The sequence below is a fragment of the Lemur catta genome, chromosome 9 (assembly GCF_020740605.2).
Source record: "Lemur catta isolate mLemCat1 chromosome 9, mLemCat1.pri, whole genome shotgun sequence".
Lineage (NCBI taxonomy): Eukaryota > Metazoa > Chordata > Mammalia > Primates > Lemuridae > Lemur > Lemur catta.
Window position 1 is genome coordinate 472,667 of NC_059136.1, and position 139,383 is coordinate 612,049.

Consider the following 139,383-nt stretch of genomic DNA (forward strand, 5'->3'; position numbering starts at 1 on the left):
TTTATTGGTCAGCGTTACAGAGCTTGTCCAGATTCCAGGGTAGAGGGCACGGACGCTGCCTCTCGAGGAGAGAAATGTCAGAGAATTCGGGCTCTGCCATCCAGGGTGCAGGGGAAGAAAACGCATTCGAGGCCGCTGGAGTCCACCACGGGTGTGACCTCCGTGACTGCGCTAGGGCGGAGGGGACGGTCTTGTTACTGAAGTGACCTGTTCGTGCCTTGGAGGAGCAGCAGGCCACCTTATGATGACGCTAGTCAGTCAGATATACTCAGATATTTTTTAAAGCTTCTTAAAGGAGAACTCATGGAAATATTACAAAAAAAATCCGGAGTAACTTTTAAATATCCTAAGAGGCAATAAATACTTTTGCATGGTCCAGGCTTCCTTTCAGTTCCTCGCAAGTGCAGGGTCATCTTGGTCAACTTTTTTTTTTATTTATTTAAAAAAACCACCTTTTCAGGATAGTTGACTTTTATTGTATGATTTTCCTGACTAGTTTTGACCTATTGTTTGTATGATTTCAGCTTATCTAGAAACACACAGGCAGTTTCCTAAATTGTGATGTGACCCGTGACAGTCTGCTGCAGTCCGAGGACTGATGTACGGGAACAAGGACACTGGGGAGGGCGTCTACGCGGCCCTGTCTGTGCCCCTGCTCACGCTGGGGGTGCCGGGTGTCCGCGGACTGCCTCGTCCTCTCCGCTGGAAGAGTTCAGGGAAGAAACTGTCATTTCCGTGTGCTGCGCATGATGTCATTATTTTTTGGTCATTACTTACATTTAAAATTTACCCTTTTTTTCTGATTGTAAAAACTGCATTATTCACTAGAGAAAACTTGGATAGAGACCCGTCCAGTGGATAAAAGGAGCGATGCTGCCACTTGTAGGGATACAGAGAAAGCGCTCACGGCTGGCGGAAATGTAGTCTTTTTGGAATGCAATCTGGTAATATCTACAAAAGGAAAATGTAAGTGCCCGTCCACCATCTGTGCTAGTTTGGATCTGGTCAGGTTGTGAGGAATACAGAAGCTCAAGTTAATAGCAGCGTAAACAAGGTAAAAGTCCCTCTTCCCTTGCGTTCTTGCAGCCTGGACACAGGAAGCCGAGGAAAGACACGACAGGGCCGAGGGCCCAGGCCCCTCGCTGCTCCGTCCCGGGTTTCCACTCCCAGGGCCATTGTGGTTCCGGGTGGCCGCTGAGGCTTCTGTCACAGGGTCTACGCTGGGACACCAGAGTGGGGAGGAGGGAAGGGGACACGGCCCTTCCTTTCAAAGGCTGTTGTGTTTCCGTCCTGGCCGGGCGGGTTGCAGGTCAGTCCCGGCACTGACCGCTTGGGGTCAGCACAGACTTCACGAGTGGAAGGGCCTGGCCCCCATCAATGGGGACCTGTAAATTAATGTAAATTACAGCCGCTTCGGGACAGTGGCTCACACCTGTAGTCCCAGCTACTTAGGAGGCTAAAGTGGGAGGGTCACCTGAGCCCAGGAGTTCAAGACCAGCCTGGGCAACATAAATGAATTAGTGAGTGTGTGCATAGTGCAATTCCAGAGCCCAGGCCACTGGCACTCCTGACCTACTGGCTATGGGGTTCCCCTGACCCCCTCAGGTTCAATAATTTACTTGAATGACTCAGGATGATGACCGCAGAGCATTAAAACCCAAGCGTGGAGCCCGTGTGCCTCCACTGGTCACACGCCACGAAGCCAGCACTGCCTGTCCGTCTTCTGAGACTTTTTGCAGTTTTGGCGCCGAGAGTCTCAGGTCCCAGAAATACCCTCAGTCCCAGACACGCTGGGAAGGCCGGGCGCCCCCACACCCCAACCAAGGCCACCGCAGCCTAAACTCCTCTTCAATGGCCTTAGCTAGACTCTGACAACCTAGAATGAAGTTATATTATCTTGGCATGCGTGCACATTTGTGACATTTCAAACAATATCAGTTTATTCTAAATGTTATCCAACACACGCATCTGAGCAGGGGAAGGGGCTTAGTCTCTGCAGGTCGTAGAACTGCTGAAGGTCCTTAACCCTGTCCCCAGTGGGGCAGCTGCTGTGCCTGGACACGGCCCCAGGGGTGGCTGGATGACAGGACGCGGAGCCACCTCCTGCCCCGCTCATGTCCTTGCTCATGCCCCTGACTCACTCATGCAGGCCACGAGCAACTGCACTAAAGAGAAGGTTCCGGGACTGCTGACCCAGCCCTCCTCACGGGCCCCTGCTTCCTCCCCCAGGACCAGGGCTTGCAGCGCGGGAAAGCCACGTCATGCCCCAGCCTCGGCTTCCTCCTTTGTAAGTGAGACTGCATTGCCTCACCCGGGTCGGGGGAGGCCTGGGTGGGGTGTGTGACAGGCCCCAGCACAGAGCCCGGCCGCCGCGGGGCGCAGTGAGTAAGAGCCCTCGCTCTGCAGACGGAACCTGCACAGCGTCTGTCGGGAGCCCGGCCGGCAGGCAGCCCTGGGCCGTCCCCAGGCCGAGTGGGACGCCTCCCTCGGGCAGGGAGGCCGCGAGTGTGTCACTGCGGCTGCCGGACCTGACTTGCCCCTGCCGCAGCCGGGCCTGCCGGGCAGGGCTGGCGCTGGCCGTGTCGACACACGACTGTTGGAAGATGATGCTCTTCTAACGAGCCAGAGCCAGAGGCGGGCCGGGCATTTCCATGTGTGTTGTCTCAGTTTTGCCCACAAACTTATGGCGAAAATATGATCATATCAGTTTTGTAGACGATGAACAGGAGGCTCAGAGAGGGGGTGATGCCCTCCAGGTCTGCAGTCCCCAAGCCCCGGGCCACGGCCTGGTACCACCGGCAGGGCCACACGTCCCGCCTGAGCTGCCTTCCCACCCGTCTCCCCCTCCTCCCAGAAAAATGTCTTCCCTGAAACCGGCCCCTGGTGCCAAAAAGGCTGGGTCCCGCTCCCAGTCCCATGGAACATTCAAGAGAGAACCGGGATTTGAACCCAGGTGTGTCTGGTTCCAAAAGCCGTGCTCCATTGACATTGCTTCGCCTGCATGTTCTGGCAGGACCGCGGACTCCCTGTCACGGACGCTAGTCTGGGGAGATGCCGCTTCTCCCACAGATAATGATCATGGCAGGGACTGGCCCTGAGCCTCCATAACCGATGTGTCTTGAAATTTTTATGTCTTGAGTACACAGGCTTCCTTTTCTAAATGTAGCCCACTGCATTCATCAGGACAGTTGCAACTCAAACTGGCTCAAAGAAAAAGGAAATTCATTGGCTCGTGTAACTGAAAACTCTATGTGGGAAGCTTCAGGCATGGCTGGATCCAGGTGCTCAAACAGTGTTCTGAGGAATATCTCATCTCTTGACCCTGCTTTCCTCTGTTTTGGCTTCATTTTCCTTTTCAGCATTTTTGCATTTTAGTGAAGTGGACAAACAGGTGGCCACTGGCAGCTCTAGGTTATGCCCTACCGACTTAACCAACCCAGATGGAAGAAAATCCTTTTTTTCCCCTAGTACCCATTGTGGTTTATTCTTACATTTAAACTGTGGCACTAGACTGGTTTCACACTGCAAACATCCTAGACACAAAAACTCTCAAAACATGCAGTTAAAATCTTTTATAATACATGGCATTTTCATTTTTAAATTTTTATTGTATTTTTACTTATTTTTTAGATGGGGGTCTCACTATGTTGCCCAGGCTGATCTTGAACTCCTGGGCAGAAGCAACCCTCCCACCTCAGAAAATCCTCTTTTTGACGGTTCCCATGAATCCCATGCTCGTTGCCTCTGCTGGGCCATCTTGGGCCACGTGCCCCTCCCTGGGCCAACCACTGCGGCTAGGGGATGGGGTGGCACCACCCACAGGCCCAGGTCATGTGGTCCGTGCCGCAGGGGCAGGAGGTGGGGGTCCCTTCCGTCAAACCTTAGGGACTAACGGGAGGCAATGGCTTCCCGGAGAAAAATCATGGTGCTTATTACCAAAACAGGGAGAAACAGACGGTGGGGAGTTAGGGCTTAGTAAACGAAAGTTTTCTCTTTAGACTTTCTAATGTTTCCATCTGATTTAAGCAAAGCCTCCCAGGAGCCCCCCACTCCCCAGGGAAAGCCCAGGTTCGTTGGCGCGGTGGCATTCCAAGTCCCTTGCACGCTGTCCCTTTCCTGCCTCCCCAGCCCTGGCACTCCGTTGCCTTGGGACCCCCCACAGGGCTGACTGGCAACATGCTCACTGCCCTGAGCCTCTTCCCGTTGCAGGGACGTCTTTGTTCTTAATTAAACGCCTTCTTCCTTCAAAATGGCTCAGTGTCTTCCCTGTGAAGCCCCTGGTTGTGGGGGCAGAGCCGCGTCTCGGGGGAGCATCCATGTACACGCCTCACAGCACCTACCCTGGAGTTTCTTTTAGGGGGATATAATTTTTAAATCATAAAATTCACCATTTAAAGTGTACAATCCAGTGGTTTTTAGTACGTTCACAAGGTTTGCAAACACCACGACTAACCTCAGATCATTCTCATCACCCCAAGAAGGAAGCCTGGACCAGTCAGCAGCCACTGCCCTCTCTCCCCGCTGCGGCCCCTGGCAACCACGCGCCCACCGCTGTTCCCATGCACGTCCCATGTGTGTGGAATCACGCAACACGCAGCCTGTGTCTGGCTTCTCTCTCTCAGCACGGTGTTTCCGAGGTCTATCCGTGGTGCAGTGTGTAGCGTGTGTCCGCACTCGGTTCCTTGCTAAGAGTATTCCGTCTCACGGATGCGCCACACTCTGCCAGCCCATCCCTTGGTGGACGTATGGGCGGTTTCCACACTTTGGCAACTATGAAAACTGCTGCTAGGAGCATCCACGTACGAGTTTCTTTCTGTTTTTGTTTTAGAGACAGAGTCTTGCTCTGTCTCCCAGGCTGGCGTGCGGGGGACAGTCACAGCTCACTGTGACCTCAAATTCCTGGGCTCACGTGATCCTCCCACTTCATGCTCCCAAGTAGCTGAGGCTACAGGTGTGCACCACCACGCCTGGCTAATTTTTTAATTTTTTTGTAGAGATGGGGTCTTGCTATTTTGCCCAGGCTGGTCTCGAACTCCTGGGCTCCAGGGATCCTCCCGCCCCGGCCTCCGGAGTGCGCCCCTGTGCCTGGCCCTTATCCTGTGAGGGTGGCACATCACGCTGGTTTTCTCTCACATGCCTAGCCCATCTTTCAGTCCTGGTGCAAACACCGCGTGGTCACGGTGTGTGACCCTTTGCATATGTTGCTGGGTTCGTTTGCTAGTGTTTCACTGAGGGTTTCCATACCCACATTGATCAGGGACATTGGTCCGTAGTCTTTTGCGATGTCTTTGTTTTTAGTCTTTGGACTTTAACTGATATTTGGTTTTTCTTACTCCTTGCTGTCCCGCAAGAATGGGAGCTCCTGGGTGGCAGAGACGTGTCCCGTGAGCGCCAGACTCCTGGGGTCAGCACAGGGTCCGTCACGGGGCGGGAGACGGGTGACGGCCGAGGCCAATGAGGCAGCACCTGCCGGGCGCCAGGCTCTCTTCTGGGTCCTCAAGGGTCAAGCGCATTTGGAATTAATTCGCCCCAGCTGGGCACGGCCTGGCCTGGTGATCTACTTAACCCCACAGCACCTGGGCCTGGGCCGCTCTGCCTGCTTCTCACCTGTGGTGCCGGCCCAGGACGCCGCTCGGCTCGCACTGTGCGTGGTGACAGGGAGGGCAGGGGCTGCGCAGCCCCTCGTGGGAGACCCCCAGTCCTGTCGGCTGGAGGCGTCCTGGGCGCTCGCGGAGGAGACGTCTGCTCAGCGCCCGGATCCCCCCGGGGGGAGTGAATCTTGAAAGCAGGTATGTGACGTTTTGTGATAACCTAAATTTCTCCAGAACTTCATCCGGAATCTTTCCCTTAAATAAATTACGTAATTTAATAATGGTCTGTTTGGGTTCGTTACTTGTAAGATCGAGAAGCTGGGGGCGGGGTGTGCGGGAGCCCGGTGTCGGCAGTCGCCCTGTGAACCCAAATCGTTGTGACGTGAAAACCGCATTTGAAAGAGAACACAGGCCGGGGGAGGTTTAGGTTCAACTCTATTTCCAAGCCGCTGCCCGATTCCTGGTGCCGTTTATTGAGGAGTAAAACCTGGCTGGTTCTGCTACGGGCCTGAGTGCGTGTTTTCTGGGTGAGGACTGATCCATTCCTTGCGGATCTGCAGTTCGAAGGGCTGATGTTTTATACATTTTAATATGTGAAAAATACCATCCTTATTACTCATTTGCAAAATCTTGGCCTTTTTCCTCAGAAAAATAAAAAGTATCAACAAATCCTATTGGGATTTTAGTTGAAAATAAACCAAACCTATATTTTTATTTCTGGCAAGAATCAGCTCACTCACCTTTCTCATTCAAGACTGGGGAACGCCTCGCAGCTCACGTACAGCTTCCTGCATAATTTCTAGCAATTTAATCGTTTTCTTCACACAGGACTTTTGTGGTGGTTACTCCTCCTGCTGGTTCCATTGCTGGGTTTGGCCGTTTCTGTTCTGGGTCCTGTCGAGTTGTGTGTCTGTGTCGGTGACAGCCTTTCCGTCTGTCCTTCCCTCAGCTCTGAGTCCTACGTCGATGCCCTGGATGTTTTAGCCACACTGTCACCCTGTCACTCTGTTGCCCTGTCACCTTGTCACCCTGCCACCCTGTCACACTGTCATCCTGTCACCCTGTCACACCATCACACTGTCATCCTGTCACCGTCACTGTCACACCACCACGCTGTCACACTGTCACCCTGTCACACTGCCACAGTCATGCTGTCACCCTGCCACACCATCACACCGTCACGCCACCACACTGCCACACTGTCACTCTGTCACACCATCACGCTGCCACACCATCCGCAAGCATCCATTTGGCTCCTGTGTTGCGGTGCCAGCCCTTTCGGGTTCAGGCCGCGCAGTAGGGTGCCCGTGGCCTGTCACACGCCTGGCCTGTCACACGCCTGGCCTGTCACACGCCCGGCCTGTCACAAGCCTCAGTCACTGACCTCAGAGTCCCACTGTGCTGAGGAATCACTGTCGTCTCATTATTTTTTTTTTTTTTAGTCTAGAATAGAATTTTATCCTATTACTATTAAGTCTATTAAGATGATTGTTTCTTATGTTGACTCACAGTTGTGGTCTTATGTTATTAGAATTTTCTAATAGATCAAGCCACGCTGCATTTTCTAAATACGCCACGTCACGGCACGTTTCCAAATCCTCGCAAGACTTCAGCTCTCCCAGAGGCCCCGGGCGCGAGAGCTTTTATCACTGAGACGGGACCCGGGACAAAGGCCAGGGCTCCAACCCTTCTTCCCACCCGGGTCCAGCGGCCTCAGGGAGCCGCGGCAGCCTCACGGTCGGGGGGACCAGGGCTTCTGGGAAGGGCGGGGAGGGGCGAGGGTGTGGGGACGCCCCCGGCTGGCCCAGAGGGAGGGCTGGTGAGGAAGGGCTGGGGCAGCCGGGCCAGAGGGCCGCAGTCTGGGCAGGGGGAGGCTGAGATGGGGACACTACCGGCTTCCGGCCTGACATTGTGGGTTCCAATCCTGCCGGGGCCAGAGCTGGAATCCTGCTCCCTCCCTCCCTCCTCACGCAGGTTTGGGGTGAATGGCCAAGATCTGGAGTTAGACCTGCTCTTCCTCCTGGGAACCCCGACCTCGACGCCGTCCCCGGCCAGAGCCCTGGGCACCCCGCGGCACGTCCCTCCTGGAGACTGAGCCCCAGGCCCCCCGCACACAGCACAGGGAGGTGCTCGCTGAGTGTTTATTGAACCAAGAGCACAGACGGGACAGCGGTTGGAGGTCCCCCCACGTGTGGCCCCCTGGGAAGGACTCTCAGTCCACGTGGGCGTGAGCCGGCTGAATGCCACGTGTAAGGCACAGAGGACGAGGGTGAGCTCGGACTCCTCTTCCTCTTCTTCAGGTCTCTGGCTCAGCTGAGGCTGAGGTGGAAACGAGGGGCCCCCGCGTCTCCCCACAGCTGCCTCTGGGCAGGGATCTCGCCGCGGGCCCAGGCTGCCCGTCCGGCTGCTTCTCCGCCAACCACCGCGGCCGCGGCTCACACGAGAGGGATGGGGTAGGACGCGCAGGCCGCCAGGCCACACATGTTCTTCCCGCGCTCGATGAGGAAGTACCTGGCGGAGAGAGCGGCTGAGGCCTGGCCGGCGTCCTGGAGTGTTTGCGCCCCGAGAGCCGACTCCAGGGCTCAGCCTCTGACCCCACTCCCAGTCAGCCCTGGGCTGACTCTACCACCAGGAAACCACGACTCGGAGTAACTGAGGCTTCCTCCGCCGCAGCCGCCAGACACTCCCCAGACTCTGCCCCACCCGGCCACTTAATCAGCACCAGCCCCAGGGGACAGCGAAACTCTCCAGGGATGAGAACGTGGACAAAGTCACACTGACACACACTCCGCCTCCGATTCCAGCCTTTGTGTCCTCGCAGGAGGGGCTGTCATCGATCAGGGCTGAAGCTGGTGCCTTGACTTCCCAAGGAGGGACCGTCCCTGCCACTGACGTCCCGAGTGGCGGTGGTCACAGCTCCTCCCAGCCCCTGGGCCAGGGTTCCCCACGCAGAGCCATTGAGGCCGGGCCCGTGAGGAGCAGCTGAGAGGGGTCTGGGGCGCGGAGGTCACATTCTCACCGTCCCCTTCCCTGGCCTGGCGGGAGCTCCGTGGGAGCCTGAGGAGGAGGGGACAGCCCAGACCCTCCCAGCGGGGGCCCCCAGCCCTTACCCGTTCATGCCCCACTGGGGGCCCCAGGAGTTCTTCACGATCCAGTAAGGTGTCCCCTTTTCTTCTCCGTACCCAACAGCCAGCACCGCGTGGTTCACTTTGTCCGCAGTCTGATGGCAGGAGGTGCTGGGCCACAACAGGAGAGGGGTGAACATGCACAGGGGACAGAAGTGCGGGCAGCCGGGGTGGCTCCCAGGGGCCGTCCGGGCGCAGGTGCGGGCGGCCCGTGGATCCGTGCCGGGCCTGATGCTCCGCACCGCCAGGCCGGCCCTGGGCATTCCGGGCAAACACCTGGCCGCGGGGTTGACACCTGGCCCTGGGTTACGGCAGCGCCTGAGCACTGGGCCCTGGGGCAGCAGTGTCTCAGAGCGTCGGAAAACGGGAGGCCGCAGGAGCGGCTGGGAGTGCGGAAGAGCCCGGCAGGTGCCGGCGAGACCCACCCAGACTCGGTGCGGGAGCCCGGATCTCCTGAAGACCCTCTACGGCCCCTCCAGCTCGGGACTCTGGTTCCGAGAGCAGCGACTCTTCCCTGCGCTGCGTCTCTGAACTTTGAACTTGGGTTTTCCTAACTGGAGGCGGCTCTTCCGTCGGGAGGACTCGGCCCCCGCATTTCCGCCCTGGCCCTGGCTGGCTCTCTCCTGAGCCTCCCCTGCGGCCAGACGGAGAGCGGCCAGGGCTCGCTGCGGGGGTGTGCGAGACACCCGCACTCGGGGGTGTCCCGGTGGTCCCACCAGGAGCCTGGGCTGCGCCCGAGTCCCCAGCGCCGGCCCCGCCCGCCCCACCTGCCGGCGCACCTGGAGTAGATGCCGCTTTTGTACGACAGGAAGTCGTTGGTCACCTCGAAGGCGAAGCTCACGGGGTTGTACAGGGCCACGGCCTCCACCATCGCCTGCTCGTCGTACTGTGGACAGACACCGGGGGTAGACACACGTGGCCTCCGTCACCTCCCGCCCACGTCCAAAATGCCGCCTTTTGCCTCCAGGCAGGGGCTGCGAGCCCCGAGCAGCACAGGTGACCAGGAGGAGGGGCCCAGGGGAGCCTGGGAGTCCCACGCGGGGACGGAGGCGCCACCCCTGCGCCTGCGTGGCCAGGACGCTCTGGGTTTGTGTTGGGTGCAGGCCCGCCCTCCCTCCCTCCCTTGCCGCACTGGCTCCCTGTGGCTCCCTGCCCCCTTCACGGCCGGTTTGTCCGGTCACGTCCTGCCCTTCCCTGCTCTGCTCCAGGAAGTCCCACACCCTCTGGGACAGGGGCCACGGGTGCAGCGTGGACCCCGCATCCAGCCACTCACCACCAGCGGCCGGCGCCCTCCCCTGGGCCAGCACCCCCAGGGGTGCAGAGAGGGCGTGATGTCCCCACTCCCGCCCCAGGGCGCCCCTGCCCACAAAGCCCAACCGCGGAGCCTCGCGGGCAGCAGGGAGAACACAGAGGCTGTGGCCCTGTGCACAGGGAGGCCCCAGGTGTGGTGCGAACACAGGGTGGCGGGCACTGCGGCGTGGGGGGGGCGTGGAGAGCGCTGAGGAAGACGAGGGTGGGGCTGTGTGCACGGAGGCCAGAGCCCTGCTGACGGGAGGGGGCGGGGGAGGCTGCCCCGCTGGGCCCCCGGCCACCACCGCCACGGAGACTGGCAAACACGCTGCCCCCCGCGAGAGCAGGGCCGGTACTCACGCTGGTGATGTTGGCCACATCCTTGACAAATGCGATGGCCTTTTCGGGCTGGAACTTGCAGGTCCCGTCCTGTTTGGGTGCGAAGGGCACAGAGCACAGTTTAGGGGCACGTGGCCGAGGCCGACACCTCAGCCTCTCCGCCCAGCGTGATAAATTTCACTGAGCAAAAGCTACTCGCGCCAGGGCCTGGGTGCTGGGTCACTTCAGACAGCACGAGAGGCCTGTGGTCCCCGGCGAGCCCCGGGTCTGATGGCCGGGGACAGCCCTGCATGGCCTTGGCAGGGCCTGCCTGGCCGCCCGGGGACAGCCCGCCAAGAGGCCAGCACAGAGGTGAGGTCACAGGAGGGCACAGGAGGAGCTGGGGTCGCGGGCGGAGGGGAGGGCAGGCCTGGTGTTCAGGAGCCGGCGCTGGCCGGGCCTGGGCCTGAGGCTAACGGAGAACCGGGGAGAGGTGGCGGAAGGACTGATGTGGGCCAGAGAGTCCGGGCTCTGTCCTGGCGGCCGCAGAGACTCTGCAGGGTCTGAACTCAGGGCCTAGGGGCCAGGCGGGTGCGAGGCCCAGGGGAGGCCCAGGTCTGAGCTGGACCCAAGCGCCTGAGTGACGGGGTCCATGGTGGTCTACGGCGGCTGGAGGGTGGGGCAGGGCAGCCCCACAGGACCGCTGGGCGGCTCCCTGCTGAGAGGCAGACGCAGGAGGGACCGGGCGTCTGGGGACAGGCAGATGCTTGGCTGTGGCCGGGCTGGGCGGGGGCTGGGTGGGTGGCGGGAGACCCCGGCAGGCTCAGTTGCTTCGGGTGACGTGGGCAGGGCCTGGGGCAGCGTCCCCAGCATCCGGAGGAGGCTGGAGGGAGGTGCCCACTGCCGGGTGCTCACCACAGGAGGGCAGGGCCGGGAGGAGACAGGCAGGTGCCCTGGGGCGTGGGGGGGGGCTTGAGTGGTGCCACGGCGGGGGCTGGGGGGACGGTGCTGAGCGGCCCCTGGGCTGTGACAGCAGTGGGCCCAGGCGCCAGTGGCGGGGAAGGAGGACTCTGGAGGGCGCAGGCTCTGGGAACTCCAGTGGGGCTGGGCCCGAGGGCAGTGGGGGAGAAGGTCCCTTCTGAGGCTGGGTGGGGTGCAGATGGGCACAGGAGACCCCAAAGACAGGCTGGGCTGCTCAGAGTTACCTTGCCCTGGTAGGGGTAGGCGTCCTCCCCCATGATGCCCTTGTTGTACAGGATATACTCGAAGGCCTGGCTGGGGAGACCCCTGCGAGAAGCACACACAGATGTCACTTGGGACCGTCCCCAGAGGGGTGGGGCCTGCAGGGGCTGCAGCTGGACAGATGTTCGCCCTGGCCGGCTGGGGTCTCGCTGGGCATGTCCCAGTGGCAGGGGGGTCTCTGTGGGTGTCTGAGAGGCTGGCACCGTGGCCCCGTCTGCCTGGCCTAAACGTAAACTCAGCAAAGTCAGGTGAGGCCGCTGGAGTCCAGGGACCAGCCCCTCCTGCCTCAGTGGGGCAGGGACTCCTCGGAGCCAGGCTCCTGCCAGGAGGAGCGGGTGGTTCCACAGGACGGCCCACGGCACCAGGCCGGAGCACCATGGTCTCCGTGGCCGTGGGCACCCCCGGGTACTACCTGGTCCCTCACGCCCACCCCACGTGGCAGATGCTGCTGTTTCTGGGGGCAAAGCGCCCACAGCTCGCCCAGGGGCCTTGGGGGTGGGGTGAGGAAGAGGACGGAGTCTGGAACGAGACAGGCCTGGCCTCGGATTCCACCCCGCCCTGTCCGGGCTAAGGGACTCAGCGATGTGGGGCGATCCCGCCCCTGCCCACGGGGACTGTTTCGCTGCCGCCCGGGCTGCAGGGGTCGTGTCTGTGGCAGACGCCGGGTCCCAGAGAAGGGGCTGGCGTGGACGGAAGGTTCGGGCCCCGCTGGCCGGGCACGTACCCTTTGCAGCCGTAGTTGTTGAAGGCCTGGGCGCAGTCCACCAGCTGCTGCTCCGCCTGCAGGAGCGACAGACGCGGGAGCTGGAGGCTCAGGTGCCAGGTGCTGCGTCCCCTGCGGAGCCTCGGCTGTGGCCCCATCAGCTCGGGGTCCAGGTGACCAGACCCCAAGCTCCCCAGGCCAGGGACAGCCACGTGGCAGGGTGCCGCCACGCGGGCAGGTGAGCGGGCAGGTGAGCTGGCGCTGCTGGCTCTGCCCACCCGGCCCCAGGTGTGTGCACAGTGCGGCTGGGGGGCCGACCTGGTGCACGGTTGGGGGGTGGGCCCAGCCAGAGACCCTGCCCCTGCTCCCCACCCACGGCCTCAGCAGCCTTGCCCTGCTCTCTCCTCCCACGGGGGCCATCACCTCTCTCTCGGGGGTCAGGATGCCCAGGTCCCCGCCCTTCCCTCCGCGGGGAAGGGGCACAGCCCCCCGAGGGCCGCCTGCCAGGCAGGCTCTGCCGCTCCAGCCCCTGCCCAGGTGAAGGCCCAGCCGAGGAAGACCCCGTCCACCTAGGAATGAGCCCGGGGGCCGTTTCCTCAATGAGCCTCCATCCTTCCTGGGAAAAGTGTCAATCTCGGTTCTCATGCCACATGTCCAAGGCCTGGGACACCTGAGGGCCACTGAGGGGGGCCGGGGGGCGCGCTCTGCGGGAGGAGTTTCTCACCCGGGCTGGCCTTACCAAAGACAGCATCTTCCCGCTGGCGATGGCGACCGCGGACTCCAGGGCCCCGGTGGTGGAGAAAGTCCAGCAGCTGCCGCAGCCGCCCTGGGAAGGAGGACGGGAGCTGGGACCCCTCCAGGCTGCCCCTCCTGCCTCCAGTCGCCCGCGGCTGGCAGAGGAGCGGGAGGGGCAGGAGCCCTGACCCCGCGGTGGACCCCGGAGCTGGCTCCTGCTGGCCAACCCCGCCCCCCGTGAGGCCCGGAGCCCCCAACCCTTCCAGAGCCTCTGGCTCTCCTCCCCGAGTCTGCTGCTCCCTCCTCTCCCGCCGTTTCCCAGCAGAAAGATGTCCCAGTGCTCTGTTTCTAGAACCCTCTCTCTCATCGTTCTGCCCGAAGTCCTAACTGTTAAGCTAACAGCTCCCCAAACCCCAGCCCTGACCCGCACCCCGGCCCGGACACCACCCTGCCGCCGGGGGGCCCTCCAGGGGCCCCGACACCTCAGACCCGGGGTCCTGCCCGTCCGCCCGTCTCCCCACCTTCTGCCCCGTCGCTGCCGCCCCTGCTCCTGGCACCGCCAGGACGGCGCGGGGCTCGGCGTGGGCGTGGCGCCGCCTGCCTGGTTGGGGTCCCGGCTCCCCACACGCCAGCGGGTGACCCGGGCAAGTTGCTTCCCTTCCGGAAGCCTCAGCCTCATCATTTGCAAAACAGGCCTGGCAAGGGCACCGGCCTCGAGGGGCGTCGCGAGCCAGAGCTAAGACCCTGCCTGCCAGGCAGCCGCCCCCACGCCAGCCACCGTGACGGTCTCTGTCTTCTCCTCTCCTCGCGGGGTCAGCCTCTCGCCGTCTCCTCCCGGGACGCCCCGGACCCCGTCCTGCCACCCAGCGCTGCCCAGCTCGGCCGGTCGCTGGTCTCCCTGGACGGAGCCTTCGCGTTGCCCCAGGCTCCTCCCTCAAGCCCCCGGCGGGGAGGCCGGCGTGGCCACGTCGGGAGACCACGCTCGCTGCTGCAGGAGGCCGAGCGGGGCTGAGCCTTGGGCACTGGACCGGGAGTGAGGCTTTGAGTCCCCTCTGTCGCCTGCGTGCTCTGGGGCTCGGGCAAGCCAGCTTCCCCTCTGCGAGGTGAGGAGCCTTTAAGGGGCCGCTGTCTGTCCCCACGTCCAGGCCACAGTGAGACACACGCACACCTCTCCCCCACCCACGGAGCCCGGGTGGCCGGGACCAGCTAGCAGGACCACGTGGACAATTCTTGGTGGCCCTCCCCTCCCCACCCGTCCACGTGGTGAGCAGGTTCAGGCTTCCACACTTAACACTTGTGCTTTGCACGTGGTTCCCAGAGGGTCTACGAACTGCCCCGGGGTCACGGGGCGAAGGCCCCCTCCCCCCACTTCCTACTGCGGAGGGAGATTAAGTAACACTTTGGCTGCCGGCGCTGGTTTAAACACCACGTCACTCTGCAGGCGCCAGGGGCGCGGGGAGCCTGGCGGGGTTGAAGCTGTGCCTCATGACTGTTTGGAAAGCAAAAAAATGTTTCTCGTGGAGAGTTTCAGTGGAGAGCCAAGAGTTTCCAGGAAGGAAACCTTGACCGTGCCTTTCCTGGAATGGAGAGGCCGGAATCTTTCTGAAGGCCACTGCTCTGTCCCTGCTGGGGGAGGGACCACAGGGGCAGAGGCCATGGCAGCCACGGGTGGGGTTCACCTCTGCAGAGGGGGGCATGTGCGGGGACTCCACGCCCCGTAGAGGCAGGGCCATGGGCCGCAGGAGGGCTCTGCCCCACGGAGACGGTGGCCTTGCTGAGGCCTGGGGTCCCCACAGGGAGGCAGCCCCAGCGGAGGGGCCGGGCCCTGGTGGCTGGAAGAGAGGGAGGAGGTGAGCAGAGGTGACGCGTGGGCGGCAGGAATGGGGCCTGGTGCCCAATCTCTGATGGGCACGAGCTCTGGGTGGCTGCAGGAGACACGCGGGACCAATGGGGAATCGGATCTGCGTGTGGGTCGGGGGAGGCGTAAACTGGAGCCAAAGCAAAGAAAGTTTCCGCCCTCCGGAGCAGGAGCTGGCTGGAGGGGCCGTGAGGGAACACAGAGTGGGAGGTGCTTGCGGTGGTTCTGTGGCTCTTTTGGGCTTTTCTTCCTGGCACACAGTCTGGGAGTGCAGCTGTTTTCAGGGGGGAGGGACGGGGACTGTCTGTGCCTACCTGATTTTTCACTGGGGAGACGAAGTTGCCTTTTTTCCGCCAGTCCACGGAAGTTGGGTAGGGACCCTTACCCCGAAAGTAGTTACTTTTGGTGGCTGAGCAATTCTGGAACAACCAAACACATTATTTTCAGGAAAAAGAAATCCCCCAAAACCTTTCTGACCAAAAAAAGTGCAGAAATGCAAACCGCAAGAGAGAATGAGAAACACTAGATGTCAGAGCCGTCCCCCTGGCCCCCCGACTGCTGGTCCCAAGTGAGGAATGACAGGCCCCTTGCAGAGCCCAGGTGGGGGGGGGTCAGGATAGGGCAGCCAGATTTAACAAATAAAAATACAGTTCACCTAATTAAATTTGCATTTCAGGTGCACGGTAAATAACTCTGTAGTGTAAGTATGCCTCATGCAATATCTAGGATATACTTATGCTAAAAATTATTTGTTGTTTGTCTGAAGCTCAATCCTAACTGAGCGTCTGTATGTCGTCTGGCATCCGAGGTCCACGTGGCCGAGGCCTGGGCGGAGGGGCTGCTGGGCCAACCCCGCTGCCTCCCCAGAGACGCCGGGGCTGGGACTGGAGCTGCCCACAAACGAGCAGCGTCCACCTTTATTCCAAAGGTTTCAGTAAAAGAGATTCAGATTTGGTTGCAACGACTTATACTTACCTGAGGCTCTGACCAAAGATACTGGCTTTTAAATTCATCAAAGTTCATATCTGAAAATTGGTTCAGTGCCACTGGAAAAGAGAAGGGAAAAAACAAAATGGAGCAGCCTAGTGCATCACTGAGAAGTAGCAGGAGTTCTTTTCCACCGCGTCCCACGCACGACCACCGCAGCGGGCACCTGCAAATGTCCACGTTGCACTAACTCAGCACAGGAGCAGCCCCGACAGCGCCGACGCTGGCGGGGGTGCTCCAGGGACGCCGACCGCCCGGGCTCCTCGTGTCAGATGCCCCACAGGTGAGTGGGGGGCGCTGCCCAGGTGAGGAGCCGCCACCTGTTGCCTGTTGGCTCTTCCCAGCACCCCCTGCGGGGCGTCCCCTCCCCCAGGTCACAGCCCGGCGCTGGGCACAGTGGAGTCAAGCCCAGGTCTGCAGTTCCCGCTTCCTGCCTTTATCACAAACTAGGCTGAACTGCCGGCATTTCTGAGTCCTCGGCAAACACGCCGGGTGTGCACACGTGTTTCTCGTGAAACTAATCCGCAGGGAAGCAGACAGCCCATCTGAAGGGGCATCGCCCCCACAGCGTCTGGGCTGAACCCCCAGATGGCCGGAACCCGGCGGGGGCTTCCACAGAGTCCCTCGTAAACTTCACAGCCACCAGAGGGCCGTCACTGCGTCCTGAACTTACAGTCTCTGTCACAGGGGAGTCACAGCAGAGCCGCAGCCTGAGGTCAGCCGAATGCAGCTCTGGGCTGCTGCTCCCTCCACCAACAAGCCCCCGGGGCCCTTCCATCAGCGGATGTCACTGACGAGTCCCTTCCAGGTCCCACATGCTGTTTCCTCCCAGGGGCCCTGGAGGAACGGCGCCCACGTACTTTTGAATGTGTGGTTCCCACGGTTGTGGGCATGTATCTTCCTCCGGTTGCTGACGAAGGTCTGCAGCCTGTGGTGGTACTCGCCCGAGCTGTAGGTCTTTTTGTGCTAAAACAAAGCATATCAGTAATAAGTCACAGAAACGGGACACAGCTCCCAGGAGGGAGACTTTTGTTTTCTTTTTTCTTTCTTTCTTTCTTTTTTTTTTTTTTTTTTGAGACAGGGTCTCACTCTGTCGCCCAGGCTGGAGTGCAGTGGTGTCATCACAGCTCACTGCAGCCTCCAACTTCTGGGCTCAAGTGATCCTCCTGCCCCAGCCTCCCGACCAGCTGGTACTACAGATGCCACAGCTCCTGGCTAATTTTTCTACTTCTTGCAGAGATGGGGTCTCTCTCTTGCTCAGGATGGTCTCAACCTTCTGGCCTCAAGTGATCCCCCCCATTTCAGCCTCCCAAAGTGCTGGGATTACAGGCGTGAGCCACTACTCCAGGACTTTTGTGTTTTCTAAGAGGAAAGATGGAGATTTTTCTCTCTGCCACGATTCTCAGGCCAAATCTGTGTTAGTGGGTAGGGTGCTGTCCTCAGTCCCCACTGTGAAAGTCCCTGCTGGGTTACAAAGCAACCTCTGCCTCCAGGGCCTGAATGACAACCATGAGGCTGCCAAAAAGTCAGCCACAGTCCACGAGGCCCCAGTGCAGGGACCTGGAGTCACCGCCGGATCCACTGCTGGTGCTGGGTCAAGGTTATGGCAAAAATCATCATTTTTCAAAAGCACACACACTGGTCTTCTCCAGCTGATTCTGTAGCCAGTACACAATGTGCTTTTTAAACAATGTGTCTAATTTTTAAAATTGGTGCATATTTTGGGGGTACATGTGATATTTTGATACAGTCATACAATGTGTAATAATCAGATCACGTGGTTGGGATATTTGTCACCTTAAGCATTTACCTTTTTTTTTAATGCTGGGAACATTCGAATTATTCTCTACTAGCTATTTTGAAATACACACAGATTATTGTTTACTATAATTGATCTATCAAACACTAGGTCTTATTTCTTCTATTTGACTGTGTTTTTGTACCACTTAATCAGATTCTCTTCTTTCCCCTCCCCACTACTCTTCCCGGCTTCCCAGCAATCCACTCTCCATCTTCACGAGACGCAAATATTTGTCTTTCTGTGCCTGGCTTACTCCACTTCACATAATGACCTCCAGTTCCAACCCACGTCGATGCAAATGACGGGATTTCATTCTTTTCTGTAGCGGAATAATATTCCGTCGTGTACATCTGTCCGTCCATCCGCCCACGGCACTCAGGTTGAGGCCGCATTTTGGCTGTGGGGACAGTGCTGTGGTGATCATGGGAGTGCAGCTCTCTCTTTGGTCCACTGATCTCCTTTCTTCTGCAAATACACCCAGTAGTGGCCTCGCTGGGTCATATGGTAGTTCTATGTTTAGTCTTTTCGAGGAACCTCCATACTGTTTTCCATAGTGGCTGCACTGATTTATATTTCCCCAAATGTGCTTTGAATACAAAATAGGAAATGAATCCCGGGGCTTGACCAGCTGGTGGCTGAGCTTGTCCCTGGGGACCCCTGTTTGGAAGGAGTTTACTCGACTGCATCTTTCCCACAGCTGGGCCAGTCTGAAGTCTGGGAAGACCCAGCGGGGCAAGGCTGGAAAATCCCTCTTCATTTGTCTCAAATCTGGCACAGTTTGGTTTTATAATAGGAAACTCTGCAAAATGAAAAACTCAGAAAGAAGAAGTAGGGCACTGACCTGCACCATCCATGACTTGAAGTGAAACTTCTCTGTAAAAAGGGAAAAAAAAGTTAGGCCTGGATGCCTCGTGGTGGTGATGAGTCTACAGAACCGGTTTGCGTTTCAGAAAACGAGGCTAAATTTAAAACACCGAAAATGGTGTCACATAATGCAGAATATAAAAAGGAACTGAAACACTTTCTGCTTTTGTACCCCAAGTGAATTTTGAAAAACGATACACTACCAAACCGTGGTGTTAAAAGCCAGGACAGTGGTTACCCCTAGGAGGGGTACGGGGAGCTTCGGGGGGCCGGTAATGTTGTTTCCCGACCTGCGTGCTAGTTACCCGAGCGTGTTTGGATTGTGAAAATCCATTGAAATGCATGCTTAATGATTTGCGCACCTTTCTTATATTTCAATAAGAAGTTAGTTAAAAAACCCATATACCCTAAGGGCCAGCAACTTTTTCTTCAAGGAAGCAGAGGGTAAGTATCTTAGGCTTTGCCACCAGTACGGTCACAACTGCTCAATCTGCCCTGACAGCTCCGAGGCAGCCACAGACAATGCAAAAATAAAGGGGCAGGACAGTGTTCCCACAGAACTTCATAGAAACAAAGTATCACACTACCCTGTAAATAGGTACCAATAGTATGTATCCATGAAAATGAAACAAAACGTTACAAAAACAGGCGGGCCAGTTGTTTTTGGATTCCTGCTCTATCCCTCCTTGTACATTCTTATCTAAATTAGAAATTTCATTTTAGATTTGAATAGCTTCAAATTATGTATTCCAAATTATTATAAGTATTGACATTTAAAATAAGACTGTTATATCATTCTGTTAAAGCTAGCCAATGGATGCCATAATGATTTGATACACACCATCAATAAATTGAACAAACTCTTCCATAAGAGTCATATTTTACATAGTTTTTCTCCTTGAAAACCTGTCCGCCTCACTTCACAGAAATGTAGCCTAAGGCAGCATACATTTCTACACTTGATCACCTTAACATTCTTTTCTGCAACAAGTATAAATTGCAATTATTTTTACTTCCTGGGACCGTGGCATATCTGAATATTATAAAAAGTTATTCTGGATTGAGTAATCATAATTATTATTAATGTCTCAACTGATTAAAACATTTCAAATAGACATTATGAAACATAATTGTTAAACACAAAAATAAAATCGCACTGGCAATGCATCTCTCTCTTAGTGAGGTTACTAGGACTTCACTACCTCCCCCACCCCCACCGCGGATTTACACATTCACGGTGTATGAGCCGTGTGATTGAGCCGGGGTTTGGCATTAACTCTGATCTCGTTTGCGTTTGTTATTGGTAGAAGGGCTGGGAACTGCTGCTCAAGTAAGCAGTGGGGCACGGAAGGCCATGTCTCCAAGTCTTTGCTCCTTCCTCTGCCCCAGATCACTCAGTGCCTGTCATGCAACGTCATGTCTAAGGCCCCATCAGCTGATACCTCGGTGAGGTCCCCTGTCCTTCAATTTCAGTTTCCTTGAGGAATTGAGACCTCTGGACTCGAAGAAGGATTTGTTACCCTTTGTGTTCGTGTTTGTTGCCCCTGAGGTTTGCACCCCCCAGTTCAGGTTCAGGTTCAGGTGCAAGTTCAGGATGAATGAGAGGAAAGCTGCCCACTCCCTGCCCCCTAGTCTTAGCAAAGAGGACATTTGGAAATAAACGGTCTGGAAATTGATTCCCAGAACACTAACTGTGCCCGTATCCCCTGGAATGTCTCTGTGCTCCCCAGGGACCCACCCCCACCCCTAGTGGATGGCACTCAGAGCCCCCTTTCTGGCTCCCGGACCATTTCCAGACACCAAGCTGCGGCTATTTTCCTTGGAGGGAAAGTACACACTCCCCAGTACTCATCTCTTGTGAGTTTTAGGGGATTCCAAGTCCTGGTGAGGGGCCTGCTGCAGCCCAGAGCTGCAGAGGAAGAGACCTCGGTTTAGGACCAGGCTGTGAGGCAGGATGGGGTTTAGAACAGCTGACTAGCATTTGCCTCTGGGGAATTTCAAAACAGCCTGCAGGTGCGGTAACCTCTGGTGACCCCCCCTCCTCTAGCTGCTTCTCATTCTTGGGCAGAAGAACATGCAGAGATGACCCAGGGTAGGGCCAGAAGAATCTGCTGGTGGCCGGGCCCCAACCTCAGATAGACCTGATCCGGTCCAGTTATGACTTTTGAAAGTGACCTTCTGTGGATCCCGCCCGGGGACTATCTGGGAAGTATCCAGAGCAGGGGTCAGAAAACTACAGCTTGCCATCTGTCTGGGGCTTTCTGTGTAGAGACGGGGGTCTCGCTCTGTTGCTCAGGCTGGTCTCGAACTCCGGGCCTCAAGTGATCCTCCTGCCTTGGCCTCCTGCCTTGGCTGGTATTAACAGGCATGAGTCACCACACCTGGCCATGCTGCTTGTTTTTCTACATGAACTACAAACGGTTATTTACACTTTTAAGTTGTTAGGAAAAAAATAATGTTTTGTAGCATCTGAAAATTATCTGAAACTCAAATTTCAGTGTCCACATAAAATGGTTATTAGAGCAGAGTCAGGCGCATTCCCTTACAGACCGCCCGTGGCTGCTGTCACCCTACAATGGCAGAGTTAAGTAGTCACCACAGAGACCGTACAGCCCACAAAGACAAAAATATTTACAATCTGGTCGATTGCAGAAGACAGGTTTGCTGAACCCTGCTCTGGAGTCCAGACGGTGCCAGGCCTTGCCAGGCGGCCTGCGCTGGGCAGCTGGGTTTCCCTCGGACCCACTGCAGCCAGGCTCCCCCTGGGAGAGAGGGCGGGTGGTCTCCTAAGCTCGGAGCCTGCGGGCTGAGGACGCTGGGGGGGGGGTAGGCAGGGAGGCTGCAGGGAAGAGGAGGCTCCTGGACCCCAGCAGTGGCGGGGGGGGGGGTGTTGCGGGAGCAAAAGCCGCGTCGGTTAGAGCTGACCTGGCGAAAACCCGGAGTCCTGTGGTCGGACCTTACACCACGCCCGGGGGGCACAACTGCTGTTGGTCTGACCCCTGCCCTTGGTGCTGTCGCACACGGAGCCACCCCTCCAAACCGCCGTCCAAGCCGCTCTACAGATGGGTGGCCTCTCAAGGCACCTGTGGGGACCCCATGTGCCAAGTCCCCGGGGAAGTCGCCAAAAAGTCTAGAAAGTCCCTGCTGGGCTCTGGCAGGGACAGGTCGGAGTCCTCTGTCCAGCTGGGAGGCAGAAGGGCCGCTGGCTGCTGCGGTATTTCCAGGCGTGGGACCCTGGAAACCCAGCGCCCCCTGCCCCTCCGGCACGCAAGACGCCCACCCTCCGAGACCCCTCCCCGTTCACCCCGGCCGACGCCCGCGCGGAGACCCTGCGCCTCGGGGCTGCCCCGCGCCCGCCGCCCGCAGCTCTCCCGTGTCCCCGCGCACCTGAGGGGCTCAGCGACAGCGCGGGCGCGCCCAGCAGACAGGCCGCGGCGCAGAGCAGCGGCAGGACAGCGCGCATCGTGGCGGCGGGGCCCTGGGACGCTGGGACCCTGGGACGCTGGGGCCCTGGGACGCTGGGACCCTGGGACGCTGGGTCGCTGCGACGCTGGCTCCGGCGGCGGCGGCGGGACACTGGGACACTGGGACCCTGGGACGCTGGCTCCGGGGCCGCTACAGGGGCGGCGGGCGGGGCAGCGCGGGACACCCGGGGTGGGGCGACGCCGACCCTCCGCCCCTGCCGCCGCCCACCTCCTCGCTCCGCTCCGCCCCGAGGAAGGGCGAGTCGGGCCGCCTGGTCGCTGGGGCCACGGCGGGGGCCGGGAGGCGGCGGGCTGACCTCTCCCCACGCCTGCGCCCGCCCCAGCCCGCCCGCTGCCCTGTCCTCGTTAGCCACACTCCGGCCGTCCCTTCTGCCTGGGAGGGGCGCGCAACTGGGGAACCAGACGCCTTTGAGCGCTGTGTCCCCCCCACCTTCCCCCACCCGCGGGCGTTTCAGTCCTTCAGCGGGAGGTCGCACGGGCCGGGGCCAGCCTGTCCGCGGAGCTGGGTGTTACGTAACCGCGGCCTGCGAGACAAACAGAGCTCGTTGCAGGCCGCGCCGTCCTCGCTTTGGGGGTAGGAGCGGAGCGTCACGCCCGCCTGCCCGCCTCAAGCCCCCAGTGGGGCCAGGCCCTTGGCTCGGCGGGTGGCCGACCCCCCATTTCGCGGATGGGGAAACCGCACGTGGTCGACCCCCATTTCGCGATGGGGAAACTGCGGTCCCAAGAGTAGGTGGCAACTTCCCGTGGGTGCGCGAAGCCCGCGCTGACCCGCCGCAGTGGCCTTTCTGCCCCTGCTGCCGCCCGGCGCCCTGCGCTGTGGTCACAGCCGGCCCGGGGCGCCAGGTCGGAGGCTGGGCTCTCTGGGCCTCCCTCCAACGCCGCTTCCTCCCTGCGCTTCCGGCCCAGACTCGGCTCTCAGGCACCTGGCGGAGATTCCTGGACTTCTCCCCCGGGATCTGACCTCGCGGCCCGGGCGGGGCTCCCAGTCTCAGAGCCCGGACAGGCTCTCCTCCCAGCCGCGGATCTGCGCAGGGACCGGTGGTCTCCGCAGACTGTCTTCCAGGTAGAGCAGGGCTCTGTCAGCTGACGACTCCACCCGCGTCCGGAGGCCCTGCTGGTGTGGCCGCCCTTCTGTGCTTTGAGGCAAATGTCTCAGAAAAGACCCTACACGGTTACTATTTGGACGGAGTTCTGGCCGTGGGGCAAAGTGCCCGTCCTGCAGGTGCGCTGGAACGCCTCGCCCCGCCCGTCCTGCGCCCCGCGGGGTCGGGACTGAGCGCCCCACATACAGGACCTCGCCCCACGCCTGCCCCCACCGGGCCCTCCTCTGGGATCATTTCAGCAGGCCCAGGGCTCTGGGGTGGTGAGATGCGGAGCCCAGTGTTTGGGTCTGGTCACCATTCGACCTAAGCCCGTGGTTTGCCCCGCTGGGCCTCAGTTTCCTCATCTGTACAACAGGGTAAGTGCCCTGCTTTCCAGGGTGGTTAGATGCAGCCATCAGTTTCAGTACAGTTGTAGCTAAAATGCCTGGCCCTGAACGTGGTTGGAGCAGACTCGCCCCCGGAGGCTCCGGGATGGAAAGCAGCTGCTGACAACTGGTTTCAGCTGGGAGAGACCTGGAGCAAAGGGACAGCCACGTGCACGTGGACTCTGACCTACAGGACTGTCACAGAATACACTGTTGTTGTACTAAGCCTCCAAGTTTGTGGCAATTGTTACGCAGACACACAAGGCCAATACGCCAGGTGAGATGCCCAGGCTGGCCGGGCCCTCTCGTGGGATGAAGGTCTGTGCACTTGGAGGCCGGGAGGCTAAGAGAGGAGGGAAGGCCTGGCCGTGGTCCGAGTCACCACCTCTTGGGATGTGCTGCCGGTCCCTTCTCCAGGTGCTTCACACGAATAAACTGTAACTTCAGTCTGTCCCCATTGTATAGATGAGGGAACTGAGGCACTCAAGCACTTGCTGAAGGCAACACAACTGAGAAGAAAGAGAGTTGGGATCTGAACCCCTGGCCAGCAGAGTGGCAGTTCTACTCCACTGACTAGGCATTTGCCCCCAGGGAGCAGGTGACGGAAAGGGTGCCCTGAGGCCTGCCCACGTTCCACAGTTCCGTGTCCGAAGTCCGCAGAGACACATGCGGTCAGGCACAGCTCCCGGAATCTGCAGTCGGTCCTGCGTGCAGTCTCCCCCTGCCAGGTTTTTGGTCATCCTTACCTGCTCCACATCCATTCCTCCTTTTTCTTAGGTCAAGTCTGGGTTTTGCCCTCCCTCCCCCAGCCACTGTGTCCCCTCTCCAGCTGTTAACTGCAGGTGTAACTGGTTTTCCGGTCACCTTTCAGAGTCAGCACCTTAGCAGGCAAGCTGGGCCCAGCACCGGGCTCACTTCTGGTCTCCACCTTCCGCATCTGCGGTAGGAACAGTAACTGCAGTAACAGCGTGAGGTAATCGCTACCATTTACATGGATTTCGTTACTTAGTGCTCATAACCACCTGTGAGTGTTCTATGAGCAGAGCATGCTCAGTTTCCAGAGGAGGAAATCGAGACTTGGGGAAGTCGGGTCGGCCCGCTGGGAGGTGGTGAGCTCCTTCACATGCACATGTGAGCGTGTGTAGCAGGCAGGTGGAGGGCTGGCCAGTGTTGGGTGGACGCTGGCTGTAGGACACACGCAGGGGTGAGTGGGGAGAGGTGGCTGCAGAGGTGGCTCTGTCGATGGCTAGCTGGACAAATGGCGTCACGGCTGAATAACTAAATGGGTGATTGGATGGAAGGGTGGATGGATGGAAGGATGGATATATAGATGGGTGTATGTAGAGATGAGTGACTAGAGTTGCAGCGTGGAAAAGGCAATGAATGCAATGGGGATGTAAGTCTGCAACAAGGAGGTTCCACCAGCTTCAGTCGGATTGTAACGTGAACTTGGGCTCTCGTTAATTCCATGGTCAACTGGAAGACATCCTGCCTAGCCACCTTGGTTGCTTCCCTCGCTGTGGGTCAGACAGGTCCAGCCTGAAAAGCTTCCATTCATTGCACGCAAAGGCACTGCTTGTCCTCCGGGAGGTCCGGGAACATGGAGAATGTCACCACCCTCTGGGCCAAGCCCTGAAGATGCTCCACACGCAGCTAAGAAGAGCATGGAGGCTTGCAGAAAAGTCCGGAAGCAGGTGTTCCATCACAGCTGCCAAAGTGTTGAGGTTATGTCACAGAAGAACAGGGTTGGATCCTAGATTCATTTAAAAATGTGATATTTTGTTCATCATGGAGTTTTTTGCATTAATTTTTAACTTTTAAAAAATATTGCATTGAAATATCATTTCTCTAGATTACTGAGTTTTGGGGGCACTTCCTTAAATTTTGTGCCTGAGTGGTATGCACTTGTCTCACCCTAGTCCTAGACCTAGGAGGCAGCACCAGATTCTGGATTTTCTGCAAGCCTCGCGCCCTGTGCAGCGGGACTTACCCTAGCTGGGCCGGCGTCAGTCCTGCCTCTGGGGAGGAAGCCGTGGACCCCAGAATGCGGCAGCCTCCAGTGGGCTTCTCTCCCGGGCCCCTTCAGTCTCTCCTCGCTCACATAGTCTCACAGCCTGTGCCCCTTGTCTGGCCCTCAGACCCTCTGAGACGCGTCCTTATCTTGCTTGTATCGCCCACCACCCCACGATCCCACCCAGCACCGGCCTCGGGTGGGCTTCCTGTCCTGGCACAGCCCTTCCCCCACCGTCCTCCTCCGCCACGCCCTCCTCGCGCCGTTCCAAACTCCGGCCCAGACGAATCTGTCCTTCACGGAACCCCCTCTTCCTGCATTAATGATCCGCACCTCACACTGTCACGTTCAAGCCTTCACGACTTTGGGGGGTTTCCTGCAGAGCTGCCCGATTTTAGCCAGTGTGTCCGCGTTTGCCCGCGGGTGTGCGTGGTCGGCCCCGGGGTCACAGCCACACGGCGGCTGACTGTTTGGAAATCACCCCCGGTTTCCCGTGTCCGCCCCTCCGCAGGGGAGTGGGGGCAGAGGTTCCCGCGTGCCGGTGCCCACAGAGCCCCGCGCCCTGCGGCGGGGGCGGGAGCAGCAGTCGTGGTCGTCATCTGAGTGGACGGCAAACGGGGACGGCTCCCGCAGGTGGGTGGGTGGCGCTGGGGGGACGGGGAGAAGGGTTTGGAGGGAACAGAGAGAGGAGCGGCTGGGGCCGTGGGGGACCCGAGAGGCAGTGACGAGAGGACCCCCCTCCCCGCCACGAGCAGAACATTCCCGACTCCCCTTCCTGGCCATGAGAAGGGCCTTGGCTATTTCTGGGTCACGAGTCACTTGGTTCTGAGCGGGGGCAATAATTACACGGTGAACAGAGGATTGCGTGTGACCCGACGGGCTGATAAGGGCTTGGGTGAATGAGGAAGGAGCCAGGCAGGGCAGGAGGGAGCCGCAGGGTTTCACCATCGAGCGGTGCGGGTGCCTCTGCCTCCCACGTCCGGGGCCCGCTGCGAGGCCCCACCCCCAGCCACTGGGCCCGCCCACCTGCCACGCCCCAGCCACTGGCCCCGCCCACCTGCTCACCTGCCCACCAGCCACTGGGCCCGCCCATCTGCCCAGTCCCAGCCACTGGCCACGCCCGCCTGCCCCGCCCCAGCCACTGGGCCCGCCCACCTGCCCACCAGCCCCGCCCCCAGCCACTGGCCACGCCCACCTGCCGGCCCGTCTCTCAGACGCTCTTACCCGGACCCCTCGCCTGTCCCCTCCCTCCACCAGGGAGCCTGGGGGTCTGTGCCTTCAGGGACCAGTTTGAGATACTGTCGCTGAGAAGCTCTCTTCGGCCAGTCCCTCTTTCTTCTTTTTTTTTTTTACTTTTAAAACTCGAAGTGAACTTCATATGACATACAATTAGCCGTTCTGAGGCGTATAATTCAGAGTTGTCCCGTGGACTGATCCGATCGCGTCCCCCCTGCCCGTGGCGGGCCCCAGAGGTTCGACCCCGCACGGCCACGCCCGGCCCGCACGGGGGGTCGCCTCTGGGCCGCCCTGCCGGGTGGCGGCGACAGGGCCTGCACGGAGCGGCCACGTGGGGCCCCGGCTGCTGTCCCGGGGCGGTGTCGGTCCCCTGCTCCTCCGCTTCCGCCGGTCCCTCCGCAAGGTGCGGGTGGTGGCTGTCTGCGGCCACTCGGCACCTCCTCAGCCCCGGCTAGTCCCGTTCCGGGGGCGCCCTCCCCGGGCCCGTTCTCCGGGGGCTCTTCGCTCGCGCCGGCGCCCCGCACACGCGCAGTCCCGGCCTTGGCGGTGCCGAGCCCTCCCCCCCGCCCCCCCACCTGGCAAGTCCCCCCCGCCCCCCTCCCCCCGCCTGGCGAGTCCCCCTCGCTCCCCCCCGGGTCCCCCCACCTGGCAAGTCCCCCTCCCCGCCCCCCGGGCCCCTCCCCCCGCCTGCCAAGTCCCCCCCCCGCCCCCCCCGTCCCCTCCCCCGCCCCCCACCCCCCACGGCGCCTGCACCTCCAGGAGCTTCCCCACCCCCACCGTCCCTCCCACAGGGGCCTTTCCTCCCTCGCATCCCCAGGCACTGTCTGTGCCCCCCTGTGACAACGTGGCTCCCGGGGCCTGTCTCTCGGTCACTCAGAGATGGCTACAGCTATTCTTGGGGAGAAGGGCTTGATTCCGGTCCTCTTGCCGTCAGGCCTTGGTGACGTGCTGCCCGCAGAACGCCCTGGGCGCCGCATTTTGGTGTTGAGCCTAAGAATACTGAGTTATAGAAATGCCCCCTGTATTTCTGGAGACAAGATTTGATTTCAGAAGTCACATAAGGCTTTGCCTTAAAGAAGAAATAAATGTGTTAGTTCAAAAGCTGCCTCCTCTCAGGAGGGCGTCTCATTGGTCAATAAAAGCTGCACTTCAAAGAGACAGCTGTAAACTGGGCCTATGGTTCTCACCTGTTTTGAAAGACAAGGCAGGCCTCTTCCTAGAGCCATGGGTTGCCTGAGCTGGCAAGGACCCCGGGAGATGAGAGCTGATCAGAGAGATATGCTAATGCCCAAGCCGGGCCCAGAAGGAGCCATGCGGTTAAAGTAATTAACACAAAGCACAGCTCATGTTGACTTCTGAAATCAGCTCTGTCTCCAAGAACACAATCACCGGAGCCAAGATGTCTTTGTTTTTTGCTAAAGTAATAGCCTTATCAGAAAACTTAGAAGTTTGCCCCAAGAAGATTTTACAACTCATTGTTCCCCTAGTTAGAGTTAGTTGAAGGATCTGTAGTAGCCTTTTAGAAGACTTTGACCCTAAAGCAAACTGCCTGTTAGTATGTAGCCTGTACCTACCCTATATAACACCTGTGTGGAGTTTCAGTCTTGGATATATTTTTGGCGGGAGGAAATATACCCATCCGGATACCCTCCTTTTATCTATTTTCGTAAACCTTTACTTTATAAACTATATCTTTGGCTCTGTGTATTATTATTTCTGTTTCCTACTATTTTTTCATCCTTTGCGATGACCCCTGCCTGAGAGACCCGATCGGAAGAAAAAACCTCTTTGCTGGCAGCGTAGCTAACTCCCTGCAAACTGGCGTGGTCAACTTAGAGACCTGATCCGAAGAAAGAGAAAAAACCTCTTTGTGGGGAGCGTAGCTAACTCCCCGCATTTTGGGACTTCCGCAGCTCGGTCCCCAGAACCCGTACGGCTCCTGCAGAGTCTCCGAAGGGTCACTCCTGGGAGCCACGGGAGAGACGCACCTGGCGACATCAACTTCTGGCCGTGTGCGTGCCGTGGGGACCCCCCCCCCCCCGTGCAGCCTTCGGGTGACTCCAGCCCCCGCTGCTGGGGACGGAAACCTCAGGGGAGACCTGTGCAAGAAGCGCCAGCTGGGCCGTGGCCGCAGAGCTGCGGAAGGAGGAGTGTTCCGGCCACTGGGTTTGGGGTGGCCTGTTCCCGTGCAGCAGGCGACCGGGGCTCCTCCCTGTTGCTCGGCTGGTCCCCAGACAGCGGACGCTGTCCTTGTCACCCTGGATCTCTGTCCCCGCGCAGGGCCTGGCCAGGGGCCAACGCTCAGCCGACATTCCCTGTGTGAACAAATGAAGCCACGGAGCTCACTGTTCACCCTGAGATAGAATAGATTTATTAGCAAGAGGTAATCAGGAAACATATATCTTTACAAAAATGGAAATTTCTTTTTTCCAAACAAGCTGTAAGTGGAAATATTTTAGGACTTGAAATAGAATTCTCATACCACTAGGTATTGCTTACAGCAAGAGTCGTCTGTCTGTGTCGTGGAGCATGCCTGCCACTTCAGAGCTAAGTGTTCTGTGCTGTACGGTGTAAAAAATACGTGGTGATACTCACAGAATAAGCACTACGGTACTATGTTCCTGCCGGGGCACTTCGACAGGACTACAGTGTATGCAATAAAAACACTTGGTTATTGATTTCCTAACTCTACAGTGTGGAACTAGTTTTCACAAGGTGTGCAGACTTGGAGCATCTCAACGTAAGCTTGTAGCGGCCGGTCAGGCAGCTCGGAGAGGAAGAGTGATGTCTCTGTCCCGACTTCCAGTGAACGCCGGGCAGCGGTCGGCCAAGTCAGTGCAGCGACCTCGGGAAGGTCTAGGGCCTCGTCCGGCTGTCCTGGGACGGCTGTTCATGCTACTGGTGTTAATCCTGGGGCAGGAGCCGTGCGGTGCCAGCCGGACGGCAGCGCTGGCACGAGGGTTGTGGCTCTGGACGGAGAGGACTCCCTTCCCTCCAGGTTGCCGGAGACAGATGGGGAGTTTTGAGACCTGCGATTGTGGCTGAAAAAGCTGCTTTGGAAGTTGGCATCACCATCAGCAGGAAGATTCGTCGATGGCCGGACATCAGGGGACGGTGTTACCCCTCCCGCCGCCCTCCCACCCCCACCCAGTGTAACGGCTACGTGGAACATGCTGGGGGACGCCTGGGCGGGGGGAGGACGGAAGCGGGGATGGAAGGCTCCGTGTGCAGGGCTCTGCCCCCCGCCTGAGGGGCGGGCAGTCTGGGGGGGCCAGGGTGCAGCTGCTGGGAGAACCGGGCGCTGCGGGAGACGGGGGCCCGGGCGGGTGGGCAGTCTTAAATGTGCAGAAATCCACGTTCCGGTTCTACAGGAGTCTAAGGACGAGAACGGAGTTGTATTCTTGGAGAAGCACATACTGAGAAGAAAACCCAGAGAAACCAAACGAGTATGTACAGTGTCACGCAGCGTGTCCACGGGAGCCACGGGCCGGGCAGGGCCCAGCCTCAGGTGGGCAGCTTTGGTTCTATCCGGAGAGAGGACTCGTAGAGGCTTTCTTCGTCCATCACGGAAGATTGGTCCAGCAAATACTGGGTCACCTGGGAAAAGGAGAGAGAGGAAGGAGTGGCAGTGTGACAGGTCTCCGTGGCACCGTGACCGTGGACACCGGAGCCTCCTGGGACCCAGGTGCTCCACTGGGGGTCAGTCAGGCGGGCACACGAGGCGGAGCTTTGTCCTAATATAATGTGTCTTAGGATTATTGTTTAGTATTGTCTCAGCATTGAATCATCTATGGTCAAAATCACTGTTGATTGTTGTCTCTTTGAGCATTTGATGGAGTGTTTGAGGCTGGTATTAAAAAAAATCTAGAATGTCATTTCTGGAAGCTGGTGGCAGGTGGTGGGTGCTCACAGTTCTTCCAGTGTTCCTGTGTGCTTGCAACGTGTCACAGTAGAATGTCAGGGTGAAATACATGTAAACATTAGGATTATTAATACACAGCGCTTCCAGGCATTCACCCCAAGAGAAGCCAGGGGACGCTGAGACCACGTGAGGGACGGGTCTCCTTGTTTGGGGCCTCCCATGGCTCGCTCCAAGTGGAGAATCAGGAAGAGTCACTCACGGGAGTTAGATTATTCCCTGGTCCCCTCCCCCACGCGACTCCTGCCCGGTGCTTTGCTGGACCCCTGTTGGCCTCAGCCCCACAGTCTCTCCAGGGCTCACTTATTTGTCAATTGCTTGGAATGGAAGGTGCATTCCCCCCGACAGAAACCCAGAGCAAAAAGAAAAACAAATTATATTTTTTATTATATGTTGGGAACCTTCTGACTCTGTCTGCCTCTCTGAAGGACAGACGAGCTGCCTGCCGGGCCCACAGATGCACGATTATGGCCAATCGCTCATACCCAGCACCTCTAGGACGGCGACTTTAGATGTCACAGTCTGGTTTAACCTACACCCCTTGACAAAGACGCGGCCATTCTATGACCACGTGAAATAGTCTTTTATGCCCAGCTAGTGGCTCTGTGTGAACAGTCCTTTCTAGAACATGCGAGTCTCTATCTCCCCAAGGCTTTGGGGATCCACAGACGGACTGATTCCCTCCATAATAATCACGCTAAGGATCGTTCTTTCTAAGATATTCTGTTTCAGTGGGAGACTGCAGCAAATCCACCACCTAGAAGTTGCATTGTTAGTAACTGTAACCCTGCATCATCTTGCCACACTGTAATATATTTTACTAAACTCTTCTCCTATTGTTGGATGTGTAAGCTGTTTTCAGATTTCCTTGCAATTTTGTATATAAAAGCAATGCTGCAATGAATATATCCTAGGAGATAGCCTTTTGCCTCAACTAAATTTTTTAAACATAAACCCCTGTGTGTAAGATGACTGAGTTTCTTGCTACACTTTAACATGTTTCTTTCCAAAGAGAGTTTACTAATTGCCAACGCTGTCAGCAGAATGGCCTTGTCGCTACTCACTGGTCATTATTTTACTGTAAAAGAAGTTACAGTAAAATTCACTCTTTGTGGTGAATCTGATTCCGAGGCACAGGGGTGTTCGAGCACCTCTGCTCTGTCCCCACAGTGCCGGCTCCAGCCCCCCAGTTTCCAAGGACCCCCCTCACCACGCCCTCAAAACCACCTCCCTCGGCCAGCGACCCCTTCGCAGAGACAAGAAACCCGCTGTTCCTCAGGCCTGCCGAGTGCCCTGCATCGGGAAAAGTGATGCTTTTATAAAGCGCTTTGCAGACTGTCGTAGTTAATCACCCAGAACAACCCATCCTAGGTTGGTGTAAGAATCTCGTTTTTCGGATGAGGCAGGGAGGTGCTTTGTAAGAAGCTGACAGAGCTGGGGAGTGGCGTTGGCAGGACTTGAACCCAGCTCTTCCCTGGGCGACTGAGGGAAGCTCTGGGTGGGGGGGGGGCTGAGGCAGAGGGAGACACCGAGCGGCCTCTGGTTTGCGCCGCGGACGCCCCTGAGCCCAGCCTGCCGGGCGAGGCCCCGGTGCTTTGAGCTGATGGATCTGGCGTGTGACCTCGTCACTCGGACCTCGGTGTCCATCCTCACAGCAGCCCCAACGCTCAGTCCCCGCCAGACCATCAGAACTGTGGTCCTTCCTTTTTTAAAAAATCATATTTTCATTTCTTTTAACTTTTAAATTAGTCCATATCTTATTCTAGAGTAACATTTGTACGTCATTTAAAAGGCCAAGTAGTATTAAGCGGCTCATAATGAAACACAGTGGTTCTCTGTTTCCCTTCCCGAGCCCCCAGCCTGGCTCTCTAGAGATAACCATTTTCCGTTCCTGGAGCAGAAGTCTCCAGCCCGTGATTATTTCATTATATGTCACAATGTAATAATAACAGAAATAAAGCACACAATAAAAGTAATGTGCTTGAATCGTCCCCGAACCATGCCCTGCCCCCAGTCCGTGGAAAAACAATCTTCCATGAAAACGATCCCTGGAGCCAATAAGCGCAGCGCAGCAGCCATGAGCCACCGTGGCCGCCGGGCACGTGAGACAGGGCTTGTCTGAACTGAGGTGTGACGTGGAAAATACACACCGGATTTTTGAAAATTTAGTGTGAATGAAAATCTAGCATCTCAATCTCCTTTTAGATTGGCCACATGTTAAGTCGACAATCTTTTGTATACGCTGTGTTAAATAAAATATATTAGTATAGTTAATTTCACCTATTTTTTTTTTTTAAATGTGGTCCCAGGACATTTACTATCACATATGTAGCTTGCAGTGTGCTTCCAGAGCACAGCCCTTGCTTCAGACAGTTCTCCTCGCGTTCATGTCTGTTTTCCTACGTTACATGTTCTCACTGTTGTCTGTTTTCCTGCCAACTTTGTATTTAAAAAACGTTAGCACCTACAGAAACAGCACATATGGACATATCCCTGCTTGTGGGCAGAACCATCAGTGGGTAAATACTTCATCCGGGCACCTGCTAAGAACAAGGACGTCCTCCGACGTCACAGAGTCACTGTCACACCCAAGACACTCCATGCTGACACCATAATGCCATCTGGTGCACAGATCATAGTCACATTTCAAGTGCCCCGAATGACCTTTACAGCCATGGTTTTAGAAGCCCAGGGCCTGACGGACGTTTGCGCTGCGTTTGGGTGTCGTGTGTCTAGTCTCCTCTGGCCTGGAGCGGCGCCCTGTGTTCAGATGTGCACCTGTGCCATGTCCTTCCTGACACTGACATCCACAGATGTATCTCTTCTTTTAGAGAGAGGGGTCTTGCTATGCTGTCCAGGCAGGCTCAAGCAATCTTCCTTCGTCCCAAGCAGCTGAGACTACAGGTGTGAGCCGCTGTGTCTGGCTCTCTGGTACCGTTTGAGGAGCACACGCAGTGGCATGTTGGAACTGGCTCGTGCCAGCGTGTAAGGGCTGCCTGTTAGCCTCTATTCCCAACTGTTTTCAGTGATGTTAAGTTGGTAGCTTGAAACTGGCCCTGCTGGCCGCACTGACACTACGGAAACCGGCAGGGACAAGGACCTCTTCCTTGACCCCTCGTCAGGCTTCTCTGAGCCCTCTTCTTCCCTAGGCTCCTGGGCCGGCCCTTAGCGAGAATCCCGCTGAGTTACCTTAGCAAGAATCCTCCCTCTCCCCCTTCTTAAGAATTGACAGAGTCTCACTCTGTTGCCTGGGCTGGAGTGCCATGGTGTCATCACTGCTCACAGCAACCTCACACTCCTGGGCTCAAGCGTCCTCCCGCCTCAGCCTCCCAAGTAGCTGGGACACCAGGCACGAGACACCACACCTGGTTAATTTCTCTGTTTTTTGTAGAGATGGGGTCTCATTATGTTGCTTGGGCTGGTCTTGAACTCCTGGCCTCAAGGGATCCTCCTGCTTCAGCCTCAAAAGTGTTGGGATTACAGGCTTGAGCCACTGTGCCTGCCCCGCCATTGATATCTGATCAAATTCCTCATTCCCCACCCTTGACCGGTAAGTCCTTGCCTGCCTTCAGCAAAAATCTAGTTAGGCCAGTTTAGCAGGATTCCCCTGCCCTTGGTGCCTCCTCCGGGAGCTTCCATCCATCCACTGCCTGGTAGCTGCAAACCCCACTTGTCCCTCGTTGTTTTCAGAACTGAGTTTAATCTCTCTCCCCTGCTCATTTCTTTTCTTTTTTCCTCTTCTCTTCTCTTCTCTTCTCTTCTCCTCTCCTTACTCTTTTCTTCTCTTTTCTTTTCTTCTCCTTGAGACAGGGCCTCTCTCTGTCACCCAGGCTGGAGTGCAGTGGCTCCAGCATCCTCCTGCCTCAGCCTCCCGCGCAGCTGGGACTGCAGGCGCCACCACGGCACCCGGCTCTGCGGCAATGGTGTTGAACAAAGCCCTCCTCAGCCTGTCTACCCCGCGCTGCACAGTCTTCCTGAGCACGTCAGGACTCGGCCCCACCCTGTGGGCCAGCGCGACCGCCGCTCGCACACCACCAAGCTACAGGCCGGTCGGCTCGTGGAATGTCCCGGATTTTGGATTTGTCTGTTGGCTCCTCCTGATTAGATCCAGGTTAAACTTTCTGACAGGTGCACAGGTGACCTGTAGCCCATGTGCCCATCCTCTCTGTGTGTCCACACTCGACGTCCAGGGCTTCCTGGGCCTTCCTCAGCCCCCCACCTCCCTGCTTTGATTCTTCTAGGGCTGTGACCGTCACCGGCCACGGTATGTTCTCTGCCTCTGAGTCTGTCTCCCCCCAGACCTGCAGGCTCGGGGGGACCAGTTTACCTGTTTCTTCCCTGCTTTGCCCAGGGCCACCCAGGGCCTGGCACACGGGACTGGCCCAGGGACTGCGTGTCGGGTGAGAGGATGAGTGAAAAGGGCCCCCCAGTCGGCCGCTGGTGCTTCCCTCTCTAACGTGGCTGTCGGGTGTAAGCCAGGTCCTGAGGTCATGGAACGTGGCAGGAAACAAGTTTTTAAGGAACAAATCCCTGACAAAGGGAAGTAGCAGAGGAAAACTAAGAGTGTGGTCTCGTGTGCCTGGGGTGTCTGGGGCTGGAGTCCCCGTGAGCTGCAAACCGGGGGCCAGGACGCCGCCTGCAGAGAACCGGCCACGGGGCAGGAAGGAAAGGCCACGGCAGGGGGAGGGTCACGGGGCAGGAAGGAAAGGCCACGGCAGCGGGAGGCCAAGAACCTGCCTTGGCAAAGCTCAGCTGCTTTATCAGTGAAACGGGGCCATCGGTGCAGGGTTTGAATAAAGACACAAGACTGATGTGCCGACCACGCCCTACACTGCCCTGTGCTCTTCCAAACATCCACATTAGTCCAAGTCTGTGGCCTCCTTTCGGGGTGTCCCACCCTCTTAGGACAAGGTCCCAGATCCTCTCAGGCGTCCCCTCGTCCCAGCCAGTTCAGGCCGGTCGGATGCTGCTCCCTGCAGCCTTGGGGGCTCCGCACCCCTCAGCCTCACACGGGCCTGTCCCTCTGGAGCAAGCTGTGCCCCCCCAACCAGAAACTCCTGGGGTCTCCAGCAAGGCCCCCCAGCCCCTCTGACCCGCACTCCACCCCCCGCCTGTTTCTGGGGGTGCAGGGTGTCTCTTTGGGCTTCTGCAGCCAAAGGCTGAAACAAGCCAAGAGTCCGTCGGAGGGAGGACGGCTGAATCCGGGTTTCTCCGCAGCTGTGAGGGGGGGTGAGAAGACCTCTGGCCTAACGGGGCCGTGATCCCTAAGACGCATTATTAAGGGGAAAGGCCGGGGACACCGAGCAGGGCACAGGGTGCCACGTCGTCGTAGGAAAGTTTGTCTGTGCTCATGGCCTGCCTGTGGACGCCGACACAAGAAGCTGGTGACACTGCGCCTTTGGGAGGGGACCTAGGCAGCTGGGGGCCGTGTCACGGTGTGCACCTTTGTATCTGTGACTTTTGTGACTTGTGAGCTTGGTGCCTTTTTAAAAGAAGATGCTACAAACCCCGTCTCTCTTGCCCTGGGGAAGATCAGGCGTGATTATAAACCACCCGTGGCCGTAAAATCAGGCAAGACTCTCAAGACAATCCCTTTCTGACCAGGGGTACAGGGAACAGGGAAGCCCTCCTGACAGGCCGGTGTGGGCGGGGACGGGGCGGGAGGTGGCCGCCGGGGCGGGACGTGGGCCGCTTACCTTGGCTTGGTGCTCTATTTTGTAGGCGGTTTGCTGGAACTGGCGGATCTCCCTGATGATGTGGGAAATCTGTGGGAAGGACGGGGGGTGTTAGGGGACAGTTTCCTCCCTTGGTGCCACCCCCCACTTCGCAGAGCCAAAGGGGTTGTCGACGCTAAGCGTGAAACCCGTCTCTCAACTCCATACACGGAGCCTTCTGGAAGGCGCCGCTGAGCCATGGTGGTTTTTCTAAACCAGCAGGCTGCTCCCGAGACCTGTCAGGACCTGCGGGCTAGTTACTCTACGGGATCGAGAGGGAAAAACCTTCTCTCAGTGGCGTGAGCTGCCCCACACCCCCGAAACCAACCCCCGGGGCCCCCGCAAAGTCGAAGGCACCCGCCACCTCGCGGGACTGAAGGGGGACGGTCAGGCAAAGGCGGCTGGGCCTGCCGAGCTCTCCTGGGGCAGCAGGGCCGGGCCCCCACCCCCGCCAGGGACGCACCATCCTCATCTTGGAGAAGTTGACCAGGCCGTCCTCCGTGTAGTTGGGCGTCCCCTCCTCGATGAAGGCCAGGTCGGTGAGGTACATCCCCAGGTACGGGACACAGGGCGGGTCGCAACTTGGAAGCAAATGGCATTAACACGGGTTTGCACTAGGAAAGGGCCTTCCGCCAGGCACAGAACACCCCGCGCCCCCCGCTTCGCTAGCGGCCCAGGCTGCCATCCACCAAGACCGACCGTCACTCCGGGTCTCGGACGGGCAGCGGGGTCTGAGTGTCGGCACGGGGGACGGGGGGCCTCTGAGCCGTGTCTTCCTCCCCAGCCGGGAGGCCCTCCCTGCCCCGCCACCTCCGTCCCTGTCAGAGTCCCTGGGCCGTGCCCAGCCCCCTCCCATTTCCTGTCCTCCTGTCCTCCCTCCGCAGAAACTCCCACACAGATCCCACCCGACCACCTCTCAGAGGGCTCTGCGGCCCCGTCCCCGCCAGTCACACGCCCCGGTCTCTCTGCGCACCGAGACCCCTCCTCTGCCTCACCGGCATCTCCTCCCGCCAGGCCCTGGGCTTGGGGTGCCAGGCTGGGTAACTCGCCCCCTGAGACCACCTTCCCGGAAGCAGCTTCTGGGCGGGGGACTGGTGACAGTCTCCACAGTTGGTGACTCTCGGGGACTGCACTTTTGGGCGATGGGCCCTGGGAGTGACGTGTGGCCCTGAAGTAAGCCCGGCCTGCTCCTTCGCAGCGTGTTCCGGTGCCCGGGGGGGTGGGTGCTGGGCCAGGCCCCTGGGGTCTGCCATGGAGTCCTCAGCCCCTGTCCCCTGGCCAGGCTCCTTCTAGCTCCTCGGGGGGCTCCTGGCAGGGTGCTCTGCAGCTGTCCCAGCTCAGCACCCAGATGCAGGCGGGGTTGCCCAGCACAAGGCGGGTGACCCTCCGGCCCAGCCCCCTCTGTCTGCGTGACCCTCTGGCCACTCTGCAGGGGGGTGGGGAGGCGGGTAGAGCAAGCTGTCGGCTGCTGCTGCTGTGTGACCCCGGGCCAGCCCTTTCCCTCTCTGGTCCTCAGGCTCCCGTGGGCAGCAGCACTGGTGCCCTCCACCGTTCCCTTTTTGAACAAGCCGCAGCCGGTCCCAGAGCCACGGCGGCAACGGCGGCTCGGCCAGGCCTTGGCGCCTCTTGCCGTTCTCCCCACGGCTGCTGAGGCCGCTCGTGCGCAGGGAGAGCGCACCGTTTCCCGGGACGTAAAAACTTCCTCCTTATTTAAATTTATGTTTGGGGAAAGTGAATTGATTTAAAGGAGGCGATGAAGTGAACACAGACAGCTGGCACAGGGGTGTGACAGTGTCATGAGGGAGGTGACGCCTGGCGTCAGGGACACGGTGGATGGAGTGTTTTCCAACCCGAGGTCTAAACCCTTCTGTGGGTGTGGACATCAGTTTAGAGAGTGCAGACCGGATTAAAGGAAAAGTGAAACAGAAAATACCAGCTCACTGCGTGGAATGAAGGTAACTCGCTGGGGATTTTCTTCCTGCTGTGCTCGGTGCTTTGTTTACTTTTTACTGTGGGTTGTGACACAACAGGTGAGGGTCACCCGGACCCCTGGGGACGGCTCTGGGTCCCTGCAGCCCTGTGGGGCCGTGGCTGCTACGTGGGCAGGGCTTTGCCTCCCTCCTTCCACGCCCGGGTCTGTGGGGCCGACGCAGGACGAGTCCAGAGCTCCAGGCTGCGAGGTCGCGGCAGGTTCTGGGAGGTTCCGGGAGGTGCTCGCCCCCTGTGCCCGGCCGTCTGCGTGTGCGGGGACAGCCAGGCAACCCCGAGTGCTCTGGCATGGAAGGGGGGGAGGGGAGGCTGGGTGATCCGGGATTCGGGGGGTTTCTGAAGGACTCACGGGGTCTGTGCCCACCCAGACCCGTGGGGACGGTCACTCAGAGCATTTCCCCTGGTGTTTGTGGGGACCCAGATCCAGCTGTGATTAGGGGATGGATTTGCAGGTGGTGCCTCCCGGTCCCAGGACTGACCTCTGTCCCTGTCACCACTTCCAGAGGGAGGGGCCTCGCTGGAGGGCAAAGGTCACCCAGCCTCGCACACAACCAGCCCCACCAGGGCCACGGGGGCCAGGCCTGGGCTTGCAGAGGGGACGGTGGGGGCCACAAGGGCACCCTGGCCTCTCCCCGGGGGGTCTGGCCTGCCCTTGGCTGGTCTCTCCAGCAAGGTGACTCGAGGGTGGCAGAGTCGTCACACACCTGTCGCTGACAGTTCAGTGAGCAAAGTGCCCCAACCCCATCCCAGAAGCTGCTTCCGGTTTCTGGGCGGGGGGGCGGGGGGGGGACCTGGTGGTGGCACAGCGGTGGCTGGTGACAGCTGGCGTCCTGGCCTTGCCTGCGGTTGTCTGGAGCCCCCGAACTTGACGTTTCTTCCTACCCAGAAGTTCCTGACAAGGCCACGCAGGACACAGAGACTCCGTGGTGCCTGTCACCGACAGCCAGAGCCGCTGCCCCGCCTGCTCTCCGCGGAGCCCCAGGATGCAGGCCCCAGGGGTGGGGCATGGGGCCCACTCTCCCGTCTCCCCGCGCTGCCCCCCGGGGCTGGTCACACTCCCTGGCAAGTGTCTGCTGGCCGCGGGGTACCCCCTTCTGCCTTGAGGCCCACTTGGGGCTGGGCTGTGCTGAGTCCCCTGGGCTCAGGGATTCCTGCGACTTTGGAAACAATCGCAGTGCGGGGGGCGGGGGGGAGTCCAATCCTGCCTTCTGCCGGGCGGCACCCCGCCTCGCCGCGCGATCAGGAAGAGGCTGGGCTTCGCTGTGGGGTCCCCCAGAAAATCAGGGTAGAGACAGACACTTGGTCCTGCTGAGCCCCTGAAATTCAAGAACCGCAGTCTTGGAGCTCATCATGTCCACACAGATCGTGGATTTTCGCCCACGTAAAGGACGAGGGTGGCCTGGCAGCAGCTGGCCACACACCCTCCACAGCTGCTCCCGTCCCCAGTTCAGGGGACAGAGACAGGCCTGGGCTGCAGCCCAGCAGCCGGCCCCAGTTCCCCGAAGTCGGGACGTCCTGCTCAGATCGCAGAGGGGCCGACGCGCACAAGTGTGCCGGGCCGAGGTCAGAATCGACCCCGACAGAACCGGGGCCACACTTCACTGCCAGCTTTAGTTCTCGGCCACATTTTTGTTGCATGGAACTGTGGGAAGGTTCCGGTCTCTGGGAGGCTGAGAGGAGGGGATGGTCTGGGGGCTTAGGCTCAGCGAACGAGGAGAGGAAATAAGGTCCCTCTTGGGGACCAGCGGGGACACCTGGCAAAAGCTGTAGGTGGCCGGGGGACAGTGAGGAGAGAGTGGCCGGGGACGGGGTGTGGGTTTGGGGTGGGGTCCTGCTGGGAAAGGCGCTCACACGGGGAACCAGACAGGGGACGACAGTCAGGATGGGGACTCTGGGACAGAAGGGGGACCACACAGGCAGTGGTGGTGGCGGACAAGGAAGCCACATGAAGGAGGTGGATGCGGCCGTGCCCGGGGGGTCTCGGGGGCGGCAGGTCCCCACACGCAGGGCCCCGGGAGCCCAGGCGGAAGAGGGTGCAGGACAGCACAGGTCGGGGGGCGTCTGTCTGGGGACACAGACAGCGTGGGGACGGTCACGGCAAGGCACACGCAGCTGGCCAAGGACAGACACGTGTGGCAGGAAGGGGACAGAGGCGGCTGGTGGGGCTGGCGGGGCGGGGGGAGCGGCGTGTCAAAGCTGCCGTCAGGGGCTGGAGGTTTTGCCGGCCCCACCCCCAGGGCCCCGGGACGGTGAACCCCAGTGGGTTCATGCGACCCCTCCAGGGAGGGGCAGCTTCCTGAGCTCTATGGGGACTCGGGACCCCAGGGGTCCCCCAGGTCTGGTGCGTGGCCATCGGGCCAGGAGAGGAAGGGACGTCCGGTCAGTGCAGGGAGGGCAGAGAGGTGCGGGTGCCTGGGGCGACCCCGTGTTTCACAGGCCACGGCGTGGGCAGCGGGTCCCTGCAGCCTCAGGGTGCCGCCTTGGAGGCCAGTATGGCCCCCCCCTGCTGTGCAGCCCGGGGCCGCCCCCACCAGCTCCTCAGCCTCCCGCCCCGAAAAACAGGAGGGAGGAGCTGCCCCCTGTGGACACGTGGCCAAGCCTGCAGGTATTTCTGGAGGGGCAACATCAGCGTCTTGTGGGCAGAGGCCACGGATGCTGCCGACGGAGCCACACGCACAGGACGGTCCCCGCGGCAGAGCGTCTGCCGCCTGCCCCGTGATGGGGAGCTGGGGCCAAGGCCACCAAGTGCAGGACAGCCGGGGTGTGCCCGGCAAGCGCCCGGAATGATTATTGGTAAAACCGTTATCAGGTTTTCTTTTGCTTCCCAGACGCCATTGTCTGTAAAATGCACAGCGCTTTGAGGATTTGCCATCCGGTGGAAAAGACGCACAATCACACCACACACCGACACTAAGGAACATGCCGATGTCAGGTCTGTAAAACCGTTAACACACGTGCATTTTAGAGCCAAGGACCCTGGCACCACCGTCATCCTCGCCACAGCCACCGTGCTCCGGGCTCCCGCGCTTCGCCTGAGAAGTGTCGCCAAACCCTGGGACGCCACCCTGGGGTCCGGGAGGTCGGGGGGAGGTCTGGGGGTCTTCGGGCAGACAGAGGGACAGACAGACAAACAGGCCTCCTCTCTGGCGTGGCACAAGGTCCTCTGCAATCGGGGCTATGATTTAAAAAATAACAATGACAAAATGACACACACTTACTTTTTCAGAGCTTCTCTGAGATTCTTAAATCTGCCCTCTGATGACACAAGCTTTTGGAGCTTATCAATCAGAGCTTTGGTCTAGAAGGAACAGAAGCATTTACTGACACATGGCACGCCCAGGCCCGGCTCGGCCCGCGCCACCACCACCATGCTGCCCTCCAGGCTGCGGATCTGGGACTCCCTGGGCTGGGACCCTGCGCCGGACTCCCCAGGGGTCCTCGCTCCGTGGCCTGTGCTCACCCATCTCCCAGAGGCAAGGGAGCGGGAGTGAGGACCTGAGTGAGGACTTGGGCCTGGACACGCTGTGGGCTCCAGGGCCGGTGGCTGGGAAGGGCCTGGTGGGGCCGCCGGGAGCTGCACTCAGAGCAGGGGGGCTGGTGTCTTGTCAGGGTCTTCCCCACAAACTGCACCCAAGGGACGGGACCCTCTGCTCGCACCTTCCCTCTCAGGTACCAGCAACGCCACCAAATTTAAGAGTCAGGAATAAAGACGGCAGATGGACTGACCATCAGAGAAAGCCCGGGGTGGGGGGGACCCTGGCAGAGGGGTTTGCAGGTGACCCGCCAGGCCCAGCACACGCTCGGCTGGGGCAGAGTTTGGTGGCTGGAGTTTGGAGGGACAGATGTGTCCCACGGAGAGCGGCCGGGTGGGGTCTGACTCTGAGCTCTGTGAGGCCCTGAGCAACCTCGCTCATGCGGTGGCTCGAGAGCACATAAACTTCCTTCCAGCTCCACTTCTCAAAATCTGGAACGTGGCTGGGAATCCACACCAGAGAGCAGCCACATGCCAGGCCACGCCACCAGAGTGCCCGTCGGCCCAGAGGGACCCAGAGGCCAAGCACACGCCCGCCTTGGGGGGGATTTCCAGCTGAGAAATCCACCTGCCGACAGTGACAGTCCGAAGTCACTCTGGCGGAGGCGAGGTCAGCGTGTGCTCCCCAAGAGGACGACGGTGGAGCACCCCGTGCCAGTGGGAGGAGCCCGGGCACCTTTGTGTCCCGACCCTGCCAGAGCAGTGTGTCCCGTGTCTGGGGACACAGACACGCAGCAGCACAGCACGCCACGTGGGACAGGCGGGTGGTTCTGCTCAGAGGCCCGGCAAGGCCGGGACGTGCAGCCCAATCTCTGCCCGGGGCCCTCCCAGAGCGGCTCCCTTCTTATGCTTTTCCACCCACCTGACACGGCTCAGGTCAGACGTGGGGCTGAGTCGGGAGACTGGGGCCTCCCCAGCGTCTGTCACCCACTCCCGCAGGGCGCAGGCAAGTGGCCTCTCCTGTCCCTCGCCTGGCCTCAGCTTCCTCCTCTGGAGGACGGGAGGTGGGCCCAGGTGGCCCTGGGGGAGGACTAGCTCAGAGATCCCGGGGCCGTGGGAGACACAGAGGCTGATGGAGAGGCCCCTGTGGCCCACAGCTCCGGGTGGTGTCCCCCGGGGAGCAGCACAGTCCTGCTCAGGGACGTCACCACTAGATCCACCCCAGAGGCAGTTCTGTTTCCTCCTGGGGTTTTGTTTGTTTTGCAAAGACGATGGGGAGAGGGGTGGAAAGAAGAAGGGAGAAAGGAAAATCCCAACAAAACCTGCCTGACTCCTGCCAGGGGCTGAAAGGGACTGGGGACTCGGACACTTTTCTGCTTTGGGCAAACACGTCCAAGGGAGTGACAAAAACCAGCTGCCGAGGCCGCATCTCAGGCCATCTGAGAAGTGCGGCCACTTAGGTGGGTCACGAGTGTCCGTGGGATACTCGCAGGGACGAGGAGCTGCGCAGACACGACGGCGGCAGGGCTGGTGGCCCGGTGGCAGGGCTGGCGGCCGGTCCAGCGTGCTGGGCAGGGGGAGGCCCAGGGGCCGCCAGAGGCCCCTTTGCTTTCTGGACCAGGCCAGCTGGCCCCGGGTCCTCAATGCCACCCTGCAGCTCAGGCCGGGCCACACGTCCTGACCCTAACTGAGCTTCGTGTGCGTCCTCGAGAACGAAGATGTCAGGACGGCCAAGGTGGGTCCCTCCCAGTGCCACAAGGGGGTGATGCTCGAGACCGAGGCCAAGACATGCAGGGACTGTGGGTTCCAGGAAGCCCCCGGGGGAGGGAACCTGGGGCCTGGCCTGCAGGGCCTGTGGGAGGGATGTCACCACGCCCACAGCACAGGGAGGGGAGAAAGGCGTGCGCCTGGCACGGCCCCCAGACCCTGCCAACAGCCCGTCTGGACCTCAACAGGCCAGCTCAGCCTGGGTGACCTGGGGCTTCCGCAGAGCCTGCGCGAGCCCTGGCGTCGGGAGTTCACGGCCGCCTGTGCCGTGTGTGCCTGTGGCCCTAGGCTCCCAAACTCCGGCCTCCGTCTTTCCTGGGGCCTGCTGACAAGAGTGGCCCCTTCCGTGGCCCTTGCCCTAAGCCTGGCATCCTGTGTGCCAGGCAGCAAGAGGCCCAGCCTCACTGGGAAGTCGCCTGGCGTCACCAGGGGCTGGGCTGAGCCTGGCTGCTGAGCGACAGGATTCACGGACAGGCTGCCTGCGTGGCGGGCAGGAGCACGGCTGCTGTGGGGGTGAGGTGGGGTGAGGAGCGGTGAGGAGGGGGAGGTAAAGAGAACAGTGAGGGACACGGTGTGTGAGCCCAGTGTGGTCCCGATGCGACAGGCCCCGGGAGCCCCGGGTCCCGCACAGCCTCCCAGCTGTGGGACCAGACACTGCCGCCTGTCGTCGGTGCCCGGGGAGGTTGTCCGTCCGCCGGCGGTGCCTGTCCAGTCCCCGCACACTCGCAGGCTGGCCGCGCACCTCCCAGGTGCACCAAGGGCATCACCCGCCCCCCGCAGGGAGAGCTGCCCCTCCCCCGGGCAGGGGGCTTTGCTCCCAGGGAGGAGTCTACCTCTCGGTTTTCAGAGTCTTGTTTTGAGTGAAGAAAGATCAAGCCACACTTAAGATAACCAGTGGGTGTCAGGGACCTGCTAACTCTGGTGGCCGAGGGGCTGGTGAGACTGGAGTCCTGGGAAGGGACTGGCAGGACCATCTGGCACCTCCTCGGCCTCCCTGCAGGGCCGGGCTGGGGTCCCCACGCGGCTGGACTCTCTGCCCCAACTCAGGAAGCGTGTTGGGACCCACACGTCCCGCTCTGGGGTAGCAACTGCTCCGGGGACACTGATGTCCCACAGGGCCCACGGCCACGCCTGTCAGCTGGCGTCTGCCCCACGGCCGGCCCGGCCCCCCAGGCAGGCGGCCCCCTGCCCGCACCTGCTTGGAGACTTTGAGCCAGGTCTTCTTGAGCCGGAAGATGGCGCTGCGGTTCATGGACGAGGTGATCTCCAGCACGGCGTTGTAGTTGTGCAGGCAGCGGCAGATGTCAGCCACCGCCACCCACTTCTCGATGGCGCTCACCCTCGCGCCGATGTCCTCGTTGCGGACGATTTCCGAAGCGATCAGGTTGCTGATCTTTAAGCCAACGCGGTGAGACAAGAGACAAGGAAGAGGGATGAGTGGAGAAGGGAAGACAAGCCGTCACGGTCTGCAGGCAGGGAGGGCGAATCGGGGAGCAGCTGGTGGAGCCCCGGGGTCAGGGTAAGCACGGAACACACAGACATGAGGTGTTTTCCTGCGAATTAGCAATAGCCAATCAGCACACGCAAACGAAGAGGAGACTACCCTCAAAATAACAACGGGAATTTGTAAATCACCTGGGAACTTAAGTCAATGCAAACTGTGTAAGATGTTATGTGGGGAAAAAAAGGTTACCAAAGGAAATGAAAGGCTTGAGTGACAGAGAAAGAGACCAAATTCTCAAATGGGCATGCAAATACGTCGTTTTTCTGACAACTAATTGAGTTTAACGTAATCCAATAAAGTACCCAATGGGAGTTTTCTCTAGAGCGTGACCAAGTGATTCTGAAGTTCACCGAGAAGAATAAAGTGAAGAAGAGCCACGTTCTGATGGAATCTTCCCTGGCACCACCAGGGCTTGGACAGGACACGCACTTTGCGGCATCATGGGCTGACCCCCGAGGTCTCCCCGGACTCGGCCGCCTGCCGACAGCCACACCTGCCAGTCAGCGCAGGCCGGGGGTGGGGGGGCCAGAACCAGAACTGCCAGGGGCCTGGGCAGCAGGAAGCACCAGACTTCCTTGTACATTTCTGTGCAGCTTCCTATGAGTTTATAATTGTTTTCAAATAAAAAGTAAAAATAAAATAAAATAAAAGGCTGGGCGCGGTGGCTCACGCCTGTAATCCTAGCATTCTGGGAGGCCAAGGAGGGAGGATTGCTTGAGGTCAGGAGTTTGAGACCAGCCTGAGCAAGAGTGAGACCCTGTCTCTACTAAAAATAGAAATTATCTGGCCAACTAAAAATATATATAGAAAAAATTAGCCGGGCATGGTGGCGCATGCCTGTAGTCCCAGCTACTCGGGAGGCTGAGGCAGGAGGATCGCTAGAGCCCAGGAGTTTGAGGTTGCTGTGAGCTAGGCTGACGCCACGGCACTCACTCTAGCCCGGGCAACAGAGCAAGACTCTTGTCTAAAAAAAAAAAAAAAAAGTAAAAAAGTCAAAAAAACACTACTTGTTATTTTAAAAAAGGTGGTAAAAGGACATTTAAGGATGAATAAAAATTATAAGGCTTTCCCACCAAGAAATCTTCTGAAAAATGACTTCTAAAGCATGTACATCAAGGAAATATGTTTGGGCTCACGCCTGTTGCCCCAGCACTGTGGGAGGCCAAGGCAGGAGGATCACTTGAGGCCAGGATTGGAGGCTGCAGTGCGCTGTGATCTCACCGCTGCACTCCAGCCCGGCGACAAAGGCTGGATTGCAAAACTACTTAAGAATGGAACTACTTCCTGCTTAAGAGTCAGGAAGGAATGAAAACACAAGCTAGTACCTGCATTATGCCAATTACTTGAAATTTTTTCCATCAAAAGAACACTGAACTTAAAAATAGTTTTCCCTAACAGTTATACTAATTTTTAAATGAACAGATCAGTCAAATCTTCCAGAGAAAAGAGGTAACAGGAACACCTGCCAACTTAGCCCACGCAGCCAACTTTGCCTTCACAGCACAGCAGAGGTGGCTGAAACCAGAAACGCAAATCACACGCCCGCTTGGTTAACGTGCCACACTGGGTTTGTCCCTGGGACGCAAGGGTGTTGGAATATTAGGAAAAACGTTTAACTGTCATTTACCATAGCGATGGATTAGAGGAGAAAAATCACCCGACCACCTCAATATACTATACGTACAAAAATCTGATACAATTCAGTGTTCATTCGTGGTAAAAACCATTAGCACACAGGGAATATCATAGAAAGGAAGTTTTAAAAACTTGGTAAAGAAACGAACATCACCCTACGTGGGAAACACTGGACGCTTCCCTCTAGCACCAGGCACAAGGCGCACCCTCCCCGGTTCTGTCCCGGTCCTGGAAGAGACGGGCTCGGGTGACGCGGTCAGGCACCAGCCTGCGGTGCAGGGCGGGGGACCCTGCGGTCCTGACCCTGGCACCTTGCTGGCCTTCCCTGGTCCTGGCCCTGGAGCTGGAGCCCCGGCCGGCACTGCCGGCCGCGAGGACAGGGAAGCAAGGGCCAAGGGCTGGGGAGCAGCAGCCAAGTGTTGCGTGTTTCTAATGCCGAGCTGAGGCTAAGCCCCAGAAGCGTGACAGGGAGGACTTCATTCCTTCCCTCCCTCCCACTCTCTCTGCCGCAGGTTCGTCAGGAAACCTGGCCGCAGAGTGACCCCTCTGGTGACCTCAGGAGCCAACACTGGGCTGACCTTTCAGGGGTCAGCCCCACTAGCGGAAGAAATGGGGACGCAGCTGATGCGCCCAGCCCAGGGCCGCGTGGGGAGTGGGCCTGAGGGGACCCGGGGTCTGGTTGCAGTGGGGGCACAGCCTGCTCCCCACCGGCCTCTCGACGTCCCCGGAGGGAACACCCCGCAAAGGCGCGGCTGCCGGTACTCACGTCGTTGAAGTGCTTGGTGGTCTTCATGATGTACGGGGTCCTCTCGTTCTTCTCCAGCTTCATCCAGCCCTGTCCGAAGAATTCCCTGCGGGGAGGGGGGACCCGGGCGGGCGAGGTGAGGCCCGTGTTTCCGATTTCAGGGCTTCCTGGCTTCTCTGCGCTTTGCGGCTGTCATTTCTGGGGAAGGAACTTTCTGGAGAGGAAGGAACCCCCGGCTGAAGTCTAGCTCTGCCTCTACCCACTGCGTGGCTTTGGGCACAGCCTGTCCATCTCAGGGCCTCAGTTTCCCCATCTGTGAAGCGGGAATAAGGACAGCGCTCTCCTCGCAGGGGTGCGTGGGGCTGCGAGGGACAAGGTGTGGGAGGCTCGGCGCACACCGTGCAGCGCGGTGGGCGCACCAGGCCTTGCCGTGGGCCTTGCCTTCTGACAGGGGCCTCGCCATTCTGCCGCACGCCGTGGAGGGTCCACGCGGCCAGGCCCCCACTTCCCAGGCTCCCGGGACGCTGCCAAGGGCACACGGGGACGGGGGGGTCCAGCGCCTGCACCACTTACTCGTAAGGGATCTTCTTGAAGACCAGGTGGTCCAGCAGGGTCAGCTGCTCCGCAATCTCCAGGGCTGAGTGGCTCTCGAAGGGCTCGGCCTTGACGCCGTCGGCCTGGGGGAGGGTCTGCGTCAGGCTCACACGGCAGCAGCGTGGCCAGCTGGTCACGCGTGGCAGCACGGGCTCTGGAGACGACCGCCTGTGCCCCGTGACTTCTGCTTTCTCACGTTCACTGCGGCCTGCCCAGGGGCCACGGCCCGCCCTGGGCACAGGGAACTGGGCCACCCTCGGCCAGGCGTCCCCTCCCTCCTGCTTCCTGTGTGCACGGCCCCGAGGCCACGCGGCCAGGCCCTCGCCAGACCCCGAGACACGGAGACCAGAAAACACCGGCCCCGACTGGGGAGCCCAGGCCCCGGGGTTCCGAGTCACGTGTGTGGAGCAGGGACCCCAGCAGGGAAGGGGCCTGTGTGCTGGGGGTGGGGAGTTCCTGGCGGAGCTGCCTGGGCAGGGGGCAGCATGCGCAGACGCCAGGTGCAGGAGTGTGGGGACGGGGACACTGGGCTTTCAGGGATGTGGGGGGGGCGAGTGGCAGGGCAAGGACCCAGCGTGGGGGTTGCTCACGAGGGGCCGCGTGAATAGACGAGGCGGGGGGGGGGGAGGCAGCTCGGCCCCTTCCCTCCCGGGGCCCTGCTGTGCCGGCAGGACACCGACTGCCAGAGCCCGGCCGCGGTGGGAACGGCCCCTGCCGGCTCCCTCTGCTCCTCTGGGCGCGGCCTGGGAAGAGGAGACCCTGGGGGCAGGGTCAGAACCAGCACCTTCCGCTCCTTGCCAGCTTTGCAAACCCACACAGAGGGGCCGTCTGCTCTCTGGTGAGGCCCATGTGGGCTCTGGGGTCAAAAGGGCCCGGGCAGCTCGGCTGCCTTTGTTCTAGAAGAGCCTCAGGCTGTTCCAGAAGGGACAAGGAGCCCTCGAGCTGCTGAGGGGCAAACACTCCAGGCAGGTGCCTCTCCGGGCAGGAGGTGGGCACGTCCTCACCCTTCCCCGCAGGGTTTGCGCAGCTCGGGGGCCCACGCTGGGGGAGGTGGGGTCCCTGCAGGGCCCTGCGGCTGCTGCCTGGGGGCCGTGGCTGGTGCTCCAAGGTGCCTCCCTGGGAAGGGGTCGTGGTGGGGAGGGGGTCAGAATCCAGGGCCCCGAGTGCTCCTGCCGCAGACTTTAAACAGATGGAAGGGCTGAGCCACGGGGCACAGTCTCCACCTCCAGGGAGCATCCCGGCTGCGCGGTGCGGGGCGGCTGGCAGTGGCATCCCGGGGTGCGCGTCACCACCCCGGGAAACGCGCCTGAGCCGGCAATGCCAGGAACGTGAGGCTCTCGCTCCTGCGCTCTGCGGGGAGTGCACCCCCCCACCGCTCACGCCCCCCGCGGTAGGCATGGCCCTGTCCCTGCTGCCGTCACTCCTGGGCAGGTGGGCCGGAACATGCGGCGAGGCCTCGCTCTGGCAGCCAGACCCGAGTGTGAGCGTGGCTCTCGCCACGGCCTTAGGGGCCACACACACCCCAGCCCCAGCGGCCTGTCTGTGCCGACAGAGCCCGTCACGGCTGTGCTCAGAGCCAGCCACAGGCCCCGCAGCCCAGTCCTTCCTTCCACCCGCCCCCGGGACAGCAAGAGAAAGCACAGGGACAAGGGCAGTGACGGGGACAAAGGGTGGAGCATGGGGGAGGGGGCGTCACGGGTCCAATGTGCCCCCGTGAAAGGCGTGTTGGAGTCCTTGTCCCCCCACCCGGGCGTGTGGCCTCACAGTGGCCCCAGTGTCCACGGACTCCACGTCCACAGACTCCACCAGTTGCAGATTGAAAATATTTGGGAAAAAAAATTCTACAAAGTTCCAAAAAGCAAAACTTGAGTTTGCCACGCACGACCTGACTCCACCCAGGTGCAGTGCCGTGTGGGCTTCGTTTCGGGGTCACGGGTAACCCAGAGGTGGCGAGGGCGCGGGAGGACACACGTGGGTCACGTGCAAACACTGCAGTGCTTTGTAGCAGGGATGTGAGCACCTGCGGGTTTGGCATCCGAGGGAGGTGCCAGGAGCCCCCCACGGCCACGGGGACGCCTGTGCTCGGGGACGAGGCTTGGTGGACGGGGTCAAGGTGAGGTCCCTGGGTGGGCCCTGGCCCCGCACGACTGGGGTCCTTAGAAAAGGGAAATGTGGACGCAGGGACAGACGTGCATGGAGGGAAGATGGTGCAGCCATGTGGGGAGGGCACAGCCACACGGCCATGGTGGCAGCCACCAGCCGGGGCCCCCAGAGCCGTCACGGCCGGAGTGGGGTCCAGCTGACACCCTCATTTCACACTCTGCCCTCTGGACCGTGGGAGAACAAAGCCCGTCAGTGAAGCTGCCCTGTTAGTGGCACTTGGTCATGGCAGCCACAGGAAATGGACACAGGTGGCGGCTGTGCCCGCCGGGGGGCCTGGGTGGGAAGGAGGGGAGGGCAACCCGCTCACCATCTGCACGATCTCCTCCAGCGTGATCTGGTTGTCGCCTGGGTCCTCCTGGGTCAGCGTCCTGGGGACGAGGGCCAGGTGAGCCCCCCGCCGGCCGGCCCCCCACACCCTCGGGCTCTCGTCCCGCCTTCTTCCTGCAGTCCTGACCCTCCTGGCTGGGAGGTGCCCGTCTGTCTGGCTGTGGGGACGGCAGCCCCATCCCCTGGCAGGGCAGGGAGCCCGTGGGGCAGGGACCAGCACAGGGCGGGGCGTGCAGCAGGCGCGCCTGGTGCGCGTGGAACAGGGACACGCGAGGGAGAGCTGCTCAGCTCTGCGGGAGCAGGGCCGCCCCAAGGCCCGGCCTCGGCCAGACGGAGGCTGCAGACCCCACGGCTGTGTCAAGCAAGGGCGGAGGAGGGGGGTGCAGGGCTATGCCGGGAAATGAGGGTGGACCCTCAACATCACGCCAAAGTGCTTCCCACGCCCGACCCTGGCTGTGAAGGGGTGTGAGGCCCCAGGAGGCTCCGGGCATGGGCGCATCTCCACCCCGGCACACCCTGCCCAGTGTCCCCTGCCTGAGAGGGGCCCTGTCACCTCCTGGTACACCCTGCCCGGTATCCCCTGCCTGAGAGGGACCCTGTCACCTCCCGGTACACCCTGCCCGGTGTCCCCTGCCTGAGAGGGGCCTGTCATCTCCCGGCCTCACCTGATGATGTTGGCAGCTGCCTTGCGCTCCTGGGTCAGGAGCTCCGGGTCGTGCATCACCTCCTCCAGGAAGCCGATCACCTTGCACTTGAGCTCGTCGTTGGTCTCAAAGTCCTGCGGGAAGATGTGACGGTGACTCTGGCTACTGTTTTCCAACTGCGGGGCAGTGGCCGGGGCCAGGCCAGAGGAGGGAGCCGCGGTCTCTGTGTCTGCCCACGGAGGGCTGCCCTGCCTCGGTGCCCCTCTGCTGGCCGTGCAGCGGGAGCAGCAGGCCCAGGGCACAGAGGGTCTGAGAACAAGGACTGGGGGCAAGGCCGGGACCAGCGCTCTGCGGGGCACAGATCCAGCTGCACCTGCTGCAGACAGGTGGGCAGACAGCGGCCCCTGGAATGACCTCGATGCCCTCCTGGGACCCCCAGCAGGGCCTTCCGGGAATATTGGCGGCACACGGGGGCACTGCCCTCCCGCCGCCCCCGTTGGCCATCAGCTCTCTCTGCCGGCAGCTGCTTCCTGGGGGCTGGCACCCGAGGGTCCCTGCCCAGGGAGGACCCCGCCCACCTGCGCGTGCTTGGAGACCCAGTGGCGCAGCACGTTCAGGACGCGGTTGGTGGCCGCCCTGCGGATCACAAACTCCTTGTCTCCGTTCCTCTGGTCGGGGGGGAAGCCTGGTGGTGCACGGCAGAGGGGACAGGGGACACGTGAGGAGAAACAGCTCGACCCCTGTCTGGAACCAAGGCTCGGACCTGGCTGAGCTGGGCGGGAGGCCACGGACAGGGGCCTGACACAATATCTAACAGCCAACTTTGGAGCCGTAGCAGAGACGCCAAGCTCTCTGGGGACACGGCCCACACATGCCTCTCCCAGATGCTCCAGCTGTCGGGGCCCCCCAAGCAGGGCCGCAGGGCCACACCCCCCCCCAGGACGAGAGCTGTGGGACCAAGGCTGCGGAAGCGGGGGTGGCAGGTGGGGGTGACAGAGGCTCCTGCAGGCTTTACCCTGAGCAGACGTCGGCCAGCGAGTGGGAGGGAAGGGGCCAGGCAGGGGGCCCCCAAGACTGCAGGAAGAGAGTCTGGGCTGCGGGCGGGGCAGAGAGGCCGGCGTGGGCGCCATTACCAGGACGACTGTGCCCTTGGCTGCGCACTAAGCACCCGGCTGAAGGTCGGGCGTCACCTGCCGCAGCCTCGGGCGGGGGCTGATCTGAGGGGACCCTGCGAGCGGCCACCACGCACCTGCGCTGGCCAGCGACATCCGCCGGAACTTCTCCTTGTTGGGGGCGCCCTCGTTGGCGCCCGCGGTCGCTATGGCGAAGGCGGAGGCGGCCGACAAGGCACTGCGGTTGTTGTCCAGCTCGCGGCAGGACGTCATGACGACCCCGTTGTTGTAAGAGAAGAGCGGGAACTCTGCGGACACAGCCCGGCCGTGAGCGAGCGGGGCCCGGCCGGGAGCAGCCTCCGGGCGGGCGTGGGGTCGGCGCATTGGGTGGGGCTGGCGTGTGCGCGCCTGTCCCTTATGGTCCCCAGGACGGGTCAGGCCGCGAGGCCCTGCTGCCTCCTGCCGCTGAGGAGCCTCCAACCTCCCCTTCCGCCTCTCGCAGCTCCCAGCCCCGGCACCCTCAGGCGGGCGGGACACGGGGTGGCTTAGGGACCACATCACACGTTTCCTCGTCCTGCAGCCTACGTGCAATGAGCACATGACTTGTCGCATGTCTGACATCCACAGTTCACACCGACAGGCTCACGGGCAGGTGGGGTGGAGAGAGCACTGCACTGGGAGTCCATCTACCCTGTTGAAATTCTCCCCAACCCCTTACTAGCTGTGTGACCTTGGGTAAATTACTTAACCTCTCTGAGTCTCAGTGATCTCTGGGCAACAGGGACAATACCCACTTCAAAAGGTGGATACAAAGATTGAGGAGATACCACAGATGAAAGTACTTTGTATGTGACGCAAAGCTGTATAAAGGCCATGGAATATCATCGCTATTTATAGTAGTATTCTTTAGTGGTGCTCATGGTAGAAGTGACTCCGGAAGCCTTTAGCTTCACCCCGAGAGTCTCTGGAAAGCAGCCCGCACTCGGGACACAGCGGCAGAGCTCGTGCTGTGAGGCACAAGTCGTGTATCTGAAGGACGCAGAGCGTATTTCCAACACCTGGCTCTGCGGGGATCCGTTCCGCGTGTCGGAGACGCGGTGGTGCCGCGGTTCTCCCCGAGGCCAGGCGGCCCCGACCACCCGGTTTCTCCCGAAGGCCGGGGCAGGGGGGCTCGGGGCACAGCTGCCCCTCACGGGGAGCAGGGCGCGGGGACGTGGCCGGGGAGGTGGCGTGGGGACGTGGCCGGGGAGGTGGCCGGGGAGCAGGGCGCGGGGACGTGGCCGGGGAGCAGGGCGCGGGGAGGTGGCCGGGGAGGGGACGTGGCCGGGGAGCAGGGCACGGGGAGGTAGCCGGGGAGGGGATGTGGCCGGGGAGCAGGGCGTGGGGAGGTGGCCAGGGAGGTGGCGTGGGGAAGTGGCGTGGGGACGTGGCTGGGGAGGGCAGGCCCGGGCGCCTCCTACCTGCGGGGGGGGGGGCAGGGGCGTGATGGGACCCGGACGCCAAACAGCGTCGCAGGCCCCTGCGGGACCGCGGGTCTGGGCTGTCGGGGGCAACGTAACCCTGCGCGGGGTCATTTCCCTTATGGGAACCTGGCCGCTCTGCAAGGCTGCGGGGCGCTGCGGGGCCCCAGCAAATGCCTCTGACATGGACGCGCCCCGGCCCCGCTGTGCGCATGCGCGGGGGTAAGTGCGGTCCTGTCTGAGGGTGACAGTCAGGACCCCTGACCCCACCGCCCCGACCCGGCTCCAGCACCCGCAGCCGCTCGGGGTCAGGAAGCCTGAGAGTGGCCCTGCTGTCAGGAGTCACCCACGCAGCGTGCGGGGACAGCCCTGCCCTCTGCTCGCCCGGCCGCGCCGTCCGGACCCCCGTGCGGGGCAGGGGCTGTACCTGAGGAGCTTTTGCTTCTGACTGACTTTGGTGTCGTTGGGGATTTGGTGGGTGACGTTTCAGCGTCTCCGTCGTCACTCTGGTTTTGATCAACGTCTGACTCTTCCCTCACGGAGACTTCTGAGCCTGGGAGGAAAAAGAGAAGTAATTGTATTTTTCTCAGTTATTCACTGATTTTAAAATTCATGCCTATAATTTACTGACGCCAAACAGAGTCAATCCGGGACGTGCAGACTGAAGAAAGTTTAACGGCTCCCTTTGCTGCAGGACTTATCAGAACCTTTCACGTGCTAACGGGCACCATGACTCTCCAGGGTGTCTTCTGCTCCACCAGGGCTTCTCAGACCCGGGCAGACGCACGGTGCCCCCTGCTAGGACACAAAGCCTCTGTCCCCGCCCTGTGGGGCAGGAGGAGCAGCCGGAGGCCTCGCCGGGTGGGGTTGAGGCCGGACCTCCGCCCGTGCGTCCACTCACTCTGCTTGCCGGGCGCCGCGGGGTCCTCGGGCCTCTCGGGGGCGGCGTCGCCCTCGTCGGGAATCTTGCTGGCGAAGCCGCCGGACACGTAGAGCTTGCTGGTGTCCAGCGTGGCCTTGCCGAAGGGCGCCATGGCGGAGTACACGCCGGCGCAGCCATTGGGGCTGCAGCCCAGCGTGGCCAGCTCCAGCGCCTTGCCGCCCGTGATGATGGGGATGTTCAGCGACAGCTTGCGCCGGCGGCTGGGCGAGGACGTCTTGGCGATGGACAGCGGGGGCGGCGAGGAGAACTTGCGGGTGGCGCGGGGGGACTTGGGGGGGTCGCCGTACAGAAGCTTGTTGTTCTGGCCGCTGGCAAACAGCAGCTCCAGCGACCTGCGGGGAGGCAGGGTGAGGAGGACGGTCGGGGGAGGCAGCCAGGGCGCCCCGCTCCCTCCACCCCCGAGACCCGGGGCTGATCCTCCGAGCAGGGACCCTGGGAGCAGACGGCCCGGGGCCCAGGGCAGGGACGGCGAGTGTCCTGCTCCCCGGGGTTTGGGCGGGGACTCGGGGCCTCCGTGGCAGCGTCTGACCCGAGGTGCTCGGGGTCCCCTGACCTGTAGGCTCGCGAAGCCCCCCATCCCGCACAGGGCCCGCGCCCACCTACGCACGCCGACCTCAGCCCCAGGGAGGTCCTGGCACGTTCTGCGGCTGAGGAAGCTGAGCCCAGAGACAGGGAATGACGCGTCTGATGCCTCCGACGCTAAACCCGGGTCCCTTCCATCCCACCACGGTACTCGAGCAGCCTCCCGCGCAGACTTGGGGGGACGGGAGCTGAACGAGGGGTCTCCCAGCAGCCTGTGCCCACCACCCTCCCGGCAGACCACAGCGCCCAAGCCGGGGTGTCTGCCCTGCGCTGTGCACGGACCGGCCTGGCCTCCCGACCGGCGCTGTGGCCGCAGGAGGTAGCTACTCTCATCCCCACGTCACGGACAGGAAGCTGAGGCTCAGAAGTGACATGGCCAGGGCCATGGGGCTTGAACCTGGACTTGAACCTGCCTCTCTGCTGTGGGGGCGGCTTGGCCCCGGGATTGATCGGGGTTACTCTGTGGGCGAGAAGCCATCCTGGATGGGTGGGTTCTGCTTTCTCGGGGCCCTGGGAAGCTGATCACTGAGGTTCCGCAAGCTCCTGCCCTGCCTGAGGCCTGAGGTGTGGATGCAGGAGCGGGGGCTGGAATGGGAGGTGCATTTGGGCACTGTGGCCACCGGGGCACTGGGGGCCTGGGGGCGTCCCTGCCCTCAGAATTCCACCCGCAGGGACCCCTGTCCTGCTGGGGGAGGCCCTGGAGCTCTGGTTGGGGCAGAGAAGTGAGGACGGCGGGAGGGAGGGTCTGACTGTCACCCAGACTCGGACGAGAGCGGCTGACGACACCAGGTCCCCACCCAGCCCTGACTCCTGGAGCCGGGGCAAGTCCCTCGGCCGTCTGGGCCCAGCTGGCATGATGGCAGTTGGGGAAGGTGGCCTGGAAGCCAAGGCTGGGGCTGCCCACCCTGCTACGCTGCGTCCCCCAGTGTGCCAAGCAGGGACCAGACTCATCCTCCCTTCCCTCCTCCCTCCCGTCCCCCTGTTCTCTCCTTTCGTGTGTGGAGAAAGTGGGGCCGCCCGTCCCTGGGCGAAGGGTGGGACCCCAGGCTCCCTGGGGGGGGTCAGAGGGAAGAGCGGGGGGAGGACAAGTGCACCCCCACACCCTGAGCCCCCCATGCCCTGCACTCCTCACAGGCAGCCTTGCTCCTGGGGGGGTGTGCACCCCCCAGCTCCCCGACACAGGGCTCAGCCTCCCCAGGCCTGGCAGGTGCGCGGGGGTGGGTTCGCGTGGGGGCAGGGGGCAGGTGTGTGGGGGGGTGGGTATGCGTGGGGGGCGGGGGCAGGTGCGCGGGGGCAGGGGCAGGTGCGCGGGGGCAGGTGCATGGGGGGCGGGGGCAGGTGTGTGGGGGGGGTGGGTATGCGTGGGGGGCGGGGGCAGGTGCTCGGGGGCGGGGGCAGGTGCGCGGGGGCAGGTGCATGGGGGGCGGGGGCAGGTGTGTGGGGGGGTGGGTATGCGTGGGGGGCGGGGGCAGGTGCTCGGGGGCGGGGGCAGGTGCGCGGGGGCAGGTGCATGGGGGGCGGGGGCAGGTGTGTGGGGGGGTGGGTTCGCGTGGGGGGCGGGGGCAAGTGCGTGGGGGCGGGTTCGCGTGGGGGGCAGGGGCAGGTGCGCGGGGGTGGGTTCACGTGGGGGGCGGGGGCAGGTGCATGGGGGGCGGGGGCAGGTGCATGGGGGGCGGGGGCAGGTGCGCGGGGGGCGGGGCGCAGCCACCTGGCGGGGATGGCGCTGATGGGCTTCCGGTAGATGGTGATGAGCTTGTCCAGCACGACGGCGGCGCGGGTGAACACGCGGTAGGAGTGCAGGAAGGTGTTGAGGAAGTCGATGCTCAGGAAGCGCAGGTCGGTCAGCCGCTCCAGCAGCCGCGCCACGCTGGCGTAGCGAATCTGCAGCACCTTGCAGGAGTTCATGGTCTTGCTGAAGCGGATGTCCACGTCATCGCAGTACAGGGAGGCGTCGGACCTGGGGCAGGAAGGACGCAGAGGTGACGAGGGCCTGCGGGTGTCTCAGCCCACGCTGCCCTTCCCCCAGGCAGCTCCCCACGGCGTCACCGTGGCCCCCGCGGCCAGCCAAGGACAGGGAGGCTGGAGGTGACACTGGAGAAGGACTGCAATGGCTTCTTCCCAACACCCCAAAACCCGGCGTCAGAGAACCAGCGTTGGCGACACCGGAGAGACCCCACACGCTAGGAGATGTGCAGCGAGTCACTGAGCACACAGGACAGACAGGAGCACCGTTCACGGAACCGTGATGTGACGTTCACGCCGCGTGTCTCTCAGAGCCCAGGGTCTGCCCGCTGACGGGCGCGGGACCAGGACGTGGTTTGGACTTGCTCGTGGCTGCCGGGAGACGAGGACAGTTTGCCGGGTGCCGCCGGCCGGAGCGCAGGCTGAGCCAGGTCTGCCCCGCACAAGCCTTCTCGGTGGCGACTGCGTGAGCTTGCCGTCTGCAGCCTCCACCAGCCGTCGTGGGGACCAGCTGCCCAGAACGTGGCCGAGCCACGGTGCCTGCTGGCAGCTAAGCCATGGCCACAGCGGGGTCTGTCACGGTCTTGCACAACAGGGGGTTTGCACACTCTGGACCCCGAATCTTTGCCACCACGTTCTACTTTCTGTTTGGCACCAAGAATCGGGGTCAAATCTAGTGCTCACTCTGTCTCCTTCCTTTTCCTTGTTCCTTAGCAACGATGACTGTACCTCACCTAGTTGCTTCATGTGCATTTGGCAGCTGCCCCAGATCTGTCCTGTCCTGGGGGACGTGGCTGGGGGGACTCGCCAGCGAGCAGATGAACACGCTCAGCATCGGCAGGAAGAGCCTGGCAAGCTCGTCACGAGGAGCTCATGGGGGAAACGCTTAAAAACACGGTTTGGCCCGTGGGAGGCTCCGCACCTGCGGTGTGTGGGGAGAACAGGGCACCGGCGTCACCTGCAGCCTTGTTCCCTGTGTGTCCTTGGACAAGGCCTCAGTTTCCCTCTCTGTAAAATGGGAATGGTAAGATCTGCCTCACGAGACTTTCCTGGCATTTGCTAGAATCGCCGACTCCAGGGCCCGGCGCAGGCAGGAGGCAGCGAGGGGAGGTTGGTCCGAGTCACCGGCTCTCGGGAGGCCGACAGCGCGGAGCAAGTGAGCGGCGACATGGCCTCACCTTGACACTTGCTGAAGGAATTTTCTCTGGAAACATCCCTGGGATTTGAAACATTAATGAATACACCAGCTTTACCAAGTGTCTTTGGAGAGCAGGGCAACAGGGATTCCTTCCGGGGATGAGGGAACACGGACAGAGCAGAGTGCGGGGCCGCATGCCGACCCTGTAGCGCGGAGGCCGTGCCGGGAGCACAGCGACGCCCCGCCCAGCCCGGCTCCGCTGCAGGGCACAGTGCGTTTCAGAAAATGCCAGTTTTATTTCAGGAGAACATTCGCTGCAACGTGAAGGGGGCGCTCTGAGACCAGGAGGTTTCCTGGGTGTGAGGGCAGACTGGTGACTCGCCGGCCGGCACGCAGGGACCTGCCCCAGCAAACCCGGCGAGCGGCACGTTCAGCCCTGCGAGAGCCGCTGGGACCCGGGAGGGGCCAAGAGGTCAAACTGCAGAAATGGAGGCGGCAGACAGAAGGCCTTTGCCGCAGATCCCAACGGGAGGGCGGGAAACTGCCGGGAGCCGTCGTGAGACACCCGGGCGGTGGGACGTGCTCCTGCTGGCGGCGTCACCAAACAGCCTCGTGCAGAGTCACCAGAGCCACGTCCGGCCTGCGGCTGAAGGTCTCAGTCACTGTCTCTGAGGCTGAGCCGAGTCACGCGTGTGCTGGGCGTGTTGGCCCGTGTGCTCCAGAGGGAGCCAGTGCAGCTCCTCAGGCAGCAGCCGGCCAGGCCCAGCCAACGCCGATCACTGGACCCCTCTGGCAGGGTTTGCTTCTAGCACCTTCTCCTTGGGCTCCGGCCCCTGCAGCGGGGGGACAAGTCCAGGAAAGGGCCTGTCCTTCCACACGGCTCTGTTCCAACCCTCAGCCGCTGCTGGTGTCGATGCCTCTGGCGACCCCGCCATCGTGTAAACCTGCTCCGGTCTTTCGCGTCCCCGTCTGCAGGACAGGGCAGGGCACCGAGGCAGGCGGGCCGACCGCTGCTGGGCCGCTGTGCAGACTCAGCCCGGTGGGTGCCGCGATGCATGGGCCGCGTCAGTCAGGGCTCGGCACGCGTGGCGGGGGCAGCAGCAGTAACCAGGACACATGTCACAAACCACAAACCAGGACACTCTTGACTCACGGTCTGAGAACAGGGGGCTGTGCCAGGAGCTCAGAGGCTTTGGGGGCCTTTCTAGGGACGACCACGACCCCCAAGGCTTTCTCCAGCCGCTGCCCCCATCCCAGTGGCCAACGAGGAGCTTGCCACTGTCCTGGGAACGGCCCTGGGACCTCCGGCGTGAAGCCCCGTCCTCACTGTCCCGTCCCCACTGCCTGGCTCTGCCCCACCCAGCCCCACCGTGCAGCACGCAGGGGCACGGCTGTGTCACCCTGCAAGGTCCAGCCTTGCTGTAAAACAAGAGGCACAAACAAGGAGGGGAGAGAGGTGGCAGCAAGCGCAGGAGGGACAGCCAGGGAGCCGCGCTGGACACGCACAGCCGGGAGAGCCCAGTGTCGCTAGGACGGCCAGAACCACACGCGGCACTAAACACTCAGGCACCAAACATTCACGCAGCGCGTGGACACTCGACATTCGTGAGGTCTAAAGTCGGCCCCGCCGGCAACACCCATCTCAGCCCTGTGTCCCCTACCCAGTGCAGATGGAAGCCGGGCTGTTCTCCGGGCACCTGCCCCTGCTCCTGGGAGGGGGTGGGCACCTGGCCCTGCTCCTGGGAGGGGGTGGGCACATGCCACTGGCCTACGCACCTTGCAGCGCAGGCTCACTCCCTCCGCAGGGAAGGCTGGTGTGGCAGGGAGAGGAGTGTGCACAGAGCACCATGTGTGACCAGGACGCAGGCGGCCTGGCCTCATCCACCCTCCCACGTCCTTCCCTGGTTCCCGCCAGACACTGGTCATGCACTTGATTCAGTCCGTGAGCCTTTCTGTTCCACGGGCTCTGGAACAGTCTGCCTGCCGGAGGACCTGGGACCACAGTGGCATCAAGGTCACTGCCTGTGTGACAGGCCACTGCCGCCGACCCTGCAGCCCCGTGGGACTCTCTGTCATGCCCCAACACACCACACACTTTCCTGCCTCTGAGCCGATGTCCACGCTGTTCCCTCTCCTAGGAGGCCCTTCCCCTCCCCCCCCCAGAGTGACTCCAGCCGATCCTTGAGGCAGCTCCGAGGTCCTCTTCCCTGGGACGCCTTCCTCCTGCGCCACGGATCAGCCCCTGGTCTTCCGAACCCTCCGCCTGCCCCGAAGGATCCGTAGCCTCCACTGTGTAGCCACACGGCACTGGTTTCCCATTAGCTGCCTCTGTCTCTCTCCCCGGGGACTGAGCCTGCGCGGCTCCTCTTCTTCCTCCCGGGAGGAGGGTGTTGCCAGGGGAGCCACCAGGAGGCAGGCCGGGGCGAGCAGGTCTCTGGCATGGTCACTTTCGGAGGGACGTTCCATTCACTGTGTCACCATCGTGGCTAGTTTTATTTTTCTCCCACGGGTGACTTTGCTTCCATTTTATCTGCTCATTTTACCATCCCAATGTGCACCCTTTCCGGAAAATGAGCAGGAGGGACTCACCTGCACTTCATGGTCATTCACTTGTGGTTTTTATTTCGTCATTGAAACAAATCTAGGCGGTGGGTAGATGGGAACCACCACGTCCTCCGCGTCCGAAGCGAGAAACCCAAGCTCAGAGGGGTCAAGTGACTTGTGCACGGTCACACTGGAGCCAGGACTGGGACCAGGGCTGTGGCCTTCAAGTCCAGACTTTCCCACCGGGATCCCCCACGTCTGGCTGTTCGGGGATACAGTCCCGGGAAGGGACTGAACCGCATCGACTGCGGCAGGAGCGTGGAAGTCCCGGCGCCTGACGCTGCCTGGCTCACGGCAGGTGCGTGGAGCACTCAGGCTGCTGACCTGGGCTCGGACTGGCCGTGGGTGGGAACGCAGAGGCCTGGTTACTGCCACACGTTAAATAGGGCTGCGTGTGCGGCCCCAGCGTGCGCCCTTGACAGCAAAGAGGCTGTGGGTCGCCGGACGGTTGCCCCGGTGGCAGCAGCGCGGCCCAGGTGGGAGAGGGGCCCCGGCGAGCGCCAGGTGAGCCCCGGGCAGGGGCAGAAGCCAGAGGCCAGCACGGAGGCCAGAACGCCAGGCGGCCGCGGGCAGGACAGGGAGGAGGGCGCAGCGAGGGGAGGGCGCAGACCACGGGAGCAGAGTGGCACCTGGAGCAGGTGAGGGTGGCCCCATCCCCGGAGCTGGCAGAGCCGGGCTCAGCAGGACACCAGCCCCTCGCCCCGGGGGTCCTGCAAACAAACGCACTGGCCCCGGAGCCTGGGTCTTGCTTTTTGAAATGTTCTGTGTATTCATTTTATAATTAGAGAAAGAAAGATAGTTATAAACAGAGTGCAAAAAGCTTCATTACTAACGTTAATATTTTTCCCTGAGACAGGACCTCGTGCTCCGTCGCCCAGGCTGGGGTGCAGAGGTGCGGCCTTAGCTCACTGTGACCCAGAGCTCCTGGGCTCAAGTGACCCTCCCGCCTCAGCCCCCGACTGACGTTATATTTTATTCAGCCTAAAACAAAAACCATCCGCATGTGCACCACAAATAAACCACGACAAAACCAAGCCAAAGCAGTCATCCAAACACACATCAACTCAAAACAAACAAGCAAACGTCAAAACCCCCCAAAGATGAACCCCAGCATCTTTGCGCCCCGGCAGCTGGCCTGTCCCCGTGTCCCGGCTGTCCCCACGTGGCCTCCGTCTCCGGGACGCAGCCTGGCCCGGGGGGGTCAGGAGCACTTACTTGATAATCTGGGGCACAGTGACCTTGGAGTTTTCTTCAAACGCGTTCATCATGAGCCCGTTGCACCGGATGTTGTCCACACACTGGAACCGAGAAACGACGGGTCAGAGCCTGGCTCGCCCCGCCCCGCTCCGCCCAACACTCGGTCCCCAAGCTTCAAGGGCGCTGTCCTGGCAGGGGCGGGGCAGGGGCAACCTCTGGATTCAGCCAGAGGTCAGATCCCAGCTGCGTGGCCCTGGGGGCTCACTTGACCTGCATGAGTCTGAGTCTCCCTGTCTACAACACATGGCGCCTGCCTCGCAAGACGGGTGCATCTGGCAGGGACCCCTCTGTCACTGGCCCCTGAGGTCCAGCGTCAAGGACACGACCAGATCCACAGGGGTCTGGACCCCTCTCCTGGGAGGCCGCCCAGCAGGCCCCGTCCCTGTCCCTGCCCCAGCCAGGCCCCAACCAGGCTAGGCAAGAAGGGACCCCCTGCTTTCAGGAACGGGGGACGCCACCCACCTGGCTGATGTCACTGGTCCATGCGGCCTTCTCCTGCCTGGACGAGGCCACCAGGATGACGGTGAAGGGCGGTGAGTCCTTGGGCTCCACGCCGATCTTGAAGTCCAGGTGGTCCCCGTCCTGGCCCGCTCCTTTGGCTTCCGGTTGCAAGACATGACATTAGCAGAGTGAGTGTGGCCCCTTCTGGGCTGGGACACGTCTGGGTGGCCCCTGTCCCTCACCCACGGAGTCTTTGCCTGCTAAGGCTCCAGGCCACTTGCTGCCACTTTCAGAATATTCTTTTCCTGAGTGGGGCGTCCCCGTGTCAAAGATGGAAAAACTGAGACCCAGATGCAGAAGTAGCTCTCAGCCAGGCAGGGACAGTTCCGGACCCAGAGCTGGAAGAACCTTTGGGAATCAAAGTCTGCCCTCCGCCCACCTCACACCCAGGGGTGGCTGGGGTCCCGCACAGCGGCCAAGCCAGGACAGGAAGGGGCCTCAGGGCCTCCCGCGAGCCCGGGTAGCACCAGCCAGACAAGGAACTTCAAGATCTTAGACTCTACGGACTGGGCCAGTCGCTCCCCAATGCAAAAGTAAAGTCTGAGTGTTTTATTGCTGCTCTTGACCTGAAAGTCCCTTGACTCTTGATGGCTGTTTACTTGGGAAGCCTAAGACCACGGCTTGGGGACTCTTGTCAAGGCAGCCACACTAACTGGGGGTGCACCCAGTGGGGGGCGTTGTGGAGGGTCTCTGTTGGCTGCTCTGCCGCCTGGGGCCGCGTGGCCAAGGGGCCCTGGCCTTCCCCACGTGGGCTCAGACACATCCCGCCCAACACGCGTGGGGCCTGCTGGCCTGAGGTTTCTCATCCCTTCCAACTGTGACACTTGAGAATTGTGGGGTTCCTGGCTGGGATCGAGCTGGCTTCTCTGAAAAGTGGGGTGTCTGTGTGGGTGTTGGGGGGCTGTGCTCCCGCCTCCCGGCCCAGGTGGGAAAAGAGCTCCGGGACCCACAATCCCCCTGCGTCTGGGCTTCCCCGCCCGGCTGTGGCCAGGACTGAGGCAGGCGCCGTGGTGAGAGCACCTTCCTCCCTGGGAGCCACTTGGCGCGGCCTGCAGTGGATGTGTGCCAGCACGCGTGTGGATGTCACACGTGTGACATGCGAGAGCATGTGTGTGTTGTCACGCGTGTGTGTAGCTGGGCTGGGGCGGGAGGCTGAGGGGTTCGGACACAGCCCTGCCCAGGAGGCCCCGTCTGGGAAAGGCCGGGACTGTGTCCTGCAGGGCAGGGTGTCCCGGGGGCGTCTCTGGGCCTCGGCTCGGGGTCAGTGAAGGAGGGACGAGGATGAACTTCCGCCCAATAGGAGACGGCGGTGGCCCCACCCCCCAGTTCTGACGTCCGGGGGAATAAGTCCCACTGGACGCCATGGCACAGGGTCTCTGCCCTCCGTGAGGCCCCTTCTCCCCTGGGCGGCCTCCCCTCCTGGCCGCTGCAGGGTGGTCTCTCTCTCGGGACCCCCGGCCCTGCTCTCTGTTGGTGGCCCTCCCCACATTCCGTCCTTTTCCACTGGAGGACAGGGACGGGCAGGGGCCTCCCTGGCCCCAGGAGCCCTTGAGCTTGTCACACATGGACGTGCGAACGAGGGGTGCCCACTGCCATGTTGCGACCCCCAAACCCAACAGCGCCGGCTGGTCCACGGGCCTGAGGGGCTTGGATGGAACCGAGAAGCTGGATCGACCGTCACCTGCTGGTCCAGGAGCTCCTGCCCTGAAGGCCCAGCCCCGGGCTCCCCGTGTCCAGGCGAGGGGCCCCCACACCCGGCATCCTCCCTCCCTCCCAGCAAGCTCCACCCGGCCAGCCGTGGGAGAGCGTGTGAGTCTGTGCGGGCGACACGCACGGCCGCCCCCCACTCACCCTCCTCCTCCGCGCTCTCTGGCTCCTCCAGCAGGGTGCAGTCGATGAGGGACACGACCCCATTCTGCAAAACAGCCGCGGCGGCCATGTGGGCCAGGGGGGACGAGGGGGCTGAGGGGGGCAGGGGCGCGGTGCAGGGATTCCGGATGATGGGGCTGGAGGGGCGTTAGAGGACAGCATCACGTGTGCACATACGTGTGCATGTATCATGTGCCAACTGGGAAATCTGCCTTTTAAGCTGAAGGATTTTACCTTCGTATAAGCAGCCCAGTGATGCGGATCGGATGGGGTTGCCTGAGAGAGGCCAGAACCGCCCCGCCAGGGTCACGCCCTAAATCTGCAGGGTCGGAAACCCTGTCCCGGGCCAGGCCTGTCACGCCGCCAACAGAACAGGCAGCGCTAGGGGCCCAGCCCAGGTGCCGTGATTCCCACTCTGCAGATGAAGGAATGAAGCCACGGAGGATCCACGTCTTGCCCAGGGCTACCCGGTAAGTCGGGGGGTCGGGGCTGGAGGGAGCCCCCGGGGCCTGGTCCCAGCCCGAGGCCAGTCGCTCATTTGTAGCTGTTAGAAACATCTGGAACACGCCCCCCACCCTTGAGCGTGTGAGCTTCTCCTGGGCAGCCCTGTTCGTTCACCTGCCAGGTACATGCTGGTGTGTGCGCGTGTGTGTATACATGCGTGTGTGTGTATATACATGTGTGTGTGTTTGTGTCTGTGCGTGTGTCCCCAGCACCCGCCCCCCGCGGCCCTCACCTTGGTCAGGTGCAGCTTCCCCCCAGAGCCCCTGGTGCAGATGATGAGGTGCTTGGAGAACAGGAAGCACTGCCGCTCGCCCTCCTTCCTCAGGGACAGGGACCCCAGGCGCCCTCTGGTGATCTTGCCCTTTTCAGACATGGGTACCTGGATGAGGGAGCCTGCGGGCGGAGGTCAGACCTGAGCCACTCCCAGTGACCCTGGCCAAGCGGAGTGAGGGTGAGATGGCAGGAGCAGCAGCGGCGCAACCGGCTGTCTGAGGTCCCGGCAGCAAGGCGCCCTGGGACGCTCGTCCCAGCCCCTTTGGGGCCAGATGGCTGGGGATGGGGGTGACCAGAGAAGCCCCAGGCAGGGGCCCTCGACCTCCCAGCCGGGCCCAGGCTTCATGAGCACAGAGACCCCGATGGCGCGGCTGGCTTGTGTGGTGAGGATGAGGGGCTGGGCTGGGGGCTGGGGGCTGGGGGGCTGGCCGTAGGCCCCAGGGGTTCACAAGACACCTCCTGCTGTCACCGCGCCCTGCCGCAGCGCCCAGCCAGCCTTGCAGTCCTCAACACGCTGCTCCAGGGGCCACTCGGGCGCCTGTCAGGAAGCAGCAGGTGCACAGGCTGGTGGGGGCTGGTGGGGGCCGGCGGGGTTTTCACTAGTCCGAGACTCCAGGGCAGGCAGAAGGGGGCCTGGAGGCCCGTCCCACGGTGGGGGTCACGCGGGCAGGCAGGTAGGATCTGAGTTTCCCGCAGTACGTGGAGGTTGAATGTGGCGGATTTCAAATGCGTTGCGGCTCTGGGGTCCCTGAGTGGGACGTTGGTCCCCTGAGCCGCAGAGGCCCCCCCGCCACAGGGCTGCGCCCCCCCCACGGCCCCCGGGATATCCTGCGGCGAAGGCGGCAACGGCCTTCTGCCATGGGTGCCACTGTGACCGCGGCGGCCCCCACGGGGCAGAGGGTGCTGAACCAGGAGAGAGGGACGGTCCAGTGTTCACTGGACATGTGACACACAAGCCAAGGCCACCCGGGCAAGGTCCTGTTTACATCTGGAGAGAAGGAACCTGTGAAACCAGTAACATCTGCATCCACCTGCGTAGATGCGACGCATGCCCACGGCCGTCACGTTCTGCCAGGCGGGGGCGGGGCGCGGTGACCTCGCGGGGGGCGGGGCGCGGTGACCTGGGGGGGCGGGGCGCGGTGACCTCGCGGGGGGCGGGGCGCACCTTGCCGCACGAAGGTCTGGCTCGTGTCCAGCAGGATCTCGCAGCCCTCGGTGATCATGCGCTCGATGGCCAGGTTCTTGCGGATGTTCTCGGTCTCGCTGACCTCGTCGTGCATCACCCTGCGGGACGGGATGGGACACGCTGCCATGGCAACCCCAGGGGGGCGGCTGGCGGGGTTCTGGCCAGACCTGGGGGGCAGCCCCCGCGCCCGGCTCCAGGTGGGGCCGGTGGGCGCGAACGGGAGGGACGAGCGGCCACCGCGCGCTACGCCGGGCACCACGGGGTGTCTCGTGTCAGCTTCTCACAGCCCGAGCAGCAAGGGCTCGCATTTCGGGGAGAAAACAGAGAAAAGAGGGAGGACAGCAGCCAGGAAACAGGCCTGTGGGGTCCCGAGTCTGGGCGTGGGGAGCAGAGACGTGGGTGCAGCCCCGGCGCAGAGGGACGGGGTGCAGGAGACCCCCGTCTGTTAACCTGCCCGTCCCCCTGCCGGCCCCACACGGGCTCCCTCCTGCCGGGGGTCTCTGCACGTGCCGTGTCCTCCCGCACCTCCCTCCACATCCGCGCACGGCCGCGCCCGAGGCTGCCTGCCGGGCTCTGGGGGCTCCGTCTGTCCTGCCGGCCGCGGCCCCGGGAGGGAAGGTGGTGACTCCGCCCACACCTGTCCCGCTGCGACTCCCTCCTCCCCAGGGGGCGCCACTGAGCCGCCTTTCGGGAGCGGCCGCAGGACAGGCGGGTGTCGGCTGCGGCTCCGCCCGTGGTTCCGGGGGTCTCGGGGAAGCAGCGGGAGTTTGGCAGGGGCGGGGGTGGGGGGCTCTGGAAAAAGCACCCCAGGTCCTCCAAGAAGAGCACGAAGCCCTTTATTGCGACTGATGCCTGAGTTTCTCCCACCAAGACCACCCGTGGGGGCTCAGAGTTCTCTCCCGGACATTTGCTCCGGGTAAACCCGCAGCAGCGGGAGACGCTCGGACCGGAGCTGCCGTCAGACCCCCAGCGAGTGGCTCAGCCCCCGACCCTGGGCTCCCTCGTCTGCGGAGTGTGGGGTGAAGACGGGACACCCGGTCCCAGGTGCTGCCCCACGGGAGCCCTGGGCACCTGAGGCCGCTCCCACAGCACCCTCTTCAGGGCTCCTGTAGCCACAGGCTCTGACACACTGAGGCTGGGGGACACGGGGGACGGGCAGACTGTCGGGGAGGCCCAGGCAGCTCCCTGTCCTGAGATGGGCCCTTCCTCAGACCCCACCTGAGCCAGGGCAGCCGTCACCCACGCCAGGCCTTCCCCGTACCTGGCCTGAGCCGTAGTCCCCAGGACTGCTCCGGGGGCCTCTGCTTCGAGGCGGGGCTCACTGTGCCCTCCCCACACCCCCAGCCTGAACACTCGCTCTGCCTGGGGGGGCAACTCCTGGACCTGGGCACCGGGCGGGCTGCACCGAGAGCCACCGCTCACCTGGACAGCTCCTCCAGCTTGGACTTGGCGTAGTCCAGGCTGTTGCGTTCAACGTGCTCGTGCGGCGTGTGGGCCAGGAGCTCGTGCAGGGTCAGGATGTACCTGGGGATCTGCGGGCGGCGGGGACACAGTCAGGGGGACAGGCCGGAGAGCAACGTGGGGGCAGATGGGTGGGGGCCAGCGAGGAAGTGAGAGAGAGAGGGGGGCGGGTGATGGTTCTGAGCTTTTGGTCACAGACTCTAACTCAGAGGCTCCTCCAGGATGTTGTCCGGGGCTCTGCTCTGGCTGGAGGCAGGGCCTGGTGGGGGGGCCGGGAGCGGGAGGGAAAGGTCCCCTAACGGCCCTTTCCGAGAGCCGCCCCCTTGCCCCTTGCCGGCCGAGCCGTCTGTCGTGCGGGTGGACAGGCCCACGGGCGGCCTGCTCTGCATCCCCAGGGGCAGGCCTGGCCCTAACCGCACCGAGCAGCCCGGAGCTGGGGCTCCCCCTTCCCTGCCACGGCCCTCCGCATGCACCCCGGGCGGGGCTGGGCTGCCACCTGGAACATGGGGTAGGTGAGGAAGGTCTCCAGTGTCCTCTCCTCGCAGTCGGGCTTGGCCTCGTAGTGCTTCAGCAGCTTGTCGAAGTCGCGGTTCTGCTTGCAGTGGGCCAGGATCTGCAGGCTGTACTGGTGGTTGCGGACGAACTCTTGGTAGATGTTGAGCATGGGCAGCAGGATGTCGAACAGGTCGGCTGGAAGCAGGCGGTGGTCAGCGGGCGGCGGGGAGACCCCGCAGGCCCTCGGCTCCCCCCGACCCAGAGCCGGCGCTGGGGAGCGAGTCGGCTCCGCGGCCTCCACCGTGCAGCCTCAGCCTCAGCTCCCTAAGCCGGCCTCCCTGCCTCCGCAGTGGAGGAGACACCCACACTCAGCTTTGTCTACCAAATTAAGAAAGTGAGAAAAAGAGATGACGTTCGGGGCAGGTGAGGTGAGATGCAGGAGGTGCTGGGGCAGCACAGGTACGAGCTCGAGCATCTCACGTGCCCGGACGCTTCGGTTTAGCTGTTCTGCTTTTGGAAACCCAACCAAGGAAACGGTCCCCAACACGGAGAAACTTCGTGTGCAGAGATGATTATTCCTAATGACAACGACATCAGAGCAGCCCGAAGAGCCCAGGGCGGGGTTCGGTCGGGCCAGTGACAGAGCAGCTGCGGAGAGCTGGGGCGTCACGCGTGGTGGTCCAGAGCGCGCTTCGGCCCGAGCACACGCTTGTGCGGTGATGTTAAGTGGAAGAAAAACCGACACACAGAGGATTCAGATTCTATATTCGGCATGTTTGCAATTATGTAAAACGGGAAAAAAACAAGCTCTGTGCATAAAAAAAAAAAAAAACTGGAAGAAAACACACCACAGTGTTGATAGTGGTTATCTTTGGGAAGCAGAACCATGCCTGATATTTTTAAATGTTTTCTACTTTTCTGGGTTCTCAAATATCCTCAAATGGATGCCTATACAGTCTTTTTAAAAGGGAAAAGTGGACGAGAGACTAAAAATACACCACTTCCTCCTAGAAACAAAGCTCTTGCCAACGTTTCTCTTTCTTTCCGCCCCTGAGGGACTCTGTGGTTGGAGGGGACACTCCACTGTGCCCCGGAAGACACAGGTCCCCAGCCATGGGGGTGGCCCTGGAGAGGCCCCCGCTGGGCCCGTGCCGGGTGGCTACTCACCCAGGACGAGTGTGGGCCAGCTGGAGACTCGGGCCTTCAGGCCTTGGTAGAAAATCTGGTGCAGAAACATGATGGTTTCACTGAAAGAGAAGGCGCAGGGTGAGCTCTGGCCAGGGGGTCCTGCTCCGGGGACGGCCCTGCCCCGGACCCCCTGTGAGACCCCACCCCGGACCTCCCGTGAGACCCACCAGAGCAAACCCTTTTCTCCAGCGGGACCTACGCAAAAACCCACCAGCAGGAGGGACGACATGCTAGTAATTTGGGGTGTCCAGTGCAAATGGGAGCACAGGCCCCCCAACAAATTAAACAAAAACAGGAAATAGGACAAAACAAAACAAAAACAAAGGTATTTAAAAATATTTTGGTTTTGGTCTTTTAACCCTAACTACAGATATAGTTTACTTCCACTGATTCAATGTCTATAGAGAGGTACACAAAAGACATTTCTAACTCACTATCATCTATTTTTTTTTTTTTTTTTTTTGTCGCCCGGGCTAGAGTGAGTGCCGTGGCGTCAGCCTAGCTCACAGCAACCTCAAACTTCTGGGCTTAAGCGATCCTCCTGCCTCAGCCTCCGGAGTAGCTGGGACTACAGGCATGAGCCACCATGCCCAGCTAATTTTTTCTATATATATTTTTAGTTGGCCAGATAATTTATTTCTATTTTTTTAGTAGAGACGGGGTCTCGCTCAGGCTGGTCTCGAACTCCTGACCTCAAGCCATCCACCCGCCTCGGCCTCCCAGAGGGCTAGGATTACAGGCGTGAGCCACCGCGCCCGGCCACTATCATCTATTATTAACAGCACCGTTAGGGATTCAAAGTTGTCCTAGAAGTTGTAGTTAGAAGAACTTAAATTGGAAACTTCAGTTTTCCCCTTGGTCTTGTCCATTTCTGTCCCACTCTTTACAAGCTAGCCGGTTACGTGTGCATTATGTTACTATAATAAACTTTGTGCCTAGGAAAAAAGTTTCTAAATTATTAATTTTTGTGTAGTAATTTATCTTAAAATAAAAAGTAAATGATAGTTAAAATTCGAGAAAATCTCAAAACAGTCTTACTCTTTATAAATATTACATACACTCAAGCTTACACCCCCCCAAAAATTATTGTTTTGAGACTATTAAGATTGTTTTCAAAACAACTTAATCTTGATCCTCATGTAAAAAACATTTTACTACTTTATATCATTGTTTGAGGTGCTAAGGATTGGCACTAAAGGTTTTTTTTTTTTTTCTCTCAGTCTACAGTCAGGTAATCTTATGTTAATGAGATTCAAAAAACTAACTTAAAATAAAGACTTCAAAAAAAAATTTTCTGACCTTGCCTTGTCTGCCTACCTGTTATACCAATTCTTCCCTGAAACTGGCCATAAAAACCAAAATCCCTCTACCTAAGACAGGTCATGAAGCCCAAAACCCCTTTTTTCTAAAAACTAGCCATAAAACCTGAAATAATTCTATATAAAATGACCATAAAACAATTATCTGACCTACTTTGTTTTTACTTTGTTTTACTGTAAAACCCCATATCAAAAAAGGCCTTGCCCTACACCACCCCCAAAAAATACACACTCAGAGGCCAAACAAAATCTAAATATAAAAGCCTTGCTGGTTCTGCCACTCAGCCTGTTAGAATTAGTTCACACCCTTTTTGTCCAATCATATTTCTACGGGACTGTCCATCCTTTAAACATAAAAAATAGACAATTTCCCCTACATCTTTGAGTGTTCATTCTGAAGACATCCATGTATAAAATTTTAATTCTTTCCCCTATTAATCTTCATGTCAGTAAATTTTCAACAAGTCTTTATGGAAACAATGCCCTTTACTCCCAAACTTTGAGGGCCAGAGACACTTTGATCCCTATGATGTCAACAGATTTTATTTTTGGATATAATGTTTTAGGAAAATCTAATTAACTTATACCTTTAAACAGGATATTCTAAAATGTCTACTATGATTATAAAATTTAAAAGTAACATTATGTTTATTTAAAATAAAAATTCTTATTAAAATACTCGTTTACTTTTCTAAATAAAATTTATAAGTTTAAAATTAAAAACCAAACAAACCAATAACTAAAACTATATTTTAATTCCTGTTCTGTGTTACATATCTAATCTGTAGGGTATAAAAATGATAAACAGAAAAGTAACTAAAACTAATAACTAAAATCTAAATAAACTACTAAAATAAATAAATAAGATAAAGTAGGTAAATATAAATAAAATACACACAAAATTTTCATATAATTTAAAATCTTAAAGTCATGTTAAGTTAAAAAAGATAATCATAAAATGTCTAGGTCATTTATAAGGTAAAATACTACAACATTAGTTCTTCAACATAAGTTTAAATTTATACTTTGTCATCTTATTTTTCTATTTAAAAATACTAATAATGTTGGTGACTAACAGTTCAAAGTTACTTTAACTTCCTAGATTTTTCTAAGAGTGGACATAATCATCCATATGTATAATTAAAACTTCTAAAAAAAAGAAAACAATTCTATACAAAATTTTTTAAATGAAAATATTATAAAATATAAATTTTATTAAAAATAATTTTGTATAACTTGCTGATTTTTAAAACTACTTTAAAATTCAATATATAAATGGTCATTAAAAATTAAGTGGATATAAAAGTTAAAGGTTATAAAAGGTTTATAAAAATCTTAACTTACAGTCAAATTAGTTAAAATTAAATTTATTTATAAAATTTTATTAAAATTAACTTTATCATCAATACACTAATACAATAAAATTTGGTTTTCTCTTTTAAATTGTCATATGATATTAATAAAAATAACAAAAGATTTTTTATTTACCTTTTAATAAACTACAAAAAGGAAGGGAAAAAAAAGACAAAAATTCAACCTCCTTATTAACTTATACTTCAGTCTGTCTATTAGGTCTTATACTTGTTTAAAAAACTGAGTCTCCTCTCTCTTAAAAAATAGGAGTTTTAAGTTTTTAAAAAAATATATATATTTAAATTATCAGTTTGACTAACCTACAATCTTACTTCATGACGGCAAGTGTCTTATGATAAACAATTCATGACTTCTTACTTTTTAAACTTTCACTAAAATTTAAGGTTACTAAAAATAAGAATTCTACTCAATACATATAATTGTATATATAAGGTGTACCAAAGAATATTTTTAATAAAAAAATTATAAAAAAAACCAGAATGTGTTCTTATTAAAATATATATCTTTGTCTAATTCAGAGGTTATTTAAAAGTTAAATCAAAATAAATTTAATAAAAAAATAAAAACAAAATTCCACTTGTGAGTAAAAAAAAGATATAAAAAGATAATAAATATAAAAACATATTTTTTTGATAAAAAAGGTTAAACAGAAAACATAATATAAAAAAAAGATCTCACATAAAATTTTTTTGTCCTAAAATGACTGGTTAAAAAAAATGTTAGGACAAAACAAAAAGTTTTTAGACATGTTTTATAGATAAATATATAGTACATACAGATTGGGATAAAGTTTATAAAAAAATTTATTAAAAATTTTGACTAAAACAAAAATTTCTGTTAATAATTTACTCTTAATACAATAACATAATATACTCACTTTAATTCTATAATGTTTCCTTTTTAATTTAAAAAAGTAACACACTACAAAAGGTTTTTCTTTAATTTTGGTAATTGACCTTAAAAAAACAAAAATTTTATACTTTATCAGATAATCCCTATACTCTCTTTATTAAGTTTTGACTAACTAAAAAAAACTAAACTTTAAAAGGGTTAAGATTTACACCCATATAACTTTATCACCTTTAAAATCTTTTAATGACTATCTCTTGTCTAAATAAATGACCCTTATTTTATAGTGGGTTATGATTATATATAAACAAATATTTTAAACCTTTAATATTTGACAACTTTTCCAAAACTAAAATTCTAAATCCAGCCTTTTGACCTTAAACTAACTTTTTATATATTAGGGCCACTAAAAGTCTAAGACAGACATTAGATTCATTTAATATGTCAAAACCATACAGGGAACATTGTCAAATATAAAATGATGTTTAACTTTCCTTAGACTATATTATTAATATATATTCCCATATTATAAAATATTGACATGTCTTAGTATATATTATCAGTAACAATTATGATTATTATATAAGTTACTATATGCCACAAAAATAACCAATTTAGTTTATCAATTGTCTCTAACCATGGCAAGTCCAAGTTCCATCATCTTTAAAAAATTGTTATTTTACTTTAATTCATCCCCAAAAGTGGTTCTTCAAATCAAAGACTCAATACCCTTCACCATAGCAACAAAGAAAATAAAGTACCTAGGAATACATTTAACTAAGGAGGTAAAAGACCTCTACAGGGAGAACTATGAAAGACCGAGGAAGGAAATCGCAGAGCATGTAAACAGGTAGAAAACTATACCATGCTCATGGATTGGAAAAATCAACATTGTTAAAATGTCTATACTACCCAAAGTGATCTACAGATTCAATGCAATCCCTATTAAATTACCAACATCATTTTTCACAGATATAGAAAAAATAATTTTATGCTTTGTATGGAACCAGAGAAGACCCCATTTAGCAAAAGCAATTTTAAGCAATAAGAACAAAATTGGAGGTATAAATTTACCAGACTTCAAAGTATACTACAAGGCTGTGGTTATTAAAACAGCTTGGTATTGGCACAAGAACAGGGACACAGACCAGTGGAACAAAACTGAGAATCCAGATATAAAACCATCCTCACATAGCCATCTAATCTTTGACAAAGCAGGCAAAAACATACACTGCGGAAAAGAATCCTTATTCAATAAATGGTGCTGGGAAAACTGGATACCACATGTAGAAGACTGAAACTTTATCGGATGTGCAGTATGCAAAAAAATCTTTGCATATTACACATCCGATAAAGGACTGATAACTAGAATCTATTTAGAACTCAGGGAAATCAGCAAGAAAAAAATCAAACAACCCTATCAAAAAATGGGCAAAGGACATCAACAGAAATTTTTCAAAAGAAGACAGAAGAATGGCCAACAAACATGAAAAAATGCTCAACATCTTTAATCATCAGGGAAATGCAAATCAAAACCACAATGAGATATCACTTAATTCCAGTGAAAATGGCCTTTATCAAAAAGTCCCATAACAACAAATGTTGGCGTGGATGCAGAGAGACAGGAACATTCATATACTGCTGGTGGGACTGCAAACCTAGTGCAACCTTTTTGTCTTAGTGACGGTAGTGAACAGTTACCAAAAGTTTGCAGTTGAGGCCTGAAATGCAAGAAAAACACAATGTAGAATTCTAACAACACCATTGGGGGGCACGGCAGAGCCCCCGGGGGCTCTGTCTGTCTAAAGTGTCCCATTGCGGGGATGTCTGGGACCAGCAGCCACCATGACACCTGCAGACTCGCTGGAAATGCGACAACGCAGCCCCGGGCTCCTCCCGGACCCGCAGACGGGCTCAGGCCCCAGAATTTGTCAACCGGCGGAGCCAGTCAGGGCTACTCAGGAAGGAACATGTTCTTCATACTTTTCAGCCAAATTTCAGGTCACTGAATCTACAAAACCCAGTTGGAATTTCTGGGTTAAACGTTACCTGATTTCACACAAGAAAATAATACTTTCTTTGTTTTAGTAAAAGCATAGAAGCGTTTATTTAATGTTTAAAAACTGTGTTCAACATGTATATTCAAGAGCAGCCCTGTGGGGCCCAGTGACTCAGTTTCTACAAGGTCTCAGGAGGCCAAGACTGTTTCCTCCTCCGCCCCACTCCGCCCTGTCACCCACATCAGGGTGTCAGCCGGTCCCACCCGACGACTGTCAGCTCTGTGGCTCAATCTCTCAGGCCCACGTCTGACCTGTGACTTCATCCGCCTCCCCGGCATGTGCCCAGGCCCCGACGCTGGGAGGGTCCCCCGCAGGGACCGGAGGGGCCCTGGGTCCTGGCGTCTCACGCAGCCCTGAACGAAGGGCCTGTGGGGACGGTGACACGGCCGGCTGGGCCACGTCCCGGCGCACGAGACCCACCTGAATCCCTACACGAGACTCACCCGTAACCCGCGCTCTGCCTGCGTCTCCACTCCTGTTGTTCTTGTCCAGTTTACCCAGTTTTATCGCCACAAGAAAGCTCAAACCATTTCCTAAGAAAAGCCTTTTAAAAGGCGGTTGGCGGCAGAGGGGCAGCGTCAGAGTCGCCGCCGGGGACAGCGGGGCTTTGCGGGGGGCCGAGGAGCTGCGAATTCTGAGTCTCGACCGCGAGGCGCCCGCAGGCCTCACGGAGGCACCAGGGAGGGACGGGACGTACCTTGTTTAGCTTTTGTGGCTTGATGTACGGCCCTTCCACACCTAAATCGGCGCTCTGGCTGGGCTAATTCTTTGCAGCCGGGGCTGCGTCGCTGCCTCCCCCAGGTGGTGACAGCAACCGTGTCTCCAAACCTGGTTCCGTGTCCCCGGGGACAGAGCTGCCCCGCTGGGAACCACGGTTCAGACTGCGCCACGCGCGCCTCCCTCCGCCCCTGCCCCAAGCCCCAGGTGGCTTTTAGCCACGCGACCGTGGACAGCTCCCTTCCTCCCTGGGCCTCAGTTTCCCCCTCTGCACCTGGGGGAAGCGGACAAGGGCCCACGGGGCGTTCGGCGCGGCGCCCGAGGCCGGTGCGCGAAAGTCCCCCGGTGCGCGACAGTCCCCCGGTGCGCGACAGCCCCCCTGGTGCGCGACAGTCCCCCGGTGCGCGACAGTCCCCCGGTGCGCGACAGCCCCCCGCCCCGCGCTCACCTGTTCAGGAAGATGCTGCTGACGTCGTCGTGCGTGATGGGCGGCTTCTTGGAGCTGGCGGCCATGCGCAGCGGGCGCAGGAAGTTGTTGACCAGGATGTGCAGCTGCTGCACGTACTCGGCCTCGGCCTCCAGCATGCTGAACACCACCTGGTTTCGCTTGCGCATGCTGTCGGCGTGCGGCGACCGGATGTAGTCCTGGATGATGGTTTTCCACTTCCGCCGGCACAGCCAGCCCCGCAGGAAGCTCTGCACCTGGGGGGCCGGCGGGGCTGCGTTAGACCGGCTCTGCCGCCTGGTCCTGCCCGGCGGTGGGTGCCCCGAGGGCGGGGACGCGGCCTCGTCACCCCCGTGCCAGGCACACGGGGACGGGGCTCGGACGCGCCCGGGCCTGGCCCTGCTGCCTGCGTGACACGGGTGACACCCGCACGCCGGCTGGTCCCTCGGAGCCGGTTTCCCGTCTGTGAAGCGGGGCCGAGGGGGTCACGGCTGGGCCGGGATGAGGCCCAGACCCCGCGTCTCCGCAGAGCGTGAGAGAAATGCGGGTTCTCGAGCCCGGCCCAGACCCCCGCGGCTTAACAAGACCCGGGTTGCGGGGGACGCGCGCGCGGACGGAGGACACGTGTGGCCCCGGGTGTCCGCGGGGGCGGCCTGGCTGCGCTGGGCCCGGCTCACGCCCTGCCCCGTCTATCGGCGCCCGAAGGCCCGGAAGTTTCAGTTAAAGCCCGTCTGGGTGGAGGGCGATTATCAGATTGCACAGAACACGGCAAATGAGTTAATCCCATGCTTGGGCCTCACCACGGGCCCTGGGTCCCGGCGCCCGCCTGCGGCCTCCCCGCCCGGCCTCCCGGCTGCGGACGGAAGCGAACGGAGACTTGACTCGGTTTCCCCGGAGTCGGCTGCTCGGAGGGGCCTCGCGCTGCGCAGGGCCCGGCACAGGCCCGGCTCACACGTGCACAGGTGGGTCAGAGCTGCACGGCCTCCGAGGGGCCACCCGGCCTCCCGCCCTTCCCGCAGCGGAGCAGGCAGGCACGCAGGGCAGCGGGCGAGGGAGTTGGGGGCTACTGGGGACCGAGCGGAGGTGCACCCCGAAGTGTTCTCCCCTGCAGGGGGCACTGGACCCCCAGGGGCTGCCGGCCAGGTGCGCGGCGAGCACAGCCCGCCCAGGCCCGGCAGCCGTCGCGACAACGGAGGAGCTTTCTCTGCGGCTACAGGAGGGCGGACAGAGCGGTGGGAGGGCGACTCCGGCCTTTGACACTGTGACCCACCCGGGTGGCTGCTCCAAAGGGAGGGGTGGGCTGGGGAGCCCAGTGGGCAGGCCGAGCGTCCCTGCCATGGGGCCTGGCTCAGACCTGGGTGACAATTCTCAGTGCCTGTGGGGCCCTGGCAGGTCCGAGAGGTGCGAGAAGCTGGTGGGGGGGGTGTGGTGGGGCTGCACCTCCTGCCGGGGGCGGCTGCCGGCGTGTGTGGGAGTTGCCGGGGCTGCTGGGCCTTCTCTTTCTCCTGTGACCGAGGACACGGGCTCCAGACCTGGGTGGCCAGTTTTGGAAGTCACTCTGCAAACACTTCGCTGTGCAACCTCGGCAAAGTTACTTTGCCTCTCTGTGCCTCAGCTTCCGCATGTATGAAGTGGAAACAACAATAAAGCTCAGAGGGATTTAGGGAGGCTTGAATTCATCTGCATAAAGCTCCTAAATAGTGCCTGGCACATAGAAAGTGGTTAATAAGGGTCAGCTATTTCTAGTTTTGAGAAGCTAAAAGTCCAGATTTTTGTGTGATGTGTTTAGCTTTTAAGGCACTGGCACCAAACTGAAAGGAAAAAATGCAAAACCCCGTGGGGGCTGCAAACCTGCCACACATGGGGGTGGGGCGGGGCTGGGGCCAGTTTGCGGTTTCCCCTGCGGAGGGTGCTGGGTCCCTTTGTGCTCTCAGCAAACAGGGTCTCTGGTTTCGCCCGCCTTCCTTAGGGTGAGTCAGGCTCCCGCCCTGAGTCTGCCAAGTGCAAACATGGCCGTACTCCTCCCCTCTGCCACGCCACCACCGGGGGGCCACCGCACGTCACCACCCGGCCACAGGCGGATCCCTGGTGCCTTCTGCACTGACAGCGTAAAGCAGTGGGGCTGGCTGTGGGGTCTGGTGAAGGCCTGCGGGGACTCGGGCAGTTGCGGGAGGTGGGGTGTGGGTGACAGCAGGGGCACGCGGGGAGTGACGATGGAGAGGTGGCTGAGGGGTCCTGGTGAGGAGCCTGGCAGGGAAAGCTCTCAGTGGAGGGTCCCAGCCCTTCCCACTCCTTCCTCTAGGGGAACCTCAGTTTTCTCTACTGCAAAACGGGGCTGACCCACCCTGGCCACGGGGATATCGGGAGAAAGGGCCGGACGAGGGGCCGCTCACGGCTGTTGGCTCTGTCCCTGGGGCTGGGCTGGTGGGTGGGGGCGTCCCTGGGGGCAGCGGGGAGGCGCTGCCGGCCCCAGCTGGCTCTGAGAGACACAGAGCTCGGAAGGGCCCCAGAGGGAAGGTACAGACCTTCTTAATTTTCTTGATGTCACTGTCTTCGTCGTTGGGGGTGACAGTCTGGGTGGACTGGATGCGCTCGTTGTCCTTGAGCAGGGATGCAATCTGCAACAGAGATGCAGTCGGCTGCCGAGAGGGGCCCCGCCGGCGGAGACCCCTGACCCATCCCCCCGCCGGCGGAGACCCTGACATCCCCCACCCCCCGCCGGCGGAGCCCCCGAGCCCCCGCCGGCGGAGCCCCCGAGCCCCGCTGGCGGCCGGCAGTCCGCGTCCCACTCTGTGCATCCTGGTCACGAGCCGGACGGGCCCCAGACAGCTGGGGACGGCAGGGGCTGCGCCGGAGCCGGGCTGCCGCCCTCGGTGGCCGTGGACGAGGCCCTTCCCCGCGTGGTCTGCGGCCGCCTCACTTGCCATCGGAGAGCTTTGGCCCGGTCTGTCTCCTCCTCACTCCAAACCGTCAGCGCCTTTATTTTTAAACGTTATTGTGGTAAAAGGTAAGTGACATTTTCACGATTTTAAGTGCGCAGTTCGGCGGCGTTAAGTGCATCCTCATTGTGCAGCGAGCACCGCCGCCCGTCGGTCTCCAGAACTTTCCATCCTTCAGAACAGACGCTGGCAGCCCCCGAGCGGGGACCCGGCCCGAAACCACATCCGCTTCCCTCTGTCTGACCTGGGCCCGCAGGGACCCGTCTGAGCAGAATAGCGCAGTGGTGTCCTTCCGCGACCGGCTGCGTCACTCAGCACAGGGTCTTCGAGATCCTTCGTGCTGCGACGTGTCGGGACTCCCTCCCCCGTGAAGGCTGAGTGATGTTCCGCTCTGTGCAGATCACGTTTGTTTATCCGTCCATCTGCCAATGGCACCTGCGTAGCCTCTTTATGTTTCCAAACGAAGCTGTGCTTGGCACAAGTCGGAAAGGGCAGGTGGCCGGGCGGCCCTGCGGGCTCGGCTCTCCCCACCTGGCCGGGCCCAGAGCCCTTCTGACGATGAGAGCCCCTCTGGAGCACGGCCCGGAAGCTGCTGGCCTGGAAAACGGGGCAGCCCTCGGAACGCACATTCGCCCTGCTCTGAAACCCCCCATTTGCCTAATTCGGGGATCAGAGGGGTGCTCGTAGCTTCCAGAGCAAAACCAAGGGGGGTGCCTGGAAGAAGGTGCACTTGGCCCTGCACCGCGGCCAGGGACCGCCCCCCCGGGCTCCGCAGGCGGACGGGCGGGTGGGGTGTCCTGGGCTGGGCCCCCCCACCCCCCGATTCCCCACGTCCTTCCACCGCGTCCTGCGTCGGGGCTCCCAGGCACCAGGGACTTTCCCGCTAAGATGCTGCACCTGCCCACGGACCCTCTCACCTCTGCCGGGAGCTCTGTGGGAGACGGGACGGCCGCAGGGGCATTCGGGGACGTGCTCCCAGCCACAGCACAGGGCCGGGACCCAACATGCACTTGTCGGCTACACAATTAAGTGAATTAAAGCAAACTCGGAGCAACAGCAGCAACAAAGACAGTCACCAAAGGAAAGCACCGCAGTCACCAAGCCCGCGAGCTGCAGATAGGAGCTCAGGGGATGCTACACACAGCCGCCAAGCCAGGCACCGCTCTCTCCAGAGTGCGGCTCCGGCCCCCAAGGCCACTTGCTGACGGCGGAATGAATGGCTTCGCCCAGCGGAACAGTTACCTGGTCTCCACTCCCCGGTTGCTAAAATTACCCCAGCTGTGATTCAGGAGCGGCTGAAAATACCCAACTGGGAAATAGTCAGCGTAGAGATGGGCTTTTCTCTTCTGCCTTTTGATGCTCTGAGAACATCTGCACGTTGAAATGATGCCTGACTCTTTAACGTACACTCTAAAGGGCTAAGACACACACACACACATGCATGTGCACACACACACAGACACACACACAAAGACACGCACACACACACGTGCACACACATGCATACACAGAGACACAAAGAGACACACATGCACACACAGACATGCATACACACATGAACACACAGGCACACATAGACATGCACACACACAAACATGCACGTGCACAGACACACACATAGACATGCACACACACAGACACACATGCACACACACACAGAGACATGTGCATACACACATGAACACACAGGCACACATACACAGACATGCACACACACAAACACACACGTGCACACACACAGACACACATACACATAGGCACACACACGCACACACAGACACATGTGCATACACACATGAACACAGGCACATGTACACACACATGCACAGGCACATATAGACACGCACACACATGCACGTGCACACACATGCACACACAGACACACATGCACAGGCACATATAGACACGCACACATGCATGCACGTGCACACACATGAACACACAGGCACACGTACACAGACATGCACACAGACATGCACACACACAGACATGCACACATACATGCATGCACACATACATGCATGCATGTGCACACACATGCACACACAGACACATGTGCATACACACATGAACACACAGGCACACGTACACAGACATGCACACACACAGACATGCACACATGCATGCATGTGCATACACATGCACACACAGACACACGTACACAGACATGCACACACACACAGACACACACACGCACACACACGCTCACTCGCGACCTGCCCCAGCACCGGAGGGCCCTGCCCTTTGCACCTGCACCTGTGCTGTGGCCTTCGGATCCCCGAAACCTGCCAAGGCCATGTGCGACCCGAACCCCGACCTCCCGGCTACAGCCTGACTCACCTCCCGACCCGGGTACACGGCACAATCTCTGACATGACCATGTCCTGCCACGGCCAGACCCGAAAGGCAGAAACGCCCATCCTCGCACCCCCCCCCAGCCTGGCCCCATCCGCCCGTCGAGCCCCGCTGTGCACCGGCTCCGTGCCAGGCAGCAGGGACGGAGTCGTGAGGGACACAGCCGGCTCCCGCATGGCAGGCTGAGCACGGACGCGCCACAGGAGCACACGGCAGGGAGCACGCTCTGTGCCAGGAGTCTCCGAGGGCGAGGATTTGAGCGTAGATGAACCAGGTGGGGGCATGGGCACGGGAAGGGCCTTCCAGACAGAGATGCCGGCGTGTGCGGGCTGGGAGGCGGCGCGGTGCCCAGCCCTGGAGCACTGGTCTGTCCCTGCCATGACTGGGAGGAGGGAGAGGCCAGTGGGTGGTGGCCTCGAGTCCTCGTGAGCGAGTGAGTGGATGGAGACACCGGACACCCTCGAGCACGAAGCTCATGTCTCGTCCTGGGGCCAGATTCCTTCCCTGGCCCCTTCTGGGGGCTCGGTTTGGATTCAGGGATCTGTGCTGGGCTAGGACAGACCCCAAGGGTTGTCCCCAGAGTGGACTGGTCCCAGAATGAACCAGGTGGGCTGCAGAGTGACCAGCCCACCTGGGCTCCAAGAGCCCTGTGGGGAGAGGCTGCCAGTCGAGGGCAGACTGGCAGGGAGACAGGAAGACCCTTCCCGCTGTGTGAGCTCAGGCAGGTGACTTGGGCTCTCTGAGCCTGGTGGTGTGTGAAACGGGGTCGGTCCTAGCAGTGTGGTGGGGACGGAGGAAGGAGCACGTCTGAAGGCGGCTGCCGTGGGCTCGGGCAGGTGGTGGAATCTGGAATTTCCGTTGTTACTGTTAGTTCAGAGCTTTGCTGCCGTGGGACAAGGGGACTTGTGGCTTTAGATCCCTGAACCTTCCAGCAGAGCTGGCTTCATGGCTGTGTTGTGGGGTCCCCCGCGCACAAGGCCCCGCACCTGGGGTCTCGGGCTCTGAGGCTGAACTTCTTAATCGTCTCCTCTTTGACTTGTGTTTTCTAAGGGGGGTCTGATGGGGCCGAGGAGCACCCCAGGGGCTGGGGCCTAAGCTCACGTGTGTCCCCCTTCCTGCCTGCCCAGCTCCCCGACAGGCTCCTGGCTGCCGGCTGCACACAGCCTGGTACCCCAGGCCCCAACACCTCTGCTCCCCTCTGTCTGGGGAGCTCCTGGGTTGAATCCGCCCGGGGGGCCCACAGTCCACGCCCCCCTGCCCCCTGCCCTCAGCAGGTGCCTCGGTGCAGGTGCGGGGGGGGGTCAAGTGCGCCCCACGGTGCCTCAGGGTGGGGCAGGGTGACAGCCACCCCTGCCCCGGGCAGGCACTGCGCGCACAGGTGGGTGGCCTGGCAGGAGCCGATGCAGGTACCAGTGCGCACGGGCAGGAGGGTCAGGGAGGCCGGAGGCTGGGGCTGGGTGCTTCCCAGGGGCCACAGGTGGGGCGTGGGCTGCGGGAGGGGGAGGCTGACTGCCCTGGGCTGGGCCTTGCATTTCATCTTGCACCAGGCCCTGCAACTTATGAACCGACAAATTCCAGGACTGTTTCACTTTCCCGTCCTCAGCTCGGCATCCACAGCCCTCGTATGATGGGGCCAGATGGGTCTGAGCACCGGGGGTGAGTGGGAGAGACACCGGATCATTCTGGGGCACAGCTGGCGAGGGGCGTACGGGACTGAGAGCCGGCGCTTCCCAAGCCGGGATGTGACTGGGATCACCTGGGGTGTGGTTGAAACGCAGATTCTGATTCAGGGGTCGGAGAGGAGCCGAGATTCTGCATTTCCTGAGATGCTGCTTTCAGCACAACCGATGCTGCCGCTTCAGGACCACCCCCAGCTGCCAGGCCGCAGGAGGCCCGGCCCAGCCACGGCACGGCCCCGGACTGCGCAGGGAGCCCCTGCCGGAGCTCTCACCATGATGGGGTGACGGGCCGAGGGCAGGGCCACCCTGGAGCTGGGCTGACGCCCTCACTCTGATGTCCCCCAGAGCCTAGGCTGATCGTGCCGGGACGCTTGGTCAGGGTGGTGCCGGCACAGTAACTGGGCACTCGCCATAAGTCACCTCGCTCAGTCCTCGCAGCCGCGTGGGTGTGCACAGAAAGCCCGCTTTGCACTGCAGGGACCGAGGCCCGGACAGACAGAGGGACTCATGCCAGGCTGCAGCTGGTAAGTGGCCGAGGAGGGACTTGAACCTGGTCTGACCACAGGACCTTGCCGTCTGCCAGCGTCGGCACGTCCTAGGTGTGGAGCTGGCAGTGCCGTGGCCGGGAGCTGGGCCCCGCCAGCCGTGTGAGCCCCAACCCTGCAGCCACCCCGCCCCGGCCCCAGTCACCTCTGCCTTCAGCCGCTCGATCTCGACCTCCCCGTCCTCGATCTGCCGCCGCAGCTGCCTGGCCACGGTCTTCTCTGTCTCCACGATCTGCAGCAGGTGCAGGTGCTTCTGCATCAGCGCCTCGTGCTCCGTGGCCAGGGCCCTGTAGCTGTGCACAGACGGACACGGCAGGTCAGAGGCGCCTCCGTGTCCCCGGGGATCCACCCGGCTCACCCGCCTCCCGGCACGAGCAGAGGTCCCAGCTCCCCCACGTGCAGTCGGAGCCTCGACCTGACGGCTGTGGTTGCGGCTGCTCGTCCAGCCCCGTCCCGGCCTCCCCACGGCCCGGCCTCTGGGTCCTCCCGCGGGTCCGGCGTGCGCGCACGCTCTTGCACATGCACCCGTCTGGGGCTTCGCACAGTGAGATGTTCTGCCTGGAACCTGCCTCCCTCCTCTTTCCTCCCTGGGCCAGCTCCGTCCTCCTTCCCAGGCTGGTTCTCATTCCCAGTTGAAATGCCACCTCCAAGAAGCCGTCCCTGGTCGCCCCCAGACTGTGTGGGGTGTTTCTGCAGCCCCCAGGCTGCCAGGACCACAGCGGCACCCACCCTGTTGGAGGGCAGGGCCGCGCCTGTGCTGCCTGTGCCCACGTCCCTGGGGCCTGGCGCAGGGTTTGGCACCGGAAGGTGCTCAGGGGGCGTCTGCTGCATGGATAGGTGGCTGGGCAGAGGGACATGTCAGGCCCTTCAAGACACACGGAGGAGGGTCAGGCATGTGGGTCTTGCTGGGGACAGCGGAAGAGCCTGCACAGCACATCTGACTGCCCAGTGACGTGTCGTGGGCTGTTAGTGCTGTAAGAGGGGCCGGCAGCGGGAACTTGTAATCAAGGAAGACTTCTTGGAGGAGGAGGTCCCTTGACACTGAGTGGGAACCCTCATTGTCCCATTTTCTCTCTTCCCCTTGGCAGTCTGGGGTTTGCCCCCAGCACCCACAGGAACCGGTTCCCTCTCTGGGGTCACCTACTCTCTTTGGCAAACTGGCAAGTTGAGAGGACCCTTCTCAGCTGCCTTGGACATGGCAAGCCGGGGGGGGGGGGTGCGGGGTAGGGAGGCTGACTTGGCACCGGCTCAGGGGCAAACCCCGGCTGGAGGGGAGGACCCGGGAGCCCACTGGTGGGAAGGACTTTGCAGTACGGAAGGGGCCCTGCCACGGTGGGGTCGGGGGAGGAAACCGAGGCGAGTCCTGCCCCTGGTGGCATCGGAGGGTGTGGGGGCCGTCTGGGCAGGGGCGGCAAGCTCCCTGAGTGGGAGCCGGCCCAGGAACGTGTCTGTGTCCCTGCTCCTGCCCTCAAAGACGGACAACAGGCCAGAGGGGAGAGTTCGTTGGTTTGCAGTCACCACTGATTACAGTGGGGATTTGTGCTTCTCTCTCCACGATGAATATCGAGTTTCAAAGTTTTCCCACGTTCCCAAGGGACTATTGCCTGGACTTGCAAAGGAAATTCACCCGGGAGCTGGAAGCCCGGTTTTCCCTCCACACAGCCCCCCTGCAGGGGTGTGAAGGCGGCTCCACCTCTTGGGCCTGGTGCAGGGTCTGCCGCCCCTCCTCCGTCCTCCTGTCCCTCCTCCCTCCTCCCTCCTCCCGCCCCCTCCCTCCTCCCTCCCTCCCCCTCTCTCCTCCCTCCTCCCGCCCCCTCCCCCCTCCCTCCCTCCCCCTCCCCCCTCCCTCCCAGCACACCCTGCAGAGGCCGGCTGAGCACCCCGTGTGGGCACAGCCTCTCAGAGCTAGGAGGGAGTTCAGGGATCCTGAAAGGCCGATGGTCTCATTTTATAAACGAGGAAACTGAGGCTCAGAGAGGGGAAGTGACTTGCCCCAAATGACAGTCAGTGTCAAACTGGAGCTAGAATCGGCTCCAGCCGTGACAGCCTCGCTACACTCTGATCACTTAGTCGCCAGATTGGCACAAAGTTCTTCTCCCTGAAAGGTACACTACAAACATGCTCGGTGTTGCATTGTGTACACGCACACACACGTACATACACGCACATGCGCACACACACACGTGCACGCAAACACCCCACAGAGGCATCCCGTCATCCTAGAACAACATGCACACGGTGTGAGAGCGCGTGTCTGTGTGATAGTAACACGCTACAGCGCTCACTTGTGCACACGGGACGCATGTTACACACACGCAGACAAACACTGCCCTGGGCCGGAGTGGAGGCTCAAGCGTGTGTCCCAGCACTCTGGGGGGGTCACTGGAGCCCCAGCCTGACAAGAGCCAGCTCACCCCGGTGGCCGCTGTTGACTGTTCTGAGGAAGGTGACCTGATCCCTCCGCAGTGATTGTCCCTGTGCCCCTCCTAGGCTGAAGGGGGGACAGTCCTCTGAGGCCAGCAGGTTGGCCCAGCCCCAGGGCCTGACAAAGGCGGACACAGCCGACGCCCCTGCTGTCCCATGGCTGCGTCCCTCTGGGTTCCAGGAGGGGCGTGGAGAAGTTTGGGTCCCAGGGGGCTGGCGTCGGTCCCCAGCTGCTCCTTGTCTGGGGAGGGCAGCTTCCGCGTGTGTGGAATCCGGGCTGCCTGGGCCTTCCTGGGCTGGAGCCGGGGTCTGGGCTCCCACACCCCGTGTGACACAGGGTCTCTGCGTCCAGGTCTGTCAAGTGGGTGGAAGGGACCCGCTCCCCGGCTGGCACGCTGTGCGAGAGGGTCGGGGACACGCAGGGGGCTGTGCGGCCGCTGGGCACCCTCGGTGCGGAACACTCTGCCCGGTGGCTGGAGGCCCAGACAGGCTCGGGAGTGGGTATCGATGTCAACTGGGTTATTATTTTGTTGGCTCCTCGTAGCCGGCCCTCAATGGAGTGAATCGCTTGGAGAACGATGGTCCTCTCCGTGGCAGACGGGACTCGAAGGTGGCCCCAGGACCCCCGCCTGCCCGCCAGGCTGCCCTGTTTCACGCCGTGGCCGGCTTGTACCCACAGGACTCAGTGGACCGTAAGACGGGAGCTCGTCCGGGTGGGTGTGGCCGTGACCTCATCTCGTGAGCCTTTTGCCGTGGAGGGTCTTCCCGGCTGGGCGTGGCCGGGCAGTGGGACATCCGAGGCTGGCAGGGCCACAAGGCCAGGAGGGAGCCGCCTCCAGGAGCCGAGAGCCGCCCCGGGCGTCGGCCCCGCGGCCAGGGGCACAAGCTGGGTGGGACGCTCCTGCCCAGAGCTCCAGGCAAGAGCACCGCTGACGCCCCGGGCAGAGAGAGACCCCCGCCCAGCCCGGACGTCTGACCCAAGAACTGGGAGGTAACAAGTGGGGTCGTTTCAAGCTGCTAGGTTGGTGGTAAGTTTCTTATTAAGCAGCAATATAAAATAAAAACATTCCCTCTAAATAAATACACATACATTCATTTTTAAATCTGAGGTTTAATGCACATATGGAAGGCATAGGTCTCAGTGCAGTTTGACCAGTTTTGACAAACACACACCCCTGATTAGGATAAAGAACATTCCTGTCACCCAGGATGTTCCCTTGGCCCCTCCCCGCCAGCGCTCACCCCAGAGCAGCTACGGCTGCGACTCCATCCCCACCAGCCGGTTTTCCTGTAACCGGATCCAGACGGCAGGTTCTGCTGGGCATCTGGCCCTTCACGCAGGAAGCTGGCGTGACAGCCGCCCACCCGGCTGCAGGGTCTGCGGCTGGTCCCACGGAGGCCTCGAGCCGGTGCTGGCGTCTGCCCGTGCACGGACACCCTGGCCGGTGTTGGACTGCTGCGGGTGAAGCTGCTGGAGGTTTCTGCATTCGAGACTTTCTGTGGACATTTCCCATTTTTCTTGGATCAACACCGAGAGGTGGAATCGCTGGGTCACGGAGCAGATGTATGTTTAGCTTCTAAAGCGACTGCCTGACACTTTTCCGAAGCGGTTCTGTACACTTTTATCCGACCAGCGCTGCACGGGAGTTTGAACGGTTCCATCCTTCTCCAGCGGTGACAGTCCGTATCATTTTAGCCGTTCTACTGTGCAGGTGTTGGTATCTCATTGTTTCTGGTACACTTTTGTATTAGCTGATTTTCTAAATCAGTGTAGTCCTGGTTACCAGAACGTATAACACGTTAGGATTCTATAACACGTCAGTGCTCAGAAAGCCCCTTCACATAAATAACTTCATTTGGTCCTAAGAACAGCCCTGTCCTCGGCTCTACTTTGGTGCTGGGGAGACTTTGTCCACCTGCTCTCCTTGAATGCGGGTTCTTCCTCCCTCGGGTCCAGCCTCCGCGATTTCCCACTCAGATCGTGACTCTGACCTGCTGCTGCCGTGGGGTCACCCCTGATGGCCCGGCGTCCCGGACGGAAGGTCCAGCACCTCAGTGGGGGTTCGAGACGGGTTGTGGCTGGATCCGCCCACCGTCCAGCCCCAGCTTCCTTCTGACACCCAAACTGTCTCCTTATTATTCCTGGAATTCTCTTTCCTGCATTAGTGCCTTTATCTAAGGGCTATTTTTTGGCAGAATGGTGTTGAAATGCTCATATCTACACCCGTTAAATCTGCCCCCCAATCCTCCCACTCAGGCCAAGTGTTGCCCCATTTCTGGCTTCTGCAGGTCCCCCACCCCGTGTCCCTGCGGGCGGAAGCGGCATCTCTCTCACGAGCTTCACCAGCACAGCGTTTGAGCCCCGGAGCTGCGCGTAGCTGTCCCCGTCCGAGCACCGGCCCGGCCGACCCTGCTCAGCTTCTGAGACCAGGTGTGTTCGGGGCACTGTCTGCCGTCTTGCTGAGCACGCCGTGACCCCGGGGGTGCCCGCGTTGTGTCCACCGTGCACAGGGCCTGACGTCATTCGTTCATAGGTGACAGCCGGGCTCTGCAGCCAGGTGGGGCCCTCCTCGAGGACAGAGATGGAGAGGGCCTGATCTCGGGGTGAGGGCTCCTGCCGTAGCCTGAGGCAGCCTCGAGGACAGGCCCCGGGGCCGTCTGTCCGTCTGCACATCCGTCATCCACACATACCCAGCACTCGCCGTCTGTCCTCCGTCTCCCTCTGTCCCTCCCTCCCCGTCCTCCACACCTGAACCCAACCCCCGCATGCCCTCCCTCCACCCCGCACACTCTCCACCAAGTCGCTGGCCCAGCTGTGCTTTTGTCAGGCTCTGGGGACGCCCTTGGGCGCTGACACTGCGCAGGAGGGAGACGTGGACACACCAGCTGCCACCGCCCGGCTCTGCCAGGGCCACACCCACCCGCAAGCCCATCTCTCCCCAGGCGCAAAGCGCCTGTCCCGCCGGGAGCCCCTTCCCTCTGCGGCCGCCGTCCTCCGCGAGTCTCCTGCCAGACACTTCTGGGAATGGGGCGGAACAGGCCGGAATCCGGAATCCGAGTCAAAGCTGAGGCAGGTGTAGCGGGTTCCGCCTCAGGACAAGAAGGGGGTCCGGGGAGGGGAGAGACCAGTCCGTGTTCGCAGGAACGAGCGGCTGCCTCTGGGTTAGACCCTGAGGCCTCAGACCTTGGCAGCCACGAGCAACTCGAACCAAGTCACACGGCCCCCCTCATGGCCCCCTCTTCCCCGTGGCCGCGGGGTGGACCCTGGTGGACCCCACGGAGGTACTCCCCGTGGCTTTTGCTCACCCCCTTCCACCCCTCCTCGTGCTGCGGCTGGTTTGCGCCAGAGCAGGGCCCTGGGGTCTCCGGCCGGACCGCGGGGTGGGGTGGGGACACGTACCTGGCGTGCGCGATGGCCGCCACCCACTCGTCACAGTCCTTCGAGTCCTCTGTCCGCAGCTCCAGGGCCTTCTGGTTCTCGTGGCTGAAGTTCACGGTGAAGTAGTGCTGCGCCGGGAGAAGACAGCCCCAGTTAGCGGGCGTGTCCTGCCACAGCCCAGCCGCGCCGGCAGCTCCGTCAGCCCAGCACGGCTCTTTCTCTGCGATCATCGGGTTTAGCAGTTTCGAATCCCCGATTAAAAGAGGCTTTTGTACGAGGTAACAGAACCTATGCTTAGGATATTATATGGAGCAAACAAAACACACAAACCCGTTTGCCGACAAGTTGCAAAAAAGCCAATTTTAAACCGGCAGGCAGGAGGGAGGCAGGGAAAGTGCCAGGAGAACGTCCGCTTTGGGGACGGGGACCAGTCCACTGCAGGGCGCGTTTGACCCTGCCCCTGACAATGGGCTAAGTGTGCTTCCAGGTCCTGCGGTTGCAGCAATGAACAACCTGTCCCCTGAGAGAGCAGCCGGGGCCCCCTCGGTGTTGGGTGCAGGTGGCTCAGAGCTGGAACAGCACCCAGGCACCTTGCTCCTGCCGGGGAACGTCGGGTGGCGACATTCTGCCCAGGGCAGCTTCGGTTCTGGTTTTGTTTCCTGACTTCCAGAGACCCATCTGTGATGCATTAGTGTCCCGCTGACCCAGTGGGACGGTGGAGACAGCAGACACACATAGGTCTCAGCGCTGGAGTAACCTGGCCATGGGGCCCCGCCCGGCAAAGAGCCCGCCCTCCGCCCGGCCCCACGGGCAGCCGCCCTGGCCGGGACGGAGCGGAGTGAGGGCAGGGAGACAGACGCTGTGGTTTAGCCTTAATTTCTGTTCGGGGTTAAAAAGAGGAGGAGAAGCCATTTGGAGGAAGTTTATTTCCTTTTGAGATAAAAAAATGGCCTTAATAATTGGAGGGTCATTCATAAGTGTGGTTCATGTTCCCACGTGTTTCCGAAGCCGACACGTGGAAGGCGGAGGTGGCCGGTCACCTGGGAAACGCCACTGTGGTGCTCCCTGGGGGTGCTCCCTGCTAGCTCCGACCTGCATACGGTGCTCCACGGCTCGCAGTCCCTGCACCTCCGTGCGCAGCGGGCGTGTTCCTGCCCCTTCCTCGTGTGCCCGTGCGGCAAACGAGACCACGCTGGTGCCCGGCAGTGAGCAGGCGTTCAACACGTGTTTGCGGTTCGGTCAGTGTCATCCCTGTCTCTGTGACACCTCTCCTGGCAAGCTTGGCGGGACAGCACCGCTAAGCCTAACGCAAAACAGGCGATTTCCTGGCTGTATGGTCTGCCGTGGGCTTGGGGTAAAACAGGGTTATCTACCAGGCCCTGATCCAGATAGAAATTAGGGGCAAAGATTGGGGCAACATCCAAGAAACAGGTGCAAAGCTGTTGAGGGTCTGAACGGCCCATCTTGTGGGGGCTGGTGGCTGCACCAGTGTTTGCCAAGGGTCAGGTGTGCCCCTCTCAGGGGACACTCGGAACGCCCCTCCCCCATCGGCCACCACCCGGGACCCTAGGCCGGGCTGTGATGATGCTCGCAGGGAGGAAGGACGCCAGGCAGAGTGACCGGCCTGGAGGTGCCAGAGCCAGAGCCTGTGCAGTCAGTGGTGGATCCCAGGACCCAGGCAAGGCCCCTGTCACTGAGTCCTCCACGGGGGCAGCTTGGGGGGCCCAAAGCTCTGGAGAGAGCCCCCCCTTGGCTCTGTGAGCCCGGGAAGGCATCACTTCCCCCTCTCTGTTCTGTGCATTTCTCTCTCTCCCCTTCGAGTTCTCCGCACCGGCTACTGCTCTCCCTCTGTCTCCGTTCCCGCCTCTCTCCTCTCTGCCCTCCCAGGTCTCCCCTTCCCCTTCGCCCAGCGTCTTTCCATGTGGCAGGTGATGTCCCCTGGCCAGGGCTGCACCAGCTGCACACGCAGCCCCCACGTTGGGTCCTTCCGGCCCCAGAAGCCTGACCACACGTCCTCTGGCCCTGACGCACACTCTCCTTTCTGGCTGGTTCGGGTGTGTTGGGACAGGCTCTCTGGACGCTGGCTCGGTGTGGTCTGCGACTAGGCATGAGCTCAGGGAGGTGGGGACGGAGGAGCCACTGGCCCTTTGGTTCCAGGCCCCAGTTCCCAAGCCGCGGTGGGGCCAGCCCAGCTCACGGAGCCCCGAGACAGCCGCAGAGAACCAAGTGTTGTGCTGCCAGCAGCTGCCTGAGGACCTCACAAGGCAGGTGTCTGGGACATCAGGGTGTTCCTGGAGGCTCATGAGATATAATAATCTTACTGTTGGCCGGGCGCGGTGGCTCACACCTGTAATCCTTGCACTCTGGGAGGCCGAGGCGGGTGGATGGCTCGAGGTCAGGAGTTTGAGACCAGCCTGAGCAAGAGTGAGACCCCGTCTCTACTAAAAAAATAGAAAGAAATTATCTGGCCAACTAAAATATATATGGAAAAAATTAGCCAGGCATGGTGGCGCATGCCTGTAGTCCCAGGTACTTGGGAGGCTGAGGCAGTAGGATCACTTAAGCCCAGGAGTTTGAGGTTGCTGTGAGCAAGGCTGATGCCACGGCACTCACTCTAGCCCAGGCAACAAAGTGACACTCTGTCTCAAAAAAAAAAAAATAAATAAATAAATAATCTTACTGTCAATTTCTTCCAGGGGAGAAGAGTGACCCTGCACAGCCCTGGAGTCTCGACACGGTCTCAGAGCCTCATCTGGTGTTGGATCAGACTAAGACTGACCTAGTCAGCCCTGAAAGCTAAACCAGCCTGGGCTTCCCGAGTTGCAAGACAAACCTTGCTCAAGACAAGCCACCGTGATGGAGACACAGGCCCGTGGGCGACTGTCTGCGTCCGGCTGGGCGGCCGCCTGCCCTCCGGGGCCAGGCTCGGACCACAGCTCTGCCGGGCAGGAGCCACCTGGGAGGGAACCAGGCAGAATAATGCGTTTCTCCTGCTGCCGTGCCCCAGCCGGCCCCTCCAAGTGCCCTGGGGCGCTTGCTAGGAGTGCGGACCCCCAGGGCCCACCAGGCCTGCTGAATCAGGGCCCTGGGAGAGCTGGAATTTCTTTCACAAGCAGCCGAGGTGGCTCCTTACACGCTAACGTTTGAGGATGACCAGTGTGGAGCCTTGTCACAGCCTGGAGGCACCGCTCAACCGGGCTCAGCCCCCGGCCCCAAGGGCAGCCTCAGCCCCACCAGGGCAGTCGCCTGGTTGTGAGGACAAAGCCAGCACCCCATGTGGCTTCGTCTGGGTGGGAGGCCCAGGCCACTGCCGCACCTGGAACGTGCTGTGGGCTCCGTGGAAAGACCTCGCCGGGCTGCTCGGCCAACTCAGAGCCAGGCCGGAGCCTCCCCATGCCGGAGCCTCCCCAGGCCGGAGCCTCCCCATGCAGCCAAGCACTCGGAGCCCGAGTGAACTGCAGTTGTATGAACAGACCAGAGCGTCATTCGGGGACGCCCAGGACATGCGACAGGTGCAGGAACAGCCAGGGCTGCACCGACTTTGTGGCAGGAGCAGCACTTGGTGGATGTCGGCAGCCACACCGGGCTGCAGAGACGGGCCCGGGACTCCACCTGGGGCGTCCACGGAGCCCGGGACGCACCCGGAGAGATGGAAAAGGTGACCTGGGCTCCATCTGGAGTCCTAAGGTGGCTCTAGACACACCGACCGTCAGAATCACTGTGACAGACCCAGGGTTACTCCAAGGCCACACCGGGGGCAGGGACAGCCTGGGCCGCCTGAGCATCACGGGGCTCGCCCAGCAGCTCCGGACCAGGGGGTCTCCAACCTGGCTGCGCACGCTCAGGTGACTCCAACGGCAGCCCAGGCTGAGGGCCAGTCACTGGTCTAGACCTTCCCTCGGGCCTCGGCATGCTGAGGGCATGGATCCAGAAACTGTACCCGTGACGTGCCAGGCTCACAGGAAGGGATTCAGAAATCACAGCTCCTTACCTTGGGTGGAGGAAATGTCTGGAACCTCGCAGTGGCCTCGGCTGGGCTGGAGGTTCCCAGGGTCCAGCCCATGCCTGGCCCCAGTCCCCCCTCTCCTGCCGTCTTCCCTGGAGCTGACCCGGCTGCCGAGGCCAGTCTGGGGCTGGACCTCGTGCCCCTCTTGTCTCAGGAGGAGCCTGTGTTCCGCATCACAGCGAACTCCCACCACTGAGCTCAGCTGAGGGGACCTGGGCGTCTGGAAGCTGGGGTGCGGTGGGGGTGCTCAGCCTCCCCTGGCCTCCACCTCTGCAGCCGCCCTGGGCTCGCCAGGGGCTAAGGGGTGTCCTGGGGGCCTGGCCCTGTCAGTGCTGAACCCAAGACAGACCTGAGCAAACCAGGGCGGCAGTTCGCCCCCCGGACAGAGGCAGCGGCTCTCGCCGGGCTGGGGCTGGCTGGACCTCCGGGACCGCGGGGCGCTGGGCAGCCTGTCTGTCCCAGTCCCGGGTCCTCACTCGCAAACAGGCGGGACCGTAGCGTCTGCCTGGCTCAACCGCACACAGGTGGTGCTGACAGTGAAAACTAAAGTCCCCACACCTTTTACCCCACCTGAGTGACTCCTCATTCATCAGTTCAGCCGGGATCTGTTTGGCCCCCACTACGAGCCAGACCCGGCCCAGCTGGTGGCTCTCGATGGCCACACACTTTGGCCATGCGGAGGTTTCAGAAGGGCCTGATCAGCAGCCGCGGCCACAGCCTCCCACAGCGGCTCCCCATCAAAGCCTCTCGCAGCCGCCTGGCGGTGACACGCCAACTGTCCTTCCCGCCCAGAGTCTGGGTCCAGCCTGCACGTTAGCGATGTCTGGGGACCCACAGGGGCGCTGACGCTGGGCCCCCCCTCCATTAAAGCAGAGCGTGGGGGGAGGAGCCCCCCGCTCCCACACTGGCCGAGGGGGGAGCAACGTCACCACCCACAACTCATGGCTTGTCCCCTGCCCGCCTGCCCGCCGTCTCCCCGGCCCACAGTCCCGGACACCTGTCTCTGGAGTCGCCCACCTGGGTGCTCCCGGGAAGGTGGGAGGGGGACACGGAGAGACCAGACTGCTGAGCTGTGTCGAACGCCGAGTCTCAGCCGAGAGACCGAGAAGGAAGCAGAGGGGTCCCCGGGGGAGTGTGGGCAGGAGACCCCGGAAGCCGCGTGGAGGGCGAGGCCGGGGGAGACGCAGATGCGTGTTCTCCCTGGTGCTGAGTTAACGCGCACGGCCTCCCCGGCCGCCCCCTGGTCCTGCTGCTCCGAGTGGGCTCCTGCTCCTTTGCAAGAGCCGATTCCTGACCAAGAACTGTCCCTGGAGCCTCGGCCCGGGCACGGGGCCCTTGTGTGCTGAACGGTGACTGGATGTGTCTGTCACCGCTGCCCAGGAGCCCGGCTTACCCACTACCTGGCGAACAGCAACAGCCACAAGTGAGCGGCCCTGGCTTTGCTCCTCACGGCAGTGGAGCTGGCGGGGGCGGGGGACTGGCTGTCCAGAAGCCGCCTGTCCCCCCTCGGGGAGCCGAGGGTGCCGGGAGTCCTGCAATGGAGGAGCCTTTCCTGGAAGCTGTCTCCACGGAACCCTTCTGTTTCGTACTCTGGGAAGATCTAACACCATTCCATAAAACCAGCATCCCAGGAGTCCGCGTGAGGCCCTGAGGTTGTGACAGCTGCCAAAGCTTGGAGCCCTCAGATCTGGGCTCAGATTCGTTACTTGTTGTTTAGCTTTGGGGCTTCAGCTGCCCCTTGCTTCTGTGGGCAGTTTCTTCTTTTCCAAAAGGGGGTCGGTGCCCCCTCCCAGGGCTGCTTCAGGCAGATGCTGTGAAAGCTCCTGGTTTGCGTAAAAGCTCAACAGTGTTTTTCAAACCACTCGAGCCATTTGCAAGGTCAAGTGATGGGTCTAATCAACCTACCGGTGGCAGATTATGGGAAAACACATGTGCGTGTGCGTTCATATGCATGCACACGCGTGTGCGCACACAACGCACACACAAGACCCAGCCGCAGTCCTGGGGGGGCACAGGGGGCTCCTGCACGGAGTGGCCACGGCTGTGCCGAGGTCAGCGGACCACCGAGCGTCAGCACTTGCAGCCTCCCTGCGTCCTCTTTCTTTCTTATTCCCTCCTCAACTGGCCACCAGGCTCTCTCTGCTTTTCTGCTTTGGTGCCCTGGGAGCCGTGCCTCCCCTGCCCCATGGCCACGACCCGCTTCAAGGCCTCATTGTCACCCCCGTGGACCATGACACAGCCCTTTGGTCCCTGCCCTGCTCTCGGCCCTCCGGCTCATCCAGCCTTCTGGGAACCCAGACCCGCTGCCCGGCCTCTGCTCACTGCCTTCCCTGGGGGTCTGGCTCTGGGACGGCCACCGTCACTCCTGGGCGATCCTCACCCTTGCTAGGTCCCACTCTGCTGCCCTGGGCAGGCAGGCCAGCCTCTCCCCGCTCTCTCCTCCCAAGCCGACCCTTGGGGCTGAGGTCCCAGTCACCCCGCGCCTCGGCCAGACGCCGCCTGACGTCCCGTGCAGAGAGGGCTGTGCTGGAGGGAGCCCGAGGGGTGTGTGCACATGCCCCGGCCCCCCGACTCCAGGTCCCTCCTCCCCTTCCTTCCCTCAATAGGGGACATCCCGGTCTCCAGCTCCTGCTCCGCCTCTCACTGTCAGGATCCTGGGGGAAGCTGCGCTGTCCTCAGGCCCCTGCAGGCAGCCCCAACAGCATGTTCCGGTGCTTTGCCATGACACAGTGCTCGCTCACAGACACCGGGGCCTTTACCACCCTGTGCCCGGCACGCAGTGGGGGCCTCGCTAGGTACGGCATTTCCCAACAGGGAATACTTGCTGCACCAGCGGGGCTGGGACTGGCTCCCACATCAACCTGGAAAGGACCCCCCGTCTGCCTGCTCAAATCCCCCACCTGGCGTGGCTTCACACATGACCCTCTTCCCGGCTCCCAGTGGCTTCTTCCCGCCCACCTCTGACTCCGAGTTCTCAAGTCTGAGTCTTCCGGGCCCTGGTGACTGCACCAGGACCTCTACTTCGCCCCTGAGCAGAGTGCAGGCCCCTGCCCAGGCCCCCATGTCCTGTGGGGCCTGAGCCCTGCCGCCCTCTGGCGGCAAGGCAGCCTGGACTGAAGGGGACCTGCTGCCCCGGCACTCGCTCCCCTCCCCTCCCCGGCCTCGCTGGGAGTGCGGATGGAGCAGGTGGGAGGGGACCTGCGAAGCCACTGCAGTGTCAGAGCTCAGGAGCCCCACGAAGCCCCTCTCCCAGAGTCAGCCTTGAACCAGGCCGTGGCTGGGGCCTCAGCCTTCCAATGCATGTTGTCCAGGCCTTGGGAGCCACAGCCACAGAACAAGCAGGTCCTAGAGGCTGTCACACTTGGCTGGTCCTGCATGGACACCTTCCAGTCTGTCATGACACCTCAGCCAGCCTGCTCCTCTCCTTCTCAACACCCCCCTCGCTGACGCTGACGCTTGGTGGGTGCAGGCGTGAGCTGGTCTGAGTGTGTCGAAGACCTGGGTAGAAATGGCCTGTGCACAAGGTGGTTGTTAACTGCAGCAAAACACTGTAAGTTGCCCAAATGTCTCTCAAGAGGGGACTGGCTAAAAAATGATAGCACATCTGCACTGTGGAGGACCATAGAAGGAAAGATGGTCAGTACATTCACAGAGGGTCATCTCCACAATAGGGCGGGAAAATGTGTAGAATGTGTTTGCAGTGTGTTACAATTTGTGTAACAGGTACACACGTGCATATATACAGTGTGTCACAATTTGTGTAACAGTTACACACACATGCATATATACAGCGTGTTACAATTTGTGTAACAGTTACACACACATGAATATATACAGCGTGTTACAATTTGTGTAACAGTTACACACACATACATACAGTGTGTTGTTACAATTTGTGTAACAGGTACACACATGCATATTAAAAGTGTGTCACAATTTGTGTAACAGTTGCACACGTGCATATATACAGTGTGTCACAATTTGTGTAAGTTACACACATGCATATATACAGACACCTGTTGGCATATATGGGCATACACACATGCATATACGATCCCTTGGGGAGAATGCATGAATAATGGCTAGTCACCCCCACCTCTGGGGCACTGAAGGAGCATTGTCACTGTCTACTTCTTTGTACCTTTGAATGCTGAGCCATGGAAATGTATTAGCAGTTCTAAATGTATTAGCAATTCTAAAATTTAAAATAAAAGAAGGCAATGACCATTTGAGAGGGTCCAACTGACCACCCACCCATTCTCCAGGTTTCTCCAAGCTACACTCTGTGCTGTCTTCTCGCCAGGACATGCCTCCCTTGCACCCGCCATGCCAGTCTCCTGGAGTGTGGTCCCCATGGAGGACACTCAGCCTGCCCTGCTGCACTGGCAGTGACTCTGTCTTTGAGGTCACCATTACTTCCCTGCTGGTTCCCCATATGCAGGCCTCTGGGACACAAGTGCTTCTGCCTGACAAACTGGATTGTGTCTTTCCACAAGGCAATGGGTGTCCCATAACCAGCCTGTTTCGCTCTTTGCCCGGGCTACCAGGAGACTCTCAGATGTAACCAGTTGCCTCTCCTCACCTGTCCCCCAGCAGTGCAGAAAGAGGGCAGGGAAAGTCCCTCTAGGGAGGACAGGGGCTGGAAGGGCAGCAGCAGGCTCAGGGCATGGGGAAACTGGGCAGGCTGGGATCACGACATGTGACCAGGTCCACCCAACTGTCTGGCTAAGCACCCAGGAGGCATCTAAACAAAGGTGATGACATTTCCTCTTTCTGACAGGACAAGTTTGTCTCAGTCAGGTTTCTCTGACTTTCTACATGGATTTCTGGAATACCAGCTAAAAATTCATTCATTCACTCTTCTGAAACTAGTTTTGAAAGGCTTTTAAGATCTAAGTGGGACTTTTTAATTTGAAGAAAATCAAAAGTTCAACTAGGAAGCATCTTTTAGAAAATAATTATCTCATTTTTCAGGGTAAAGAAGTTCCATCGGCCCTGCTGGACTAGTGAAATCTAGTCTCGAAAGTATAAATTGCCTAATTTAACAACCGAACTGAACATCCACTGGCCTTCTCGACCTAGCCCTGGGGCACCTGGTGCCATTTCTGATAGGACAGTTAGCAGTGCCTGGCACGAGACAGGTTTTGTTTGTGTTTGTTGAGAGACTGAAGTCCAACCATCGGAGCTTCGTCTGCCAAATGAGGATCATGCCTCCCTCAGAGCCACAGTAACTGTGGGGGACCGTGGTGGTTAAATGAGATGCTAGCCATGAAAAGGACTTTGTAATTTGAAAAGGTGCTTTATCTGAGTGGGTGGCTGGGTAAGAAGATGTGGGCACGGGCCAGGTGTGGTGGCTCACACCTGTAATCCCAGCACTCTGGGAGGCTGAGGCAGGAGAATCACTTGAGACCAGGAGTTCGAGATCAGCCTGAGCAATATAGCGAGATCCTCATCTTTATAAAAAATTTAAAAAGAAATTAGCTGGGCATGGTGGTGTGCCTGTTGTCTCAGCTACTCAGGAGGCCGAGGTGGGAGAATAGTTTGAGCCCCAGAAATTTTTCTTTCTTTTTCTTTTTTTTTTTTGAGACAGAGTGTCACTTTGTTGCCTGGGCTAGAGTGAGTGCCGTGGCATCAGCCTAGCTCACAGCAACCTCAAACTCCTGGGCTTAAGCGATCCTCCTGCCTCAGCCTCCCGAGTAGCTGGGACTACAGGCATGCGCCATCATGCCCGGCTAATTTTTTCTATATGTATTTTAGTTGGCCAGATAATTTCTTTCTATTTTTAGTAGAGACAGGGTCTCTCTCTTGCTGGTCTCGAACTCCTGACCTCGAGCGATCCACTCGCCTCGGCCTCCCAGAGTGCTAGGATTACAGGCGTGAGCCACCGCGCCCGGCCCAGAAATTTTTCTTTTGAGAAAGTCTCATTCTGTCACCCCTAGTAGAGTACTGTGACATCACCATAGCTCACTGCAGCCTCAAACTCCTGGGCTCAAGTGATCCATCCTCCTGCCTCAGCCTTCTGAGCAGCTGGGAATACAGGCCTGTGCCATGATGCTGGCTAACTCTTCTATTTTTAGTAGAGACAGGGTCTTGCTCTTGCTCAGGCTGGTCTCGAACTCCGGAGCTCAAGCGATCCTCTTGCCTCGGCCTCCAGAGCGCTGGGATGACAGGCGTGAGCCACAGTGCCCGGTGGAGCCCTGGAGCTTGAGGCTGCAGTGAGCTGTGATCGTGCCACTGCACTCCAGCCTGGGCAAGAGAGCGAGACCCTGTCTCTAAAAAGAAGAAGATGTGGAGACAACACTTCTAGTTTTCCGGGGACGAGAACTGCTGCCCCACGCTCAGGACGTGGGAGACCCGAGGGCAGGGACGGCACAGTTGCAGTAGCTTGAGCTGGGGATGGTTCTAGGGGCAACCACAGCTTGGCCGCAAGGCTGGAAGGGGAGCGAAGGGGAGCTTCAGTGCTCGTGGCACTCGCCAAATTCAGGCCTTTGCTGTCGCTTAGTTTTGCGGCCTCCTCTTACCTGGCCTCCTGCCCGCAGGTGGGTTTTCCTCCTGCTCACTCGCACCTGCAGGGACCTTCCGGCACAGACTGGAGCCTCCTCTCTCCGTCTCAGAGCCCTGAGCTGGCTCCCACCGGCCCATGGAAGGCCCGAGCTCTGACGCCTGGCACACGAGCTTTCAGGGTGGCTCTGGTGTCCCTGGCAGCCCACATGCCCTGCCTGACACGTCCCTCCCCCTGCGGAGCCCTCCTGGTCCCCCAGCTGGGGGTCCCGCACCCCTCTGCAGCTTCCCTGTGTGCCAGCAGTGGTCACCCCGCGTTGTCATCGCCTGTTTCACAGCCGTGCCGTCCCTGGCCGGTGACCCCCCAGGGCAGGCCCACCCTTGCCCGTCCTCCCAGGTCAGGCTCGGGCCTGGTTCCTGGAGCTACTGGTCTCTGCTGAGCGAAGACCCCCAGTGGAGCATTAACCAGCTCAGGACGACACTTCAGCCTTTAAAACGCTCTCCTGTCTTAATCCCAGGGGTGCCCAGTGGCCAAAATGCTTCTGTGACAGCTGGTCAAGGATGTCGGAGTCACTGAGCTTAGTGGAAGGAGGGGCCTGGCGCGGGTCCGCCCCCCACGCATGCGCACAGCAGGATCCGTGCTGAGCCCCCCAGGGAGGCTCCCTCACCCCTCTCTGCAGCAGCTCCGTGTGTGCGTGTTGGTCAGATTTGCATTTGGGAAAGGTCATTCGGGGCACAGTCCCGCTGTCGCTGTGCTCCCAGGAGTTCCGGGGCTCTGTCCAGGCACGTGGCAGGGCTGCGCCTCCCGACCTGCTCTGACATGGAGCCCCCTGAACGGCGCTCAGGGCGCTTCCCTTCCGGATGGGGGCTCTAGAAGCCAAAGAGATCTGCCACATCCCTCCCTCCGTGGAGGGGGCCGTGGAGGCCAGTGCCAGGGGGAAGGCCCCCCCAGCCGGGGTCCCTGAGCGAACGAGCACCTTGAGCAGCCCCCTCCGGACAGCCCGTGCAGGACACAAAGCACCTGCGAGGGCCAAACCGTCACGTTGCTGGCGGAGATTTGGGGGTTGGCTGCCCCCGCGGGGTGGCCCGGCCCGCCCCGGCCCGCGCACCACTTAGGAGGCCCCTGCGCGGGTCCGCACAAGGGATCCGGCTGCCGGGACCTGCGTGGTGGCCACGAAGGGGACAGGGTGGATCCGAGGGATATTCAGGAGGTGGAACTGACGGGGCTCGGTGAGGGTCTGGGTCCCCGGGCGGAGGAAGCTCCGGCAGCAGCTGCTGTCCTTCAGCGGGGCAGCCTGCTCAGACTCCTGCAGGGGCTCACGGGTCCCCTGAGCTAAGATTCCCACCCTGTGTTTGTGTCCAGGGTCAGAGCGCCGTGTTGACTTGCTGCCAGCCTGCCACAGACCTGGGCGACCTGGGTCACCGTGTCAGTGAAGCACAGCCTGTCACAAAGGTGGCAGCTGGAACCGCAGCTGCTGTAATGTACCGGCGACACCTACTGCGCTGTGCCAGGGCTTTCCAACGGCACGCGTCTAACACAGAGATGGGGACACTCGGGCTCGGGGGACTCGAAGGCCTCCCCGAGCTCAGCGGTGGCAGAGCGGGGTCTAGAGCCAGGTGCCCGCGGCTGGAAGCCCTCAGGGCTGCCTTGTCATCAAAGGCAGCGTAACTCCTCCGTGAAGGGCGCTGGAGGCCGGCAGGGAGGGGGGCGCGCTCCTCTCGGGGCAGAGGGCAGGGAGTGGGGGTGTCCGCGCCTCCCAGCTGCTCCCTGCACGACAGTCGCCCTCGCGGAAGTGCCTGGGCGTTGGCAGCCTGGGCCCCCCGGAGCCCGCGCGTCACTGAAGCTCTGCACAAACGCGGGGGCTGAGCGCTGTTCTTGGCCGCGTGCACGCAGGCACCGGCTCCCACGGATCCCAGGGAAACCGGACCGAGGGGCAGGGCCACCTGCCTCGCTGAGCTCCCTTCCTCCCCTGCGCTGGGGGTCTGGAGTTGCACGGTGCCCACCCACGCAGAAACGAAAGCCGCCTGCACACAAGTCACCACTGCGACTGTGACATGTTTCCACCCGCAGTTAATTCTCTTTTTTTCCTCCACGTGTCTTGGCAGAGGATGGTTAGAAGTAACAGACTCCCCACCGCCAAAGTCTTCACGGCACCGTGTTGTGATCAGAGAGCTCAGGTGTGAGAGTCAGCCAGACCTGGGTCCACAGGCCGCTGCTCCATGCACTTGCTCTGCAACTTTGAACAAGTTACTTCATGTCTCTGAGCCTCGTATCGTCCTCTCAAAAATGGGGGAACAGTGACAACCTCACAGGGTGGTGGGGACAGTGAAGGAGGAGCTGTGTGTAAAACATACACGCTGGTGCCTGGCACGTAGTAGGTGCGCTGCAAATGGTATTTATTGCTATTTAGAATTTTCCATCTAGTGTTTTGAAATATCCTGCTACATACGCTTAAATCTGCATTCGCAGCATGTCAGAGCTGAAGGGCATTTAGCAATAACTTGTGGTGCTGGCCACGCTTCTCGAAGCTTTAATAAAGAGGAGATCTCGGCTCCTCGCCGCGGGTGTGGCCTCAGGGCTCCTCCTGCCGCAGGTTGGGGGGTCGGTGAGGAGGCTCAGCCCTGCTGTGCTGGGCAGCTCGGGGGACCCTCTGGGAGTCCTGTCCTCCCACTGGGAAGGAGAGCGACACACCTGCCTGGCAGTGCCCAGAACCTGAAATCCGAGCGGGGAAGAGCCTACAGGGTCACCTTCCCACCGCAGGCTGGTGGCCCTTGGAGAAGAGTAAGCAAGGCCAGGCCAGGGAAGTGTGGCATGCAGGGGCCACGTGAGGCTCTTCCCAGCTGGCATCGTCCTGGGCCAGCTCTGCGTCCCCCGCTGTGCACCTGGCAGCTACCTCACTCCTTCCTGGGGCTCCAGGCAACAGGGCGGCCACCTGCCGAGCCCCTGAACTTGCCTTTTCATCCAGCCCATCCCCCGCGGCACAGGCCACCCACTTCCCTCTTCCCTCCTCGCAGGGCTTCCCGGGTCTCTGGAATGACCGTCCTCACCACACTGGGGAGAGACACAGCCCTCGCCTGCCCCAGGCACCTCAAACTCGACCTCCCCGAGACGGGACTCAACATCCCCCTGCCCCCAGCCCACTCCTCTTCCCACTCCCCCTCTCTGCTGCTGGCGGGTGACTGCCCAGTGGCCTCGGGGAGACACGGGACAGGACACCAGGCTTTGTCCCGTCCCCCATCACATGCGGTGGGACGGCAGGTCCTGCCAGTGCTCCACCTGTTGCTCTTGGTAAGGTTCTTATCACAAAGGCCCATTCCTTCCTCCTTTCCCGGCCTCCACACCCCTCACCTGGACGCCTGGTCCCACAGCCCCGATGAGTCCCCTGCCCTAGCTGGCCTCCTGCTCCTGGTGCCTGCGATCCCACACAACCAGCCACCCCATGCAGGAGTAATCACACACTGGACACGTGACGTGAGTGCAGCTCACAGGGCCACGCTTGCACGTGGTGGGGGAGGCGGCTTGCGGGCTGAGACCTGCAGGCCATGTGGGAGCCAGGCCAGGCGGCCTGGCGGGTGGGAGACCGTCCAGATGGAGGGAGCAGCAGCGGCTGCGAGACCAGGGAGGGGAGGCGTTGACAGGGCTGGGGGGCTGTGGCCTGAGCAGGGTGAGGAAGGAGGGGAATGGGATGGGGGTCTGGGTTAGAGGGGCCGGCAGAGCCTGGATCTCGCTGGGTCCTCCAGGTCATGGTCGGGAGTTTGAATTTTCTTCCAAAGGCAACAGGGGCAACCGGCGCTTTCAGGGCTCAGTTCCAGGGTCTGATGTGGGTTTGCAGAGATGCTCTGGCTGCAGGTGCAGCGGGGGGATGGGCTGGGGCGATGGGGGTGTGGACGGGGCTGCTCCGAGCCAGGCAGGGCAGCGGGGCTCTGAGCTCCTCGGGAAGGAGGACGCCAGCATGTGGGGACGTGGTGGGGGTGTGCTGGGGACAAGCACTGAGTTCCATCTCTCCTGTGCCTGCAGGACAGAGCACGGTCCTGCCCCGGGAGCCCAGATGTTTGCTGCGTGAATAAACGATGTGAGATTTCCCTTTAGTCCCGTGTGTGCACAATCTGTTTCCAGCCATCACCCCGCTGCCACCAAACGGGGGTGAGGAGCTAATGCCCCCATGTCCCACTCGAGGCGTAACTGCTGAGCCCCCTTCAGCCTCATTTCAACTCTAGGAACGTTTGGGGGTGGGGTGGGAGATGAGGACCCCACACAGCGAGTCCTGGGGCCCCACGCCTGCGGGCTGGGCCTGGTCTGCAGCCACGGGGCGGCCTGGCTCTCGCAGGGACAAGCAGACGCCCCGCAGATGGGCTGCAGGTGCCACCTGTGCGCCAGTGTCCCAGGGCTGCTGCTCTTAGAGCGACCGTGCTCTCCTACGGTCACGTTTGCGTTGCTGTGATTGGCTGAGAGGCTGAAGGTGCCACACCCAGAGCGTGTGCTGCGGGGTGACGGCAGCATCGCCACACAGCAAGGGACCCGAGGACAGATCTCATTTCTGCCACCTTCCGGCTGGGTGGCCACGGATAAGATTGTTTCCTCATCTGTAAAGTGGGCACACTCACAGCCTCAGGGCTGCTGTGGGTGGGAATCTGCCGGGCCGCCCGGCGCTGTGCCCCGCACATGACCGGGGGTGAGGCTTCACCTCGTCTCCCAGGGAAGGGCACCGGCCAGTGGACAGCAGGTACTAGGTGACCCCCGGCCCCCGGCCTCTGGAGCCTCGGCCCACATCGGGTTGTGGCTGCAGGGACCTGTCTGCCTCCCTCTGCCTCAAGCGCGTCGGGAAGAGCCCTCCTGGTTGGGGGGGGAGCAGAGCTGGGTGGGCTTGGCTGGGTTCCCGGCGGAGAAGCTGGGGCTGGAAGCTGTATTCCAGGGAGCCCGGAAGGAGGAGGGAAAAGCCGGTGTGGGGTGGCTCCACGCCAAACCAGGGTACGGAGCACCAAGGGCCAGCCGCTGAGCAAGCGGAACCCTGGCTCTCAGTGGACGGCACCCTGGCCTCTGGTGTGTGGGCTGTGGGGTTGGGAGGAGAGGAGGTGAGGACCCTGCTTGCTGGGCAGGGGAATGGCGGCGTGGCTGTGCCCATCTGACCTCATGGGGCGTTGGGATCTCAGGCCAGAGCCCCTGGGCATCAGGGCTGCACTGGGTGCAGCCAGAGGAGACCGCAGCGTGCTAGGCTGGGCCTGGGCCCCCAGAGCGCCTTGCATATTCCACTGTGACAGCATCTCGACAGGGTGCGGTATCTTCCCCAGGGGCTCAGGGTCTGTGACAATCAGCTTCTCAGGCCGAGGACACAGCACAGGGCCCAGCACCCAGTCACCCTCAGGATATAAAATATGGAATTACCAGACTTATCAGCCAGACGAGAACAAGCCCCGCTCAGCAAGCATTTCCCGTGCATCCACTGCGTGCTTGGTCGCTGAGTCTGCCCAGCCACTGGGGGTTCCCGGCCACGACGTGGTTTCTGTTCCTTCAGAAACCAGCCCTGGCCTTTAAGGGAGGGAAGCTATCTGCTTGGACCCAGGTGAAAACGACGTCCTGCTAAAACCAAGTCTCCAGAGACACCGGCCAGTCCACTCAAACAGAGTTTTAACTCCGGCAGCCTGCCGTGTGCGGGCAGGTTTTGAGTCCGGCTTCCTATGGGCCCAAACCTGGTCACAGCATGGCCGGGAGACCCTCCCACGCCAGGTTCTTGCCGGGGGGTGCCCACGGCACGGGGAACACGGAGCAGCTGCTGGTGCCACCATCTTGCTCAGAGACTCAGACAGGAAACAGCTATGAATTCGCACACACACGCGCAGGCCAAAGGGGCAGGAGCCAAACCTGCTCTGGAGTCCAACGGGACACACAGGAAGTGTGGGAGGAGGCGGCGCCTTTAACAAGAACCGGCGCCTGGCCCGGCAGCCCGGCCCAATCGGCAGTGATGGGGGCACGGCTCCAAGCACGAGCACATGTCCTCCATGTCCCTCCTGCGACCGGCTGCTTGTGGGATTCCACGCCCGAGCCCGGAACTGGGCAATCCGGAGTCCACACAGTCAGGGATTCTTAGACGCCAGGTGAGTTCTAGGTCTGACTCACTCTGTGCTGTTGGGACTCCCTTCCCTCCTCTGGGCCTCAGTTTCTCAGTCTGTAAAATGGGAAGGAGGGCCATACAACCTAAAACTGAGGTTCCGTTCAGCTTGAACATCTGGTGACCTGAACAACCCTGTCCAGGTAGGTATAATTCAGATTCAACTAAGATTTGTCTAGATCTAGCTACAATGTATTGCAAGCATAATGTTATACAGGTTATTTAATTCAGTGCTCTGAAAACCCCGGAAAGGTCAGTGTTTTTATCTACCTTTTGTAGATTTCAAAACTGAGGCTCAGAGAAGTTTAGTGAGTTAACTGAAGTCACACAGCCAGGAAGTCATAGAGCTGAGATTCAGTCTCAGGCCCATCTGTCTTCATGTCAGGGTGCTGAGAACAGACACTATGAGCCCACACCTCCTCCCTGCCCGCCCAGGAGCTCAGGGAAGGAGGGGCTGGGGTCGGGGCTGGGTGGAGGTAGGTACAGGTAGACTTTGGCTGCAGGGGGGCAAGTTATCCAGGGCTGGGAGCAGAGTCCCTGCATCTGGCTCTCCCATGCACGACCTCAAGGCTCCACTGGGGCTTTAAGCTCAGGGCTGCCTGCCCCCCCTGCACTGGGCCGTCTGGGAGCCCTGCCATGCAGCTTGTCACCCCCAGACACCCACCCTCGACAATTCCTGTCCACCTTCCCAGTCCCCAGAAACCATCTCCCAGCACCATGGCTGACAGCAGGAAGGAAAGATGTGCCAGACACCCTCCTTAGCTCCCCGTCCTGACAATTAGGGGGAGACTCCAGGAGAGCTTTTAATTCAACCCATTCAACTGCCACTGTCTGTACCCTCATGCAGCAAGGGTTCTGAGATCTCCGTTGGCTGCTCAGAACCTAGGGTGGCCTCGACTCCCCCTGCGACACTGGACAGGTGAATGTTTTCTCTGGCCCCAAAGTCCCCTGCCAGTCGTCACCAGCCGGCTGGGCCCTACGGATGTCAGGTCTCTGTCAACGGTGACATCTTAGGACTCACAATCATCTGCTTAACCTTCTGCTTAACGCCTCTGGAAAGCGCATCAAGCAGAAGGCTGCCCCTTGCGCTCTGGGTGCTCCCCGCGGGCCACCAAAGGCGCCCGCCCTCCCTCCAAGCCCAGGGCTCACCCCCACCTCCACCGTCCCCGGCAGACCCAGGCCCGGCCCGGAGCCTCGCAGCGCAGCTCGGAGCGCAGCGCAGCGCTCCAGGGGCGCAGGGCCGGGGGAGGAGCGCAGCACCCACTTGCCCTGCGGCCTCCGCAGCAGCCCTGGCCCTCGCCCGCGTCATGGCGGTCCCGGAGCCCCTGGGTTCGTCGTAAGCCCACCACGCTCGAGGGTACCGATCCGACCCCTGTGGCCCCACAGCCCCAGCTCGGGGGAGTTAGCGCAGGCTGCCCTTCGCCCCCCGTCGCAGGGAGTCCGCCTGGGCCAGCAGCTCGGACGCCTCCGCCGTGCCCTCCCTGCGCCTGGGCGCGGGCAACGGCACCTTCCTGGTCGGGGCAGTGGATCTGGGCTAGGAGCGCTGGCGGGAGGAGGTGGGGGTTGGGAGCACCATTTTTAGCTGGACATGGGTCTCGTCTCTGGTCCTTCGTACTCGTTTGCCCCGCGGCGTCTCGGGTCTGGGCCCCTTTGTCCCCGCCTCCCAGGGGCTCAGTGGGCGAAGGGCAGCCGCAGCGCACACCTACTCCGTGTCCGCAGTCCCTGCCCCCTCTGCCCGCCGCAGGGTCGCGCGCCGAGTAGGACCCAGACCCCCTGCTGCTCAGGGCGCCGAGAGCCTCCAGGGGCCAAAGTTCGGCGCCATCGGGCAGCCCAAGGCCCGAGCCCGGGGGCCGCGGCCGCGACGCGAGGAGGTCAGGACGCCGCTGTCTCACCTGTTTCTCCAGCGGCTCCTTGGCCGAGAGCGCCGGCTTGGGGGAGGGCGCGCGGTCGCAGACGCAGCCCTCCAGCAGGTAGAGCCCCGAGGGCCGGGAGCTCGAGTCGCTCTCGAAGTAGAAGAGCAGGTTCTGCAGCAGCGCGAACCACTTGGTTTGCCATTTTGTGTTGTCCGAACTCCGCTTGCTCAGGTAGCCCTTGCGCGTGCCGTCCTTGCGCGCCAGCAGCCCCAGGGACGCGACGTGGCCATCGTTCAGCCGGATGCCCTTCTGCATGGTGCTCGGAGGCAGCGAGACCCCAGCGCTTACATCTTCTCCGCGCGGCACCCCGCAGCCCCCCGTCCGTGCGCGCCGCGCTGCCTCTCTCTGGCGCTCGCTCGCTCCCCCTCGCTCTCCCCTCCCCCCAAATATCTGCGCTCCGGGATTTGGCGCCGGGCCGCGGCTTCGTGAATCCAGATGTACCGTTCCCCGCTGGAGCCGCTTCTACGCGCCGCAGAGCCCCGGGCCCAGGAGATGCCGCCCGACCCTCCCCCGGCGCCGGGCAAACTGGGGGACCGGCGATCTGCGCTCTGGCGAGGGGCAGGCGGAGTCATGTGACGCGATCCCTCGAAGAGCCCGTTTCAGCAGCGCGGACAGACACACGCACGCAGCCCGCCGAGGCGCAGAGCCGCGCAGGCTGCACCTTGGCGCCTCCCCTCCCCAGACACGCACACGCGCACGCAAGTCCTGCCCTCCTCCCCTGGTCTCCCTTCCTCCTTCGGGTGTTAAAAAGCAAATCGGATCAATTTTCGTTTAACCCAAGGCAGCCCAGGAGGCTCGCCATCCCGGGAGTTCCTTGCTCCCCACCGCGGCGCGCGCGCGCCCTGGGGTTAAGTCCCAGTTGTCATTTTCTCCCCAGCAGCCTCTCCCCGGCACTTTGTTTTTCTGATCCAAGGTGGATGGAGGAAGGTGGATGGCGAGATGGGTCTGAAAGAGCGTCCAGTCCTGGTCTGTGCGTAACTGGCCGAGCCTCATCACTCTCGGCCTCTGGCCCCCTCCGGCGGCTTCCAGCGACCACGGACCGCGCAGGGGGTGAGGTGGGGAGGGCGAGGTGAGCTTCGGTTTTATTTTATTTTATTTTATTTTGAGCGTTGCCATAATTACCGGCGCCACCCCCTGCGCCCCAGGTCTGGCTGGCGAGCCGCTGCTGGGAGTTTTCTGCAAATACCCCCAAGCCTGAAGGCGGGCTCCAAACGCGGGCGCCGGGGACCATGGGAGCCTTCAAATAGCTGCGCTGGCGCAATGATACCTTAATGATAGATTTTCCGTTCTTATTTTTAGCTCCCGTTCGCCTACACAGTTACACGGCATTTATCCGAGAACGTCACAGCGCCCGCATGCTGCACCAGGAGGGCGCGCGGGCCGCAGGCGAGCTGGGGGCTGCGCGGAGCGGGGAGCGCGCGCCGCCAGCTGCCGCAGAGGCCGGGGCTGGGCCGACCGGCAACGTGGGGCCCCGCACTCGCTGCGGGAGGGGCGCCCGCGCACCCTGGGAGGGGAGGCAGGGCACCATCTTTCCGCACGCACCTGCCGACGCCCCTCCCCGGCACCCCTCCCCGGACACAGACGCGCGCGCACAAAGGCACAGACACACACACGGACACACACAGGGACATACACACGGACACACACACAGACACACACAGACATACACAGGGACACGCACACGGACACGCAGGGATACACACACACACACACACACACACACACACACACACACATACCCCTTGGTCTGGAATGCTGGGGAAGGGGCTGGGGAGTCAGGTCGCCCTGGGCAGGTCGAGGGGAACCAGGGGGAGGCCCCGCGGTGGAGGAATGAGCCGCCGGTCCTGGGCGATGGCGCAGGCCTGTGCTCCGCGGGGACGTTTGCAGGACAGACCGGCCTCGGTAGCCTCAGTCCCCCCTCTCGGGCCCTCACTCCGGCTGGGACTCTAAGGCATCGCTGATGCAGATTTTTCTTCACAAGTAGTGGAAAGAAAGAGGGGCATGGCCAAGCCGCCTCATTGGGTCCTGTGTCCCTGCACGGGGACCGCCTTTGCCCCCGCCTGCTCTCTGCGCGGAAGCAGATTCCGGGACTGAGGTCCTCTAGGCGCTCCTCATCTAAACTTTTCTTGGAAGCCCATTACGGAGGCGGAGAAGACTTCAGGGAAGGGGCACTGTTCTAAGTGTTTTAGATCAAATTAAGCCATTTAATCTTCACGCAACCCAAAGCATTGTGCAGATGGGGGAAACTGAGGCATGGAGGAGTTGCTCAGGGTGCCCAGCTAGGAAGTGGCAGCTTGGAGTTGAACCGGGTGGTCTGTCCTGGAGGTTTATGTGGAGCTGGGTGGGGGCCCTGCTTGCAGGGGGCCGGCTTTTATCCTCAGAGGGGGTGGGTGGTCAGGGAGTGGCTCTCCCTGTGGGCCAGAGCCTGGGCCCGCAGGGAGGCTGCCCTGGCAGAGAGACCCCTGCTACAGTGGCACTGCCTGGGGACAGTTAGCAAGCACCCACAAAAGCATCAGTGGACTGTGTGCTGTTGTGGGTGATTTCAATGTGCAGAGACGCCAGCGAACCGCTGACACGTGGGGGAACTGATGATGTGGTCACATGCCTGAGTCACCTGGGGTCTGGTTAAAGGGCGGAGCCTCGTCAGTGGACCTGGGACAGGCCTGAGAACCTGATTTCCAACAGCTTCCTCTAAGCTGCTGGGCTGCAGACCACACTTTGGAAGATTCGGGGCACTCGTGAGGGGGGAAGGGGTGGGATTCATTCATTCACTCATTCATTCATTTACACACATTTCATTTCATTCCACCAGTGTTTACTTAGCCCCTAGTCTGTGTCAGGCATGGGCTGCGGGGCACAGTGACAAACAAAGCACAGCTCCTGCCTTGTGGGGCACAGACCAGCCCAGGGATCCCTTCTCTGGTCCTTAGTGTAGCAGGAGACATACCATTTCCCCTTAGGTCTGGGGAGGAGGTTCCGATCAGAGGTGTCAATCAGCAAAAGAACTCAGCCCTGGTGTGTCACAACCCCGGTGCACTTTGGAAGCACTTGGAGAGGTTTTGAAAACACCTGTGCTCAGGCTGCAGCTGGGGCTAGTTAAGCTGGAATCTCTGAGGGTGGGACCTGGGCACCTGTGCTTTCAAAAGCTCCCCAGGTTGTGCCAATCAGGGTTGAGAACCACAGCTCTAAAGCTTGGGTCGAGATAATCCCATCTGGACTCACTCACTCCCCCGTGCTGGCTTGGGAGTCTGAGCGACCCCTTGAGCTGGTCTTGGAGTTGCAGGAGCTCCTGGCAGGCCAGGCCATGCTGGGGACGGGAGGAGCAGCAGCCCTGGCACTGTGGTTCCACTCCTCTGCGCTGTGTGTATGCAGGTTTCTTTCCAGTCTCCACACACAGAAGCCGGAGCAGAGCTGCCGTCGGGCCCTCTGCCGTCATTCCTCTCGGTTCCACTGAGAGCTCAGGGCCCTTGGGAGCTGCTTAGGGTAGCTGGCTAAGGAGACATCGTTTGCCAGGCTGGCCCCAGCTTGGGCTGGGGTGAGGGGTGCCAGGGAGGGGTGGGCATGCCTTGCCATAGCTGCGAGACGTGGGCACAACAGCTCGTGCGTGCTGTCCAGCAGGCCTGCGCGGCCACGTTGCCCAGGGGTGGAGCGGGTGTGCACCAGAGTGTCGTCAGTGCTTCTGGGCTGCACTTTGTCTCATTCCACCCTCCCAGTAAGACTCTGAACTGGGGTGAACAGAGGCCTGCAGGGCAGGGACCCTGTGCCCAGAGTCCAGCAGAGGAGCCAGGATGGCTGGTTCCGAGGAACTGGCTCACTGGGTGCCCCGACTTCCAGCCCTCCGGGCTGAGGTCTCTGTAGGTGAGGAGCCAAGAGGGAGAAGCAAGGACTATTGTGGTGGGTTTGATCTCTCCATTTAGAAATGTCTAGCGAGTGACAGGGACATCAAGTCCTGGCGAGTCCCCAAGAGGGGTTTCTGCTGGTCTCTGGACGGGGCTTGACCACTGCACTGGCCGAGGTGGGTGTTCATCGGTCTGGTGGACTCTGGGTCCCAGCCTGTGAGGACTTTCAGGGTGTGAGATACGTGTGTCGTCTGCCGTGTGTGTGTGTGGAAGTCTCTGGGTGGCAGGGTGTGTGTGTGTGTGCATGCGTGTGGTTTGTGTGCGTGTGGTGTGTGTGCATGTGGTGTGCGTGCGTGTAGTGTGTGTGCCTGTGGTGTGTGTATGCGTGCTATGTGCTCAGGTGGAACATTCAGAGAACCTTAGAAACCAAGACCTGCGTATAAGGACTCAGAGCATTTCTGCAGCGGGGGCTGTGCCGGGGTCACCGCCCCAGCCTGGGCTCAGCCGGTTGGCTCTGCCCGGCGCACACGTGGACACCGGGTTGAGGCTCCATTTTCCAGCCAGTGACTACAGATTGTCTGAGCCAAGAATTGTTTGTGTAAAACAAATGATTATAAATTGAATGTAGTTTCTCTGTAAAAAATTAAGACAATAAACACAATGAAGAGATAAATCCTCCAATGATTTTTTAATATAATCTTTTTCTATGTAAATGTATTTACCAACATGGGCGTCTAACATACATGCTAATTTATAACCTCAATCTCTCGCTCTGTCTTTAACAGTATGTGGGGACATTTTTCGTATTATTACAAATTTAATTAATTGATTCTTTCTGATTAGGCATTTAGGTCGTTTTTGATTCATAGTTTTTGGAAATAATGCTTCACTTTCCATTCTTACGATGAATTCCCAAAAGTGGCATTTCTGGGTTAAAGGGACACACTTGACATCCAGGGGACCTTTGCCCCCAGATGGCCACCAGCGGGGGATGGGACAGTTTGCTTCTCCACCCACTCATCAGTCCTGGATACTGATATTGCGAATCTCTATAATACTTGCCCAGTTTGAAAGGGCAAAAGTGATATTTTTTCTTGTATTGATTTTCACTTCTTGTAATTGTGAAGTTAGACATTTTTGAATGTTTAGTCATTCCCATTCCTTCTTTTTTGAATTTTTGGTTTATATCTTTTTTGCAGATGTGTTTGTATTATCCTTGTAGATTTATCAGAGTGTTTTATATATTGGGGTATTAACCACGGACTGTCACACACGTTGCAAATAATTCTGCAATTCGTTGCTTGTTGTCTTCCTTGTGTTAAAATATATGCAGCATTTACGTCTTAACCATTTTTAGGTGTGCAGGTCAGTGGCGTTAAATACATTCATAAAGTTGCTCAGCCATCACCACCTCCAGGATTCTTTTTATCTTGTACAGCTGAAGCTCTCTTACCCTTCAAACAACTTCCCGTCTCCCTCCCCAGCCCCGGCAACCGCCGTTCCTCTTTCCGTAACTATGAATTTGCCTATTCTAAGTACCGGGTAAGCGGAATCGTACACAGGTACTTGTCTTCTTGTGACGAGCTTATTCCCCTTGCTGTTTGTCTTTTAATTCTACATACCTGTATCTGTGTACGTATGTGGATGGTAACACATTTTACATTTGAGTGCAGACACGTCTATCTTTGTCTTTATGGTTTCTGATTGAGATCCCCTTCCTCTGTGCGGCTCCTTCAAGACTGAAACATATTTGCCCATATTTTCTTTTATGGTTTTATTTTTCCATTAATCATTTAAATTCATCTGGAATTTATTGTAGAGAAAGGACTGAGGTTAGGGTCTGGCTTTATTATTAATTTTTCTCAAATGGCCGGCATGTTGTCTAACACCACTTTGAATAGTGTTATAAAGCAAGGCGTGGTCTGCCCCTCATAAGTGTCCATGTCCCCTTTGCCCTGCCACCGTGCCATGACACAGCACGCAAGCCCTTGCCAGGAGCCAGCAGATCTGGCACCAGGCTCTGCACAGCCCAGGAGTCCTTGAGTGACAGGTCGGCCCAGGATGGGGGGGGGCCTGCCTGCTCAGGTGGCTCCATCACCAGGTGCTGCTCGCAGTCTTGGCCCGGCCGCCAAGACTCCGCCGAGAAGGATGCAGAAGCACCTGGAATCCCAGGGCCGCCCCACAGCAGCAGCAGCAAAGCAGCACCAGCGACGGGTGGTCCCGTGCGTGGCATCGCGGCTCTGCGAGAATCGCTCCTGAGTGAGCGGGTCACGTCTGCGCCATGGGCCTCACGGCCAGTGGGGACTCGCACCCAAACCACAGGGAAGAAAATCCAGTTCCCGCAAAGATAAGCAAAGTCCCTAGTTAAAATCTCTCCCCGTCCAAACTAAGATCCATCCCCAAGTAAATACATCCCCTGAGCTGATGCGTGTGCCCCGTTCACACTTTATTAATAAAGCCCAATTTATTTTCCCAGGGTTACAGATTAAATTCCCCAGTTATGATATTTACTCCCACCCACTCTTCTTCTTGAATCACAAAATAAATGTCAATTTCAAAAGTTAGGTGGTGAATATTCATCTTTCTCCCTAGAATATTGTGGGTGGGAGGCTTTTTTCCTGATTTAGAAGGGGAAAAAAAAATCACAATTTAAACATGAAGTACACACACAAGAGAGAGAAACTGAGAAAGTGTTACCGGAGTCTTCTTTCTTATTCCACTTCCCCCGTTTCCTCTGATCACTCCCCTCCGCGTGGGAGGCCCCGCTCGTGTCTTCAGTGTGTGTTTTGTGTGCGTGTCCCCGTGCACGGTGCTCCTGTGGGTGTCATGCCTAGTCGTCGTTACAGGGATTATGTTATAAATCCGGTTTTCCTCCCGTTTTGTCACTCGGCAGTGCGTGTCTGTGCTGCTGTCTGAACTCCTGGTCAGCTGGTTGTGACTCCGTGGGGTGTCCCCGAGTCCTGCCAGGGACCGACACCGAGAGGGCCCACAGCCCCGGCCACGCGCAGTCGCACCGCACGGAACGCATGGTTCCTGTTCCCTTGCGGACCCCGTGAAACAAAGGCTCACATTTTATTCACAGATCACGGTGCACGTGCACACGCCTTTATCTGGTGCAAAAAATACCCAGTAAACACACTGATTATAAAGCTGAATTTAGATTTCTTAAATTCTGTCTTCATTTTCAGAATGAAAATGTTCAAAAAGCTCAAACAGTTCACCGTGTGACTTTGAAAATGGAGAGAATCATTTTAGAAACAAATTATTTCCCAATTAACCAGGACATATTCTGGGAGAAAAAAAATGTTAGAAAATCAGATCTGTTGCACTTGCGAAAAACAAACACACGCAGGAAAATCCCCCCAGGCCTGTGCGGTGAGCCTCCGTTTCCCGCCGAGCAACACTGCGGGTTGGGGGGGGGCTGCCAAGGCCCGGAGCACACGGCCCGCAGGCGTCCTTGGCGCATGCGCCGTCTCTGTCCTCGCAGCCGCCCCGCGACGCAGCGGCCACTTTCTCCGTCTTCCTCTCGGTTTAGCTCCGACTGGACAGGGGCGACGTCAGGGACAGCTCCAGACGCACGGCGGCTCTTAACCTGCCCGCTCTCCCCTGGGAGGTCACCGTTCCTACGGTGTGAGTGTCGCTCACCTGTCAAAACGTCCCGCAGATTCGGAGGGTGACTCTTCAGTGTGCTCGTCCGTTCTGCCACCAGGCGCTGGCGGTCTGGGACCGTGTCGCCACGCGGACCCGCCAGCTCCCAGCTCACGCTGGAGACGCGCTTGCGTGTTCGTGGCCCGACCTTGGCCGCCTCCGCGGGGTCCTCCCCCGAGTCCGCGGGTCTTGGCTTCTGCCGCTGCCCAGCTCTGGGCCCCAGGGCGGCGGGGGGGGGGGGGCAGCAGCTGTCACACTTTGGATCTTCTCCAAACGACCCTCCAGCCTCCGTGCGACACGTGACCGTCTTGACGCCTGCGGTTACAGATGGAGGCAAAAGCGGCTCTCCCAGAGGTTCCCGAGCCCCCGACTGCTGGGAGAGAGAGTCATCCGGGCTCTCGCCGGGCCAACCTTCCGGCCTCCTCCGAGGACACAGGGACGGTCCCCAGGGCGGGCTCCCCTCCCCCTGCAGCAGGACAGTCCCTGTTCTGGGCTGCGGCACCTTGTGTGTGGCCTGGGCCAGTTTCCTCAGGCCTCACCCTTCACATCCTCCCCCAGTCCCGGAACCCCCTTTCCTCCACCTCCGATGCTCCGGACTAGCTCTCCCCGATTCCTCGTGAAGCTTCCGGTAACAACACGTGCACGAATAGCCAGGAGATGTTTCCTGTGGCGAATAAGGAAGGGAGCTTTCCCAACCAGATACAAAGGCAGGTAAAGCCGGGATCACCAAGCTATTTAGTGCTGCCACGCGCAGGGATGAATGAGTGGAAAAGAGGAGAAATCTCAACGCAGACCAAGAACCTTGAGGGAGGGATTTAGCTCAGGGACAGTTTCTCACACCAGTCATGAAAGACTGAGTGATACAATGTATACTGAGCCATACGATGTACACAGGGAGATACAGTGTACACAGGGGGATACAATGTACACTGAGCCATACGACATACACAGGGGGATACAATGTACACAGGGGGATACGGTGTACACAGGGGGATACGGTGTACACAGGGGATACAATGTACACAGGGGGATACAATGAATACTGAGCCATACAATGTACACAGGAGGATACAATGTCCACAGGGGGATACAATGTACACTGGGCAGTACGGTGTGCACCAGGTGACACGGTGTGTACTGGGCGATACAGTGGAGCCCTCCAGCCGGGGACAATAGCACTGCATGTTGTGGGGAGCTAGTTCTCCAGGGAACTTTCATGCTTCTGTTTGTCTCACGAGCAGAGGCCTGTATTCCAGACTGGTTTCAGTGATGTCTACACAGCAAGCAGCTGTGGGAGACGAGAGTCTCACTCTAGAGCAGAGGGTGGGCTCCTTGCTGCCCGTGGGAAAGATTTGAGCTCCCTCACTTCTGTTCCTCCCCTAAAATGCAGCTCACTGGTGTGCAGCTGTCACCTGACACTGTTCACGTGAGAACCTGCTGATTCTCTGGCTGTCACTGTCACTACGAGCCACATAGTCCTCCATCTCTGACCCAGGGGTCTCGTGTCTTCTGCCCGCAGGCATGAAGCTGTGGCAGCCCAGCCCCTCAGCTCATAGATGAGGCAAAACCTCGGACCCTGTGCGGTTCCCGCTATGCACAATTCTGGTCTTTACTGAGACCCTAAAGCCACTTGGTTAAGCTTCCACCCCCCACCCCCTGCCTGTGTTCCTGTAGGAATTCACCTAACAGCCAGTCTCCGGTCTCCACTGAGGACTTTGCATGTGCCCAGCACTATTCCAGGGCCTGGAGGTCGGGAAGTGAGTGAAGCAGATAAACACCCCCTCCTGGGCCTAACGTCCTTGTGAAGCCCTACTGTGCACCGGCAGCTCCCTCCTGGTTTTGGTCTCTCTTTCCGGGTAACCAGAGCCTAAATTCACTGAAGACACGTGTTCTATCCCTCCTAACCCCGAGACCAATCACTCCTCTTCCTGTGAAACTGGTTTCCTCTTTGAACTTCCTCTCCGGTCAATTCCAGACGCCTCACACCTTGAGGCCAAAGCCTGGATTCTGCTCCTGACTTTGCCACCAGCCGGTGACCTTGGACATGTCACCTTTGCCCCCACAATGCACCTGCAGAACGGCCAGCGATGTGTACCCTGGTGTTATTGGAGGGACCGGAGGGATCAGGCCCAGATGTCCACACAGCACACGGGACCACTTGGGTTGGAAAGGAGGAACCCAGGCTCTTCTAATTCCCCACGTGGCTCTGGGGGCTGCTCAGACCTCACACTGTGTCTGTCCGACTCTCACACCCTGATTCCCACGTGGTTGCTCTGCCCATCCCTGCCCGGAAGACGGCACATACACTAAAACTCCACGGCAAGAACATGGCTTCCTGCACTCGCAGCAGCTCCAGAAAATTCATCACTGAATGGATTAGAATAACACCAACTTTTGCTGCCATAGCAACTGCTGTTGGTTGTGCAATCGCTGACTTTTGAAGCTACTTAAAAATGTGCGAACCGTTTTGCATAAAGTGGCTTTACGTCACCCAGGGTAGGGACTTTCATTTCCCCCCAAGACTCATCTTTAAGAAATTTTACCGTTTTTTCTGCTTAGAATCATTCCATAATTTATTTCTAAGAGGAATCGTTTTAAAACAAAGTTTTGCCAATAGTTTCCTTGTGTCCACGAAAAAACAAATACAAATAAAAATGAGAAACTTGATTCTTCCTGTCGAAAATAAGGGAAGAGACTTCCTCCACTCTTTTCTTAGGGCATTTGCTTTAGAAAACTTGTAATTATAAATATTTTCTCTATCTGAAATGCATGTAAATCTTTTTAAAAGTGAAATATACCTTTTGCCAGCTTTGTGACCCAGAGACGCAGGACCGTCTTTCTCAGGGACCTGGGTACCGCTGATTTGCAGTGTGGTCAGCAAGGAAGATCACGCTCTACCTCCCAGTTCCCGGGGGAGGTAGGAGCCTCCTGAGGTGCAGGTACGAGAAGTTACTTTTCCCTCTGGGTAAAGCCGATCAGCAAGGTGGTCACTCCAGCCATCAGGCGAATTCAAGAACTGCATGTGACGAATCGCACAGTTCGGTCCTTTTACTTGGGGACTAGATACTGTTTATCTTAAGCACGTGTATGCAATGGGCCATGTCCGCGTGGCCACAAAAGAGGGTGAAAGTTCTCTCTGTCTCTGCAATCTCTCCAAGAATTTCCCGAGATGTGTATCACAGTCCGGCTTAATGCTTATTCAGTAATAAAATCGTTTTCTTTCTCTTCCTCTGCCCTGGTGGAGAGATTTTCTGGGTTGGAAGAAGATCCTGTTTAATTACATTTCCCCAGCACCTGCCCCAGACGTGTGAGAGCGGCATTCACAGAGGCTGCGATGACGAGGGTTTGTGGAAGTGCTCGAGGAAGGAGCACGGGGAGCTGCCAGGGGGAGGACACTGCACCCAACGCTCCTGTCACTGTCACCAAAGGCGGCAGGTTCGGGTCGCACCCGCCCTGGACGTGGTCCTCCCACACCAGCCTGGACGTGCTGGCATTCCTCACCAGGTAATGCCGTAGGGCCTTTTTCTTTGCCTTTTCAGGGAAAAAAATCCCTTGCTGTTCTCAGACTCCACCTAGACCCGAGACTCCAACTCTGGGTGTGTCACACAGGTTGGGGGCACCCAGGCGTCTGTTCCAATCCCAGCGGGAGGGGGACCGCTCACACTGCAGCCCCAGAGTGGTGCAGAGCCGGCACCTCTGCGTGTCACAGCGAGGGCTGTGTCCCTCCCAGAGCTTGCTCCACTCACCTGCAGCCGCCCACTGCCCCTCCCGAGTTCAGGCGAGGCTGGCGCACCCCGGAGTCATTTCCGCTGCTCCACGTCCGTGGTGGGTGCAGAACCCACTGTAGACGCAGGAGCAGGTCTGGGCCAACTCAGTCCTTTCCCAGCTGGGGACCAGGACTTAGTTATTTCACACTTCTGTGCCCTGAGTCTTCCTGTGCAAAATGGTGATAGCGTGTGTATTACAGGATCTGCAGATGTTTCTGGAACATGGACTTGGCATGACTGTCTTCTTCTTGTCACCCAAATTTCATCTTCTCAGAGAGACTGTCCCTGAGCATGCATGATGAAGTGGCCCCCAGCCCCTCGGGGCTTGGTGGCCTGCTTTAGTTCTTTACATAGTTTTTTTATCACCAGGTGACGTCTTTCTTTCCCTCCCTCCCTCCCTTCCTCAACCTCCCTTACTAGAAGGCAGGATTTGTGGATGCCTGGCAGATAGTAGGCCCGCAACATGGGAGGCTGACACACTTGCTTGTTTCTTTCCTTGGCTGGCACTCAGTGCCGTCCTCCCAACGCTTTGGGAGAGATTTCTGTGTTTCTCCCCTTGCAAAGCTCAGCTTCCTGCCTGGCCTCTGTGCCTCTCAGCTATTTAGATGAAGCCTTTTCACATTGAGCGTCTCGCCCACCCTGCCCTTTATCAACAGAACAGAATTGTCTTAAGTCTCTAAAAAATAATTTGATCCCAAAGAGTCTCATGTTTTCAGGTTTCCCAAGTTTCCCACTTTTCAAATGTCTCCTGCTGGGAGCATCTTTCCTCCGTGTCTGGGAAGCGTGACAATGTCGTGACACCGGGGGATTTCTCACGAGGGCCAACACCGCCGCAGGGACTCAGGCCAGCGGCCCTTGCCCAGAGGCTGTGACGAGAGCTGGGCTGCCCCTGGCTCCTGGCCCCAGACAGAGGCACAGAGGTGGCAAGGGGATCCCAGAGACCCCAAGTCCGTTCTGCAGGGATCTCAGTGTGACCACATGTGACCGTGAGGACCAGGGAGAAAGTAAAAACAGCTCCAGCCAGAACCACAGACACTCGATGCCTCCGCAGCGCGAAAGATCCATCGGCAGGAAGGTGGCACCTGGGCTGCAGAACTCACCGCAGAAAGCAAAAGGATGTCAAAAGCTATAATACTGCGGGGAATTCTAAATATTCACATTTCCTAAACTAGCCTTTCTTCTGAGAAATGAAGTGTCTTTCAAAACCACATGGCAGGAGCATTCTCAATCTATCATAAAATCTCTGGTTTTGGTAAACATGACGAAGCCGTTGCAATCCTCCTGCCTCAGCCTCCCGAGCAGAGTAGTTGGGCCTGTAAGTGAGCACCACCTTGCCCGGCTAATTTTTCTAGTTTTAGTAGAGACGGGGTCTTGCTCTTGCTCAGGCTGGTCTTGAAATCCTGAGCTCAAGCGACCCTCCCGCCTTGGCCTCCCAGAGTGTTTCACTCTTTCATGAAGGGAGATCCAGAATCACGAAACAGTTGGAGAAAACTTCCAGCGTGAAAGAGAGAGACAAAATGAACTGAAAAAAGACCCTGAAAAAAAGAGATTAATTTTGGGGAACAAAAGGGAACTTAAATAACTAAGCACCCCTAAATCAGCATCCCTGGAGATTTTAGAAGACATGTTCATCGGCCAGCAGGATGCCGTGACAAGGTGATGATTAGGGAGAGGGACAGCACAGAGATGCTAGGGACGACGGAGACGCCAGGAGCGACATTGCCAGAGCCGGTTCTGAGCAGAGCTGGGAGATGAGTTTGAAGAGACAGGTCAAGAGGTCAAGTGAAAAGACAAACCAGTGGAAAAGATGAGGGAAAGGAACGGTGAGAGTCACGTTAGTTAAGGAGGGTCGACATCCGAGTGCTGAGACCGAGGAGTGACAGTGACCGCCACCTCGCCATGCTGCTGCGATGCGTCACACCACCCCGGAGGGTTCTGAAGATGGCAGAGGTGACACAGGTCACTTCGAGAAGAGCAGAAATCGGACTAGCCCCGGGCTCAGCTCAGAAGTGGGTGCTCCATTGCAACAGAGCAATCAATGTCTTCAAAGTTTAAAGAAAAAAAATGTTTAAAAAAAGTTTTAAAAAGTATTAATCATTTAAAAAAATAAACCCATTACATGTTAACATAAATGATATTTTAATGAAAAATAACATCTTTGGAAATCTTTTTAACATCTGGCTTAGAAGACAGCTGGCGTCCGGCCTCTGCCTCTCATTCCGTCTGCCATGGTGACCGTCCTGGCAGAGGGAAACCGTGGGACCTGGAATTCCACACCCAGCCAAACTGAGATGACGCAGGAGGAACAAACAGGACTCTGAGCTGTCACCCCTACGTCCACCTTGTTTTGGGAGCTATTTCAGAATGTGCTACAAAGCAAAAGAGTAAACCAAGGAAACTGAGGACCTGAGATTTGGGAAACTGAGGCATCAACTCCAAAACCGGTGGAAAGAGAGCCAAAGGGACGTTCGTGCAGCCCGAGTGCTCCACGAAGAGGTCCTGGGGGGACGAGGAACGTGGGAGAACAGGTGACATCGCAGAGTGTGGGGAGAATGGAGACGCAGCTGAGAGGAGGGAGCCTGATTACAAACTCCCAGAGTAGCAAGCGGCTCTGCAAGAGTGAGCAGCAAGCCTGTCCCATGAGGCTCTGCATGAATGTCCCAAAATGACAATAATGCAAACACTGGTTATTGAATTTCAGCATTCAGTTTCCCCTATAGAGAAAGCAAAGGCAACTCAATTTTTGTTACATAACAGAAAGTGAATTGCTTCAGTGTTAAGAATGCAAAAGTGACAAAGCAGCTGGCAGAAATGGAAATACAAAAGCAAGGAGAAGTAGCTGAAGGGAAATCAGGGTTACGAGCCTGTCATTTTGGAAAGGGGAAACCATCTGACAGACGAGAAACACTGCGTTGGTTTCCTGTTCGCGGTGACAAAGGTGACCGGAGTCAGAGCTCTGACCAGTCCTCTGTGTCAGGACATTGGGGACGCGGAGGGAAGGAGCAGTCTCAGGCAACAGCCTCATCCAACCTAGTGAAGGTCAAGTTCGCAATAAGTTGACAAATCACAGGCTCGTGGCAGAAGCCTATTATTCCGTGACAGGAGGTAGATGGAGGGGGAAGAGGAAAAGCAGTATGTTGCTGCTTTTGTTAGCTAAGTATTTAAAATTATTTTAAAGACATAAAAGAAAAACAGAGAAATGGGCTGTGTGGTCCAGGCCACCAGCAAACATGATCAAACCCACTTAGTTCGCGCTTGTCTTGTGCCTGCGATACTGGGGCAGGGGGGCGGAGAGCCACCAAATCCGGCCTGTTCTCTTTCAACCTACGTATCAGTGCGGATCAGAATGCTCCGGAAGAGCCTTCAGGGATGGTGGTATGCAAATGAAGACCCACTCTCTTTCAAATAACAGGGCTGTCTCCTACTGAGTCCTCTCCCTGTAGGAGGACTGACACATGTTCTCTGCCATCAGCCAGACTCGGTGTGCTCTCGGGGGAGGGCTGTGGAGGGTGCTGGGAGTCAGGGCTGGGAGGCAGGAGAAGACGATGTCCCCCTCACAGCAGCCCCAGCAGTGACCCTGACTCCCAAGGAGAGACTCCCAGGAAGGCCTCGATCTGCCCCTGCCGCCATCTTGGTGAGTGCGTTAGAGGATCCGTCCAGGCACTAAGGAAAAAGGTCACAGACACAAACATGGGCATCAAGACGGGCATTTGCCCGCAGCTCCTGAGACGGGGGGCAGAGAAGCCACAAAGGCGGCCAGTGAGAGCCACCATCTCAGCAGGCGAGGCGGCTGCTGGTCAGGTGACCAGCACTACGGGTGAACACTGGATGTGCCCAAGAGACGTCTCGTGATTCCCACCCGGGAGAGACGTCTAATGTCACCCTTTGGAGAGCAGCGAATCCAGCTAAGCCAGACTGTTCATCACGGAGCTCGCTCAACAATGGGTTATTTAGGGCCAACTTAATAGGAGTTCGGGCAAAAAGGCAGAGAGAGGTTTCTTGGTCCCAGCTGTATTTCTGCACGTGATAATCTGTAGGCTCTGGAAGGTGATGTCTACAACTCCTAAAGGTACAAAACTTTGGCAGTTATCCAATTTGATGTCTGGAGATGGACTTCACGGCTGAGAAGTCTAGTTTGATGAATAGTTGAAACGGACGCTGATCACATGTGTGGACGGGCAGAATCTTTTGAGCCTCCTCGCTATGAGTGACTTTGGAGAACGTCCGTCTCATTTCCTAAGGGAGAACCTGCAAACCCATCTCTCCATCTTTCTTGGTGTCTGGGATGAAGGCACATGACCTCACCTGCACTGCTCGGACTCACCGCGTGAGATGCTGATTTGAAAGAGGGCTACGCGGATCCGGCTGTGACGCGGTGCTGCTGCGGTGTGTGCACAGGGGGCTGGAACCAGGAGACAGTGGTGGTTGCCTCAGTGAAGGAGGCTCCTCAGCACGATGGGTGGTGTGGTCGTGGTCATTGGTCTAGAAATCTTGGACTCAGGCCCCAGGTCTCCAGCAGTTCGGAGAGCAATGCACTCTCCTTTCACGAACTCCTTCCCACCCGACCATCGAGCCTGCGTCTCTGTCGCCTGCAGCCTGGAACCCTGATGGACACAGCAGTCTGCGCTGATAGGAAGAGCCCGACTGCTCTGTCAAACGAGGGTGTATTCAGCCAACAGAAGGGCGGTTAATTTACGTACTTATGAATTTGTTTATTTTATACAGACACCTCTACATGCTTAAGAGTGGGGAAACTGGTCTCTTACAGACATGAATGAATTTCAACTCCAGTTTTAGAGACAGCATCCAAAAGTCTGATACATTGACGTTTTACTTGGTTTTCAATCAAAGTGCTAGTTAACTTTGACTCTGAACCGTGATGGCAGAAACGCTGACAATATAATGATGCTTGTGCCTGTCAGTCATCTCACATTATACAAAAAGTAGATCTTTATTCCCCACTGAACTTCTGGAGAGGGGGTGGGCTTTCTGCCTGCATGTCATCACGAAGGAATTGAGGTTTGGATATCTTAGAAAATGTTTTCATTGTGTTATTTTCAAGTGTACTGAAATCAGGATTGCTCTTTAAAAATTTTAGAAGAGATTCAGATTCCATATGAAAACGTACCACAAGCCAGTTCAGCCCAGATTTTCGAGGGGTCATTTCTCAGTGGCAGACATGACAAGAGAGGGCTCAGACTCAAAGACCATCGCTTGGCAGGATTTCTCTTGTGGAAATTCCAGCTCAAAGGAAAAACTAGAAAACAATTTTCTGGTACAAGACCAGAATTTTCAAGGCGTCTATGGGCGAATATCCCAAACTGGCCAATTGGGTCTGGGATTGCCCAGGGCCAAAGGCAGCCCCAGGCCCCTCAGTTTTACCAGCAGGAACCAGGGTTCTGGGGCAGCACGTCTGGGGGGGGGGGAGTTCCTCCCCAGGCCCTGCAATGTGTGGTCCCGTGGAACAACGGGCAAAGGAGATTTCCTCACGTGCAAAATCAGGGCACCCGTAGTGACTGACCAAGAAATTCACCCTGTGGCCAGACAGCGGCGTCTTTGTTATCCTCTAATAGTGGGGCGTGGATTACACTGTGGATTGTTCTTCACTTCCATTTTCTCAACAGGGTGTGTGTGTGTGTGTGTTCATACCATGGTCTCTCCACCATCGTGCAGGGGTGTGTTTGGGCGGCTAAACGCGTGTGTAGTCAGGGTGCAGGTCCACATGCCAGGGCCACGTCTGACTGAGAGGAAGGCCCAGTGCTCAGGGCCCAGGACCTGGACCCTCACGCAGCAACTGGAGGTCACTTGTGGTCTTTTTTTGAACAAGTGTTTATGTGTTTTTGATGTGCCTGTGAGAGCTGATTGTGTTAAGTGGGCGTTTAAAACTTACACGCCTGGGAAGCAGTGTCTGTGTGTCTGTGTGTGTTTGCGTGTCTGTGTGTGTTTGCGTGTCTGTGTGTGTCTGTGTGTGTCTCCGTGTGTTTGCATGTCTGTGTGTGTGTCTGTGTGTGTTTGCATGTCTGTGCATGTCTGTGTGTGTCTGTCTGTGTGTGTGTCTGTGTGTGTCTGTGTGTCTGTGTGTGTTTGTGTGTCTGTGTGTGTTTGCGTGTCTGTGTGTGTCTGTGTGTGTCTCTGTGTGTTTGCGTGTCTGTGTGTGTGTCTGTGTGTGTGTCTGTGTGTGTTTGCATGTCTGTGCGTGTCTGTGTGTGTCTGTCTGTGTGTGTGTCTGTGTGTGTCTGTGTGTCTGTGTGTGTTTGTGTGTCTGTGTGTGTCTGTCTGTGTCTGTGTGTGTCTGTGTGTCTGTGTGTCTCTGTGTGTTTGCGTGTCTGTGTGTGTGTCTGTGTGTGTTTGCATGTCTGTGCGTGTCTGTGTATGTCTGTCTGTGTGTGTGTCTGTGTGTGTCTGTGTGTCTGTGTGTGTTTGCATGTCTGTGTGTGTCTGCACTTGTGTGTGTACACGTGTGTGTGCACCTGTCAGGTGCTCAAGGCGTGGGACGTACCAGGCCGTCTGTTGTCCACTTCTGACTATTCCACACACTTTCCACGTCCTGCCTCTGGCAAAATAACCCACTTTTTCTTTGGAAAACTGTATCTTTCTGAAACTTTGTTGTTCTGATGGGGTAATCACAGTTGCTAATCCTACTGGGGCCACAGAAGTGGGGCATGTGACCGAGGCCTGGACAGTCCAGAGGAGCCAATGGTCTGGACCACAGCGGCTGTTTTAAAGGTGAGCATTTGACCCAGATTGGGTTGATCGTGGTCCTAGCTGAGACTGTGCAGGTGACAGAGAGACTGTCTTCTACTGGGAATGTGAGGTTAGGCACCGCGAGCCTGTAGCTGCCAGTGGCCAAATTGACACTGCAGAGAACACGCCCACTAATGTGACAGGCCACTGCAGAGAACACGCCCACTAATGTGACAGGCCACTGCAGAGAACACGCCCACTAATGTGACAGGCCACTGCAGAGAACACGCCCACTAATGTGACAGGCACTGTTCTCAGTCTTGCTCTGTCTCATTTAATCTGTGCAGCAAACCATGAGAAGTTCATTGTATCCCACGTCACAAACGAGGACACTGAAACAGAGAGGTTAAGTGATAGTTGCTCACATTCATGGTGGAAAAGGCTTCACATTCAGGAATTCTCACTTTGTAGCTCACGTCCTTCATTGCTGTGCACGGTCGCAGAGCTGAGCAGAGGAAGGTGAGGTAGAAAGGAGAGAACTGAGAGATGGGGAGGAGGAGGGAGCCCTGGTGCTGGGGTTCAAGGAACCCAAGACCAGCAGGACCACGAGAAGAAGGGAAGCCCGGCAGTAGACCCCGTGGTACTGAAGCCACCGTACCCCAGGGCTTCTCCGGCACTGAACTAGTGGTTTCCTTTTAAACAACAGAAATCTGCTTCTCACAGTTCTGGAGCAGGGGAAGCCCAGGGTCGAGCAGGGACAGATTTGGTGAGGGGTGCAGGCCTGTTTCCTGCTCCCTAGTGGAGCCACCTCACTGTGTCCTCTCGTGGAGGAAGGGGCCGGGAGCTCTCTTAAGGGCACTAATCCCATGTGTGAGGGCTCCACCCTCCTGACCCAGTCACCTCCCAAAGACCCCGCCTCCTACTGCCATCACCTTGGGGTGACAATTTCAACATGAATGTTTTGGGGACACAAACATTCAGACCATAGCAATTATTAAACATGAAGGAGTAAATTTAATTAATAACTATTACAACCCAAGAATTTAGGAAATAATGAAAATCCTTTGACTTAGCTATTCCACATCTAGGAATTTATCTAACAGGTTACTTTCTCGTGCACAAGAATATATACACAAGAGTGTTTATCACAGCTTAGTCTGAAATAGCAAAGGACTTGTAAAGTCAGAAATGCCCAGCAAAAGGGAGATGCTTGGATGTATTTGGAATAGACCCCTGCACAGCTGTTTAGAGGAAGGAAGGGGACCTAGACGTGCAGATATGGAACAATCTCTTTCCCTCTGGGCTTCTATAATGAAGCATCTGAGACTGGGTAGTTTACAAATAGAACTGATTGCTCACAGTTCTGGAGGCTGGAAGTCCCAGATCAAGGTGGCAGCGGGTGCAGGGTCTGTCCAAGGCCTGTTCCTCACGCGGCACAATCTCTGCGTCCTCACAGGGTGGGGGCAGCAGGGCGACCGGCTCCCTCAGGCCTCTTCCTTGACAGCACGAGTGACGGCCCCACCCACTTCCCAGAGCCCCACCCTTAACACTGTCACCTTGGGGGTTAGGTTCCAGCATCTGAAATTTGGGAGACACAAACATTCAGACTACAACCATCTCCAACATAGATATTATGAAAAAAGCCACAGGACATTGAGTAAGGCACATAGTAACCTCCCAGTAGTGTCAGGAAACAAAGATATGCATTAATAATAATTTCTGGAAGAATAAAATGAAGTAAGTGAAGATCTGTCAAAGGTGAGCAGGAGCCCAGAGAGGAGAAGGCTGTCCTCTCTCATGATGTTGCCGGGAACATGTGTCACTTTTGGTTAATGTGACCAGTGCAGGCACGTGGGTGAATCCAAATGCATTTGTTCCTTCACTTGTTCACTCACGTGGCAGGTACTGATCCCCCTCCCCTCCCCCCACACCTGTGTGCCAGGTGCGGTGCCAGCTCTGGAGGACACAACAGGGACCCGGACAGCCTGGTCCGGTTCCTTCCTTCACAAAGGTTGACAGTCTGGACAGGCTTTGCCACTGTCGGCGTCACCCGGGAGCGTGTTAGAAACACAGTCCTGGACCCCCCCCACCCCCGCCTGCAGGTCAGACTGTGCATTTCGACCAAGTCCCCGGGGGACGCCTTTGACAGTGCTGTTCTAGGGATCATCTGCAAATGACCGTACTCCCGCTGGTTCAGACAGGCCCGGGAGAGACACCGTCACAGCTGGCCGGGGACACGCTGGGGACACGCACAGGAGTGTGGGGGAAAGAGGTCAAACACCCTCAGTCCAAACTGTGCTATCACTTTGCGCCACTTTCCGTCCTGCCTTTGCTCTCAGGAGTTGACAACCAAACAGCGCCGCTGTGCTGTTGCTATGGCAACAGGGCCCGGCTTTGCTGTTCCCTGCGGTCGCCGCGTGTCCTGCCCGCAGCCGGGCCCGAGTCCGGTTTACCCGAGTCGAAGTCACACGCGTGGCGGTCGGGACGGTCTCAGCCCCCGGAGGACGCAGCCGGCGCCGTAGCCGCCCCACCGCGTCGATCCCGGGCCGTTCGGGGTCAGGCGGGGGATTCCAGAATTCAGAACAGGGTCGCCCTCGCCGCCGAGAGAGAAACAGCTTCCTGGACAATTGTATACTAAAAATTTTTAAATTTCTGTAGTTTTTTGCTGTATAAATAATAGCAAAAAATGAGAAATGCAAATGATCTCTAAGTTGACCCACATCTGTCGTTTTGAGCGGCCGCGCGCCACGCCCTGGCGGGGCAAGGTGGGACGGTGCACGCGCGGCACTGGTGCCCGGCCGGCGCACACTGGGTCTGCAGGCGCGGCGTCTTCATCCTTTCTGCCCCCGGCGAGGGGCCTTGGCCCACCTCCCCGCCCTCCTCCGTGCCCGCCGCCAAGCCCACGGGTCACGCAGCCCCACCGGTCTCTGGCACCCTGGCCAGAGTCGCTCGGGGAAGAGAATTCTGGGCAACAGAGCTCGGCCTAGCGAACGCCACGGGCCACGAGGCCACCCTCTTTCAGATAAGGAGACGGGGCCTCAGAGGGGCCGACACCCAGGCCCACAGCGAGCCAAGGACCCTGGCGGGGGTCTCGTCCTGGCCCAGGCTCCATCCATGGTGGGGGGAGGCCAGCGGCCACGCAAAGCTCCAGACCCCGTGACCGGGGCGGGGAGGCCCCACACGGAGGCAGGGGACTAGAGCCGAGGGGAGCAGGGTGTGGCCCCTCACGGGCCCAGCTGTGCAACGCCAGCGAGGTGGTGACCCTTGGCAAGCCTCAGTTTACCCCTGTGTGGAATGGGCTCCTCATGGTCCCCAGGCACAGGGTTTCTGTGGGGACTAAGCAAGGTGGTCCGAGGACTCGGGGGGCAGTTTGACCTGCGACTCCAGAGCTGCGCAGGGCCCAGCACCCACCCTCGCAGGGAGAGCTGTGAGGCTGGATGGTGGGAAGGAGTCACCATTGCCCAACCCTGGGGGACCTGGGGGACCCCCCCCTCAGCCCAAGAGCTCACGACGGAGAGGGACAGAGGCCCGAGGCGCCCACACAGAGCCCGTGGGGACCGGGCTGAGCTCAGGCCATGGGGTGGAGGCCAGTAGGGCTGACGGGGGCACCTGCCAGGCCTTGGAAACTCCCCGAAGGTTTCGCCTGCCCCTCCCCCAGCAGAACAGCGGCCTTTTTGCCACGGTGGTTCCTTCCGCCCAGGGTCCTAGTGCGCCAGCCTCAGCGGGACTCCCGGGCATCAGGACCCTGGGCGCCGTGGGGAAACCGCGCGGCGACCCCACGGCCTGCGCTGCGGCGGTGCTGGGGCAGGTGCACCAGTTCCCCAGATTTTGGGGCTAAAGTTAGAACCCGGCCTCCCCTCGAGCTCAGTGTGTGTTTAGTCGGAGGCGAAACGCAGGGGCCGACGGAACTCAGCTGCCTGTCACTGCCGCCGGCACGGGCCACAGACCACGGAGGGGACACAGGACGCGGACAGCTGCCCCGTCTGCACCTCGGTCCTCGCCACGCCCGCCGCGTCCCCAGGCCAGGGCTGCAAGGCCACAGTGGCAGGTGGGAGGCAGGAGCCTGACACGGAGCCACGACCGTGCCTGCAGACCAATGGCGTCCCCGGCGGAACAACACCCAGTGTAGCGTCGGAAGCTCCTGCTGCGTCTGAGTGTGACGCCAGGAGGGACGAGTCCCCGCCGGGCTGTGAGGCCCCAGCGTCCTGGTCTGTCGGCCTCACGGGACCAGCTACTTCCCAAGGCCAGCGTGGGGCACTGGCTCCGTGGCAGTCAGGCTTGGGGATTTATTGAGCACCTACTGTGTGCCAGGCCTGTGAATGCAGAGCTGCCAATCCACAGCAGTGTTCTAAAACTGGGGGTCCCCACTCCATTAGGGGGTCACAAGATCAATGTAGTGGCTCGTGGCCAGCACTTAAGATGAAATAAAACAGAAAAGATCAGAGAGAACTGCAAGTAGAGAGGGTAGATGATGTTTTCTGGAACGTGTGCATACAGGTGAGCACTAGATTGTAACATAGAATGTGTTGGTTGCTAAGGGCCAGAGTCTAGAACAGTCACAGAAGTGCTGGCCTGCAGGGTGAAGTGTCCTGACACAGGGTGGTCGCAGGTGGCCGAGAGAGGAGACACCTGGATCTGAATCCCAAACCATCCCCAGCCGTGAGATCCAGCATGGCTGAGACTCCCAAGATGACGCTTCCCACAAGGGGTTAGTGAACGCCCGTCTGGGTCCCAGCGCGGTGCCCGGCACCCGTGGGGTGCTCAGGACACGGGGCTTTCTCACTGCCGTCAGCGCCGAGACCGCAGGAGGGAGGCTGGTCCTGGAGCTGCGGAGGCCGCATGGAAGCGCTGACCACTGCCCTGTGCTCGCAGGACGCGTCAGAGTGTTGAAGGGTGGCGGAGTCCGGGGGAGCCGAGATCTCCCAAGTGGGGGGCACCAAAGGGTCTTTCCAGGGAGGGGCTGCACCAGGGTGGCTGGAGGTAGGGTGAGCCGGGGGCAGGGCACGGCGGGCAGGAGGGTCGTGATGCTGGGGCCCTCGGCAGGAGAAGGCCGTGCAAAGACACAGGAGCCAAGCACCACCCTGGGATACGGGGACTGCCGTGGCCGAACGTGCCTCCTCCAAGGTTCAGGTGTTGAAACTCAACGGTCAATGCGACGGCATGATGGGGTGGGGCCATTAGAGGTGCTGAGGCCATGAGGGCTCCTCTTCAGGCAAATGGGGGTGATTAAGCCCTTTAGGAGCCTCCAGGCAGCACTTGCTCTCTTACCCGGCCCGGTGAGGGTGGCAGGAAGGCCCTCGCCAGACACCCCGTGCCGGCACGTGGCTCTGGGGCTTCCACCTCCGCAGCTGGGAGCAGCATGTCTCTGTTCCCTGTAGATTCCTGGCCCCAGGTGTTCTGTGGCAGCAGCACACCCTGACTCAGGGACCCCAGGGGGAGGGGGACGTGATCAGATTTGCTTTGAGGTTTAGCCTCTCAATCTGTGACGCTTTTCCCCCATGATTCTCTTTTTAAAATCGCTCCACCTGGAAGTTCCTCCCAGGTGTCTTGACTTCACGAAAGGTTCTCTCATTGGCTGGGCTATTCAATTCGGCCTTCTAGGGAAGACGCCTGAGTTTCCTTGGCATGGGCTGCCCCCATCCGGTAGTGAGCTCGCCGTCATTGGAGGTATGTGAGCAGAAGCTGACAGGCCTAGGGAGGGGTGTGAAGGAGACGATGGATCTAACCGCTGAAGGACGTGTTTGCATCAGACGACCTTGGAGGCCCGTCAGTTCCAGGTTTGTCTGGAGGGAGGGTGGAGCCATAAGGTGTCCCAGGAATAGTTCTCTTCCCACGTGGAGGGTGGGGGGGGGTGGCCTGGGTGCCGGGTCAGCTGCCGCAGAGCCCCTTAAACATGTCAGGGAGGGGGGCTGTGAGCTTTGCCCCTGGGACACCGCCAGGACCCCTGCAGAGCTGCCAGAAGGAAGGCGGTGAGGCCTGTCTCTCTGCGGGGGTGGGGGGGCTCCACAAGTCACCGCGTGGTCATGTCACTGAGCTGCCATGTGGACAGGAAGGACAGGAGCTTTTGGTCTCATGGGCTGGGTTTTTTTTTTTTTTAATTTCAGAATTTTACGGGGTACGTACGTTGTGGTTACATAGTTCACTTTCGTACAGTTTGAGTCGAAGTTATAAGTGTGCCCATCACCCAGAGAGTGTGCACTGTACCCGTTAGGTGTGAGCTTACCCATCCCCTCCTCCCCGGGCCCGTAATTGATTTCCCTTGAGTTTTACTTCCATGTGTGCTCAGAGGTGCTGATCAATCAGTTCCAATTTAGCAGTGGGTACATGTGGTGCTTGTTTTTCCATTCTTGTATTACTTCACTTAGAACAATGGTCTCCAGTTCCATCCAGGTTGTTACAAAAGATCTAGATCACCACTGTTTTTTGTGGCTGAGTAGAACTCCATGGTGTACATAGACCACATTTTATTAATCCACTCATGTACTGATGGGCACTTGGGTTGTTTCCACATCTTTGCAATTGTGAATTGTGCTGCTATAAACATTCTAGTGCAGATGTCTTTTATATAGAATGTCTTTGTTCTTTTGGGTAGATGCCCAGTACTGGGATTGCTGGATCAAATGGTAGATCTACTTGTAGGTCTTTAAGGTATCTCTGTATTGCTTTCCACAGAGGTTGCACTAGTTTGCAGTCCCACCAGCAGTGTACAAGTGTTCCCATCTCTCCACATCCTCACCAGCATCTGTTGCTTGGGACTTTTTGGTAAAAGACAGGCTTGGGTTTGAATCCTGCTTCTTTTGTGACCTGGGCAGCCCCAGGCAATTCCAAAACTCCCTGGGTCTGAGGTTGCACACGTGCCCAGTGGGGGCCCCAAACATCGTCTAGCAGGATCACAGCTGGCACATGTAAACAGTCAGTGCACACTAGCTATCATAATGATGCTGGTGACATGATGGAGGACATGTCACTCCCAGGAGTCCACCCAGGGACCTCCCATCACAGAGGTTTAATTACAGGGGGGCCTGGGAGAAGACCCACGATGGAGCTTCCGAGTGGGGGCCTCGGGGGAGAGGGATTCGGCCAGAGGAGACGGGAGGACATGTGGGGTCCCCAGACTGGCCTCGCCTGGAGACCCCTAGGACATGGGCAACAGAAGCTCTTGTTTCTCGATGTCGGGGAAACTCTGACCCAGGGAAGTGTGAGACCCCAGCAATGAGAGGGCCCTCAGGACAAAGATGAGGCTTTGGAGGGGGGTTGGGCAAGGAGAACTTGGGGTGTCTGCAGGCCCCAGTTGCCCATCCCCTGCACGGTGAGCACGTCTTGTTGCTAGGAGACGCAACTTGGGACCAAGGGGCCAGAGCCCTTGCTGTGCTACCACTTGTATGTCTCTGTCCTCGGGGGTCCCAGCACAAAACACACCAGGTTCTGTGCCGAGCCTTCAACGGGACCCACTCCTGCCTCCTCAGGGTAGTGGGGACAGGCTGGGTCGGCTCCGGTGCAGCCCCCAGAGCCTCGGGCTGGAAGGCAGTGGGGGGAGGGGGGTCTGGGAGCACAGCCTCCGCCTTGAGTTAGTGCCCTTGGTAGATGGAAAATGGGCAGTAAATGTCCGTTAGGGAAAACTTGTGAGCACTGAAATGTTTAAACTGTCTCCTCAAAACCTCATCTGCAGTGAACAGACGCTAAGGTGCCCCCAGGAGCCCCCCTTCCTGGAGTTCTCGCGTCTGTGTGGACCGAGTGGGGCCTGTGCTCACCGCTGACGGGTGGGATGCAGCCAGGGTGAGGGGGCCTCACTCTTGTGACTCAGTCTGTCCCAGAAGCCTCCCTCTCCGCAGACTGGGCAGACTCTCTTTTCAGGCCTGATGAGTGAGCAGGCGTGTTGGGGACCCCACTTGTGGGGGCGCAGGGAGGCTCTGGGGTCTGAGAGTGGCCTGCAGCCGACAGCTGGCAGACGGCAGAGCCCCCAGCCATGGCTGTGGACATGAATCTCGCCAACAGCCGGAATAAACCTGCACTGAGCCTCCTCCCCCTCGAGGCTGCGGTGAAAACGTGGCCCAGCCAACCCGCGAGACCCGAGCACGGCGCCCAGCTGTGCCTGGACTCCCGGCCCTCGGAAACTGGGGTGGTTAGGGTGTGCTGCTTAAAGCTGCTAAGTGTGTGACAGTTTGTTACGCAGCACAGAAAACTAGTGTCCACTTCCAACACTCTAAGCCGGCGCGTGCTGTTTAAAGTTTCACCTTTCAGCGTACCTTTTCATTTCAATTTCACTTTATGTCTAATTTATTAATAGATCATAAATTCACATGGTACCCAAATTTAAAACTAGCGTTTACAGTAAGAAGTCTTGTCTTGCTTCCCGGTTCCCAGTTATTCTGTTTCCCTCCCCAAGAGTGACCTGTGCTGGCAGTTTCCCTAAACCCGTCTGGGGAAGTTCCACCATCCACGCGCAGATGCCAGGCACGTGGGCGTTTGTTTCGTGGCAGTAGCTGTGCTGTGTGTCCCGCTCTGCACCTGGTCTTTCAGTTGCAGTAGTGAAGGTCATTACACATCAGTGCAGGTTCTTTACTTTTTAGACGGATGTAACATAATTTCATAACCAGTCTCCAACTGACGGGCTTTTAGGTCGTGTTCAATCTTTTGTTTTCACAAACAATATTGTACTTTGTACATTTGTAACATGGCACAAATGTTAGTACGTGGGACGAATTTCTAGAAGTGGAATTTTAGGTCGAAAAGGCATGTGTCTTTATGATAATGATAGATATTTTTTCTCCTTCATAAAATTCGTAACAGTTCATTCTTTTGCCAACAATGTATGAAAGACCCTGTTTCTCTTACCCTGTGTCAATATTTTTGATTTTTGATAAACCATTGGGTGAAAAATGATTTATCAGTGCATTTAATTTGAGGCTGGGTACGTTTTCATAGTTACAAGAAATGTATGTATTTTCTTTTCTGAAATCTGTCTGTTCATATCCTTTACTCACTTTCTTATTTCTTTGTTGATTTTTTTCCAGATTGACATGTAGAGCTCTTTGTGATATAAATTGCAAATAGTGTATTTTTCCTAGATTGCATCTGATTTTATCATGGCCTTTGCAATATTTATTTCTATAAAATTGAATTTATTAATCTTTTCCTTTTCTTCCTCCACCTTTCTCTCTGTCTTTCAGTGTCTGGGGTTGAGTCAGACTGAGAGAGTCCTTCTCCACTCCAAGACAATAATAAAAATGTCAATTATTATGCTTTAAAAATGTCAGTTAAATAGAGTGCAAGGAAATTGGTCCCTTTGAGATTGACCAAGAAAAGAACCTCTGATGTGAACCACAGAGAAAGGAGAGATTTCAACTTTTAAAGCCAGAAAGTGGAGGCAAATGTGGTCTCTCCCGGGCTCAGACCGAACGCAGGAATCAAGAAGGTCTCAGATCAGCTCTGGTGCCCAGACTGTGTCCAGCTCCAGGCTCGGTCACCCGGGGGGCTGGAGGCTCCCAATGCCAGCCAGTGCCTGTGTCCCCTTGTGAGTCGGGACCGCCGTCCCCTGCCCCAGCTTACCAGCCCTGCGGCGTTGCCGCGAGGACCCAGAGACCGTCAAGCATGGAAAGGCCTTGGGAACTGCGCAGGCCTGTGGGAAGGCACGCGGCCCGCCTCAGTCACGCCCTGACTCTGCCGGCCTCCAGTTCACCCCTCACCCTTCATGGCCAAGGAGCTGCCACGCCCGCTGCTCTGCCGCTGACGTTTCCCTGGCACCTGTCTTCTCGCCTCTGCACCGTCTTGGCTGGACCCTTGCGCTAATGCCCCCGTGTCCGCTTGCTCTCCCGGGGCCTTCTGCTCCAGGCCTGTCCGTGGAGTGGGACTGGCCGCAGCTGGTCGGAGGCAGCCAGTCCGGGCCCCGGAGCAGGCGGCGGATCACTCCGCAGCCTCTCGTCTCCCTGCTGGCGGCGGGTCAGGGACTTCTGGCAGAAGCAGAGGTCATGGTGGCCGTGGGAGGGGCAGGGGCGCAGGAAGGGCCTTGCTTGCATTTTGGACCCCCGGTGCTTGCCTGTGGGAATCATGATGACCCTGCGTTCCCAGCTGTCCTGCCACGGGGTTTCGTGCACACGCCCGGGGCCCGGGCATTGAGCCGGGAAGGTCAGTAGATCTGCATCGCGGACGTGCTCCCTGATGCCACCTGCACTCTCCTGGGGCTGTACGAGGCCTTTGCAAGCCTGCGCCCCCCTCCCCACGCTGAGGGGCGCGTGTGCAGCAGTCCCCCAGTGCTGGGCTGCGCCGGGCTCTGTTGCCATAGCAACAAGGTAAGGCCTGCTGCCCCGGAGCTCAGGTCCAGCCCACCGTTACCTGTCACCGTGTCTTCCCCGCACTGCTGCAGGAGAGTGCCCGGGATTAGACAGGAATGTTCTGAGACGGGAAATTCAAGTGGACGGGAAATTAGAGGCTCAACCAAAGATATCTGCCCCTCCCCGATATATAGTCGCCACCACCAGCCACAGACATACGATTTCCTGTCTCCTTGTCAGCTGGTGGCAGCCAGCAGAAAGGCGCCTACTTCCCGGTGACATTCAGAGGTGTGTGGAGTAGGACAGGCTCGTCTGGGAGCATCATGTGAAGTGGTCGGGAACTTCACTGATGCTCGACTGTGAACTAATGCTGAACTTGGCGCTTTGCGGGCTCGGGCTGCCGTAGCCAGATACGCCCCACGGGCTGCCCGGCAGACGCTTGTATTCTCCGCCCTGGAGGCCGGGGTTGGGAGCAGGAGCTGGCTGATCCGGCCTCTGCTCGGGACTCCCTCCCGGCTTGCCCGCGGCGCCTGCCCGCTGTGCGCAAGTGCGGCCTTTCCTCCGCGTGCTCGAGCGGGCAGCAGCTCTCCGGCCTCTTCTCACAGGGCGCTAATTCCATCGCGAGGGCCCCACTCGCATGACCTCACCTAACCCCAGTGACCTCCCATGGGCCCCGTCCCCAAATGCCATCACCCTGGGGTCAGGGCTTCGACGTGTGAACTGTGGGAGGACACAGACAGTCCACAGCAGGGGACTTACACGTTTGAACGTGGCCTTCGGTACCTATCGGGAAACATTTCTGGTTTCACTCATTTATAACTCAATCAATTTTTATTTTGAGTGTCGGGGCACTATTAAGCGTCCTGGGCATACAGCAGTGAACAAAACAGACAGAAATTTCTCCTGCCATGGGGCTCGCCGGTCGGTGGTCAGGGAGGAAAACTAACAAGTGATGTCACCATCGGGGGTGACCCTGTGATCCAATAGCAGGAAGCAGGGGAGAGAGCTGGGGCGGCGGACAGGACTGGCTCTTTCACGGAGTGGTCGAGGAAGCCCCGGTCGCCTGGCACAGGCTCTGCGGTGGCCGTGGGCACGTGTCTTGCAGACCTACCACAGGAGCCTAACTGACCAAAGGCCCTGGCTGCTGCGCTTTGAAATCTGTCGCTGCTTTTGCGGAAGGTTCCAGCTCCCACAGCTGCTTCCTGCCAGCAGCTGCCGTTCCCTGCAAGACGTCAGAGCCCCCTGTCCACGCATGTCAGCGCAGGGACCCCTGGAGTGCTGCTGAAGCGTCCTTGGCCTACCCAGCCCGGAGGACGCTTCCACTGAGCCGTCTCCTCTTCTCCTTCCCTCGGAGCCAGACCTGCACCACTGCAGCCCGGCCTTCCCTGCTCCGACCCCGTTTCCTCTCACGGAGGCATCTCCCCTAATAACAGCCGAGCATGAGGAACCCCTCCTGGCGCCTGCTTCTCCGAGGACCGGGACTAACGGACATCTGAAAGAAGCGAGAGAGGGAGCCGAGCGGATGCTGAGGGACAAGTGTTCTGGGAGGAGGGAACAGAGGCTGCAAGTGCATGCCCAGTTTGCGTTGAATCTGGGACTGGATTTTACCCTGTTTGCATCTAATAGGTCGGCCTGTGACTGTTTCGTGGACCCTGGCAGAAGACGCGAGACTCACGGGTCAGAGGTTAAGACGGGACCTCAGTACTCGGGCACAGCGACGCGTCCTTTGGTCAAAAGGAGTCAGCAGGACAGGCCAGCCCCAAGCGGAAGGGAACTGGACTCTTTCTCTCAGTGGCGGACATTCGACATCACCTTGCAAGGAGGCGTGGGCGTAGGGACGACAGCAGTCGCAGCCAGTTTTCAAATGACACCAGAGTGAGGACTGAAGCCAGGTGCCGCAGGCGCTTGAGGACACAGAAAATGCGGAGCAGGTGCCTCCCGAGACCTCTCGGGGCGAGCACCCCTGCCCGGGCCAGCGGCTGCCTCCCGGTGGGGCTCGGAGAAAACGCGGCCCACGTCCCCGCTGCCCTGGGACGCCAGGCGGGGCCGTCACGGGAGCCGCCCCCGTGCACGTGGGTCTGATGGCGAGGGGGTTCCCGCCCGCCGCGGTCACTCCCGCACTTGCCACCGGCTCCGCGAGTCAGGGCAGCGGTTGCCAGCAGAGCGTCGCCGTTGGAAGCTTCTCTCGTCATCAGCTGATTCGCTGCGCTCAGCCATGGCCCTCGCCGTCCGTAACCATGGCAACAGTGCGCGGAGCTGCACACGCGCTTATTTTGGACTGTAGACGCCCGAGCCCGGGTTATTTCCGTCTCTTGGCTTCGGAGGGGCTGGGCGGGGCTGGGGGCGGGGCCTGGCGCCGGGGACCGGCTGGTGGCCGTCCGCCGCTGAGTGACTTCCGGCTGGGAGCGCCTGCCCTGGGGACTCTGTTTCCCCGTGGGCGGCCAGGGGCTTGGGGCGACGCCCTGCGGGGCTTCCGGCGGCGTCCCGTGCCTCGAGGGTCGGTGTGCTCGGATCTGGGGAGCCCCACCGCCCGGGAGGCTGCGAGCGGGGAGGCGGTGGCGTGTCGCCGCCTCTCTGCTAATTCCGTGTCCTCGCTACATAATTACACCGTGAGATTCCCCGACTGGAGACGGTTTTTCTAAAATATCCTTCCCTGACTCCCCCGACTCAGTGCCCAGATTCGTGAATGGGGAAGGTGGGCGTTTGCAGCTCTTGGCGGAGAAGGAGGACGTTATGCAACGGGTCCCCTGACTCTCCGGGCGCCACCCGCGCCGGGCGCCGGAGGGCGGGGTCGGGCTTGTATGACGGAGGTGGGGGGTGGGGCTGACCTGTCTGGGCTT

At 58.9% G+C, this 139,383-nt stretch overlaps 2 protein-coding genes across 3 annotated transcripts; both read right to left on the reverse strand.

Moving 5' to 3' along the window:
* Positions 1-7,892: 7,892 nt before the first annotated feature.
* On the reverse strand, positions 7,893-22,105 carry CTSH (cathepsin H). Its single transcript, XM_045561036.1, has 12 exons — positions 21,902-22,105; positions 18,492-18,523; positions 16,710-16,815; positions 15,838-15,908; positions 15,177-15,281; positions 13,009-13,095; positions 12,291-12,346; positions 11,530-11,611; positions 10,367-10,435; positions 9,496-9,602; positions 8,702-8,827; positions 7,893-8,102 (listed from the first exon to the last, which is right to left on the reverse strand). The coding sequence occupies exons 1-12, from the start codon at positions 21,975-21,977 to the stop codon at positions 8,027-8,029; spliced, it is 993 nt and encodes a 330-aa protein (XP_045416992.1). The 5' UTR covers positions 21,978-22,105; the 3' UTR covers positions 7,893-8,026.
* A 7,983-nt stretch (positions 22,106-30,088) lies between these two features.
* RASGRF1 (Ras protein specific guanine nucleotide releasing factor 1) lies at positions 30,089-108,589 on the reverse strand. 2 transcript variants are annotated; one of them, XM_045561039.1, is made up of 28 exons: positions 108,314-108,589; positions 89,829-89,935; positions 84,150-84,297; positions 79,012-79,104; positions 76,490-76,743; positions 69,702-69,781; positions 68,536-68,729; positions 68,001-68,110; positions 66,558-66,676; positions 65,352-65,512; positions 64,598-64,661; positions 62,708-62,844; positions 62,204-62,286; positions 57,670-57,708; positions 56,987-57,241; positions 54,661-55,037; positions 54,187-54,312; positions 52,437-52,607; positions 51,766-51,872; positions 51,209-51,321; positions 50,524-50,584; positions 48,033-48,136; positions 47,481-47,565; positions 44,771-44,968; positions 41,555-41,634; positions 36,811-36,928; positions 36,330-36,398; positions 30,089-30,311 (listed from the first exon to the last, which is right to left on the reverse strand). In XM_045561039.1, the coding sequence occupies exons 1-28, from the start codon at positions 108,587-108,589 to the stop codon at positions 30,219-30,221; spliced, it is 3,822 nt and encodes a 1,273-aa protein (XP_045416995.1). In that variant the 3' UTR covers positions 30,089-30,218. The 2 variants fall into 2 exon arrangements, with proteins under 2 accessions (XP_045416995.1, XP_045416994.1); XM_045561038.1 differs by lacking the exon at positions 57,670-57,708 and having other exon boundaries at positions 54,661-55,034; positions 56,993-57,241.
* Positions 108,590-139,383: the final 30,794 nt, after the last annotated feature.

Bases quoted from the DNA above. Each gene is read 5' to 3' on its own strand.
- CTSH (XM_045561036.1), bottom strand. From the start codon at position 21,977: ATGCGCGCTGTCCTGCCGCTGCTCTGCGCCGCGGCCTGTCTGCTGGGC. The intron at 15,909-16,709 runs GTACGTGGGCGC...TCTCTTTTCCAG, and splicing joins TGGGAACCACACATTCAAAA to TGGCACTGAACCAATTTTCA. The intron at 11,612-12,290 runs GTACGTGCCCGG...TGCTTCTCGCAG, and splicing joins AACAACTACGGCTGCAAAGG to GGGTCTCCCCAGCCAGGCCT.
- RASGRF1 (XM_045561039.1), bottom strand. From the start codon at position 108,589: ATGCAGAAGGGCATCCGGCTGAACGATGGCCACGTCGCGTCCCTGGGG. The intron at 76,744-79,011 runs GTCTGTACCTTC...CCGGCCCCCCAG, and splicing joins ACATCAAGAAAATTAAGAAG to GTGCAGAGCTTCCTGCGGGG. The intron at 36,399-36,810 runs GTGCGTCCCTGG...TCCTTCCCACAG, and splicing joins ACTTCTCCAAGATGAGGATG to ATTTCCCACATCATCAGGGA.